Below are 107,889 nucleotides of genomic sequence, written 5' to 3'. Positions count from 1 at the left end.
ATCATGACAATTATAATTTACAACGTGATATTCGCCTATCCACAACATGAGTAGGTGAAAATTGTTTAAATATTACATCTATACACAAAATTCAGCATTCTAATAAAGAAAATCTACATATAAAAATTTTGATACATAATAGTCGATTGGATTTTTTTCCACACAGCAAGTATATATGGTTGATTGTATTATTGCATCTTTCCAAAACTAAATACAAATTTTTAATTCTAGTATAAGAAGCTTCATTGAGACAACTAATAATCTCACCATGACTCATCTACAAATTTACTCTAACACTTAACCTAAATCTATGACGTTTCATGTACCAGAGAATAGGCTCCTTCACCCGTAAATAGAATTGTTTGGCTTTTAAATTAAGGCAATCAAATAAGAACTTACGAGTTATGATGATTAACTTTATTTTATTAATTTAGTTTTTCACTAAACTCTTAAGTTGAGTCTAAACAAATTATTAATTTTATCGAGGTATTAATTTATAGAGATTTAACTGTATACTGTTGATGTGTGAAATCTAGTTATAAAATTTATAAACACGAATCACTAGAAAACTGACTACAACACACTTACGAGCAGAGTACCCGTTCGCATGCAGTATAGTAAACCGGTAAATCCGAGGTCGATCACAAGGACTTATTAAGCAATTGTAAAAGTAAAGTGATTCAAGAAAAATGGGTTTTTATGGCCGAGTTGCCACGTTGCAAAAGTTAGTAGAAAAAGTTAGTAATCCCGTAGGATTAATCACAAAGAGAATTTTGTTGTTGAATCTTAACACAGATTTAAAAGGGAACACCTACTTGGATCAGTTCACATGCCAATCATCGGGTCTAAATATTATTTACATTTGTTGAACGACTTAAAAGGTAGACAAGATGAACTCCCGTTATACTTGAAACTTTAACTGCTCAAAATATAATTATTGCTCCCGCACTTAATTTCTACTCTAAACAGTTAAGCATTAAGAACCTAAGTTGATTTTATGATTTAATCTTTTAAAAGCTTTCTCCCGAACTGCTTATTCGCCTAATCAGATCCCTCTATCATAAGCGTTTACACACTCAAAATGGATTTAATTGTTTAAAATCTTTATCGCTAGTTTCTCCTGAACTCTAACGACTTTAGGTTAATTAAAGACCGATCAACCGTTTCATAAATCAATTGACAATGACATAGATTTCTCCCGAACTTCTAATTACAATTATCAATCAATAAATATAAAAGATAAAAACAATATTTAAACCCAAGTAAATGTGGATCTACAATTAAACATAAAATCTTGTTCAACACTTGCAAGTAACATTAAAACAACCCTATGACATGCTTACTACCCAAGCGGGTGCTAAAATAATTAGCTACTCATAACAAGACAAATAACACAAATAATTATCAAATAAATATAATCCATAAGAATACTTATATTGTAATAAAGTCTTGATTAATAGTAATAATAAAAAGAGAAAAGAAGCGAACAAAAGAGTGTTACGGCTGTGATGATTGAAAGTTGCTGCTCGACGAATAAGGCAAAAAGCCTTTGTCTTTTGTAGCTCAATTCGCTCCGTCCAAATTCCCTTCTAACCGACCTCAAATTTAATTCCCTACAAACCGACTATATCAATTCGTAAAACTCCTATTAATAATATTGGTTCGAAAGCTATCTGTTCTCCTCGGCTGCGTTATTCTGTAAATATATATAGGATAGTTCGCCGTGCTTCCCACGTATGCAATTCTAGCCGACATTCAATTTTTAGCAACAATAATAATTAATTGTATTTGTAGTTGATGACTTGATTGTTGTCTTATTACTTTTCCTTGGGCTGACTTCATGAACTAACAAAAGGCTGAGGCCCATCTTGACTTTTTCTTCTTCCATTCGGCCATAAGCCAACGAGCCCACCACCACTTTTGTTATTAAATTGTGAAGCCTACATGTATGCTTGCTATATAATTTAGTCTTGTACCATTATTTTACTTCATGTCACATTTGGCCGAATTTATCTACAATAAGATTGAGCTGCTTTCTCTTCTTTATTGTCATCTGATCATCATCAAATTCGAGCTTGGTTTTCGTCTATCTTGCAAATTTGAATGAAACTTCAAACTTTTATTAACTTCCACCATACGGACCTATAATTCAAATAAACCATCTCTTAAGTATCCAAAGTCATTAAAAACAAGCATAATTTACCAATAAAGAAATGATATCGTGAAAAATAAATATGTATAAAATATGCGATATCAAAATCCCCCACACTTAAGCCTTGCTTCCCCTCAAGCAAATAAAAATTTCAAAACAAACATTCCTTTGGTTCAAGATCGCAAAAACATGACAATTATTAAAAAGAAGCTAAACCATGAAATATGGTTAAGCAGTTTTAATCTTAAATAAAAATTGAAATGTTTGACAATATTCGAATGATCTACAAGCCTCGAAAACACGACTAAGCACTTTAATCAAATGAGAGAATAATATCTCAACTAACCTACTCCAACTAACAAACTATTGGGGTTGAAATATTGTATCAATCACTCAAAGCCTAGTCGTGATGCATACTATTTTACCATAGGCTTATTCTAGAATCAAATCTCCACCGTCATGGCGTAAGCACCAAACATAACTATCAAAAGAGGTCTTTTATTCGGTTGTAATGTACAATTCTGAAGGCTTACACGGGTGTAACACCTCGAGCTAGGCTCGAAATGCACCGAAAAGCATGACACAAGATGGAATTACTGTAGAACGAAACTATATGAAATTAAAAGGATTATGTGAACCCAACAATTTAGTTATAATGTCGCAAAGGCATAAGGAGCATTCAACCATCAAAAGTTTTACAAAAACGATATCAAAAGATGGCTCATGAGCCTAAGCGAGTCCCATCAATGGGAAATGAATCACGGATCCATGGTCATAGACCAACTTCTAGCAATGCAATCAAGCTCTTGGGTTATCTTGGTTACCTGAAAAGTGTACTAAACAATGTCAACACTAGGTTGGTGAGTTCGTAAGGAAAGATGAACAAGAACACATACCAATGTAATCTAATACATAATTAACATCAACATGATCTAAGATTTTGCACACTTGTACCCAATGTTCCTCAACGTTCACATATCGTTAACAATTGTCATCAAGTACTAAAAGTACCCGTAAAATGTCATCAAGTACGTATTGTACCCGTATAATGTCATCAAGTACTAAGTGTACCCATTGTAATGTCATCATGCACCCCATTATGCTCATTGCACGTAACTTGATCATCAATGTCCACACAAAATCAAACACCTTGTATATATACTTTGTACGATACTACTTTTGAAAGGCCTTTGATGTTTATATATAGGGTCACCCGCAGCCTTCCCACCACATCTCCAACCTTTCAAAGGCATTAACGTCTTCCATATATACACAACTATCCTAAAAACGTCTCAACATACACATACAATAACCATACAATGAAACACATACTTGCACGTCTACAAAATCATCACACAACATGTAAATCACAAATGTCATCAATGCACGAGGTACACTTTTCAGCCGACTCTTAAAAGAGTATGAGAAACTACGAAAACTCACCTTTGCCTTGCAAATGTTAAGATTAAAATGAGCTACAACGTCAATTGTTCGCCAAATGTTCACGACCTATCAAGGTATAACATAATGTCGTCAATGTCATCTCTAAACCCTAGAACAAGTTGGTCTAATTATTTCAAGTCAGGTCACAACTCACTAACGCTTCAATGACCCTTTTCGAGTAAGAAGCAAGACACTTTGATCCGGAATTTTTAGAAGTGGAGTCAGATTCGACCCAAATGAATGTTATCACAAGAAACTAGACTCTCATACGATTCCAACGATAGGTCATATCACTCGATTGGACTTACGGATCAAAAGTTATGCATGTTTGAAAAAATCTGACACGAAACTACACAAACTCGCGACACGAGTTTTCTGGCTCAGGGCACGAGCTTCACAATTACTCGCGGCGCGAGGTACGACACGAGAAATGTTCTGATCAAGGGACACCAAAACTAGCGGCACGAGTTTTCTGGCTCGCGGCACGAGCTTCACAATTACTCGCGGCGCGAGGTACGACATGAGAAATGTTCTGATCAAGGGACACCAAAACTAGCGGCATGAGTTTGGCTCCTAGCGGCACGACTGGGCTATACTCTGCAACTAACATGAATCAAACACGACCCAAGCACACCCAATCACCATTTTTGACACCTAATTCGACCTTTAGTGCAAAATTAATCAGTTTCAACCTCATAAACATGGTTTTGACCCAAATGAACTCAACTCCATAACACAAACTTGAATCAAAACATCATTTTTATGCCTAAGTTCGGCCATGACACCTCAAGAACACCAAAAATCCAATTTTTCGACTTCTAGTTGGTTGAGGACACTTTCAAATCGATTTTGAACATAATTAGACAAAACTCACGTCACAAATATACTTATTAACACCCATTTTGCTCAAAATCAATCTTGACCTTCAAAAACCCTAATGAAATCCTAGTTTTGAACCCAAATCGATATTGACCCGAATTCGACCAAAAGCGCTTAGATTTGATTGAAAAACATGCTTAACAACTTGAAATAATGAATTTGAACTAGAAATCACTTACCAAAACCTCCACAAGAAGTCAAACCCGAATTTGACCTAATTTGAAGCTTTTTCATACACTTTGAAACTTGGATTTTTGATATGATGCTAGAATGATGATAGGGATGATGATTTTGTTATTAATCTTGTTGAACCCACAATAAATGAAGCAAGATTATAGAAAGAGATTGGGAGTGTGTATGCATTTAGTGAGGTAGAGAGAAAAGTGTAAGGGAAATGAATGAATGGGTGGGGAGATGGGATAAGGTTGGGTTGTCTTGGGTGGGTCATGGGTTGGGTTTAACCCATGGGTAGGATCCATATTCAATTCTACTAGTTAAATTAAATGTTATCAAAATGAACGTCGATTGCACTAACTAACGATCTCAATTAGCACATAAGTCTCTAGTTAAACTCATAAATTGACCCATATGAACACATTGCACTCAATTGAACCTCAAATTGCACTTGCATATTTAATAGCTAACTAAATTGTTAGTCAAATTGTACACATAGTTAAAAGGTCAAAATGCACGATTGTTACATCATTCCCCCGTTAAAGGAATTTCGTCCCGAAATTCGATAGAACCCTAGTCACTAAACAAATGCGGGTATTTAGACCTCATATGATCCTCCCGCTCCCAAGTGAACTCGGCTCCACGCCTAGCACGCCATCGAACCTTGACTATCGTATAACGTTTGTTCTTCAATTTCTTGACCTCTCGTTCCAAGATCTCTATCGGTTCTTCAACAAAATTGAGCTTCTTGTCCACTTGAATCTCCTCCATGGGCACATGATGCGTAGGATTCGCTAAACACTTTCTTAAGTTACAAATTGGAACACGTTATGCACACCACTAAGTTCTTGAGGTAGCTTTAATCGGTATGCCACCTTGCCCACTCGTTCGATGATTTCAAAAGGTCCTATGTATCTTGGTGCAAGCTTGCTTTATGAAACGAACAACACCCTTCCACGGGGAGACTTTCAAAAGTACATGATCACCAACATTGAATTCCAAGGGCCTACGCCTCACATAGGCGTATTTCTTTTGTCTTTCACAGGCCAATTGTAATCTCTCCTTAATTTGAGAAATCACCTTGGTTGTTTCAATTACTATTCCCGGCCCAATAAGTTGGCTTTCACCAATTTCCGCCCAAGCGAGTGGAGAACGACACTTTCTACCATAAAGTGCCTCAAATGGTGCCATTTTAATACTCGCGTGGTAACTATTATTGTACGAGAACTCAACCAACGGTAAATGATCCTCCCAATTTCCGCCAAATTCGATAGCACAAGCCCTCAACATGTCTTCAAGCGTTTGGATGGTCCTTTCGGTTTGCCCATCCGTTTGAGGATGAAACGCCGTACTCATGTCAATTTGAGTACCCATTGCTCGTTGAAAAGCTTCCCAAAAGTTTGATTTAAACCGGCTATCTCTATCGGAGATAATAGAAACCGAAACTCCATGTTTTGACACCACTTCTTTAATGTACAAACGAGCTAGGGTGTCACTCTTATCGGTCTCACGAATGGCTAAGAAGTGAGCCGACTTTGTCAACCGATCCACAATCACCCATATAGTATCACGACCACTTCTTGTCTTCGGTAACTTCGTGATGAAGTCCATTGCAATACGTTCCCATTTCCATTTCGGTATCACCGGTTGTACCAACAAACCGGGTGGCTTCTTATGATCGGCCTTCACTCGTAAGCAAGTAAGGCACTCACTCACATATTTAGCTACGTCACGCTTCATGCCCAACCACCAATAGAAATCTTTTAAGTCAAAGTACATCTTATCCGATCCCGGGTGAACCAAATAGGGTGACCTATGAGCCTCATTCATAAGAAATGTTCTCAATTTGCCAAAGATGGGAATCCAAAGTCTTTCACCTAAATATAGCCCGTTGTCTACCTTTCTATCAAATAGTTGCTCCATGCCATTTAACCCTTCGTTGCCAAAATTTTCCGGTAAGGTAGCTTGTATTTGGGCTTCTATAATGCGGTTACGAACACTTTGTCCCACCGTGAGACTCATGACTCTCGCTCTTCTCGGCTTGACCCTTTCCTTCTTACTCAATGCATCGGCCACGACATTAGCTTTACCCGGATGGTAACGAATGTCACAATCATAGTCACTAAAAAGTTCTATCCACCTTCTTTATCTCATATTCAACTCACTTTGATTAAAAATATGTTGGAGACTTTTGTGATCGGTGTAGATTACACATTTGGTGCCATAAAGATAATGTCTCCAACACTTCAAAGCGAAAACAACCGCTCCTAATTCCAAATCGTGAGTAGGGTAATTTTTCTCATGCACCTTAAGTTGTCGAGAGGCATAAGCAATGACCTTCCCCCGTTGCATAAGCACACACCCCAAACCTTGACCCGAAGCGTCACAATACACCACAAAGTCTTCAATTCCATCCGGAAGACTCAAAATAGGGGCATCACATAACATGTCTTTGAGAGTTTGAAAGGCCAACTCTTGTTTCTTGCCCCACTCAAACCTCCTCTCTTTTTGAGTCAAGAAAGTGAGTGGTTGTGCTATCTTGGAGAAACCTTCAATGAACCTTCGATAATAACCCGCCAATCCAAGAAATTGACGAATCTCGGATGGTGTCTCGGGTCGCCTCCAATTCTTGACCGCTTCAATCTTGCTAGGATCCACATGACTCCCATCCTTGCTAATCACGTGACCCAGGAAATGAACTTCTTCCAACCAAAACTCGCATTTTGAAAACTTTGCATACAACTTCTCATTTCTAAGCAACTCTAGCATCTCACGCAAATGCTCGGCATGATCTTCTTTTGTTTTTGAGTAGACAAGTATGTCATCAATAAAGACAATGACCGATTTGTCCAAGTAGGGTTGACACACCCGGTTCATCAAGTCCATGAACACCGCCGGTGCATTAGTCAACCCAAACGGCATAACCGTGAACTCAAAGTGGCCATACCTTGTACGAAACGCCGTCTTTGGTATGTCATCTTCATGAACTCTTAGTTGATGATAGCCCGAACGGAGATCTATTTTTGAGAAGTATTTGGCACCTTGTAAACGATCAAAAAGTTCATCAATTCTAGGAAGTGGATACCGGTTCTTCACCGTGAGCTTGTTCAGTTCCCGATAATCAATGCACATCCTAAAGGACCCATCTTTCTTCTTCACAAATAAGATTGGAGCTCCCCAAGGCGATTGACTAGGTCGAATGAACCCTTTATCTTGAAGTTCTTCAAGTTGAGATTTTAACTCTTGCATTTCCGTCAAGGCAAGTCTATATGGATCCTTAGCCACAGGTGCGGCTCCGGGGATCAAATTAATGCGAAAGTCAAGTTCACGAGATGGGGGTAAGCCCGGTAGATCATCCGGAAAGACATCGAGGAAGTCACGAACAATAGGGACGGTTTTCAATTCTACCTTTGTGACGGTAGCACTAAACACCTTGGGACTAGAAAAATCGGATGTTTCACCTTGGACTCTAAGAACCTCACCATTAGACAACGGAATTTTGACCACTCTTTCACCACATTCTATAACCGCATCTACCTCCGTCATCCAATCCATACCCACAATGATGTCAAAGCTCCCAATATCGAAAGGCATGAGATTAATGTAAAATTCGACGTCGTTTAAAGTCAAGACACAATCACGGAGTACTTGACTAAGTCTAGTTAGAGCACCATTGACCATCTCAATATCAAGCACATAATTTAAGGCTCAAGGATGAACATCTATCAAAGGAACAAAACTATGGGACACAAAGCTATAATCGGCTCCGGAATCAAATAACACCGTGGCATATTGACCGTTAAGGAGAAATGTACCTGCCACCACATTTGGATCATTGCGGGCTTCATTTGCATTCACCGCAAAGGCTCTCCCTCTAGGTTGCACTTGATGGCCTTGTTGGCCACGGTTTTGGTTAGGACCGGCGATTTGAAGTTGATTTGGATGAACCGCCACTTGAACATTTTGTCCTACCAATTGAGGACAAGTATTACGGTAGTGATCGGTGCTTCCACATTCATAGCAAGCTCCCCGTTGACCCCATTGGTTGTTAGATTGAGGAGGAAATGTTTGGAGAGGAACCGCATGAGTAGGAGCTACTTTCGGGGCCCTACAATTTCTAGCAAGATGGCCAATTTGATTGCAATTGAAAAAAGTCCCACAAGGAGTGGTTGGAGCATGATGTCGGGAGCACTTATTACAAAGTGGATGAGGACCCACATAAGCTTTCTTTGCCGGTTCAATTGCCGCAAACACCTTTCCTTTGTTAGAGCGTGTGGGGTCAAACCTACCCATTTTCTTCACCCCACTTGACTCGAGTGCATCCTTCCTTTTTGATGACGATGGTTTGCTCAATTCGCCACTTCTAAGTAGATCTTCGGTAACACTACCGGCTCAGTTTATGGCTTCTGTCAAGGAGGTAGGCATGATATTATTTACCAAGTGTCGGACTTTTGGAGTTAAGTCCATAACAAACTTTTGAATGGCTTGGGCCTCGGGAGACACCAAGTGTGGGATGAGTGTTGACAACTCTTGGAATCGCCGAATGTACCCTTTGTAGTCCGCTCCATTCATTTGAAGTTGCACGAACTCTAGTGTTAAAGTTTGAAGTTCATAAGGAGGACAAAACCTTTCCTTCACCAAGACCTTGAATTGATCCCAAGGTATAGCATTGCCCGCCCCTATTTCCTTGTTCCACCACTTCAATGCATCACTCTTAAACATGCCGGTCGCATAAGTAACTTGATCATCATAAGTACAATGGCTCCTAGCAATCACTGCTTCAATCTCTTCAAGCCACCTTATGCAAGCCGTGGGACCCCCATCCCCATGAAACTCCGGGGCTCCACAACTCTTGAAATCCTTGAAAGAACACCCTTGACGATACACTCCATGTTGATTGTACATGGGAATGTAGTTGTTTTGCATCACCGGTGCCTCTTCATCTTCCACCACTACCGGTTGGACATTTTCATTGTTCACATTTGCTTGAGCTTCAACATTTGGCACCGGATTGTTGGGTGCTTGGAGAGATACCGTGACTTGGGCAACTATATTAGGCATGATGTTTGTGACCGCTTGAGCAATCGCGGTTGCCAAGTCGGGTGTTGGTGCTTCACCCTCACCTTGACCTCTCCCTCGGCCCCTTCCTCGGCCTCTACCTTCACCCCTTCCTCGACCACCACCTCTTCCTTGAGCCGCCGGTTGAGGCTCTTGTGAATTTTCTCTGTAAGTAGTCACGACTCTTCTTGGCCTTTCCATTACTATAAAATAAGAAACACGTCAACTCGGAAAGTTAGCTTCAAATGCTCACATGTTAGTCACACAAGTAGTTAGTGCTCTCATGTCGACATACCATGCATCAATCATATCTAAAAGAAATAACACGGAAATGGAAAATCAACCTCAAACTTGCACATCATAGTTCAGAGCTCTAAAAGAGACCCTTACTTCCGGATAAATCCAAAAGGCTATGAGAGGGAAAAATTTACAAGGCTAATAATTCCAAAACCGTAACACCTAACATATCTATAAATGAATCAAGACCTCACAAATTTGGTGTTTTGGGATATAAGTGTGCTAGTCATATTATCAATCCAGAAGGGATTTGCCTAATTAATCATTCAAAACACATTTCACAAATTAAAAACTTTTGACCAAAGGAATTTATAGTTCAATTAGTAATATGATTAACTCTTACATGACAAAGTAATTAAACTATAAGGACAAACAAGCAAAAGTTTAAAAATTCCCCCAAAATTCACCCGGCTTTTTCCTATGAACCTCTCCCCCCACACTTGAGTTGTACAATGCCCTCAATGTACAATGAACTAAAACAAAACTATGGGAAATATGGAAAAGCAAATAAAAGAGATAAAGAAATTAGAAACTTCCCGGGTTTAATGGGTATGCTCCAAATGCTCAGTGGATTCCAAAAATCATGAAAGCTGGTTGCATCTCCACCGCATTTAACTCCATCCATTTAGCTCTAACACACACTTAACAAAAACATCAAACATACCAAAATAATAATAAAAAAACTAAAAATCTAAAAATAATACTAAAGTTTCAAACTAAACTAAAAATCAAAAATCTTTTTTTGAATTTTTTAGGTTTTTCAAATGTTTTTGGATTTTTAAACTTTTTCAATTTTTATGGATTTTTAAATAAAGAAAAATGAACTGCAAAAGTAAAACTAAACAAGATAAGAAAAAGAACAAAAATAATAAAGAGACTCGGGTTGCCTCCCGAGAAGCGCTTAATTTATTAACGAGTCCTTAGCTTGACTCGATCACCTTCACTTTCACTTGTTGATGGCATAAAAGCCAATCTCGAACACCTCCGCATTTTCTTCATCTTCTTCATGGTAATGTTTCAAACGGTGTCCATTCACAATAAAACTCCCATCATTGCCAATCAACTCCACATATCCAGACGAATAACTTCTCTTAACCACATACGGTCCTATCCATCTTGATTTGAGCTTAAGCGCTTTGATTTTGTACTTAGATTGAAACAAAAGTACCTTATCTCCGGCTTTGAACTCCTTTCTCTTGATCTTGCTATCATGCCAAGCTTTTGTGCGCTCCTTGTATAGCATGGAGTTGTCATAAGCTTGCAACCTCATTTCATCCAACTCGTGCAACTGCAAAAACCTTTTCTCACCAGCCAAGATTAAATCCATATTACAATTTTGCAAAGCCCAATAGGCTTTGTGCTCAATCTCAACCGGGAGATGACAAGTTTTACCATAAAGAAGCTTATAAGGGGTAGTACCAATTGGAGTCTTGTAGGCGGTTCGAAATGCCCACAAGGCATCATCAAGCTTCTTAGCCCAAATTTTGGGGTTATCATGCACGGTTTTCTCAATAATCCTTTTCAACGACCTATTTGTGTTTTCCACTTGGCCGCTTGTTTGAGGGTGATAAGAGGTAGAGAACCGGTGGGTCACCCCATAATTTTTAAAACCTTAGCAAGCTGGTGATTCGCGAAATGTGTCCCGCGATCACTAATTAAGGCCTTTGGTACACCAAATCGACTAAACAACTTTTTCAAAAAATCAATAACAACTTTAGCATCATTAGTCGGAAGGGCTTTAGCCTCGGCCCACTTGGACACATAATCAACGGCTACCAAAATATAAAGAAACTTATGTGACGGGGGAAAAGGACCCATAAAATCAATCCCCCAAACATCAAAAACCTCACATACCTGTATCATTTGTTGAGGCATTTCGTCTCTCCTAGTGATATTACCTTGATGTTGACAAGCATCACAAACTTCCACCAAAGTCTTTGCTTCCCTGAAAATGGTAGGCCAATAAAATCCTGCATCATATACCTTCTTACCAGTCACAGACGATCCATAATGACCACCGGTAGGGCCATGGTGGCATGCATCCAAAATCTCCCGAGTTTCAGCACCGGAAACACATCTCCTGATCATTCCATCTGCACACATTCTAAACAAATATGGATCTTCCCAAAAATAATGACGAATCTCAGAGAAGAATTTTCTCTTTTGTTGAGAAGTCATATCGTTGGGAAGAATGTTAGCACCAAGATAATTAGCAATGTCCGCATACCATGGTCCTTCTTGTATCTGCATCAAATCTTTGTCAGGAAATGCATCATCAATATCATTCTCATTCAACTCCTCACGATGAGGGTTTTCGAGCCTACTTAAATGGTCGGCCGCCATATTTTCCGCCCCCTTTTTATCCTTGATCTCAATGTCAAACTCTTGCAAAAGCAAGACCCAACGGATGAGACGGGGCTTGGCATCTTGTTTAGAAAACAAGTACCTCAATGTGGAATGGTCGGTGTAAACTATGGTCTTATTAAGCACCAAGTAGGGACGAAACTTATCAAAAGCATACACAACGGCCAACAATTCTTTTTCAGTCACAGTGTAATTTTAATGGGCCGGATTTAAAGTCTTGCTAGCATAGGAAATTGGGCGGAAATGTTTATCCTCCCTTTGGCCCAAAACGCCCCCTAAGGCAAAGTCGCTAGCATCACACATTAACTCAAACGGTAAAGACCAATCGGGTGAAGTCATGATCGGTGCATTAGTCAATTTCTCCTTAAGCAAGTTAAATGCGTCAAGACATTCTTTATCAAACACAAACTTGACATCTTTTTCTAACAACTTGGTCATTGGCCGGGTTATTTTGGAATAATCCTTTATGAAATAAAAACCGGCATGACCCAAAAAGCTTCTAATCGATTTAACATTGGTGGGTGGAGGTAATTTAGTTATCACATCAATCTTGGCCTTATCTACCTCTAATCCCGCCTTAGAAACCTTGTGTCCCAAAACAATCCCTTCTTTTACCATGAAATGACATTTTTCCCAATTCAAAACCAAGTGTGCCCGTTCACACCTTTCCAACATCTTATCAAGACTCTCTAAACAACTCTCAAATGAACTACCAAAAACCGAAAAGTCATCCATGAAAACTTCCATGGAGGTTTCAATCATATCTTGAAAAATGGCAATCATACAACGTTGAAAAGTACCGGGGGCATTACAAAGACCAAAAGGCATCCTCCTATAGGCATAAGTGCCATAGGGACAAGTAAATGTGATCTTTTCTTGATCTTTAGGGTCAATGGGTATTTGAAAGTACCCGGAAAACCCGTCTAGAAAGCAAAAATACTCGTTACCGGCAAGTCGTTCGAGCATTTGATCAATGAAGGGCAATGGGAAATGGTCCTTGCGGGTGACATCATTTAATTTCCGATAATCAATACATACCCTCCACCCCGTGACAGTTCTAGTAGGAATCAATTCATTTTTATCATTTAAAACAACAGTCATCCCACCCTTTTTCGGTACACAATGTACCGGACTCACCCAAGAACTATCCGAAATGGGAAATATGATTCCCGCATCTAACAACTTAATGATTTCCTTTTTAACAACATCTTTCATATTTGGATTTAATCTCCTTTGTCTTTGCACAACCGGTTTAGCATTATCAACAAAATTTATGGTATGCTTGCAAAATTCTGGACTTATACCCGGAATATCGGAAATCTTCCATGCAAAGGCCTTTTTATGGGCCTTCAGGACGGTCAAAAGTCTAGATTTTTCATCCTCCAATAAAGAAGATGAAATGACAACAGGTAAGAAAGATGTACCTTCAAGATAAGCATATTCGAGATGATCCGGCAAGGGTTTGAGTTCCAAATCGGTAGGAGGACACTCGATCGATGTAAGCACCCGTGTGCTTTCACTAGCCGTGATCTCTTCAAAGGTCTCATCCTCCGATTGAGTTTCATCAACACTCAATGCCATGATTTCTTGCACCATCTCTTCAACTAGCACTTTCTTTTTTTCACTACAAGCTAGCAATGCTTGTCCATCTTCCATGTCCAATATATCCATGAGCTCCTTCTCCAAAGCATCTTCTTCTTCAATAACAGCAATCCTGAAACAAGATTCATCACACGAGTAAGGATGCTTAAGAGCTCTATCAATATTAAAAACAACACGGTCGTCCCCGACACCTAAGGAAATCTCCTTAGCCTTAACCCGGATGATAGCATCCGCGGTCATAAGGAATGGTCGGCCAAGAATTAAAGGAACGTTAACATCCTCCTCCATCTCAAGTATAACAAAATCGACCGGAAAAATCATATGACCCACCTTGATTTGCAAGTTTTCCGCTATCCCCATGGGATATTGGAATGATCGGTCCGCGAGCCTAATGCTCATGCGGTTTGGGGTCAATTCACCTAAAGACAACTTTTTATAAACCGAATAAGGCATCAAATTAATACTAGCCCCTAGATCGGCTAATGCCTTACACAAATAAGCACCAAAAGCACAAGAGATAAGAAAACTCCCTGGGTCTTCCAACTTAGGGGGAATCTCATTCTTGATGATAGCTGAAACCTCGACACTCATGACTGCCATCTTCGCCTCTTCCAACTTCTTCTTATCCGTAATGAGTTCCTTGAGAAACTTTGCATAATTAGGCATACCTGCAAGAAGATCAACTAGAGGAATAGTAATGTTAACATTTTGAATCAACTCAACAAACTTCTTGAAATTCTCCTTGATCTTCGCTTTCCTCAATCGTTGAGGAAACGGTATCTTCGGTTGATATGGCTTAACCGGTGGTCTCTCAACAGTAGGACTCTCAACGGTCTTGGATGGAACGGCCGGTGTCTTCACGGCTGGGTTCGGCTCCATCTCAATCTCATCATCAACACTTTCATCAGATTCAACCTGCACAAGAGGAGTAATATCATTAGGTAAAGGATTTGCAGAATTATAAGTATTACCTGCTCTTGTTGTGGCCGCATTCTCTTGCTCGTTACGAGCATTCGGATGGCTGTACTTCGATCCCGATCCTTGGTTATTCTGTTGAGGCTTAGGATTTTGCTGAGTATTGCTCGGTAGTGTACCGGGCTGCCTATTTGAAGTTCCTAGCCTTTCGAGCTTAGCTTATATATCCTGAAATGTAGCTTGAGTGCTCTTTGTACTTTGCTCCAGCTTATGAGTCAAACCGTCCAGACGAGTAGTCATAGAATCCCATGCAGAATGCATCTTCTTGGATTGTTCTTCCACTTTCTTGTTGGTTGCCTTCTGAGCATTGATCAAATCCTTCATAATTTCTCTCAATTCAGCATTCGCGTTCTGCTGATTGCTGAACCTGCTGAACCTGTTGCCACCAAACCCAGAATTGTTAGTATTATTAAATGAAGATGAGGGATAAGAAGTACCTGATTGCCGGTTTTGATAACCGGTGTTCTGGTTGTAGGATCCCTGCTACTGATTCTGAACATAACTAACTTCCTGAGCCGGCTTGTCCGGGCAATCTTCTGAGTAATGATAATCTCCACAGTAGTCACAACCATCCGCTATGACCTTCACATCTCTCTCAATGCTCTTGAACCTTGCATCTTGGCTATCAAACCTCTCATTCATTTGCTTCGAGAGTGCCTTAACTTCAGCAACTAACCTTGACTCTTCACCACTTTCCACCTTAGCAACAGTCTTACTTCCCGATTTACTACTTTGGATTTCTTCCTGGACAGAGAACTCCTTAGCCATGTCATCCAAGATTTTATAACCTTCACTTGGAGTCACATTATTCAAACTACCCCCAAACGCAGCTGCAAGTTCCCTTCTAGTCTTCCTAAGCAAACCGTCATAGAAAATTTCAACCACTGCTTCAGTAGTCATATTATGACCTGGACAATTTCGAAGCATTTCCATATACCGTTTCCAATAATCAACTACATCTTCACCCGTATCTTGAGTAAATGCCCTGATCTTATTTTCCAATTGTCTTTAAGTTCTTACAGAATAGAACTCATCAATAAAACCTTCTCGAAGTTCAGCCCATGTGGAGTACAAATCATCCGGTTGTTCCTTGAGCCAAGCTTTTGCTTCTCCACAAAGAGTAAGTGGAAAGAGCTCAAGTTTCACGATGTCATTTTGTCCTTCTCCATAATTGTAAAACCTGCAAATCTTTTCAAACCTTTCCAAATGGCCTCACTGTTTGTCACTCCATCGAACTTCTTTTCCTCAACACTCTTCAAGTGATTTTCTTTAAGATTAAAATTCAACCCGGTGGCTGGAGAACGAATAGCATTGCCACGGTTGGCCGATATGTTTCTCCTTCGATCCCCGTAAAGACTGTTGTTGGGGTTGACTGGTTGTTCCTGATCACCCATTCTTCTTTCCTGAACTGGTTGATTTACCCGAAGAATTGCTGCTGAACCAGGTATAGAAGTTTTGTCCTTATTATCTTCCTCTTCTGAACTATCACCTGATTTTAAAACACCATCTGATTCTAAGAAATCGGTGCTGAACTAGATCCCTGTTGGTGAATCTTTCTTTGAATAATGTTGATCCAAATCAATGTCCTCTTGGACTTGCTCTGCAGTTTCTGGATCTATCCTGTCAGATGTAGAGGTCTCCGTGTTGTTGAGTGACAATAAGCGATGTCTGGCTCTTCCTGGATTAGACTGAGGACTAACCAAAGGTTTTCGAGAAGCTCTTGTGTTCATCAACTACTAAGAACCTGCACAATCACCATAAGACAAAACGTTAACCGCACCTGGGACAAAAAGAAATAAATTAAAAACAAAAATAAAATCTATCTAATAAAGCAATTAACTTTCTCACAAATGAATGCAAGAAAGGATCGAACCACTAAATTAAACAACTACTTAAACTTAAGTCCCCGGCAGCGGCGCCAAAAACTTGATATGTGAAATCTAGTTATAAAATTTATAAACACGAATCACTAGAAAACTGACTACAACACAATTACGAGCAGAGTACCCGTTCGCATGCAGTATAGTAAACTGGTAAATCCGAGGTCGATCACAAGGACTTATTAAGCAATTGTAAAAGTAAAGCGATTCAAGAAAAATGGGTTTTTATGGCCGAGTTGCCACGTTGCAAAAGTTAGTAGAAAAAGTTAGTAATCCCGTAGGATTAATCACAAAGAGAATTTTGTTGTTGAATCTTAACACAGATTTAAAAGGGAACACCTACTTGGATCAGTTCACATGCCAATCATCGGGTCTAAATATTACTTACATTTGTTGAACGACTTAAAAGGTAGACAAGATGAACTCCCGTTATACTTGAAACTTTAACTGCTCAAAATATAATTATTGCTCTCGCACTTAATTTCTACTCTAAACAGTTAAGCATTAAGAACCTAAGTTGATTTTATGATTTAATCTTTTAAAAGCTTTCTCCCGAACTGCTTATTCGCCTAATCAGATCCCTCTATCATAAGCGTTTACACACTCAAAATGGATTTAATTGTTTAAAATCTTTATCGCTAGTTTCTCCCGAACTCCAACGACTTTAGGTTAATTAAAGACCGATCAACCGTTTCATAAATCAATTGACAATGACATAGATTTCTCCCGAACTTCTAATTACAATTATCAATCAATAAATATAAAAGATAAAAACAATATTTAAACCCAAGTAAATGTGGATCTACGATTAAACATAAAATCTTGTTCAACACTTGCAAGTAACATTAAAACAACCCTATGACATGCTTACTACCCAAGCGGGTGCTAAAAATAATTAGCTACTCATAACAAGACAAATAACACAAATAATTATCAAATAAATATAATCCATAAGAATAATTATATTGTAATAAAGTCTTGATTAATAGTAATAATAAAAAGAGAAAAGAAGCGAACAAAAGAGTGTTACGGCTGTGATGATCGAAAGTTGCTGCTCGACGAATAAGGCAAAAAGCCTTTGTCTTTTGTAGCTCAATTCGCTCCGTCCAAATTCCCTTCTAACCGACCTCAAATTTAATTCCCTACAAACCGACTATATCAATTCGTAAAACTCCTATTAATAATATTGGTTCGAAAGCTATCTGTTCTCCTCGGCTGCGTTATTCTGTAAATATATATAGGATAGTTCGCCTTGCTTCCCACGTATGCAATTCTAGCCGACATTCAATTTTTAGCAACAATAATAATTAATTGTATTTGTAGTTGATGACTTGATTGTTGTCTTATTACTTTTCCTTGGGCTGACTCCATGAACTAACAAAAGGCTGAGGCCCATCTTGACTTTTTCTTCTTCCATTCGGCCATAAGCCAACGAGCCCACCACCACTTTTGTTATTAAATTGTGAAGCCTACATGTATGCTTGCTATATAATTTAGTCTTGTACCATTATTTTACTTCATGTCACATTTGGCCGAATTTATCTACAATAAGATTGAGCTGCTTTCTCTTCTTTATTGTCATCTGATCATCATCAAATTCGAGCTTGGTTTTCGTCTATCTTGCAAATTTGAATGAAACTTCAAACTTTTATTAACTTCCACCATACGAACCTATAATTCAAATAAACCATCTCTTAAGTATCCAAAGTCATTAAAAACAAGCATAATTTACCAATAAAGAAATGATATCGTGAAAAATAAATATGTATAAAATATGCGATATCAAATGTGCTAGCTTTACAGTCCTAAAGTCCTATCCTTCAATTCACTTTTATATTTTTGTGCTTACAAAACCGACGTCTTATTCTTGTATAGTAATAAAATATACTAGTATGACTTATTCACTTTGCTAAATTTAGTTGCCCCATTAAAGATAATATATAGGTCAAAAAATCAGCCTATTTACTAATAGATTGAAGTACTAAATCTATAAGAGAAGTAACATGAACTAGCTGCTTGTTGGAATGTCTTGACTCTTGTCCATTCTTTATAACTTAGACATGTATTAGCTAAATCAAAATTAGATCAGATATTTTTTTGATATACTAAAAGCCAATTGTTCTTTCTTTAACTTAGTCCATTCTTCCAGTGCAAATCATGTTTCCCAACTTTTTCCAATTCAACCTTCATTAAAGTCTGCCTTGCCATAATGCATGAAGATTCTTATTTGATGAAGCCCTCCAGTCTTACAAAAAATGTTACGAAGAAAGAAATCATGCAACTTAAAACTAGAAGAGAAAATAAATCTGAGAAGATGTCCGAGGCCGGAAAAGGTGGCGCCAATGGTGTTGGTGGTTGTAGAAGGTGGCACAATTGGTGTGTGAAACGTGTGTGATCGCGGTGATGGTGATTGACAACGGATTGTATAGAAAGGAAAAGTGGACATGGATAGAAAGGGAAGGCGTTGACAAAGACAAAAGGTGAGTTTTTGGCGTGTTTGTGTTTGTTGTGAGTGTGTGGCATTTTTGGTATTTTAAAGACCAAAAATTGAAAAAGATATGGAAGCAACATTTTGTTTCTAATAAAGAGTAATAATAAATATAGATAAAAAGATAGTACTTTTGTAAAACTGATACTGAAACTATGTTGTTTTGAAAGAGTAATTTCAAAACCTTTGAAAGACATATTGGGAAGTCTTTGCCAATGAGGTGGGACATGAGGGTTTTCTCTAGCATTAGCTAGTTTTCCCCAAAACGGTAGTGGGACTTCCACCGCCTGTCATGTCCTCGGATTGAGTGTGCTGGTGACGTAGTCGATCTCCATCGGACGATAAAGAGGCATGCCGCTGAGTCCAATCATCGTTGCTGTACAAAAAAAAATGCTCACTAGAGTATGACATGTAAATATGTTATATAAATTTTATAACTAAGTACATAACAAAGTCAATGAAAATGGTAGCCCGCTGATAAGATATATTTGACATTAAAAGGATCCATCAGGATTTCGACAATTGAATATACACATTTGTTTAGAGCATAAGTAATGTCCTACATAATACCTTAATATATTTATACAAGTACCCAATAACATAAAAATTAATAAATTAAAGTAACCATCTTGTCCCTTCTCACGTTGAGTTCAAGCACCCCGAACTGCTGCTAGCGTATTTGACACTCACGACACCGATGTTATACCCCGACTACAAATGTTGAGTTTTGTAGATATGAAAATTTACATATCTAATTAGACGTGACTTGATTGGCGATATGACATAATACAAATCATAACATGTTCGGGGCAGAACTATAGTCCTGGCTTTAAAAACATTGAAGTTTTATAATTTTAAGCAACTAAGGTAGACAATTAATTAACTACATTAATATGTAACTAGATCTTCCCTTACTACATGTATGTATTTGTTCATATATGTATGCATATGTCAAATCCGGCTCGATTAACCATCAATACAAAAAATTTAAAAGTGTAGCCAGATAACACTACACCAATTATTATTTTATTTTTTTTATAGTTTTTTTCGGTTTTGGATCAACCAGATTAATTTGATTTTAGCGTTTTTTTTTCCACAGGTGGTCCCTCAAGAATATATAAATTGATTATGAAGTAACTTATAAAAACTTTCACAACTTTTGTGTCCTAAATATAAAAACGAAAAACTATAGTGGCTAAACTCAAACACCCCAATAAACTCCTCCACAAGAAAACTTTTTTCTCTCTATATATCCCTTCCTCCACCAGATTCCCAAATTTTTCCCCACCGTCATAAACTACCACCACCGTGAGAAAAATGGCATCAACGATGATTCTCGACCCAAAACCCATCCCAACAACCCAAACCCAACAACCCGAACCCGAAGACGATCTCTACACCCGTCTCAAATCCCTCCAACGCCAAATCGAATTCATCGAAATCCAAGAAGAATACGTAAAAGACGAACAAAAAAACCTCAAACGCGAGCTTTTAAGATCCCAAGAAGAAGTCAAAAGAATCCAATCGGTCCCACTTGTTATCGGACAGTTTATGGAAATGATTGATACAAATAACGGAATCGTTGGATCGACAACTGGGTCTAATTATTATGTACGGATTTTGTCTACAATTAATCGAGAAATGTTGAAGCCTTCTGCTTCGGTGGCTCTCCACCGCCATAGTAATGCCCTTGTTGATGTCTTGCCGCCGGAGGCTGATTCGAGTATTTCGCTGTTGAGTCAATCCGAAAAACCCGATGTTACTTATAGTGTAAGTATATGTATATATATATATATATTTTTATATATATTTAGGGTTTAATCAGTTTAAGTTTTGAACTTCTTGTTGTTTGTATAGAGATTTTTAGGTGTTTCTGTTTTATGTATCTAGAGGTGGAGCTAGGGTTTGAAAATTGTATTTTTAAGTTTAGGTATTACTATAAGGCTGTTAGGTACCCAAGCTTAGATGCCGGACAGTCACATATTAATTTTTTAAACCATAAAAATCATGGTGCCCAAGCATTTATTTATTCATTAAACAATAAATAATAAAATATTTGTATGTGAGGGGTTCCACGCCTAAGCTTAGGTGTCGGACAGCCTTATATTCCCTTTTCCATATATATATTATATATATAGGCATATATATATATATACTCTATGTATCTATATGTAAGTAGTTGTTTTGGTAAAACTGCTAAAACTAGTGTCTTAGGTTATTTTGTATAGATAATATATATACATATACAAATTTTTTTATAGTTTTATACTTTTCCTTCACTGCACATAACAAAAGGTTCCATTTTAGATATTTGCTTTCGGTCCCATAAAAGCTTGAGACGACGCTGAATCTTATGACATGTAAATCGGTTACTTCATGAAAAATTTTGTTTAGCCTCTCAGATATGGAAGTCTGCGAAATGCTCTACCTGGCACGTTTTTTTTAGCTATATAGTCGTGTAGTTTTTTGTAGAATTTTTTATAAGGATTACAATCTAGAAAAGGATTTGATAGCTTGTAAAGTTGTTATGAGTGTAGGTAGTTTCGTCTGTGGTAGCTTCTGATTTTTGACATTTTGTAGACCATGAAAGCTTGCAAATCATCTGAGTAGTCTTTGTGAAACATCTTACTGTCTTACGCAAACGACCTGATATGTATAAGTGCCAGTTAGCTTATGATCTGTCATTTTTGATGATTTTAGGTTGGATAGATAATTGCACTAGTTTCCAGTTGGTGACATTAAGTTGGAGAAATAATTGCCATGGTTTCCAGTCACTTAGTATTCTGGTTCACCAGTTGTCTGGGCAACCTGTACGAAAACATACTTGCTGAGTTTATTTTTACCAAAGTGTGCTGTTTGTTACTGTCTGTCTGTATTGGTTTTTAATAAGTTGGTAAGTACGTTGGATTTGGTGGTTGCAAATTACATACAATAGTAAGAAAGGGTAATTATGTTAGATTGAATGGTAATAATATAGTTTTGTGGCATGGATTTAAAAAGTGTGCATAACTGCATATGTTATAAAAAGTGGTCATCTGAGCAGTCTTTGTGAAACGTCTTACTGTCTTACGCAAAGGACCTGATATGTATAAGTGCTAGTTAGCTTATGATCTGACATTTTTGATGATTTTAGGTTGGATAGATGATTGCACTAGTTTTCTGTCACTTAGTATTTCAGAATGTGGGCAACCTCTTTCGTACTTGCATTTTTTTAACCAAATCTGGGCGAATCAATGTTGTACCATATGAGGACTCCTGTCTATTCTGGTTCATTAGTTGTCTGCGCAACCTGCACGAAAACATACTTGCTGATTTTTTTTACCTAAGTGTACTGTTTGTAACTGTATTGAATTTTGATAAGTTGGTAAGTATGTTGGATTCTTTGGTTATAAATTACATACAGTAGTAAGAAAACTATGTTTGATTGAATGGTAATGAATATAGTTTTGTGGCATGGATTTATAAAAATGTGTGCATATGTTATGATAATATACAGAATATAGTTTTGTGCCATGGATTTATATAAAAGTGTGCATATGTTATGATAATATACAGTTTCTTCTGGTTATTTATATGGATGGTTGAGGTGGATTACAAAGTGAAACTATAGGATTGAGGTTTTTGGTTGCTATGTAGACTGGATGATAAGGTTTTCTCTTACTTTTTATGTCATTCAGTTGGTACTTTTACTATATTGAAATACCTATCTTCGTTCAAATAAATTGACATACTTTCTATTGCCCCTAACAGTTCTTTAGTCTTCTTTTTTTAATCTTCACATGGCTGTGCTACTTTGGCATTCTGCCTGGAATTTCATTGTGAAGAGCTTAAAGCACCTAATTTTAGGAGTGATATACCATATTTCTGTATGTATAACTGGTGTTTGAAGTTACAACCTCTAAAAGAATTTGGCACGCTTTTCATATGTTCACCTTTTAGTTTCTGTGGCGAGTCTTCGTTTTGTAGCTTGTCAATATCTGAAGTGAGCTAGTGCTATCCTGTAAGCTTATGTAGAACAATGAGTTTTTGCAAGTTTAAAAAAATCATAAATTGGATATTGTTGATTGTATCTGTGCACAGAAAAGAAGTAGCAAAGAAGTATGCCATATCATTTATCTTCCTTAATTGGTCATTACTCATCAAACCGTTGCTATGTTTTAGTACATGTTTTTTTCTCAAGGTATGTGATATTACTTTGGATGCTTCCTTAATTTGAAGAGCAAGCCTGCTTGTTTTGTCACATTAGTAGACATTAAAATTCATTTTATCTGCTTTATTTTTATGCTATAGACATCAAGAAGATTCATGTACTCTATAGCAGAGTTTAGTATTTCCACTTATCTGAATTTGTTTAGTGAAACGATGCACCTTTCATTTATGTATAAATATGAATTGAAGCTCGCTTTTATATATTGTTCTCTCTGCCTCTAAAAGTCTTTTGAATTTTATGTGTATGTATATTTAAAAATTTATTTTATTTGAGGTCTTTTTCTTGTGTCAATACTAAATCATAAGGATGCTTCTGGGTTTACAGATCCCAGTTATTTGTAAATGACGATTGTGCTTTTCACTGTGGACATCTAGGCATTACCCATTAAGTATAGAACATGTTGCCGTTGTTAGCTTATCATTATATGAGTGAATGTAACGTGGATATCTATTCACACAATGCCCAAAGTTATAGCTCTAACCCTCGCTGTAAATACAAAAATGGGTTCAATGAAAATTTTAAATTGGTGCTATTGTGTTAAAGCCAATAGAAATCTTATAGATCTAAAATCGAGAAATGGTAATGCATGATTCTAGGGTTGGGTTGCTTATAGATTTATTATGTGTTTCTAGTTACACGGGTTGGTCTGTAGCTTGATTTCAATTATTTGATATGTGTTGAGTATTGGTTCTTGCAAAACTAAAATTGTTTCTTCTGAATGTGATTTTATAGGATATTGGAGGATGTGACATTCAAAAGCAAGAAATACGAGAAGCTGTCGAGTTACCTTTGACTCATCATGAATTGTACAAACAGATAGGTATAGACCCTCCTCGTGGTGTTCTGCTCTATGGCCCTCCTGGCACTGGTAAAACCATGCTTGCCAAAGCTGTTGCAAATCATACAACTGCAGCTTTTATTAGGGTCGTTGGCTCAGAATTTGTTCAGAAATATTTGGGAGAGGTATGCCTCTAGTATCCATCTTTAAGGGCTTATGACGACAAAAGTTTATTTGTATTTTCTGCACGTCTTTTTATTCCTAGAGTTAAATCATGTTACCAATGAACCACAATTTAGCACTAGAGTAAATGTAGAAATTCTTCACTCATAACTTCGGCTTCAAAGAGAACTTGTATGCAAAACTTCAAATAGTTTAATGCACATTCGTAATCCATGATATCATCACAATATGCAAAGCTTCAAATAGTTCTATGCATATTATTTCAACAATTATCTCATTTGAATCATGCTTTATACAGGGACCCAGAATGGTTCGTGATGTTTTCCGTCTTGCCAAAGAAAATGCACCTGCTATTATATTCATTGACGAAGTAGATGCCATTGCTACTGCCAGGTTTGATGCTCAGACTGGAGCAGATAGAGAAGTGCAGCGTATTCTCATGGAACTGTTAAATCAGGTGAATTTAATCGCTCCTGAAACTGTAGTTTGATAAGTTATTGAATTTTTTGGCCCTGTTGTAGATGATTTTCTGTTACTGTGATTTAAAAAATAACCATAAATATGGGTTGATTTCAGATGGATGGGTTTGACCAGACAGTGAATGTTAAGGTCATAATGGCAACTAACCGAGCTGACACCTTGGACCCTGCTCTTCTACGTCCTGGTAGACTTGACCGCAAGATTGAGTTTCCTTTGCCTGATAGAAGACAAAAGAGGCTTGTTTTCCAGGTAAGATATATAGCTCCTCTATGTGATTATCTTATTACAGAGGTGGCAAATTCGACCCAGGTACTTATGGGTGGGTATGTGCTGGTTATATGTTATGCATAAAGCGCCAAACAGGGAAAATAAAGGTCTAGCATATCTTTATTGCAAACGTTTCTTAAGTTATTCTGTTCAATACAACAGGTTATTATTAGATCATGTGCTACATGGTTTTGGGATTTTGATATGATTTATGATGTTAGTTGTGATTTTATTCTAATGTAACTTCTATAATGCAGGTGTGCACTGCTAAAATGAATTTGAGTGACGAAGTTGACTTGGAAGATTATGTCTCTCGGCCCGACAAAATCAGTGCTGCTGAGGTAAAATTGATATCATGCAGTTCAAACTTCATTTGACCTTGTGTGATATGCCTTACTCCCGATTCTTTTTAAAGTCCAATAACACTATGCTAAGTCTATGACAAGTTTAGAGGTGACATTTTGACCTGTTTACTTTTGAATGGGTTGATTGTGGACATGTTTTTATCTAAAATGGGTCAAATGGTCAAAATAAAAACAGTAGCTTAAAAGGAAATGATCAAATAGATAGAGTGAGGTCCCCTAGTGTATTTAAATGCAAACAACTTACCAAAAAGCTTTCTAAAATTGTTTATTGGGCTTACCTAATTTAATAACCATATTTAACACATAATTATAAGAACTTAGTTAAATTACATTTCAGTTACCCAACCCCAATGTATATATATTTTGCCGTATCTGATGACAACCATTGCTCGACATTAATTGCTGTGGCATCCAGATTACCGCCATCTGTCAAGAAGCAGGGATGCATGCAGTGCGAAAGAATCGGTATGTGATCCTTCCCAAGGATTTTGAAAAGGGCTACAGAACCAACGTAAAGAAGCCCGACACTGATTTTGATTTCTACAAGTAAAATCCAGTGGTTGAAAGGAGAATAGACCTTGTATTGTTTATTTCCAGAGTTCTTGTTTGGATTGTTATGGATGTTCATGTAATCTTTGTTTGTGTTAGACAAATCGATTTCCAAATCATCTATGTATCAACAGGCAAAATTTATGATCCATTTCTTTAGATGAACACTTCTATGAAATGCCATTACCTATTTTATATTCTTATGCAGTGAAGATTTAGGTTTTAAGAATTCCAAAGGTGCAACTGGTTTGATAGAATAGTTGATTCAAGAATTGAATGGGTTGGAATTCTGTTTTATATTTTAATGAAAATATCTACTCTCTAACTGAACTTTAGAGTTTAGATGAAGTATAGGCTGCATTTCATTTTTATTGTCGACTCAAATACTAAAGCGGGTAATTTTCCTGTTCATGTCATGTGCCTAAGCAGGACGAATTTCTAACTCAAATATATGTGGTTTAACTGGGACTGGACTATATCTGAATTTTCTTTCGGGTTGTGAGAACGATTATTTCACTTGCTGTAGAATGAAAGCATGACATTATCCGAGATAACATGGAAAAAAGTTCAATGTTTATGATTAAAATAGATGTCACGTTATGAACTTAGCAAATATATTTTGCTAACTTTTACCTCAAAAATGTTCATGACTTATAAGCTATGTGCCTATGTACATCAAATAAACGTTTTGAAACTTTATTTTTTCAGATAAACTTCATTACACTTCTCAATTTCCATAAAACCAAAACTCGATATTGAATTCATGGGTAAATAATGTAACTACAACAAAAAGCAAGGTAGATTATTAACAAAACTTGAAAATGAAACCATATATTTATCGGCGTCGTGTATCCCTCACCTCCGTGCACATTACCAGTTTGTTACATTTCATATATATATATCAACAAACTCTTCTCTCTCTCTCTCTCCCACTCTCTCACACACATACACACATACTGCGTGCTTCATCTCTCTCAAAATTCACACTCAAATTTTCAACTAAAAATTTCCAATCCAATTTATCAATACATATACATACATTGCATATTCCAATATATACATACATATCTATATCTATAATTTCAAATGCTAGCAGATTATCACCTTCAATTCATCAATTTCAACTCAATTTCAGCTCTCAGAGCGCGTGCTTCGTTTTCTCCGAAATCAATATCCAGAACGTTCTAGAAGACGCTTGGAAGTTAGTGCGAATTCTCAGGAGAAGGTTCTAGAAGAAGTTGCCGGAGCTCATCATTCAAACTTCACAGCTTCAGAATCAGCTTAATTAATTAGTTTATTCACGAGGAATATTCGTCCATTTGTAAGTGTTTATTTCAGATTTTTTTTAATATGATCTATATAATTTATATACGTATAGTTTCTGTATCTATATGCATGAGTTTGATTTAGTGTTAATTTGTTGATTTTATGACTTGATGTTATCTCTCTCTGTTTATTTGCCAATTTATATGTCTATCTGAGATTGAATACGTCCGATTTTTCGTATTTTTTACGGTGAGAAGTTTTTTTTTTTTTACGTACATGCGATTTGCTGATTGTATACGTATAGATTCTGTATGTATAAGGTTAACTAACTGCGTGATTGTTCACACTTCGTTCTGATGATTCGGAACAATTAATAGTTAGTTCACCTGCATGTTAAAAGCTAAGTGGATATGTTAATTTTCGACTTTTCATGAGAAATTAAATTTGAGTGAGGTCAGTAGAACTAGAATTTTTCTGTATTTAGAGTTTGTAAGTCGTTTTTATTGTTCGAAATAGACAAATATTAGTTGATTGATGCAGAGAGTAGTAGGAACTAGGAAGACATATACAGTGTTGTTAGTAAGTAGTAACACATGGATTTTCTGAAAATAAATTATCGAAACAGATAGATTATAGATATATGTTGGTTGAAACTTCCTTTATTTAGAGTTTGTAAGTTATTCTGTATTACGAGTACTTTTTAACTGCTGTTCAGAAATAGATGGTTTTAGTTGTTGCAGAGTATAATGCAAAGGTTACAAGGAAAATTTACACTGTTAATTGCTTTAGAATAATAGAAACGTAGCTCGAATTTTGGATATTCAGATATATGTTATACAAACAAATAAATATATGTCTTTTCTATTAAAGTGTGGCTGTTGTTTAGAGCACCGACATGGAGTTGGTTTTAGTTACGTATCAGCATTTATAGTTCTGAAATTGTAAGCTCGTAATTTATCAGAGATATTCGGTAGAGTGTGTGTCGCTGTAGCACTCTATTATCGAAGATCCAGCTTGAGTTACCTGTAAGAAATGTTGTGAAGTTATGAAATGTGATTCACCACATTACAGAGTCCTGCAGCACTATTGAGAAGCTTTAACCGGTTAAGCCAGTGATTTTATGTATAAATGCAGCTTTAGGACTCCCCTGCCTTGGTGTGTATTGTTCATTGTTACCTCTTTATGGCTTGTGTAGATATTGCTTTGAACTTTTTGAACATAATTCTCATCATAGAGAAGGGTCACAGATCATTGTTGTTGCTAATTTACCATGGCCATGATTTGAAGCTCTTGTTGTCTATATGCTGTGATGAATAGACGATTTTGTTGCTTATTAGATAAACTAATGGCTGATGTGCATAGTTACCATTTTTACCCTTTTATTCTCTTCTATCAACCTTTTTCTGATTACTTGTGTATGCAATTCCTACATATAGAAAATGAAGTACTGTCACTATTGTTATCTAATCCTGTTCTTATATGTGCCAAACCAGGGAAATTGCCTGATAGGATTGACCAGAAGCTTCAATGTGTATGAAGTTAGTCATGAAACACTGCTCTTCCCAACTGCTTCTGCCGGTCCTTGTCATACTCTTCCTTTTGCCTTTGGTGTGTGCTGACTTGAATTCTGACAGAAAGGCCCTGCTTAAATTTGCTACTGCCGTAACTCATAGTCCAAAGCTCAAATGGGGCAATGCGACTGGAAATGCGACTAGCATCTGCACTTCCTGGCAAGGCATTACCTGTACCTCCGACGGCACTCGTGTGTTTATGGTTCGGCTTCCCGCGGTGGGACTTACAGGATCCATACCATCCAACACTCTTGGATTGCTTGATGCGATGAGAGTTCTAAGCCTCAGATCAAATCATTTAAATGGAAGTATACCATCTGATATCCTTTCTCTTCCTTCACTCCGCTCTCTTTTCCTTCAACATAACAACTTCAACAGAGACCTTCCTGCCGTCTTTCCTCCCCGGCTGCAGATACTAGACCTATCATTCAATTCGTTCAGTGGCAATATTGCACCAAGTATCAAGAATATGACACGTCTGGTTGGATTATACCTTCAAAACAACGCCCTATCTGGTCCAATTCCTGATGTAAATTTCACAACTTTAAAACATGTGAACTTGAGCTACAATTATCTCAAGGGTCCCATTCCATCTTACTTCCAGACTTTCCCAAACTCTTCGTTCACGGGGAACCCTTTCTTGTGTGGATTACCTCTCAAGTCTTGTGAACTCCATCCTACCAAAAAGAAACTTCCACTGTGGGCTATTATAGCCATTGCAATTCTAGGAACTGTTGTGGTGCTAGTACTAGTTGTAATCTTTGTATACAATTGTCTTAGGAAAGTGGATCCAAGTAGAGTCCAGAAAAGGAAGCCTTCGATTGCTAAGCAGGGTGAGGAAGCCAGGGAAGCAGTTGGTAGTGGGCCAATGGATAATGATAAGAAAAAGCTGGTTTTCTTTGAAAGTTCTTATAAGTTTGATCTTGACGACTTGTTGCGAGCTTCTGCTGAGGTGCTTGGCAAGGGTAGTTTTGGAATAGCATATAAGGCGGTTTTAGAGGATTCAACGACAGTGGTTGTGAAAAGGCTGAAAGATGTAGCAGCAAGTCAGAAAGAGTTTGAACAGCAAATGGAGCTTATAAAGAGGATTGGACACCACCAAAATGTCGCACCCCTTCATGCTTTCTATTACTCAACGGATGAGAAGCTTCTTGTGTATGATTATTATCCCGCTGGTAGCTTAATGAACCTCTTGCATGGTAAGCATTTTTCACACGATCCTTGTCTTATATGTCTATGTGCGCATCTTGTTGCTAGAAGTTCCTTTTTAAGTAGAGGTGTCAAAATGAGCTTGTTGTTTTAAGTGGTCCCAAACTCCCAATCACTTTTGAAGGAGGTTTCTGATTATTATGAATAATTAGCATTAAATTTATGATTACATATTCAATTATGTCAATGATAACATTGTTGAACAAAGATATTTTACACATTAATATTAAAATTTGGAAAACATTTGACAACTTTGGGTGGGTTGGGCAGTTTGGGTAACATATGATTATGGGTTTGGGTTGAGACATGTAGTTCCTTGTTCTGGGACAAATGGGTTGGCTTGACTCAAAACACGTCCACTTCTTTTTTTATTTGTTGATAGTAACTGCGTAAACTGCAGTTACAAACGTCCTATTATTTCAACAATAATCTAAAACTCTTGAATAAAATGACTTACGAGGTTGTCCATATTAGAAGTAGAAGTTGGATGACATTTGACTCATTTGACCCATTTCGTGTTTGTTATACTTTTGGATTTAATTCTTTGACTGATAAAGATAGAACATAATCCAAACTGACCATTTGATTAGTGATTAGTTAAGGTGTCTACTGTCTAGTTTGACCCTTCTACTTAATTAATTTTTTTACTAATAAAACACAATAAGACTCATTCATAAGTAGATTCGAAAGAAGTTGCCAAATCTCTATAATGTGAATTTCTAATTGCAGTTTCTGTCAGTGATTAATAATTTAATTTAAATCTCAGGAAACAGTGGTGCGGGTAGAATTCCATTTGATTGGGATACCAGAATCAAAATGGCCCAGGGAATTGCAAGAGGCATTGCCCATATTCATTTCAAGGGAGGCTCTAGGTTCACACACGGAAACATCAAATCGTCAAATGTACTTATCGACCAAGATATGGAGGCCTGTATCATCGATACCGGCTTGCTCCCTGTCATGCACACTCCCCCAACTCCATCTTTCTTATCTGCTGGATACCGAGCACCAGAAGTCCTTGAATCTGGAAAGCACACTCATAAAACCGATGTCTACAGCTTCGGTATCCTCCTACTCGAGATGTTGACTGGAAAACAACCAATTCAATCTCCATCAAGAGGTGACATGGTGGACCTTCCAAGGTGGGTCCAATCAGTGGTAAGAGAAGACTGGACAGCTGAGGTTTTTGACATGGAGCTCATGAGATTTCATAATGTTGAAGATGAGATGGTGCAAGTGTTGCAGATTGGTTTGGCTTGTACTGTGCCAGATCCAGATAGTAGACCAACCATGTATGAAGTTGTTACGAAGCTTAACCAGATCCAGGTATATGATTTGGAAACCGTATCGCCTACTTACTAGAACAGTCATAACAAAGGACTCAGATGTGCAAATCTCTCCATTTCATCATTACAGTTAGCTTAGTTGTAGAAAACTGAAAAAAGTATATTTCATTGCTCTAAACAATGCCTGAACTTTAATTGTAACAAATTACTTGCAAATACTACTCCTGCATATGATCAGGTGAGAATTTAGTTAATCTTTTAACCTGTAAAGCCTAAATATAAATTGCTCCTGATATTGTCAATTTTAATATTTTCTTTTTTCATTGATGTTATTATTATATTTTTTTGCCTTGATTTATGTTTATAAGGAAAGGTTTTAAGTAAATTTTGGATTCCAAAGAGGTATTTAGATAACAATTAAGCATCATAAATATTGTAGAAACATTTACAATCTTCATCCTACAAACAACTTAATGTGTAACTTCCTGCAAAAATATTAAAGAAAATAACCATGAATTCAAAAAAGGAGAAGGGGAAATTAACCCCTAGAAAACTGCAATGTTGAGCAAATGGACAATTACAATACAGGATCGGGTTGGCTTGGTGGATATGAGAAATGTATCAAGTTGTACAATTAGTTAACTAGAGAGTAATTACCTGTCACTTGCTCCATGATTTTTCCATAGCTTCATTTATGGTACAAGGTCCATCCAGTTGTATTATTACTGGCTCATGATAATCATCAGACTCAACAACCAAAGTTTTGAGGTTCGGTGTTTCATGGATTCCGGGTCCCCATGTCTTCATGCTCTCACAACGACGTATTATAACTTTAACCAAAGATGGATATTTGATGCTACAATTCTCACTCCCGCCTGAGTAGAAGCTTTTGAGTCTCTCTGAATTCCGAAGGGATATCTGACAGAGGGAAGGGAACACAATAACATGTCCGGATTCATCATCTCCACCATCACCACCCCAAATCACTTCCTTTAAACTCCAACAAGAGTGAATTTCCAATTCCTTGAGATTGACAAGGCTTTGTGCTACACTCACTGTGCATACTCTTGCTAATCCATAACAATATACCATTTCAAGCTTAACTAGGCTAGTAAGACGTATATATTCATCTCGGCATTTCCATAGCACCTCCAATCTTATATCTCGCAATTCCAGGTGTTTTAGTTCCTTGAAAAACTTTACCCCTGTTTTCCATTCATCGACCACTATTGGCACATCACCTTTAACAACCACTATTGGCACATCACCTTTAACAACAATCAAGAATGAAAGATAAACAAACTATAAATTGGGAATAGATATGATGGAAGAGAAAAATCAAAAACAATAATTGAGGAACATAATAAACATTTATAAAAGATGAATGGGGGGCCTAAGAAAAAAAAAGAAAAACTTTACACCAAGGAACAAAACACTTATCGTCTATCGCATTGGCATTGCATTTTTTAACTTATATAATGTAATCAATTGACATGTAGAGTGAAGAGACAGTTTCATATATACAGCTATTAAGGGTCATAACTTTGATTACGTAGTGTTTTGTCATAACCCAAATTTGGATCTAGTTTTGAAAATAGATTTTAAGCCTCTAATTTTATGGCTCCATCAAGATCATCAACTGAATGTGTCAAAAGGCTGAAATTGGTGCAACCAATCTATTACGTACAGAGAATGCCGATGATATGGAGTAGAATTTGGTAGCCCCGTGAGATTATATGAGTTATGTTTTATCACTAACAGATCAAATGGGTTAGGTTTCACTGTTAATATATTACCTTAACAAGAAACTGGTCAAATGGGTCAGGTATATAAACTAAGAGGTTGTAAATATATATAACGGGTAAAATCAAAATAATTACTTATAAAAAAGCAGCGGATTACGTGAGAACTGAAATGACAATAAAACCAACCCAACCTGGCCGTTGCCTGCTACCCGTATCTGTAACTATCCTGTAACCATACAATACCATCATCATTATCACTGCATTCATGACCTGCATTTGACCCTTTTCAGGTATAAAAAAGGTTTTGTTAACGGGTCAAACGGGTAAATTTTACCACGTATCGAACAAGGGTAGGGATGACTTCTTATGAATGCCATAAAACTAAAATATAAATATGATTGAAAAAACTATTTATCAAAATAATCGAACCGTTAGGTTCATTTCCCCACCAATTCAACAACTAGAAAGAGATTATTATTTATTATATATTAGAAACTTGTTTAAGGAGACAACAAATTAGTTACTCTGTAAATACTTATCATACTCCTCATATTCATGATACACATATTAAAATGTTCGCTAGTCTTGCACACCATTAAGAGATCATCTCCTTAACATATATAATTAAGAGATCATCTCCTTAACATTTAGCCATATCTATTTGCTGCTTAATCCTCCTCATATCTTTGAGCATATTAACTTCGTTCCTCAACTTTTTAACATTTTCATCTTAACGCCACATGTAACTAAACTTCTTTATAGCTCCATCAAAACCTGAATCAGAAAAATATCTTGATGTGAGATATATAATTCAATCCTTGACCCCGAGAAAGAGAATCTCAGAAATATCATATTTACATTGCGGAATATCATCAAACGACTTTGTCATGAGCATATGGTCATCTGTGATCTACCTGATGATTAAGAAATAATATAAACAAGTTAAGAGACGTAATAAATATTGGAGATGATCAGAAAAATAATTAATTTTATTACCATCTCCACTCTCTCAAATTATTTTCCACAGCATCATTTATGCCACAAGGTCCATCCAGTAATATTGGACTGTGGCTATACCCGTAATAACCAACCAACCTGTTGAGTTTGGGTGTTTCATGAATTCCGGGTCCCCATTTCTTCAAGCTTCTACATGTTTCGATTCTTACATCCATCAAAGATGGATATTTGATGCTACAATTCCCATTCCCAGTTGAGCTGAAGAAGCTTTTGAGCCTGACGCAGTTAAAAAGGGTGATCTTTACAAGGGAAGGGAAGAGAATAACAATATTTGCAGAAGAATGTTGTTGTTCAACTATTTCTTCGGTTTCACCTCCTCTACCTCTATCGATTTCCTCTCCATCTCCCCTAATCACTTCCTCTAAACGAAAACAGCCTACAATTTTAAGTTTCTTGAGATTGACAAGCCCTTGTGCTATACCCACTGTCAATACTCTTACTAACCTCTTACAATAACTAATACGAAGATTGACTAGGTTAGTTAGACTTATATATTCATCTGGGCATTTCCACAAGACCTTCAACCATTTTAGATGTGACAATCTCAGGTGTTGTAGTTGCATGAAATACTTTTCCGATGGTGTTTTCTTTTCATCCCAATCGCAGCTCGTACTATCCAATAAGTATATCACATCGGGGCAATCTGACAACCTAATATACTTTAATTTAATAAAACCTGACAGGGTGGGCATGATATCATACAACAGATGAACGTATCCAAAAAATATACGAGGATGACTTTCCTCAATCAATTCTTTCATCCACTTCAATAATGAAATCCTAAGAATGTAGTTTGAAAGAACTAGATAGCGATCTGACCTGGTGGTGGCCTCCAAAGGTAGATAGTCTTTTCCAATTTGAATTAGAAATCCTTTTAGCTTTGCATAACTGAAACCTTGATGAGGAATACCATTTTCAAACCTAAGCACTTTTAGCACCAAATATGTGAGCTTCGACAACTTCATTACTTCGACAACACAATCATAAACTCCTTCTCTCACCTGCCTGAAGTCAATGCACAACTCTTCCAGCCTCCACAACTTCGATATGACACCGGGTGTTATGTGAGATAGATCTTCGCAGTCAGTAACTTCAAGCTGCCTTAAGTTTACCAACTGACCAATCTCTTGAGGAATCTTTTTTATGTTAGTACCATTGAGAATTAGAATCTCAAGGTCTTTCATCTCCCCAAGCATAGAGATATCATCAAAATACTTCACTTTTTCAAGATTGAGCATGTGAAGTTTTGAGAGTAGCTTGAATGATTGTGGAAGTTTCATCCAAGGACAACGCATATCTAAAACCTTTACTTCTTTCATGCCCTCAATGAGTTCATTGGAAATCGAGTATAGATAGTCGTTGTCATTTATAGCGAAAATCTCAAGGCGCGGTAAGTCAATCTTATAATCAGGAAGCTTGGAGAGGCTATTCTTCATGAGGGAAATCCCCGTGTAGTCCTTTAAGCTGTTTTCTCTTGGTAGCCATTCTGTCAAACCCTTCCCGGCCTTTACCAAATATTTGTTCTCCCCTTGAGATGCAATTAACAATGCCACGTCGCGAACAACATCATGCATTTTGGTAAAGCCTTCCTGTTGTGTATGCAATAACAAGCCAGAAGAAGTGAGGATATTTATTGCATTTTGAACCCGGCCTCTTGCATCCTCTATGCTATCCAGGTCATCAAACTTTTCTAGACCCACCCCATAACGCACCAAGTTTTCCAACTCAATATCTTCATCTTCAGGGAACAAACTACAGATTAAGAAACATGATTTGGCTTCTTGACTTTTAAGATGCTCATAACTTAGTTGCAAATGAGTAAATGCTTTCCGTATCTCATCATCAATATCCAATGGTGCATGTTTTTGCAATTGTCTAAGAGCCCAGTTCCACGATTCCATGCTTTCATTTTTCAAAGCATTTCCTACCGCTTGAATAAGTAGTGGCAATCCACCGCATTCCTGAGCAACCTTCAATGCAACTGGTTTCAAATTGGAATCCGTCTCCAATCTTTCACCAACCACGCGTTTGAAAAGTATCCATGCTTCTTTTGCTGGCAAAGAGTCTAGATAAATTTTACTTTGAGCATTCATCTTCTCACACACTTTTTCACTTCTAGAGGTCAACAAAAGCTTGCAATTGGTGTGGTTAATAGGAATGCACAAATCTTCTAGATCGAGTTTTTCCCAGACGTCATCTAATATGATTAGAACCTTCTCCCCTTTCTCTATTCGCTTTTTTGCATTTTCAAGATCGTTTTTAATCTCCTGAGCTTTTACAGTTTGTGTCACAGTTGTAAAAGCAATATCAACAAACGTCATATTACTCTTTTTTACTCTTGCAGCAACTTCCTTGGCTAAAGTGGTTTTTCCAACACCACCCAAGCCATAGATTCCAATAATTTGTATGTTGTCATCTTCAAGAGCCTTAATGATATCCTCCAAAGCTGAATTTTGGGTTACGATATCATCAAGATCTTTGTTTTGATAAACATCTAATGGTCCGGGTGCACGGGTATAAACAGAGACACAAGTCACAAAATCCTTGCCACGTTCTTGGTGCTCCAAAAGACAAGGAGTCATTTTTGTTGCAACCATCTTACCGTAACGATGACGAGTGGCCCAATTACCACACATTCCTATCTTGAAACACGTCTTCTTGGCATTCGCTTCTTGTTGGAGAAACTCTTGAGCCTTGGATATTTCTTGTGCGGCCTCCTCCACCCACTTTTCAACACCAACTATGAGATTGTTTCCTTCGACTTTTGCGATATTGATTTGTTGTTCAACCCTCTCCTTCATATCTTGGAGCTTTTCGACTTCATTTTTGAACTTTCCCACATTATCTTCGCAATTCCACATGTAACCGGTCTCTTTTTTAATCACACAAAACAATGAGTCCACTACTTTCCCAATCACGGTACTACTGACTTGTTCTGCCATATTCTAATTGGTGTTTTTTTTTTTAATAATTGAAATAACAAGAAATAATGAAATTTGGGAAGAAACTAACAACAAATTTTTGGATGGATGATATGATCAAGTAGATTATTCTTTTTTTTTTTTTTTGCCAACAGGGAATCATATATATGATTGAATCGAGCAAAATAAGTGTAAGTTGATCATTGATGGGTAACAATAATAATTGTAGGAATGTCTTTTATAAAAAGATGTGGAGCCTCACAGAAAAAAATAATTCCCACAAAGCAACAAAAAGTTAAAGCTAGAAGTGGACATATACTACTTGCACTAATTGATGTCAAGTGTCAAATTATCACATTCTTAAAAAGAGACTCATTCGTTCACCAATATTTTGAGGGTGACTTTAGTACCTTAAATAAGAAACGATTTAGACTTCTTGGGGTTACCAATTAAACGAGGATCAACAAATAGGTGGAACAATTGGGTGCCGAAAAAGGTAAACATCATGATATGAAGATCTACTCGTAACATGCTTGGAGGCATTGGCAATAAGGGGTATAAACCGGTTTTGCTTCTTTGCGGGGGTTGCAATAGTAAAAATGAAGATGTGAAGCATAAGTTCACACCCTGTTCTTTTGCAATGTTGGTTCGGGATGCAATTATGTCTTGGTGTTGAATTCCACCACAATCTTAGTTCTATGTAAAAGATGTGAGAGAAACTAATAAATGTGATTGTTTTTATGGAGCTTTTTGAAGGGAACGATAGATTTCATAATCGCAGTGGTCCCAATCCTCGAGCAACTAGTTGAAGAAATAAAAGAAATGACCTTTTTTGTGGATTTCTAGCAGATCTTAAAGTTTGGGATGAAATGAAAAGAGTAGTGTGATTTCAATATGTTTGGAAATGCTTATATCTTACGTAATATGCAATTGTGTGTTAATTGTTTAACACTTCGCTAGAAACCATATTGTTATTCAAGAAAAAAAAGTAACCAACCAAACCATTATTTATTCAAGCGAATGGATACAGGTATAGTGTTTTTATTTATATATTAATTTACCATTAAATATAATTTTTGGAACATAATATTTATATAGTAAATGTATCAATTTTTATGGATCAATATTTAACGTCTATTTCCCGATCATATTATTAACTTGATGCTTTTGGCTTTGTTAAATATATTTCATCTCTTCTAAAATGAGTGTTCTATTTAAAAAATTATATATAAAAAGATTTAAATTGTGTGTTATTAACTAACCAGAACATTCCATTGTTAGTTAGGTAGAATTCACAAGATCGTCAGTCGAGTTTTTTGCAAAAATGGGTCTCTTTTACTAACTTTTAGTAAAAATGGGTTACTTCCAATTTGTGTTGCAAAAATGGGTTATTTTTTACAAGAGATAAATTTGGGGGGCCATTAAACTTTACAGATTATTCATTTCCGCCCCTTTCTTTCTTTCTTTTTTTCTACACTACACCCCATTCTTTTCTTTTACAAGTAAAACTTTTAACTTCCATCTATCTATTTATTCATATATAAAAAAAGTTTTATGTATCACTTTTAAACAATTCATACAAGAAGTTTCGTTTATGAAAATTTGCACCCAAGTTTATTTTTAAAAATTTGTACTCCCTAATAAAATAAATCTCTTCCTATTAATTATTTATGTCTTTAAAATACCTTATTTGTTCTTGAACATTTTTTATTTCCATAATATCCTCTACACCCTAAAGTCAGGAACGCTCCAACCGTTGTTCCTCTTTTGTAACCCGCAATTTTATTAACGTTGATATGGAAATTACTACCATCAACCGCTGTCACTTCCGCCCACCGCCGTAGTATACTGCCGCTGCATCGCACGGGTATCCATTTAGTATAAATTTAATTAAACAATAACACAAAAACAAAACATAATTAAAGCTAAAATTTTGCATGTTATCAAAATCTTGGATAATCCAAACCATTAGGAATCCTTAAGTAAAACTTATAATAGCTATATTGCTATAATAACTTTTGATATGTCAAATGATTGTATAATCTATTCATTTCTAACTTTGGAGTATTCTTTTTTTTGGTTGGGTCATTAAATTTTTAGTTATGAAAAACATATACTATTTTTATACAAAATTTTATGAATTATAATACAGTTCAAATACTTAAAACTTATAAAATAATAAAATGATTGATAGTAAAGTGATCCAAATGGATCAAGAAAATACATTATTATAATAAGATACTTTGAATAAATATATAACAGTTTAATAAATTTAACATACCCATTAATCAATCTGATATTGTTATTTTTATTTATATTGTTAATATATGTATCCATCTTTTCTTATTATCCAATAAAATTAAAATTCATTTTTTACTTTTCAACATGCTTTAAATGATTACCTTCTTATGTGTTATTGTTTAAGTTTAGAATGATATTCAAACGGCTTAAATAACCAAGTTAATGAAAGTATCATTTTTGCTTTTAAAAATAGAATTGAGTATAAATTTTATAGGGTTAAATGCAAATTTCGTCCCTGTGGTTTTTTGAAAAACGGGTTTTCATTCCTTTATTAGTTTTTGAGTTTTTTTCATCCCTATGGTCTTACTTCCGTTAAATATACTCGCCCCTGATGGGCACTTTTGTCATTTTACCCAACTATTTTCTTTGTTCTTCTTCAACCTTTAAACACACCATTGACTTCATCCATGTTCTTAGAAAATCAAGTAAAGCTAACTTCAGACACCATAAAGAAATGCATACTAACCCATATCTTAAAATACTTGTATACATATATATGTATATGTATTTCTTAATATATATATATATATATATATATATATATATATATAGTAAGTAAGTAAAGTAAGTAACTGCTTAGTGTCGCATTTCGTGGATTTTGAGCCCCAATACCTCGACGGTGTATGGGGGAGGTTAGGATGTAGGCAGACCTTACCTCTACCTAAGTAGAGAGGTTGCTTCCAGTTTCTACCTAAATGGTAGAAAAGACCCTCCAACCTTTGCATGACATATACATATATATATATATATATATATATTTCACTCCAATCATCATAATATACCTTAGACCATCCACAACAAGGGTATCCATAGGTGATTTGTGATGACATGAAGGATGTTTGTAGGAAGGGTATTGTTGTGAGTGATGATGTTGAGGGTATCCATCCTTTGGTGTTTGTAGAGAAGGATGGTGAAGGATGGAGGTATATGACAAAAATTGGATAGATGATGAATTGGTTTGGCAAAAATTAGTTGGTAAGTTATTTGGTTGTTTGTAAGAAGGATTGTTATATTATTATTGTGGGTAAAGGGTATTTGTGAAAAAAATGGATGAAAATCTGACAGTGATTAGGATGTTTATTAGATGGATATCTTAAACTGATGCGTACAGTCTTACCCCACTTCATGTGCCACATCATTTTGTAACAAATTGTTTGTAGCAATTCTTAGTGTGACAATAACACCTTCAATTGGTAATTGGCAACTTGATACAGTTATTGCACTTGATAAAATTGAATACTTCACATCATAAAATTGCCACATCTGATGTACTACAGTTATTGCACTTGATACAATTGAATACTTCACAGCATAAAATTGCCACATCTGATGTACTACAGTTATTGCATTTGATACAATTGAATACTTCACAAGCTCTTACAATTACCAAACGTAGCAGAGAAACAAGCAGGGGACTTCAAATCTTCCTTCGCCAACCGAAAATATATCTTGTTTCATGAGTTCGAACTTCAGGTAAGGATCTCTATCATCTCCCATATTTTGGGCTTTGTGATTTTTGTTTATAAGTTCACGCATTATATTGCACACAAGGTGCTCGATGAAATGCATATATGAAAATTTTATGATTATTTTTGTAGCTTCCAGTTTGAGTTGAAGTGCTAAAAAGAACTGATGATTGTTTTTGGCATGAATTTGTATGTGATATTGCTGTAGATATTAATTCAGATTGATATGGATGTATGAATATATTATTTGATTTTGATTAGGTATAAATATAGATCATATATGTATTGATCATATATATGGAAGCGGTTCAGATTTATACATCGATGTAAAGTATGAATATATTTATGGGTTTTGAAAGAAAATGATGAAATGGGACAAAAAGACAAAAATGCCCTTCACGTGACTTGCATGTGAGGGGATTTAACGACAGGGATTAGTTGTTTTTAACGGAAATCTAACCACATGATTGAATAAAACTCAAAAACTAACAGAGAGATGAAATAGTCGTTTTTTGAATAACCACAGGAACGAAATTTGCATTTAACCCAATTTTATATTAATAGTATCAAAATTCTTGTATGATCTGTAAAAGATGCTACATTAAACTTTTTTTATATTAATTATTAAATTATATATATATATATATATATTGCCGGTAGAGCTGAGAGAAAAAAAAGATTGAATTCTCTTGTATCTGATTGGCTGATGGTTTTATTTTCTTATGTTTTGATTGGTTGAGTCTATTTTTAGAAATGATTTAAAATTTATTTAAGAAGAATCTTTTCATTAGTGAAGTTAAATATAAATCAAATATATTTGTAATTATATTTGGAATTTAAAGAAGATGCTTAATACTAGATACAAACAAATTTTTTTATTAAAATACGGAGTATAATAGTTTTTATTTATTTTTAATTTAATTTGAACATAATAAAAACCAAGTTAATATATGGGTTGGTAAATTGACTGCAGTCTATATAACTAGAACACAATTGTGAAACATAATGAGAAATAGTAGCTTATGAAAATTATTACTATATATTTTTAAACATGTGCTTTTTTAAAGTTCGTTTAAAAGAAGTGGGATTATGTACTCCACCATTATTGTTTATGCAAGAATTATAACTATTTATAGTGTATAATTTTTCTCAAATTTATAATTAAATTTTTTTAACAATAAGAGTTTTTTTTAACCTACATAAAGATTCATAGAAAGTTTATATATGATATACATTTGTCAGTTAGAACCACCCCAATTGGGATGACAGGTTATAAACCTTTAACCTTAATCAGACCCACTAAAGTTTCATATCATAAATTACAACCAAGACCCAACTTGCATCAACCTGTAGGTTTGTGGGTTATTAGGTTAAATGGATTGTTATTGGATTAATTTAGTCAAATTAGTTGTTTTCTAGATAAATTGGTTGACGGGTTGAAATGTCAAATGTGTGGTTTTTTGTCAAACGGATCAGTATTAATTATAAACAAATTAATATAAAAATATTTCAGGTTGGGAGGTGGACCTAGAGGTGTACAAAAAACCGGGTTGAAACCCGAACCTGAACCCAAAACTGGTCAACAACCGGGTCTGACCCAACTCGGCGGTTACTAACCGGTTTGGGTTTTCGTTTTTATATCGGGTTAAGATCGGGTCTAGCACGAGTTTTGGTAAAAACAATTGGTAAAACCTGGTCAATGCCCAGTCAAAGTTTGACAAAAAACCGGTATCATTGGGTCAAATCCGGTTTTGGCCTCATTGACCAAAAAACTGGGTTGAATTGAGTAAAAACCTGTTTTTGTACACCACTAGGTGGACCTAACAACCAAAGGAGCTAACCCGAACTAACCTGGAAAAAATCAAGTTGATGGGTTGGTAGGTTGAGATACTTGACCTAAAACTGTTTTTCTTCAAATTGAGTATCGGGTTAGATTGACTATTAACAACCTTAACATGATATACCTAAAATTACACGTGTGTAAAATTTTATCTGAACTTTATATTCAATCTATCATATTAAACTTCATATATCAATAAACATGCCAAAAAAAGAAGAAAAAAAATACTAATATGATAAGATTCATAAAAATATCAATAGAACAATCTTTACAATTAAACTATATGCTTTTTTTTCTCTCTTTCACAATATATTTTTCTAATAATTTGACGTATATTTTTTGCAATGTATGATGCATATATCAATTTATCTTTTACCCGGTCGGTATTAATCTAGTTAAGTAGGTAGTAGATAGATTTTAAAAGTTTTAAGGGTCAATTGCTTAAAAAGTACTATAACTTTGACACTTTTGTTTTTCTGAGGCTCCAACAAAAAAAGTTCTATTTGAGGGAAGGAAACCGGCTAATACATCTTTTGTGGGCCTGCAACCACTTTTTGCTTACGTATATTGTAATCAACCAGTTTTATTATTATTTTAATACACTAGTTGCCAACTAATTTTCCATGCAGGTTATTAATTCTAATATATATAGAAATACAAATACATATATATATTTCTTCATTATTTTGATCAAACAAATATGAAGCTTTTATTATCTTATAGCTCGAGCTATTTATTTTGCTACCTTTGAATGCATCATTCGTTTGACTAGTGCTATTGCTGTTGAAAGAAAAGCCTACAACTCAAGCTATTCGTTTGGCTATTTTTTTAGGCTAACTTGTCAGACCAACACCGCCACTCTTTGCCGGAAAATGGTTTCCTTTTCTCCAGCCACGCCCAAAACACCAATGAAGATCTGCAACATCCACAAATCTAAGTAAATATCTTTGTTCTTGGATATGTTTTTTCTGATTCAAAGTTTTTCCAATGTACACAGCTTGTTTTTTGGTAGGATGGCCGAAAGTTTAGATTCAATCACAATTGGATGAGATCTTTATTTTCATATGTAAGAAGATACAATTGTAGATCCAATAGCTTGAGAATTTGATGTTCACATTTTCCGATGAGATCTTTATATTTCGATAAGTTGATGCCTTTTTTAAGCATCATGTGAACAATGAAATGTAATGCATCGTTATTGTTATTTACATATGAAATGATATTAGATATTATAATCCTTGTGTTGCTTCCAATTCAATATACGGTAATTTATTATTTCATTTTTTGTGTTTCAAATGGTCTCATCGGAATGTTTTGAAAGGTGGTATCGTCAGAACAAGTAATCTCATCAGAAAGTGTTATGTGAAGGAGAAGATGGTATACTAATTGGTAACTTACGTGGCATTAAATTTCAGATTTTCATTGAAATAAAAATTAAAAAGTAACTGACTACCTGTATAGAGCCTCACAAAAGATGTATTAGCCGATTTCTTTCCTTCAAATAGATTTTTTTTTTGTTAGAGCCCAAAAAAAACCCCAAAAAAAACAAAGTATCAAAGTTGAAGTATTTTTCAAACAATTAGTCCAAGTTTTAAATACCATTTGTTTTGCAAAAGTTATAAAATGGGTGTACAGTAAAAAAGGAAGAAAGAATAGGGTTAAAGTGTTAAATTTGTAAAGTCTAGTGGCCCTTAATTTATCACATGTCAGAAATAGCCTATATTTGCAACACAAATTGAAAGTAACCCATTCTTACTAAAAGTTGATAAAAGACACCATTTTTGCAAAAAACTCTCGTCCGTCCAAATTCTACTAAAAGACGGTTAAAGTTTGATATGAAAAAACTATACGATATACATAAAAAAAATTTCATAACAATAAGTTCAGAACTATATGATAATTTTTTTTTTACTTTTTTTTTTTAAAAAAAATAAATAAAGATACATAAACAAAGAATAAAAAATAAAATTAACAAAATCTGTCGAAATTGGGCCGATGGGGGTGGGCAAGTGGGCATAAAAACGAGTAGAGAAAAAGTCATACACTTTCTACAGTCCTTCTGCGTTTATATCACGCCAACTTTATGGGCCCCACATGATTAAAAAGAAAATTCTAGAAGGCCCAATTTTCCCTATATAATCCAATCCTTGTAAATTAAAATAAAAACCCTAATAATTCCCTTTTTTTTTTATTTTTCCCCCAATTCGATCTCTTCTGCAAAAAGAAAAATCTCAATTCGTAAATTCGACAATTTTCATTATCTCTCTTCAATCAGGTATTCCAATTATTCCCCGATCTATATATAATATACGTATATTATCTGTATCTATACTTAATTATATATGTATATATATATGTATCTGTTATTTCCGATTGATTGTTTGTAAAAAAGTTGAAATTAGTATAGATCTGTAAGTATTGACTTATTATTGTTGATTTGATTTTGCCGTTGACCTAATTTTATTAATTATTTTTTAAAATTAGGGTTTATTTAAGCCGGAAATTGAAGTATAGATCAGCTGAGAAATTGTAAGTAAGCTTTGATGGCATCGAAGAGAATTTTGAAGGAGCTTAAGGATTTGCAGAAGGATCCTCCTACCTCATGCAGCGCTGGTAATTTTTTATTTTATATATATATATATATATCTTTTTTGTATATATATGTTGAGCCTTAAGGGATTATGGATTTCATTGTAGTTGAAAATTAGGGTATCTTTATGAAATTTAAGCTGTGATATTAAATTGATTTTTTTTTTTTTTTGAATTATGAACATTGAAAGTTTAGGGGTTTTAAGTAAATATAAATAATACTTGTCAGTGTATTTGTATTGGTGCGCCTTTAGTATTAGGATTCTGTGAGAAAGTAAAAAAATTTAAAACTTTGGTTCGAAATCTGCGATAATACATAAGTTTGTGTTTATTCATGATGATTAAGTTCTTTAAGTGATAAAAAGGTTGAAACTTGACCACTTAAAAAGTTGGAATAGGTTGAATTTTATTTGATATACTTATGTGTGAATGGTCATGTCAAAACATTAAACATTGATTTTGGGATTTACCATTTGAACTGACATGTAAGACCTTTTAGATTATTTTTCTTGCAATGCTTGCTTGAACCATTGACTATATGGATTCATATATATATATGAATATTTGTGAAATTGAAGTGAAATTTGTTATTTGATGTATTCTCATAAATAGTTTGATTGTTTATTTAGATGAGATTATTTTTGGCTGCAAATATTTGTCTAGATAATTGTTGTGTAGACGAGTTTTGATGGATTCTGTGACTTTAATTGACTGTTTTGACTTTAGATTTGCTTGCTAGCTGTTACGACGATGTTTGTATTTGTTCTAATCTTGACAAGCTGCGTATTTTATCTTACAGGTCCTGTTGCCGAGGATATGTTCCATTGGCAAGCAACAATAATGGGACCTTCTGATAGCCCTTACTCTGGGGGCGTGTTTCTAGTATCGATTCATTTCCCCCCAGACTATCCATTCAAGCCCCCTAAGGTAATTTTGCTTGTTATCAATAAAAACTTGTGTTGAATATATCCTCTTGTTAATTTACACTTTTAATATATTACTAGATAAAATAGGTTTGGGGTTGGTTGAAATTAGACAGGTGCATATATATACATTGGATTATATTTTTCGAATTCTTGAAAGTGTATAATTTAAGTTTTGGTACACCATAAACACTAGTGACTTGTGATTCTGAATATGCAAGGAAGTCGATACATAATTACATATTTTGATGATGATGTGAATGTTCAGGTTGCATTTAGGACGAAGGTATTCCACCCTAACATCAACAGCAATGGTAGCATATGCTTAGATATTCTTAAGGAGCAGTGGAGTCCGGCACTAACAATCTCCAAGGTCAGATACAGCTTTCCAACTTTGCCTAATTTCCTTGATGTTGATCTATCTTGAGAACTTTATTGGTTTTTTTAGTTTTGATAATTTCAGTAAGTGAATCGTTTGTGCTTAAAGTTTATGGTTATTGTTTTGGCAGGTGTTGCTCTCCATCTGCTCTCTGCTAACGGACCCAAACCCTGATGATCCGTTGGTGCCAGAAATTGCTCACATGTACAAGACGGACAAGTCCAAATACGAAGCCACTGCTCGTAGCTGGACACAAAAGTATGCTATGGGCTGAGTGTTTTTGATTTATCAATGGTTGGAAGAATAAAAAATGTTGGTCTTTGACTTTTTATTCTGTACTTGTCAATGAAACTGTGTTTAAGATTGTCTCAGTTTGTGTAATATTGAATTGATTCCAATGAAAAAGACGTTCAGATAAGCAGCAGCAGCAGCGGAATGACTTGTGTATTCTAGGGCTCACATCTTATGTTTTTTACTCGATTTATTATGTGACTTTGCCTTGTTTGCTATTCATCCAACGTCATCTAATGAAAAATCATTTATTTTTCTTTAACAATGCGCACTTCATTGCAATGTAGCTACTTTTAGACAATATTGTCGATTAAATAAAAATATATACACAGCAATGTGGCAAACTTGTACTACTTTGATGTTTCTATAATCTCCAAAATCTTAATTGTCTTCTATATATTTTCTGCATGAAGACTTGTATGGTAGTTTTTGCTTACTGCAAGTTGTCATTTGCACATAGATCTGTTTGAAGTCATGACTAGAACTAGAAAAAGATTATGTGGCGAGTTAGTTATAGGATGCAACAAGGAGCAATTGCAAAATATCCAATCAAAGAAAACCAGCGGAAGAGATAGTCACAACAGTGTTTATGATAATCTGAATCAAAGACATAATTTGAACCAAACGGTTCTAAAACCGCACGTAGAACAAATCCTAGTTAAACTAGGAGACATATAACATAAAATAAAGTTTGAAAATAGATAACTTAAATTAGATAATTAATTCATCTTGCACACTAAGGAAAAAAACCACAACCCATAATTTGTCTTCTTGAGCTGCCCACATGACCCGCATCAGTTTAGACCATCTACAAGGGGGTTGTCCAAAGAAATTCAGTGGGTGATGTGGAGGCTATCCATAGAAGGGTCTTGGTGTGGAGGTTATCTATGAGGTTATCCAATTTTAGAAACGGATACTCACGGTCACGGATGGACGGATGGAATGATACTCCTTTCTTAAATTATTTCTTATTATTTTTTCCAAACAGCATTGGAATGAATAAAAGAAGGAAAAGAACATACTTTTGGTGCTACAACACTCGTTGCCACTACCAACACATCGATGTCATCGCGGCCGCCGCGTTGTGCGAGCACTACTTTAACTCAGACGTGATATTCTTTTGACATCTGAGGTGCCGACATCATGTGCTGAAGTGAAATAAAGATACAAATAGATGTATGGGTTTGTAAGCACAAGTTATGAGATTTTAGAGCCCATTTACTAGAGTTTGCTGGGATGACAAATTTGGGCCGAGAGTGAATCACATGGGTCCCAATGAGTAAAAAATGTTTTTTTTAGTATTAATAAATCAGTGTGTGCAAGTAATATTAACGAAAACTAAATGCATCGAGGGGTTTAAATTGGGGATCTATTCGGCCAGGGTGCTCTCTAGCGCGGACCCGGTTAAAACAATGCAAGCTAGACTTCCCGATCTTCACGAGTAATTCACACCCTTAAAAAAAATTATACAACTAAAGCTTGACACCTTGACGTGGGTTCCAAAACCATCGAATTCTCCCAAGTTCAAGTTTCAAAATTAGCTTTCACTGTGTGATATCGAAGATTGCTCCTCCTCCTGCTAAGAATGAGCTTAATGTGGCAACTGGCAAGCTTGCTTCAAAGAAACGCCAAATGGTCAACACTAGTAAAACTTAAAGCCCGTTTGGTGTATTTACAATAAAAGATGAATTGATTAGTCTATATCACATATAATAGTCATATGTTTCTAGACCCCTTAAGATCCCATATAACCAAGATTATAAAACAAAAATAATGGTTAATTACCAAGCAAAAACCATAAACAAACAAGGACCACATGGGTCTATAATAAACAATTCATGATTGTCCACTTTTATCAACAATGGTGCTCTCTTACCTTTCCTTTCATTTTACTTCAACTTCCCCTACTTTTGGGACTTAAATATTTGTCATCACTACATTATCATTTCCAATTGAGACTCTTTTTGACAATAAGGTTAATATATACATATTTCATCAACACATCAACATCAAGGTGCCATGTATGTGTTTCTTAGAAATTTCCAAAAGGCCTAAAACTTATCAGAATCTTTTGTTTAGTTTCCACATAAATGAACTCCCCACAAGGTATAGTCATTTGCTTTAACACATGTGAATCAACTTTGGTAGCTAACTCTTGTTCCTAACCATTGATGCGTTTATTTAAGCGAGAAGATCGACAAGGTTATCTATTTGTTTGGTATTGACATACAAAAAGAAAAAACATGTGTGACACATTTGTATTACTGTATATCTATATCCTCTATCTCGAACCATTCGCCTACTTCGAGTTACTCTTTACTCTTGAGATAATGGGTTTGTTTAGCCTAATGTGTTGCAGGTGTGCACATGATGCTTTCTTGGTCTCAAATGAACATAAACGCGTATATCATTATATTTAACTAAATAAATAAAACTAAACGAATAATTGCCCAAATGTTTGTGGTAAAAATCGAGCGTATAACTCAAGTTTAAACAAGTGACTTATGACCAACCAATCCATTTTTATTATTGCCCCCATACGACTATACCAAATTGGCGGTGGTATATTGGTATGCATATATAGTGATTATCTAGGTGATTAACAAAAATGGCTTTGGTTCAATTATCATTTGAGATAGGAATATGATAAATTCAGTTATCCTTAAAATCATCTTAACTATATGTTCATAACACTTATTATTGTTAATGTGTGTATTTATAGAAACTTATGTTAGACTATCTTCAATGGGGATGTTTTTGGGAGCCCTTGGGTGCCTTTAGGTGCCCTTGGATATCCTTTGTGGTTGAAGCTTGTCCAAAGCTAAAGATTTTTTGATGCATGCCCTTACCCAAGGGCATACCCTTAGGTGCCCTTACTTATATTATTTTTTGGTTTTTAGTAGAGTTAAAGGATATGTAAGGATATTTGTATGGTTGGAGATAAATTTATAGGATTTTAAGGATTTATAAGGATGTCTAAGGATTTGTAAGGATATAATGTGGCAGCTCAAGGACGCCTAAAGACGTCCTTAGCATTGGAGATAGCCTTATTCATAAGAAAATCTTTATATAGAATTTGTCTCTTTCATTTAATTTCTTAGTTTTGCGAGTTTATGAATATCAAAAATATTCTTATGATTTAAAATTTAATTAGTAGAAGTCAAGTATCACCAACATAGTAACTACGGTTGTTCAGGCCGCACCTTATAAGCCGTCTAACCGGCGTCGGATGCAGCAGAAGCACAAGACGTTAGTAGCACCAGCGGCGTCTAGCCGTGTCTGGTGCTACTACTTCTAGTTTCAGACGCACAAAGAAGAGAGAGTGGGGTCCGAGCTTTGAAAAAAAAACAATTTTTTACTCTTTTTTTTAAAACTAACGGCTAGTTTTGTTAATGTTTTTTTTTTTCAAAACCCTATTTATTCTCAACTTCACACTACCATTTCAAATCACAATTTATTCCTTTCTACTCCTTTTCATCTTCCATAAACCATTCATAAACCATTTTACATAACTCATTCCATTCACAATGTCTAGAAGTGTGTGGACTCAATCAGAAGATCTTTGTTTGTCGAGGTGTTGGGTGATGAGGAGACCGAACCCTGTTACGGGTAGGTGTGAAATGAGCAATCCTGACGTCTCCTTTTGGGATGACGTTACTGAAATGTTCAATGCAGAAACTAATGGAGGACCACGAAGCAAGGCTCAACTGCAAGGTCACTGGATGAAGATGCGGAAGGAATATAAACAGTTTGAGGCAATTTGGACACGGTTGATTGCACAAGGAGGCAACGGAGAGGATGAGCAAAATTATGCAACGGCGCATCAGATATATCGGGAGAAGCATGGGAGGGGATTCAGATACGAGCACACCTTCAGGCAGCTTATCTTTGTTCCTTTTTAGTTGTTCACCTGATCATGAAGTAGACTTTTTAGTTTGATTAAGTGTGCTTTAGTTTTTTTTAAGTGTGTTTCGTTTGTTTGAAGTGTGTGTTGTCTTTTACTATTGTAATGTTCTTAACTATTTTAATAAAACAAGTCTACTTTAATAAAAATAAGTTTATTCATAATTTTGATAACATTACAAACGGAAATAAAGAAAAACGTACAACATCACATTAAAACAGCCTACTTATTTCTTCTGGGCATAAACTGCTTTGGCAAAGTTAATGAACTCATCCAAGGTGATGACCGCACAAGCAATTTCTTCCACAGTTTCTTGAATCTTGTCATACTTTCCCTGCAAATAAGTAAAGTATTGTCACTCAAGTTCAGTGCAATGACCCGTTTGTATATACTTGATTTGTTTTTGACACCATTTCTTTTTCGCTTGAAGTTTTAGACCAATTTCAACAAGCTTGTCTTTGCACATTTGGTGGTCGAGGATATCAACCATGATACTGTCATTCACTTGATCGACAGTCATTTGTGGTTTTAGGTTAGGGGCACTTGATAAAGAAGCCATTGCAGATATATAAAAGGTTGATTTTTGAAATGAAATATCTGGTAAGGAGTCAATATTTATAGCTGAAGTCAAAGACGCTCCTCCAACGTTCAAAATTCAAAAAATTTACATTTACAGTCCCTCCAACGTTCAGTTCAAAATATTTACAATTAAAGTCCTTCAAAAATTCAAAAATTTACATTTACAGTCCCTTAACGGCTACCTACTTGTTTCATGTATAAATACCAACCCATAGCATTTAACCAGTTTCGTCACATTATCACTGCTAACTACATTATCAATCTTCAAACTTGTTTCATCTGCTAACTCACTTACCATTTCAAATGGCTTCATCATCATCATCATCATCAAATAAGAACGTTCACCGACCTCGTTTCACCGAAGATGAGATGAAAGCACAAATCTTAGAACATGTCAAAGAGGACACCCTCCTTTAAAATGAACTCTCTGGGGAATTGCTTTACCTAAGGAAGAAGAGACACATATGCGACTAACACGTTCAGGAAATAGAAGCACCAAGTCGCAGGGTCTCGAAACACGAAGAGACATATTCTTATTATCTGCAGGATGAGAGCAAGAGGGTGAAGAGGGCGATCAATCATGTTTTTAAGGCCGGTCACACATTGACCGACCAATGCACTTGGGCAGAATCGTTCCACGACAACTGCGGAGAAGGCAAATCAACGTGGGAAGTGAAATGCCCAGAACATGACATGTGGTGGGCCAATGAAACGGCTCACCGTGGAATAGGAAAAATGTCAATCAAAGACGACGAAGAGTAACCGTATCATTATTATGTATTTCTTGTTTTTTTCCAGTACTGTCTTTTTTATTATTGTAGTATCTTTTATTTTTAAGTAATGTAATGTGTTTTAATTATAATAAAATGTGTTTGTTTAATTTTGTGAAAAATAAAAAATAAAATAATATAATAATGGATGAATAGTGTTAGAAGTGGGTTAGAAGTAGGGGTTATAAGGAGGGGGTGTTTTTGGTGTGTCTGGAAGTGATGAATAGTGTTAGAAGTAGGTTAGAAGTGGTTCCTTATAAGGAGAGGCCTCAGAATGTAGTCCAAGTGTCCAACTCGAGAAATCCGAGGAATCGATCGACTTGAAAATGGACGGAAACCGAATCGAAACATGGACATTGGACAAAAAATCGAGGATTGCTCATGTTGTTTTTATTTATTTTAAGTTTCTCAACTGTTAAACTATATGTAACAATATCTTCATAAATTGTGAGGCATTGTCAACATAAAAAATATTAGGGAAAATTACTTAAATGGTCTAAATTTAAGGTGTATATCTAGATTTAGACACCTACAATATTTTTTACTTATTTGGTCAATAAATTCTTACTACCTAACTTACTTAATATAAAATAAAAACATCTAATTAAATCATGCCAACTGTTAAATAATAGACTATAATACTTGCACTTGTTGGGGATCTTTCATAAGTACATGGAGCTTTAGTTTGATTATACCATGTTTGCATATGCAAAGTTTAAGATATTATGTTTATTAGTTTAGATTTGTACGTAGTAGTGAAGATTTAATCGGGGATTTATATGTTGCAAGCATAATTTTCAACATGTTTCATAGTCTCTTTTTAAATATATATATTAGCCGATCAAATTTTATTTTTATTATTTTGCTTGGAAATAAATATACACTGTAATAGTGCTATTAAATTTAGATATTGTGTGCTAGAGTTTTGTACTACATATTTATAATCATGTTGCTTGTTATTACCTTCTATGTAGTAAATTGTGAATCAAGTAGATTGTTATTAATTAGCCTCTTAAAAATATGAGCTTTGGGGCATAATGTCATGGCGTGAGACGTAAACTTGTGTCGCCCAATTAAATATTTTTCATTTCACAATTGACTGTGAAATGCCATGGCGTGAGACGTAAACTAGTGTTCTAATCTCTTAAAAGAATTCCACTAACTACTATGATTGTGAAGTGAGCCCAATTAAACATTTTTCATTTCATATATTTGAGTCTCCAACAGATGAGTATAGTGTTGTTAGAATAAGAAGAAATAAAAGACGACTCATGATTTTTAAGTTCTAGACGGGTTTTCAAAGTTTGTCATGGAACAAAAAAAGTGATGTGGCAGGTTTCAATGTCTTTGTGTAAATATTTGGAAATTTTACAATTGTATGATATGCATTGAAGCTCTCAATTGATACTTGGCATGATTTGATTGGATGATTTTATTTCTTGCTTAAGAGGTTAGGTGGTAAGATTTTATTGATCAAATGGGTAAAAAAATAATGTAGGTGTCTAAATCTAGTTGTACAACTTAGGGGGAGAGGTGTAGTGTCAAACCTTTGGCAATTTGACAAGTTTTTAACCAATCACATGATGCCACGTGGTTTTGTCAAATCCTTGCAAAAAACTAGCCAAAAGTTATGGTGTAGTGCAACAAAACTAGGCAAACTTGCCAATTCTTGCCACAAGATAGACAGATAAGAAAAAAAGACAAAAAAAAAAGAATCTTTTACTCTTGCAAATGCTCTCCAACGTTCATTAAGATCGGCCAAAACTAGCCGATGTAATTTGCCAATGTTACTTGTCAATGCATGTGTTATAGTTTGCCAAATTGCCAAAAGTTGTCAAAACCACTTGCCGATGTTTTTTTTGCCGACTACACCTCTCCCCCTTATTAAACCATCTAGGTGATTTTCCCAAAATATTAATCTATTTTGTGTACATCATACTAGTATTTCTTTTTTTATACACGGGTTATAATTCATTATACATGTATTTGTAAATTGTAATAACCTATTGAATAAAAAGGTTCTAAAAAGTAAAACCACAATAGAAGAAATTTCCGTAGGTATAATTAAAAAAAGTAAATTCTATCATAATCAATCTTTGTAATTACTACAAAATCAGGTAGTTTGACACTAATCCTTCATAATTAGAGTCTCCAACATAGTTGATGACTTGATTCCCAAACAAGAATCAACCTAAGCGTTGACCCTTCCTAACATTCTCGTTTATCCGGTCCTAGCGCATGCAGTATCCAAATTGAGTGCTCTCTGTCTTAGCCTTTATGTCCAGGCCTTTATAGCATTTTTCTAATACTAACCATATCTTCGTTTTTATTTTCTAAAACAGACCACACAAAATTCGTATTATTTCATATATATCTAACATTTACCTAATGATGTGGCCGATGATCATCTCAAATTCAATATATTTTATAAACATTTTTCTTTATAAACGATAAAACGAATCTACCAAATTCACACAAACTCTATCCATATTTACAAATTACCTACTACAGGACTTGAATCCACTACATATCGATAAATCAAACAGGACTTGAATCCATTACATATCGATAAATCAAACACATTTACAATATGAATTCCTTTATAGCTAGAAACTTTAACTTCGATTATCAACTATATATAACAATTACTTTTAACATAAAAGACCCGTTATAGTCATTTTCATACCTCATATATTTTTTTCCCAAATAACAGCTAAACTACTTCACACAACTTAATTTCTCACATATCTACATATATTCATCATAAAACTAAAACCCACAACCTATAATTGTAAGTAATACCATGATCGATCACATGCCATGGAAATCACATTCTCCTTTTCCTTTTTCCACATCCATCGTCTTAGCAAAGCAAACGAAATTTTCTTGAAAAACCAAACCAAAGAAGATGCATTTACATAAGCAATATACAAAGTCAACCCACACTCACCTCCCTTTTCATAAAGTATCCAATACAATAAGGACCAAAACTGAAAAAAACTAAAAAAATAAAAATTATTAAAATAAAACAAAAATATCTATTTTCCTTAACTGCGTGTTTCCCACTATGTGTATTCATTCCATTCCACTCCACTTGACTTTTTTCACTACACTACACTCTCTCTTTATATAAACCCACTCTCCCTCCACTTTCTCTTCGTTTCTACTCCTTTCCCCCCTTTTTTCTTTCCCTCCATAACAAAAAAAAAGAGGGAAATCTTTTTCATTTCCCGCCAAAAGAAATTACTTATTTATTTATTCCTTTGTTTTCTTGATTTTTGTTTGTTATATATCAATTTCGGTTTTTTCATGGAGAAAAAAAGTGTGGTGAAAAAATATTCAAAACATTTAGTATCGACAAACATGGAGTGTTCTCCGACAACAAAAGCAACGTTGTCAAACCCGAAAATTGTTCGGATCACGCTGACCGATCCATACGCCACAGATTCTTCAGATGATGAAGATGATATTCAAGAAGAAGAAAAAGGGTCAACAAAAAAAGTCAAAAAATACGTGTTTGAAATCTCCGTCAGGTCTCCGTCAACCCCCGTTAAGTCTTCGTCAACCCCCATCAAGTCTCTGTCAACAAAAGCAGTACAAAATGACCTGTTTGAAGTTTCAGTTAACGGTCCGACAACACACGTTAAGTATCCTGTATCTGCCGTTACGTATCCGTCAACATCCGTTAAGTCTCCGTCAACCACCAGTAAGTTTTGGCCAACAAAAATAGTAAAAAATGAGTTGTTTGATGTCACAGTTAACGATCCGTCAACAGCCGTTAAGTATCCGCTATCTGCCGTTAAGTATCCGTCGACTTCCGTCAAATCTCCGTTACCCACCGTTAAGTCTCGGTTGTCTAGATTAAAACAAAACAGGACCCACGTGAGGAGCACGTGGCCGGCTGGAAAGAAATACAGGGGAGTACGGCGGCGGCCATGGGGACGATGGGCGGCGGAGATCCGTGACCCGTATCAAAGAAAACGGGTATGGTTAGGAACCTATGATACACCAGAAGAAGCAGCAAGTGTTTATGATAACGCTGCCGTTATCTTGAAAGGAGAAAACGCCGTTACTAATTTCCCTAAAGTAACGGAGACCGTTAAAAAGGTACCGAGAAACGACATCGTTCTGTCTCCAACTTCTGTTCTTCCTTTTGATGATCCGTTTGATGGGTTTGTTGGAACATATGGTGACGTGGATGCATTTGGTTTTGAGATTGGCGGGTCGGGTTCCGATTGTTTTACAGGTTTTGGAGGTCCGATTAGATATAATTGTGCTCCGGAGTTTGGGGATTTTGATATTGAAGACTTTCTTGTTGACATTAGTTGAAACTATTATTAATTAATTAAATTAATTATTAATTAAGGTAATTAAGGTTGTTAATTGTAGGTAGTATTTATTACAGTATAAAAGTAAAAACGATGTAGGTGATGAAAAATACGAGTATATGTTTCAGCAATTTTGTGTATTTGTGTTATATGAAGAAAATTATAATAATTATTATTATTCTTCTATGGGTAGATGATTGGTATTATTAGCTTGGATGGTATGTGTTCATGTTTATAATTGATATCTGGTCTAACATGGTACATGTAACATGTTATGTTCTAGAGATTTAGAAAGTTTGCCTTTTGCTTTATGCTTACAAAAATTATTATTGTTCATAACCCAGACTCTATAAAGTAGATGTTTTGTATGGATGTTGTCTATAAATTAGAGCAGTAGATACTAATGGCTAATTGGCTATTGATTATAAGTATCTTCTTATGGCAAATTTCATAGGATAAGAATGACAAATTAGAAGTTGAACTTTTACTTTTTATGAAGAAATTTTAGATAGGAAGCATTTATATGACGATGTATGTGTAACCAATTAACCATAACAATGCTAATATACGTATATTTTAGGAGAAATTTGACTAAGGATTTTTTTTTTTTTTTCCATATTAAGGGTTGAATGTATTAAGTGACTGAATGTATAAATAATGTTTATATGTATTAAATTAAAAAAAAACATGAAATTTGTTTGAATGTATTAAGTTTTAATTATCAAGAACAGGTGCTAAGTAGTATTATTATATCAATTTAATTAAAAATAAAACTTTTATTTTAGTTATAGTAAGTTTTTAATACATAAAAGTTTTAATATCAACTCTATCCTTATGAACTCAACTATTATTTGAGTAATCTTTCTTTTTCTCAATTTCAATCAACTTTATGTCAATTTCGGATCTCAACTTCTCACTAGATGGCAAATTGAATCATATACGATATTATGTATTCGAACATATTTGTTTCATATACGACATTCCAGCAATACTAATTTCTATTGGCTTCTATTAATTGGTGTTAATGAATAGTGAATTAGTGATTACAACATTTAGCGATATACAGTACTTTAATTGTACGAGTAATACATACGAGTATATTCGATTCCAATCGCAAAGGAAAGGTTTGCTCAATGCTCACTACCCAAAATTAACTGCATGAAAAGAGACATATTGCAATGTTTTAAAAACCGGTATTTTAATTATACCGGTGTGGAAAAGTTTTCTGGTATTATCGGTAATACCAGAAATACCGGTTGGTACGACTATTTTTAATTTATTATATTTTTTTGTGTAAAAATCTTACAAAACTTGTTACAATTTAACAAAAATAGTCAAAATGCAATTATAATTTACTCAAAAATAATACCAAATATGTATTTCTAACAAAATATAGGTTTTAAAGTTCACAAATAACAAAAAATAACATTAAAGTATCATAAAAATAATTTTTTAAAAAAATCAAAATTTATATTTTGAAAATACCGGAAATACCGGTATAGTAATACCGGAAAATACCGTAAATACCGGCCGATATTGAATAGTGAAAATACCGGAAAAATACCGGACTTAAAATACCGGCGTGGTCTCCGGTACCGGTAATACCGGCCGGTATTTACCGGTATTTAAAACATTGACATATTGTTGGCTATTAGAAATGGAGTCTCGTTCACTACAACCATAATCACGACTGAGGTGTCCGTCTTACATGAATGGACAAAAAACTTATGTTTGCATGCCAGCAGTAAGCAGTTACATAGGAACAAACATACATAATATACCAAGGCAATCATTCACACTAACACTTTATGTGGAGCAATAAAGTGATAGTGTTGGTAAATTCTAGTTTTGTAGTTGTAATTATAAATTTAGCTTCTAATGTCTTGCTAGTTGCTTTTTTAATATAATTCCACAGTTCGAAAAAAAAAATCATTATGTATTTATGTGAAGCAATAACTTGTTTTATACCATTCTTGAAACAAAGACTTGTTTACCACAATAGCTAAGGAATTGTTTGAGGATTTTGATATATGTCGCATAAGTTTGTAAATACAAAAAAAAAATGCGACATTGGGAAAAAGTTGGCTTCTGGATCGAAAAAAAGTACCAAAATAAAGAGGGAGAAGAGAGAGCCTCGATGGTTGTGGATTCAGGTGAAAAGAATCGTAATTGAAAAAATATCGTTAATTAACTGAAGGTAGTAGGCTTTGGTGTGATCTATATGGTCAAAAGGTTTTGAGTACTAGAAACTTGATTAGTTGAAATTAAACTTTAATCTTAAATTAATTCTAATAAATGATGGTGTTTATTTAAATCTGCCTTTTCAAGCTATTGATCTCCAACATACAAATCTATCTCCTTGATTTCATGATTCACTATGTTAAGGTGATCGAAAGTGATATTCTTATCATATAACTTAATTATTTTACCACTACGCATTTATTGTTTATACAATCCGTTGTAATACTTGTACTGTCTATCTGGGTTATAAATTGATCAAATTATGTGGTACAAATATTACTTCACTAAAATGATACATTGAAATGAAAATGTTTTCTAATATTCTTTTTCTACAAAAATAGGTTGACTTGGAGATGCTTAGTAGTAGACTTTTGGTGTTTGTGGAAGAATATAATATATGACAGAAAGGGGTCCATTGTAGATTATATATGATACATGTACCATGGATTTTCATTGCTTGGAAGTGAAGCCTAGAATCTTTGTAAAGCGAAAAGATATATTACTCCATTCAATTTGGTGGTTTTTGTAGGGCTTCATTTGGAATGGGTATCTTTGTGCCACGAATGTTTGGCTTACGGATCATCATGATTGAGATTAGTGTGGTTAGTAGTATTATCAATCAAATATGTATAATCACGGAAAAGCAATTTGTTAAGATACATGTCATTGCCACATCGGATAAGTTATGATAATGAAATTCAAGAATGTAAATAAAAGGTGGTCTTCTTTTATTTGTCTTCCATCAAGATATTTATTGTTTAGCGTAAATAAATTTTTTGATCATTTTCAAAATTATTTTATTTGTGAGTTATGTGATCAAAGTATTGTATATTCAAAGGAAGTTTATGGTTGGCTTGGCTTTTGTAGTATGTGTGATAACCCATCACTTTATAAGCTGTTTTTATTACTTGTTTTCTACAAAAAAAAATTTTTAAAAATAAAAAAAGTTTCAAAGAAAGTCTTCGAGATGAAGAATATCCATACCATACAACAAGTACAATTATGCCCGGATTTAATATCCAACGAAAATGATTGGCCAATTTTATCTTATACCTATTTGATTTAATATCCATATTAGCGAGACTTTTTGATGTGTTATTAATCACCCCATTATCTCAAATTTGATCATATCTGTTTTCTCCACAAAATTGTGATGAAAGTTAATAAAATAAAGTGTCTGTTAATCGTTTTTATTTTCATAATAACTCTTACGATCTTTAACTATCTATTAATCGTTTTTAGACTAGATATATATATGTAGTTGTTTTGTTTACAGCTTACAAGTGGAGCAAATAATGGAGGCGGCCTAGGGGAATCGAAAAATTGTAGGGTCTAAACAATAAGTTTTGACTAAAGTGAAGGGGTACAAATGAAACATTGTTGTTTTTAGTTTTATTTCTACTTTTGTAAAGTGTGGGTCCTATAGTTTGGTTACCAACCTGATATGAAAGTAACCAGGGCCTAACTGTGGTTGTGAAGACCATATTAGCCGCCAACCACTATTCCACACATGGTGGACTCCCTTCAATCACAAATAATTTTTAAAATTTTAACAAGTTTGTCTTTAGAAAAATCAGATGTTTTGGATTGTAATATGCGTCTTGTTTTTTAAGAGACATGTTTGAGATCACACTTCAATCCAAAGAGACCTTTAAACTTGACTGCTCTATTGGCAATATATACATTGTGTGACAATTTTTATATATGTCAATCTTATATAACTTAATGATTATACTAAACGCCAAACCATTTTCTTGTACATTATCTAAAACTAGTATTAACCCGTTTTATGCTTTATAACCCTTTGGCTACGTGTCGACTGATGGACTTACTGCATTCGTTAAATTAGGAAGCGTCTCCCGATAGGCTTTTTTTTTTTTTTTATTTTTATTTTGTATTGTTAGTGTAAATGGGAGAATTTTTTTTCCTATTCGGGTTATTCAAGTCAAGGTGTCCGATTTTTGACTTAAATATGTGTGGCATAACGGGTTCTAATTCTTGTGACCGCTTTTGAATCATTTCATAATCACCACCAAGGTTTTACCTATAAAGGTTTGAACATGAAAACTCTATTGTGAAGATACAAAGACACGTACTAAGTATAAATGTCGTTTTGTCCATGAAAACATCCTTTTGACCAACGATGTTAGTATATTTCGTTTACTGCCCCTCATAAACCAAACACTTGAGGGTATTTTAATTTCATCTTTTTACTACTTTTCATCAAAACGAACATTAGGTCCAAGCTTAATATTTATATACAGTAGTATTTATATGACTATTGTCACATCTAAAACTTACATCACATGGATGGTTTTTAAAAATGAACCAAATCATAAGGATGGTTTGTGTAATATAGACTATTGGGAGTTTCAAATCTAGAGGTTCAACTTAGCTCAATAAGTTGTTACCGACTTAATTAACAAAGGAGAAAGGAAAACATATACAACAACAAAGAAGTCAACAACAATATATACTTAATTTTATCAAAAGCAAGATATATATAAAGAAAGTCGGATAGAGATATTTATACTTCTACCCGATATTAAATTATAGTTCTTTAATTAAGGAGAAAGCTGTGCTTACTAAAAGTTGTTACACGTTTAAAGCACCATTAATTAAGATGTCTTCTTATGAACACTCAAAACAACGTTATTTGTCATGTGTACAAACCAAGTGCACGATCTACTGTCAGAATGCTAAAATTGTATACTTATCCGTTAATATTAAATTCTAGTTGATTTTTTTATAATTGCCCACAAAGTGATGTGTCATCATAACTTACTTAAATCAGAATTAGAGTAACGTCTAGCAGCAGGCTAAGACCATGATCACTAACAAAGTATAGAGTAATGTCTATATAGTCAATTAACCCAATAATAATGGCTAGTCACGAACATATATATATAATGGGCATATCATAACATGCAACTAATTTAATTGATGGCTAAACCATGACACGAATAAAGGGATATATGATAACCATTTAGGCAGGCATGTTAGTATGTGCCACAATGATAGATAGGGTGGGCAAAGAGGTTGTAAAAGGTATCCTATTCCCTAACATACACTTGCCATGTGCCGTGGATATGGAATTTGTGCATTTTATCAACCCCTTTCTATCTTGATCTATGATTACGTATTATGCATGTGTGTTTTATATATTATTGACGAAATTGTAGACGACATAACAATACTTTGATAAAACTTAGTCGTCATTCTTATAACATTTGAAGCCTCAATATACATATCCTGAATATTTCTGTTATATATATATGGAATGAGAATATAAGACTGTTAGGTACCTAAGTTTAGGTGTGAAACACTTACATATTTTTTTTAGTCCATAAAACTCATGGAGACTAGTCCATAAAACTCATGGAGACATGTGATTTATTTAAAATTCAACAAATATTAAAAAAAATAGTATGTGAGGGATTCCATACCTAAGCTTAGGTGTTGGACAACCTTATATTCACTTTTCCATATTACCTACCTACCTACGAGCATGGTACCCGCGTAATGCGGCAGTGGTGGGGAAGGCGGCTAATAGTGTCGGTGATGGTACTATTAGTGGTGGTGGCAGTGTTAAGTGGTATAAGTTGATGCAATTGCGATAATGAAAATTTTTATAAGATAAGGGGCTTAAAGTGTTAACTATTAAAATAAAGGTTTATAGTGTAAGTTATAATTTATTAAGAGCAAAACATAAAAAGTCAAGGGTAATTCTAGTAATTTAAAGGTAGAATTACCTAAAATAAAAAGAAGTCATTTATTTATAAGGGAGTTAAGATAAAGATAAAAATAAGGATAGAAGAAAGATAATTGTAGTGCACATGAATAAAAAAGTATAAAAGTACACTCCACAGCCGTTAGAACAAAGGTTTGGATGGATCAGATCAAGCCTTCCTCCTCCTTCTTTCTTCTTCGGCCAACAGCCTGCTTCTTCTCCCTATATATATATATATATATATATATATATACATACACACATATAGGGGGAAAGGAATATGAGACTGTTAGGCATCTAAGTTGGGTAAAAAACCCCTCACATACCTTTTTTAAACCATAAAAATCATGGGGGCCAAACATTTATTCAAAATATTAAAATATTGATACGTAAGAGGTTTTCACCCAAGTTGAATGCATAACAGTCTCATACTCATTTTTCTCATATATATATATATATATATATATATATATATATAAGCATACGAGAATAACAATAAAAAAAAAAAATAGCATCAAATGATCATTCGACCAAAGATTTGTTTGAACTGAATAAAAAGAAACTGGACCAATGTCTTCTTATAAATTTTTTAAAAATTTAGTAAACAAAAATGTGAAAAAGCTTATGGTATCTAATTCAAATTTCTCTTTCGTCTTAAAAACTAAAAAAATAAAATAAATGTTAGGTAAAACATGCAGTGCCTATCTTAGATAAATCAGGGGGAATTATGTAAAATTCAGGGGGGTTTATGTAAAATTCAGAGGAGGGGGTTATGTATGTTTATCAAATTCAAAGGTTTAATATGTAACCTTTTTTAATGTGGTTGTACCTTAGTTTAGGTAAAGTCTGCAGTACGGATCATCTAATCGGATCCGTTACGTCTAACAATGTTTAAGGGATCAAGGAAAAAGATAGTCTTTAAGTGAAAATTTTGTACGGATAAGATTATTTTCAATCTTTATGGTGTTTCTAGTAACTTGTTCAAGAAATTTTGTAAAACTAGGAAATCCGGTGTTGACAACACCGAACTTCACCAATTCACCAAATCACAAAAGTGTGTCATCCTCAACACGTCCTTGCTTAAAATGTTTGAAAGTCTGGTCATGGAGACACCAGCCTTCATTTTTATATGAAAAGTGAAACTGGAGACACAATTTTTTTTTTTGATACGTAAATCTGATCGGTTGATATTTTCAACGAGGGCATGAAATTTGTAAACGGGTTCTTTATATATTGGAAGTGATAAGTAATTTGCAGATTTTTAGTTTGTTTGGTACACGTATTCAATAGCTGTTACATTAGTCATTTTGTATATTCTATTTGTATACACGTGTTGAAGGCATATATTATGTGTGACCTTGTTTTGATTGTGTACACACATTTAGTTCATTTGATAGGCATACCACAAAGAAGAACATTTTAAGCAAGGACGGTGTTGAGGATGACAGACTTTTGTGATTTGGTGAAGTTCGGTGTTGTTAACACCGGACTTTCTAGTAGTTTTACAAAATTCGCTAAACAAGCTACTAAAAACACCACAAGGATTAAAAATAATCCTATCCGTACAAAATTTTCTCTTTAAGTTAACTACTTTTCAGTTATGTCTAGGTATTAATTTATTTATTTAGTAACATAATCTTTAGCGATTGGGTATAGTTAATGAAAAAGTCTGGATTATTATGAAAGTAAATGTGGGTTGAAATGGTGAATTCGCTAAAAATGTATTATTAATTATAAGTTTTAATTACGAGTAATTTATTTTATTAAACCTTTTTTTTTTTTTTTTGAATTGTTGACATTTTTGGTTTTTTAACTTATCATCATCATCAATAATTCAATAGCCCGAAAGCATTTGTTAGCAAAATTGTATTATCAAAGGTTATTTAGCAACACAATTACCAACAAATTGAAATGTTTATGCAGTTTATTGGATTTTTTTCCCCAACATCACAATATATAATTGGTATAAATATATATGGAACATGATTACATGAATTATGAAACGAAACCAGCTCAAATAACAGTCACAACATGAAAGCAATGATCACTTTTCATTGGTATGGTCCAACTTAGATCAGTATATCATATCTTGTTGGTACTTTTCACATGATCTCACACACATACTGGCATATATACGCGAAGGCATGCTCTAAGGTGTAAGTGAAAAATATGAAGAACATTTACGAGTTCGTAGAAATTAATTAGTTTAAGAATGCTTACAACGTGAAGTTCCAATTTGAATTTTATGAGCAAAAAATGAATCCGTTGTGGCCACCGAGGTAACCCCGGCTTACTAATACAATGGTTGGTTATCCTGTAAGATTAGTCAGCTAACAAATTGGCCAAGTGGGTAGGATACATAAGTTAACCAAAAAGTTATAAAATGTACAAAGTGACCGTTTTCAACATATTCAAAATTTTGATAAGGAAGAGAATATCATTATTCCAGAATCCAGATCATTATGTATTTATGTCGTATATCGTTTCTTTATTTATTGAGGTTATATGTCTTGTGAATGAATTACATTAGCATAATACGCATACAAAACGATGCATCCAATGTTGGGCCTGATAAGAGGTTCACTCTCTTGGCTAAGGTAGCATATGGGCCCAAATGACTAGCCCGTCCATGCGTACGTATGGCCGTATGCCCGTATAGGTATAACAAACATGCAATTATAAGATTGAACTAGGTGATTGCCCGACACTTCGGGACGGATATTCTCATATTATATTAAGAATGAATAAACAACCTTGAGTCTTAAACTGACAAACAACAACGATAGTTAAGCTTTGTTACAAAATAATCCGTTTAAGTTGTACATAGTCAGCTAGTCTATACACATATTAGCGTATTCTAATTAGTAACAAACTTCGATAGTAGTTGCTAGGAACTTGACAATTGTCCACGACGTGAGGGTTTAGGGTTTAGCTGCTACGGTAAAAGCTACAGTAGTTTTAGAGTGGCCACCAACTTTTAATCTTTGTTATAAAAGCTACAAAGTTTTAAATCTTAACCCATAATTTTTATCCAAGGATCAAGATCTTCCCAACTTGACTAGTCAAGCTGGAATAACTTTAGAGAATCCTCTCTCTATTGATATCATGATTTAAAAACACGAATTACCAATTACCTTTACCTATTGTAATATTGTCGAATATTAAATTATAACTTTCTTACATGTAATCAAAAACCTTCCTACCCTAACTAACATATAAGAGAAAATAGATCGAATCTGTTCATACTGTTGTGAAAAGTCGAACGTATGACTAAATTTTCATAACTCGTATATATACCAACATGTAAATATTTTTTATTGGAAAAACATGCTGAGGAAAATAAGTAAAACTAAAATATATTAATTTTAAACAGGATTTATAGTATAAGTATTAGCATAGGATTTATCTACGTGTATTTAATTTCTATAATTTTATTTAATTTATGTTTTTACTATAAAGGATGAGTAACCAGCACCAGCCGCAATAGAGTCAAAATTAGGTTTAACAAAAAAGCTACACAAACAAGGCTTATTTCAATTTCTCTATAGCAAAAGATTTCAATCCCTTCAAAGGTATTTCCGATCAATTCAACTTTCTTTATGTTCTTCAGCATTATTTCATATGTTTGGATATTATTGTCATTTTTTTTAAAAATAAATTTTGATTTTAAATTTGGGTTTATATGCACAGAACTAATTTATGGCTGAGGAAGAAAATCAAATTGAGTTGAAGGAAGAAGCTGCAGATGTAAGTTTCTTTTTGCTGATATATATATATACATTTTTTTTATTTATTTTAAATCTGTGTTTGATATATATTGTATATACTTGTAGTGTTATTTGTGAATATTATGAAGTGAATATTATGAACTCAACAACTTTAAACTTGTGTTTGATAAATTCATATTTGATTCCCTGCTACTGGCAGAGACTTTTTAGCCATTGGCAACTGCAAGACAAGGTCGAATTTGTACCGAATTAGTAGTCGAAGGCAGTCGGTGCCATTTTGTGTAACGGTCTGGTTTATTTATGAAAAAGATGCAAGCTTTACTGTTTTAAGTGAAAAGGGTTCATGGTTTACTAAAAAAAGATTTGAGTTTGGGTTAAAAGTAGTTAAGAGATTGGGTTTTTTAGTGAGAAAGTTGGTAATTTTATGTAAAATAATTGAGTTATAATGTGAAAAGGTCCGTGCCTGAGGTCGAAAACATCAATAGATTGGATATTCAGTAAGGAACTACTAAGCTTTTTCAGGTTTAGGCTTAGTATATGTAGCCGATATCTGCTGATAGAAACGAGATTTGTGGCAAAAGCTACAAACATAATATCCGAGGATGTTAGACCAAGTTTTATTATAGACATTGTTTATGTTCTCCTATCCGAATTCTCAAGTCTAGATTTGGAGAGGGATGTGGTGGTGATGTTAAGTGTTATATGATGAAAGGGAAGCTCCATATTAGGCTTTTGGGATACCACACACGAGGGGGTGTAATGTTTGAAAGAGCTTATGCGTTATGCAGAGCGGAGAGTTTCCTCCTCTGATGTCCTTCTTTTGCATTTTGTCCCTGTTTGCCAGCTAGATATTACCCTTGTTGCAGTCTCTTTGCAAATCCCCACAAGTTATTGTTTGATATCACAGATACATGTGTTGATGAAATTTAAGTGCATTGTTGTACTTGTACAGTTGTACATTATAAATACTAAGTCAATGAATATTACATGCACTTCTCACCATGTGATCTCAAGTTTGTGCTATTTCCGTTACATGCGTTAGTGGTTAATGAATCTGCTTATGCACCTACTGAAAGTTGAACTACATGAAATGCCTTCTATATAGGAGGGTGAAATTTGATCAAGCAATACTTGTCAATTCATGAATTAATCAGGAATCACTATTTCAATTTCATTAGCTGTGATCTGAACCTAACTTTAGATCGTTTTCAACTCTTATAGTAATTGATTTATATTTATGACAATACGAGTATATGACACAAGTGGTAAGATGATTTTGAAAAAACTATCTGTTTTCTATTAATGTCTTAAAAAGTTGTACTCGAAGATAATTTCTTTTCTGTCTGAACTGCGTGTTCAAGATTATAGCTATTGTCTCTTTAAATATGCATTTATTGATGTTTTAACATGATGCAGCTTGCACCATTTGACCCTACGAAGAAGAAGAAGAAGAAGAAGGTCGTCATTCAAGACCCTGCCGATGATTCCGTTGAACAGTTGGCAGAGAAAACTGAGAGCTTATCTGGTTAATGAATCAACTTTAGGATTTTATAAAACTTATTTTATATTATTCACTTCGTAAACTTTGTCATTTATTTAAACTTATAATCAAGGGTTAACTTATGATGCAGTCTCTGAAGGTCTTGAACCTACTTTTACTGGTTTGAAGAAGAAAAAGAAGAAACAGGTTAGTTTGTTATAGATTATAGACTACATTTTATTTTACTCCTTACAAGGCTGGGAGCTTGCATGAACACAAGATTATTATTATTTTATAGGTACAGACAGATCTTCTGGATGATGAGAAAGAAAATGCCGAGGAAGATTTAGATGGCAAGTGTTTTTGGAATTAAACTATCATTCACCATAATGCATATTCGTTTAGTTGAATGAGGATGGTTTTTATGCTGTGTAGATTCCATTGGAGAAGATGAGCAAGGAGAAGGAATTGACTTGCATGAGCAAAAGCTTCCATGGGAAGGAACGGACCGTGATTATGAGTATGAGGAGGTATGCAATTCTCTGGTTCAGATGTTAATTGACATGGCATGTCTTAGAATTCATATTTCAGTTTTGATGTTTCAATTAATAGTATTTTTAAATTTTATTATCAATGTTCAGCTTTTAGGCCGAGTCTTCCATATTCTGCGCGAGAACAATCCCGAGCTTGCTGGAGACAGAAGGAGAACAGTTATGAGGCCGCCACAAGTTCTTCGTGAAGGAACGAAGAAAACTGTCTTTGTGAATTTTATGGATCTCTGCAAATCGTATGTAATTGATAATTTATACTGCACTTGGAGTAAGAGTATTATCTTAATATTATCTTTAATATTATCTTTCTTTTTTGCCCATCAGGATGCATAGGCAGCCAGAGCATGTTATGACTTTCTTGCTTGCTGAACTTGGTACAAGTGGATCCCTTGATGGGCAACAAAGATTGGTAGTGAAGGGTAGATTTGCACCCAAAAATTTTGAAGGGATTCTGAGGCGATATGTCAGTAAGTTACTTTCCGAAACTCGTGCACGTTTGTTATCTGGACTCTAGAATACAAGAAACTAGCATTCTGTAATTCTGTTTACCCTTTCATGCATTAATGTTTGAGTCAATGGGGAGGTTCTCTTATCTATACGTGGTCATGTTATATATATGTTTTTGATTGCTATGTCGTCATCATTTGGAATTTTGGATACGAGAATTGGAGCATGTTGATATGGCATCATAAACATATTCCTAGTGAGTAATGTTCACAGCCGTTTTTGCTAATAAGTATTTGTTAACAGATGAGTATGTTATCTGCAATGGTTGCAAGAGTCCAGATACCATTCTTTCAAAGGAGAACCGTCTTTTCTTCCTAAGATGTGAGAAGGTACATCACAATGCTAACTCTTTCTCTCTGCAGATATCAATTTGTTGTTAAACTAGCATACATTTTTTGTATGCTATGTGAAAATGTAGTTAACGTGAGATTTATCCGCAAAATCTGAAAGTTTATTAGAACATTTGGTTATATGTTTTCATAGGAAGAAACTGCACAGATTGGTGTCTTTGGTTCTTAGGTCATTGTATATGTTTTTGTTTGTTATTTGCTTGGGTAGAATGTATGACCTGTCAAATGGATAGCACAGTATTTATAATGGCCAATCTATTTTACTAAGTCTTTGGTTTGTAGGAGTATTAAACCTAAAATGAGTTGACCTGCGATTAACTTCTGCTGATATACATGATTTCCAGGCTCTTTTTTTACCATGGGACGGCTACCATGTTTCTGTTTTTATGGTTACTAGTCATTCACATGTACATGACTCCCAGGCTATATTCAATTTTTCTGTCTTTGACATTGGTTCTTTTTTTGATTTGTAGTGTGGTTCTGGGCGATCTGTTGCTCAGATCAAGGCCGGTTTCGTGGCTCGTGTTGGCCGTAGAAAGGCTGGAACTTAGTTTTGCTCGTTAACATTGATGCATTCATTTTTGTGTGGATGCAACTGTTTTAAGTAAGGAATGGAAGATATCCAAATGAGCAGAGAAGGCAAGTGGAGTTAAATGCTAAACTGTGTTTTTAATAATCTTGTAGCAAAACAAAATATTGCAGAGGGTACGCCTCATAGTACATGTTCTTATTTGCGTCTATACATTCTGTGCGTTGGTAATATTATGTAACAACCGGTTTATTGATTATGGTAACTTTTCACGTTTGGTATTTTCCCTTCCATTCTGTGTTGCACGTGCTACATATAAAGTACAGCCAAAAAGGTCAACGCAGAAAGTGTTGTGATGATTGATGCGGTTGTGCCGCTACCTTTATTAATACTTGTCCCATTGAAACCTGCAGCGTTAGTAGTTAGGATGTGGTTAGATATTTCACACAACATATAATCCTGTAAAGGTTAGACTCTGAACATGCTACTATAGACCCGGGGTGGAAACATAGGCAGGCTGGGAAAATAGGATGAGTACTGCTGTACTGATTTGGATTGAAACAAGTTATATTTAGTATGGGTCAGTTTGGGCTCACCCTCAAACTTGTTTTGGTTATCATTTTAAACGGTTAAATTTTTTTTGTTTTTTTTTTGGAACGACATTCTGTTCTACTCCGGTTAATGTTTTGCATATGATTGCGAAAACTATAAATTAGGTTGGATGTTTATAATCTTCTAAATATGAAATGACTTTGGAGGTTGTAACAGTTTAGGTAACTTTCAAATGACATGTTTCTGTTTCACTCCAACTTTTAACCCAAGACTTTTAACTCGTCGTTAACTATTGGTTGAAGTTGTCACCTCCGGTAATAGCGTAATAGTAGTGTAAATGCTACTACCAGGTACTAACCTTGAGTGCATCCAATATTGATTGTGTCATTGAGGTTCTTGATGCTTGCTTTGTTCTCAAATCTGTAATCTCGGTCAACATACGAAATACACTTGAGAACCTGTTGTGTGTGTTCTTTGCAACCTTCACTACAAAATCCGTCAGTGTCACTATTGCTAATATTCAACCAACCACTTACTTTGAGCGTGAAGTTTCCTGGACAAGCCGACGATTCCTGCACATTATTGAATTTTCTTTAATCAATAGTAAAATTTGGAAGGAACAAAGATATGCTAAGTTGGAAATATTTATCATATAATCAGGTCGAAATGCTAAGTTTAGAGAATAACCAACGTTTGAATGATACTGCATGACCAAGGTTTAAAGGAAACAATATGATTGTAATTTCGTTTTTAAAAGAAGAGAATGATGTAAGGAAAATTTACATTCTTTAGACAGTAGTATGCGCTTAGACGTTGAATAAAAGGTGGAAGGTTAACGTTGTACATCGGGTATGTTTTATCTGAAAAATGAAAACTCGGTTAGTGGCATTGATGATTCATACTTTTCGTACCTCCAAAAAGTTTTTAAAAGATTAACTAAAAAATGAAATAAAGCATTACTGAATCCTTTGGAACAGGAATTCTGAAATAATCCCAAGAAAAACAACCCGAAAAACATAAGCATATATGAAGTCTTCATCTTGATTTGGTATGTATGAAGAAACGTTAGATAATGTTATTAATTTTATACTAGCAGAACACAGTATAAACATAAACGATCATAACTATAAATTTTACACTAAAAACAATGGGATAACCAAAGTATATCCTAGCAGAATTGATGTAAACAAGAGTTGAGTTGATGCTTTTATGTTTATGTGTCATTATCTAACTTTTCGTAATGTTGAAAAGAATAGAAGTTGTAAAGATAATATGCTCGGAACGTTTGTAACGGTGACGTTTGTTATTGTTAAATACAGAAAAAAGTTCATGTAAAAACCATTTGAATTGAAAGAACCATGAGAATCTTTAAATTATAACTTGATGTTAATATGTGAATAATATATGTGAACAAATTTGCGCACATATGAACAAATGAAATTATACTTTAAACATTTATGTTCATATGTGAATAATTATCACATAAACTGTTGAAAATAAAACCAACAAACCTTAAAGCTAATCGAGCTACAAAGAAAACCAAGAAGAAGAAGTTCCCCAAAAACTAACCTTGTTTATTAACCAAGTGATTTTCGGTTTACATTGAGATGATGGGTTATCACAAATCAGCCTCCCCCCTCCTCTATATATAAAGAAGGGGGACATCCTAGGTTTCCTAATTCTATACAATTAAGTTACCTAGTTTATGTTTGTCTAGGATATGGAAACTACCCGGTTTTAGCTTTAAACTTTGGACTCCAAGTATTACCTAAAAACCAGTTTACATAAAACCCATATCCTAATCTAAAACTAATCCTACATGTATTACAATTTAGCTAATAATATTTTACAATCTCCACCTTATTAGCAAAATTCCATGTAGCTTCAGACGATCCAATTCCTCACGTCTTCGACCAACGCGACCCCTTGGACCCTGGAATAAACCTTCCAGTCTTGTCCATCCCGTCTACACGTCCAGCTTCCCTTGATTGCTTCCCATAGATGCCCCTCTCCAATTGTCCCTTGTCTTTCCATCCACTTCCAATCAAGTCCCATGTAGTCTTTGTATCTCCGTGTTTACCAGAAGTCTTTATCGCGAGTTCACCTTCTGCTTTCTCCACGTCACAAGCCGCTACATCAATACTTGTTTTCCTCAACCGTGTAAACGTCACCACTTGCTTTCCTCGTCTATTCAAAGCAAGTTGATTCCGACGACCTTGAGATGCTTTTCGCTCGACCCTACCACCTTGATCATTTTTCAACTCATGACTAACCTTAGGTAGCTCCACCTTAAACTAAACACGTTTGTTACCGCGTACACCTCGAACTCTTGTACCGTTCACATGTCCACCAAACACTAGTGTCTTACCATCCAATGTATACACATTGTTTTTCTCCAGAGTTCCAGTTAGCATAACCAAGAAACTCTTGATCACATGTAACATGCCGTCTAGCATCCTCACAGTATCCTTGTAAATCGTATACCTTTAGAAAACCCTAAAAACGATTTTACAAGCACCCCAATCACCTTCTTGTACTTTGCGGATCAAGTTAACAACTCCCCATGAACACCTTCAAGACCAAGAACTCTACAATCGATTAAAACCTTGAATAAACCTTCAAGATCGATTATATACCAAATTCTCAAACCCGTTTCTTGAAGCTTTGAAGTTTCACCTATCAAATCTGTTTGAAGCTTGAACCTTGTCGTACTAAACCTTTGCAATTACAACCTTGATAAACCCAAGAATCTTGCAAAAAACCCCGACAAACATAAGCCTTCAAACCCTTAGACAAAAATCTGCTTTAAACTGAAATTCACAGATTCTGGACAGCAACTTCGATAGCTTGTATCTCTCTCTTAGAACTTCTGATCGAAAATACCTCCGGGCAGAATCTAGATCTATGGATCTTCAACCTCCAGTTAAAAATTTATAGCGATCCAACGGTTAACGAATATGCAACAGCGTTTTTCCCGCAGCTACGCAGAAACTAACGAACCAAAACAAGAGAATACAAATTGTAGGGATTGTCTACCTTTGAGTCGATCTAGCTTCAAGACACCAACGTAACCTGTCTCTGATACCAATTGTTGGAATTAAAAACCAACAAACCTTAAAGCTAATCGAGCTACAAAGAAAACCAAGAAGAAGAAGTTCCCCAAAAACTAACCTTGTTTATTAACCAAGTGATTTTCGGTTTACATTAAGATGATGGGTTATCACAAATCAGCCTCCCCCCTCCTCTATATATAGAGAAGGGGGACATCCTAGGTTTCCTAATTCTATATAATTAAGTTACCTAGTTTATGTTTGTCGAGGATATGGAAACTACCCGGTTTTAGCTTTAAACTTGGACTCCAAGTATTACCTAAAAACCAGTTTACATAAAACCCATATCCTAATCTAAAACTAATCCTACATGTATTACAATTTAGCTAATAATATTTTACATGAACTTTACCCGTTAAAAATACGTATATATATGTAATCATCATAATCTTGTGTTTTCTTTCCAATATATATACCTTAATTTAGTTTTAACACATCACTTGTGCTTGTGTTTTAACTATCATATTGGACAAAATGGATTTCTTTAACGGTGACAAACTAACTACACGAATGTCTATGATAGGTCTCGGGTTTTTCAGATACTTCCTCTTGAATACATTCTTTCACAAATGTGAATAGTGAGATTCGAACTTAACTTAATGGGAAACCTGAAATTGATCAACCCGATACTTTTTAACGAGTGATCTTTGTAAGAGAATTTGTTTGAACGTAAGTGCGAGGATTTATCAAGCTCATGTTTAGACAAAAATTTTGTATTAGATGACCATTATTCAAGCTTATGTGGCTAATTAGTTGGTTATGTGATGTCTTATATTGCTTATGTGGAATATACTTTTGTTGAAATCTAATGGTTCCATAGTTCTTGGAAAACAACAGATTCATGATGTGCAACATCTCTTGTCCACATAACTTTTGTTATTGAATTTCACCATTCAAAAAATCAATGGCTCTAATTGTAAGTCAAAATCAAGCATTTTTGTTTACCATTTTCGGTTCATAAAACATTTTGGCCATTTTGAAGATAATGATCAACCTATGATCGACCTTGTTGTATTGTACCCAAAAATCCCTTTAAGTTAAGAAAACCATAAAACATAATAATCAATCGATGTAACATTCCAAATGACCAAAATGTCGACTCGAGGACCATCTAAACGATTCTTGATTCGAGAAATGGATCAAAGCGTTAAACGAATGTTACAACTAATCGGGGAAGAAGGAGATTCATTCGCTAAAAAAGCCGAAATCTATATCCAAAAAAGACCCATACTCGTAGCACAAGTCGAAGATTTTTATCGTATGTTTAGATCGTTAGCCGAACATTATGAAAACGCTACGTCCGAGTTAAGGCGAGTTAACGCTTTGGAAATGCAATCACAACGCTCGAGCGTTACCGACTTTGCTTCCGAACCACCATCAGCGATGACGTCACCCGAGCATCGGTTATCCCGTAGGTTGTCGGGTATTCCGACAGCTTGTTTCGATATGATGGGAAACAACGCTACCGGATTTGATTCGGAATCAGATTCGGATGATTCGTTTTTTAATACTACGACTTATACTTATTCAAGCTCTTTGGGTTATGGAAATTATAAACGGTTACGAAAGAAAGCGGCCGAGTTGGAGGCCGCGCTAAAAAGGCTTCGGATCGAACAAGAAATAAAAAAATCCAGCTCGGAATTAGTCGCGGATTACGAGGAGCAACTTCGTGTCGCGAAAGAAAATATAAAATCTTCGGAAAAAGAAATTGGCGAGTTGAAAGCGAAGCTAGAAAAGTACGAGTCGATGGAGCCCATAGATGATTTTACCGAGGAATCGGTTAACAGGATTTGTGCACTCGAGGAAAAACTCGATGGGGCCGAAGAAGACGTTAAACGACTTCGGCAAGAACTCGACACAAACGGCGAGGTACGAGATGATCCGAATGAAATGCGAGATGTGATCGAGCAATTAAGATTGGAACGAGAGGACTTTATTGAGAAAGTGAACGAGTTAGAAGAAGAAATTAGGTTAAAAGATGATCAACTCGAAGGAATGAATGATCGATTGAATAAACTTTACACTGAATATGAGGAATGTAGGAAGTCGATAGAGGAATTGAAGTGTCAAGGTCGAGAACTAGAGGAAGTTGTAGAGAAGCAACGCAAGGTGATCGAAGAAGGCGATGAGGAAAAACAACAAGCAGTAAGTCAATTGGTATTTTCGTTAGAACATTATAGGAATGCATATAAAATGCTTCGAAAAAATCTTTTGGAACATAAAACGCCTGTAATGGCATCATAATGTAGACGTTTATAACTTATACGGTAATTTTTCAATTTTTTGCTCTCCTTTAAGATTTGTTTTGTTATTGAACTACTTAACATTTAAAATAACTCAACAAAGATAGAACCGGTGGTTAGAGACTTGCGCCTTGTTCCTTTTTTACTTTTTAAATTTAATAGGTAAAAACTTCATCAGTAAAATTTTATGTTTATTTATTGACTTAATAAATTAAAATAAGTAAATAACCATCAATATAATTACTTATATTTTATTTAATACATACAAGCATTTTTAATGCATTTATCAATTTAATATACTCAGCACTTAATAAGTTAATAAAAACAAACGCTTAGAAATTATTTTTTTTAAAGAGGTTCTCTTTCTATCACATGTTACAGTTTTGAGCCTCACTTATAGGATTTAGTGAGTTTTGCCCTGATTCAGCTACATAAGTTGCTTCTTTCCAAGTACTTATCTAAAAGATGACAAAAATGAAAGATAATATGAATATGAAGAAAAACTACTTAAAAGATGACAAAAATGAAAACGTTTATTAAAAATACTACGAAAACAATCGCGCCAGGTAGGGGTCGAACCTACGACCTTCTGCTTAGGAAACAGACGCTCTATCCACTGAGCTACAGGCGCTTTTATATTTTATATACACGATATGTTTTTATATATAGACGTCAGTCTCTTTTTCATCATTTACAAACAAGATAATTTGAAATCGATTATGTGAAACCCTCCTTTCGGATAATAGAGAAATATCTTATGATTGATGAACACGTCATTTCTTGATATGTTTACATCATTTCCTTTTTCTGTTAAAAAAACATAAAAAATTGTGATAATATATTACTTATTTAAACATCTAGTCTAGTTAACAAGTCGGTACATTTATAAGAATATTAACATCTTGCTCATACTACGCATCAGGATCGAAATCTTGATTTCAATTGGAGGAATTTTATACTATTATACTTGTATACGTGGAATATTTTCTTTATGCATTAATTGGTAATGGTTATAAACTAGACATTATGTCATGTCCTTACAACAAAAACGTTAATTTTTTACATTTATTTCCTCGCATTTTTAAAAAGTGTGAAAAATATGTTAATTTTTTAACGTTTAACATTGTATAAAAAAATTCACACTTAGAAGTGTGGAAAAAATTTAAAAAGTCATACTTTTTTCATAAGCATAAATATATAGACAAAATGTTCACACTTAAAAGTGTGAAAAAATGTCAAACATTTTCACACTTAAAAGTGTGAGAGCTAATTTGTCACACTCAAATTTCTCGCACCTACTCTTGTGTGAGGAAATTTGGTGTGTCACAAATTACTTCCACACTTTTAAGTGTTAACAATTATATAGTTTTACACTTGAAAATGTAAACTTTTTCTTTCTACATATATAATTGTGAAAAGATTTTGATTCTAAGAACTATATTCACACTTTTAAATGTGAGTTTTTTTCACATATTTATAAGTGTGAACAAATTAATAATTTTTTAAACATTTTTAAAAAATGTGAAGAAATGTGTGTTAATAAATAACATGTTTATTGTAGTGTGTGTATACAGTTGGGCTTTTGCTCATATATTCTAACGATGTTATTTTGATGAATGAACAAATTATATACTTTCAAATTGACATAATGTATAAAGTTTCTCTATAGATATGATACGTAAACAACTAAATATCATAGTACAAACTATAATTGGTTACTATATTTTGTAAAACAAGGATGGGAAGTGAATAAAAGAGATGAATGAATGTATGTTTTTGTGTTATTCATAAAATTTGGTATTGTTTTATTTATAAAGCAAATCAAAACAATAACAAAGCCATTTAAGATATGAATTGAGTAGGAATATAAGAAAATGCATTTTTAACATGTGGAACATTTTTCATTCAAGCATTTTGTCAAACTGACATTGTCACGTACATGGACAAATTTAACACGGTGTATCGTGGACAATTATTCTTACATCAATTTTAGTATAATGTAATTTTTTTTTCATTTTAAAGGTATATTTATAAGTTTGTCCTTATAAAAAAAAATTATAGAATATAAATACAAATTGTAAAACTAACATTCTAAATTTGCCCTTTCAAAATGACTTTTCTGCCTCAGACTTTGGTCAATGAATAAATACATGACTATATAATGTTTATATTCAAGTGTAACTCCAGATAAATACATAAATCACCTAACAAAGAATAATTGCTAGCAATATTAAAAGTTAAAACATTTTGCAATGCTACAATGAGAATTGAAGAAAATGATGGATGCAGATAGGTTCCTATTTCACTTACTAGAAAATGTAGTATTGTCTCATTTATAAATAAACCAAAACAAAAACAAATTGTTTCATTTATAAATAAACCAAAACAAAACCAAGTCCTTTCATTTCATTCTATGCGATAACAAAATTGAGTAGAACATACGAAGACCTTAATTAGCATTTAAAAAAAAAAAAAAAAACGGTAACAGATAAATGGTTAACACCCTCATGCGGATGTGCTCACGCTGGTTCGACTTATGGCAATTCCTTAAAGGGTTTGTCCCCCATGTGTTAGATGTGTATAGCATTACTAAGGCCTTCTCACCCCATTTGCATGTAGCATGATTCGAACATGAGATCTTCAGTAGGAAACCAAATTGTAGAAAACCCTCTGACCACTAACTTAACGTCCCAGTGGCTCTGACCACTAACTTAACGTCCCAGTGGCCTTAATTAGCATCTTAAGACTACAAACAAATGAGAAGTGATACACATATGGTCAAACCACATCTATACTATTATATAAAAATTATAACCTAGGTTGAAAAGTTTACAATTGTGGGACATGCAAAATTATCATTTTATCCTTAATTAATTAACTTATACGACCATTTCGTAATTTTTCTAAAAGATATTCACTATCCCTAAAAATCAAATATCTTTGTATCAATTACTAACACCACTTGACGCCGACGCCACCACATCGCAATTAATGTCATCGTCGTCGTATTGTGCGGGTACCAAGTTCTGTCGCTTCAACTTTACCTTTTTTGTTGAAATTATTTCTTGTCGTGCCCCACGTCTTTTGTAAAAGACATTTCCTTACTACAATAATTGACAGGATATTGTTACTGATCATTAACCTACAATCATTGTGCTCCATTATCATATCATTCCATGTTTGCGTAACAAAAAAAAAAAACGAATAATTTACTTTCATCATCATATCATATCTATATCCATCCTACAACTTTCATTCTTTCCTGTTATTTCAATCTATATTATTAAAAAAAAGAAGAAGAAGAACAGACAAACAATTAGAATGGCAGACCAGGTGAGTAGTTTCGTGATTGGGAAAGCAGTGGACTCATTGTTTGGAGTGATTAATAAGGAAACCGGTTACATGTGAAACTGCAAAGAAAATGTTGAAAAGTTCAAAAATGAAACCGGTTTATACCCCTTATTGCCAATGCCTCCAAGCATGTTACGAGTAGATCTTCATATCATGATGTTTACCTTTTTCGACACCCAATTGTTCCACCTATTTGTTGATCCTCGTTTAATTGGTAACCCCAAGAAGTCTAAATCGTTTCTTATTTAAGGTACTAAAGTCACCCTCAAAATATTGGTGAACGAATGAGTCTCTTTTTAAGCATGTGATAATTTGACACTTGACATCAATTAGTGCAAGTAGTATATGTCCACTTCTAGCTTTAACTTTTTGTTGCTTTGTGGGAATTATTTTTTTCTGTGAGGCTCCACATCTTTTTATAAAAGACATTCCTACAATTATTATTGTTACCCATCAATGATCAACTTACACTTATTTTGCTCGATTCAATCATATATATGATTCCCTGTTGGCAAAAAAAAAAAAAAAAGAATAATCTACTTGATCATATCATCCATCCAAAAATTTGTTGTTAGTTTCTTCCCAAATTTCATTATTTCTTGTTATTTCAATTATTAAAAAAAAAACACCAATTAGAATATGGCAGAACAAGTCAGTAGTACCGTGATTGGGAAAGTAGTGGACTCATTGTTTGGTGTGATTAAAAAAGAGACCGGTTACATGTGGAATTGCGAAGATAATGTGGGAAAGTTCAAAAATGAAGTCGAAAAGCTCCAAGATATGAAGGAGAGGGTTGAACAACAAATCAATATCGCAAAAGTCGAAGGAATCAATCTCATAGTTGGTGTTGAAAAGTGGGTGGAGGAGGCCGCACAAGAAATATCCAAGGCTCAAGAGTTTCTCCAACAAGAAGCGAATGCCAAGAAGACGTGTTTCAAGATAGGAATGTGTGGTAATTGGGCCACTCGTCATCGTTACGGTAAGATGGTTGCAACAAAAATGACTCCTTGTCTTTTGGAGCACCAAGAACGTGGCAAGGATTTTGTGACTTGTGTCTCTGTTTATACCCGTGCACCCGGACCATTAGATGTTTATCAAAACAAAGATCTTGATGATATCGTAACCCAAAATTCAGCTTTGGAGGATATCATTAAGGCTCTTGAAGATGACAACATACAAGTTATTGGAATCTATGGCTTGGGTGGTGTTGGAAAAACCACTTTAGCCAAGGAAGTTGCTGCAAGAGTAAAAAAGAGTAATATGACGTTTGTTGATATTGCTTTTACAACTGTGACACAAACTGTAAAAGCTCAGGAGATTAAAAACGATCTTGAAAATGCAAAAAAGCGAATAGAGAAAGGGGAGAAGGTTCTAATCATATTAGATGACGTCTGGGAAAAACTCGATCTAGAAGATTTGTGCATTCCTATTAACCACACCAATTGCAAGCTTTTGTTGACCTCTAGAAGTGAAAAAGTGTGTGAGAAGATGAATGCTCAAAGTAAAATTTATCTAGACTCTTTGCCATTAAGGGGAGGGTTGAACAACAGATGCGTATCGCCAAAGATAAAGGAGACAATCTCATCGTTGGTGTTGAAAAGTGGGTGGAGGAGGCCGGACAAGCAATATCCAAGGCTCAAGAGTTTCTCGAGCAAGAAGCGAATGCCAAGAAGACGTGTTTCAAAATGGGAATGTGTGGTAATTGGGCCACCCTTTATCATTACGGTAAGGCAGCAACCGAAATGATGACTCCTCTTAAGGAGCACCAAGAACATGGCACACATTTTGCGACTCGGGTTTCTGTTGATACTCCTGCACTCGGACCATTAGATGTTTATAAAAACAAAGAGCTTGATGATATTGTAACCCAAAATTCAGCTTTGAATGATATCATTAAGGCTCTTGAAGATGACAACACACAAATCATTGGAATCTATGGTTTGGGTGGTGTTGGAAAAACCACTTTAGCCAAGGAAGTTGCTGCCAGAGTAAAGCATCTATTTGCTCATGTTGCTTTTACAACTGTTTCCCAAACTGTAAAAGCTTAAGAGATTAAGAAAGATATTGAAAATGCAACAAAGCGGATAATGAACGGGGACAAAATTCTAATCATATTAGATGATGTCTGGGAAAAACTTGATCTAGAAGAATCATTATGCATTCCTATTAAGCATAAGAATTGCAAGATTTTATTAACGTCTAGAAACATAGATGTGTGCGAGAAAATGAACGCTAAAACTAACATTTGTGTCCACCCTTTGCCAGAAACAGAAGCATGGATTCTTTTCAAACGTGTCGTTGGTGAAAGATTGGAGACCGATGCAGATTTGGAACCAATTGCAAAGGAGGTTGCTGAACTGTGTGGTGGATTGCCACTCCTCATCCAAGTTGTGGGAAGTACTTTGAAAAACAAAAGCATCACTTCATGGAACTCGGCTCTTTCTCAACTAAGGAAGCCCTCACCATCGGAAATCGATCATGATATATGGAAAGCATTTACTCGTTTGCGGCTAAGCTACGACTACCTTGAAAGTGAAGAGGCCAAGTCGTGCTTCTTGCTCTGTAGCATGTTCCCTGAAGACTGCAATATTCCGTTGGAAGTCTTGGTATATTATATGGTGGGTCTTGATAAGTTTGATGACCTTGAGAGCATCGTGGATGCAAGAGATAGGGTACGGAATGCAGTGAATATGCTCACATCCTCTTGTTTGTTGTTGAATAGCGAACTGGGGGAGGGCCATACCTTAATGCATGATGTTGTTCGTGATGTAGCATTGTTAATTTCATCTCAAGATATCAATAGCAAATATTTGGTAAAGGCTGGGATAGAATTGACAGAATGGCAGCCAGGAGAAAGCAGCCTAAAAGACTACACGGGGATCTCACTTATAGACACTACGATCTCCAAGCTTCCAGATTATAAGGTTGAGTTACCACACCTTGAGATTTTCACTATACATGGCAATCCTGACTTGTTAATGATTTCTGATGAATTCATAAAGGGCATGAAAGAAGTCAAAGTATTAGATATGGGGGATTGTCAGATTGCATACCTTCCACAATCATTTAAGCTACTCACAAATCTTCGCATGCTTTATCTTACTGGTAATGAATCTCTCCATGAGGTTTCTATTATTGGGGAGTTAAAACAGCTTGAGATTCTAATTCTCAATGGAACTGGAATCAAAGAAATTCCTGATGAGATTGGCCATTTAGTGAACTTGAGGCAGCTTGAAGTTATTGATTGTAAAGATATGACACGTGTAACACCGGGTGTGATATCAAAGCTCTGGCGTTTGGAAGAGTTGTGCATTGACCTTAGCCTGATAAGTGAAGGAGTTTGTAATTGTACAGCTGAAATTTTGAAGTTGTCGAACCTCACATACTTGGATTTAACGGTGAAGAGTTTTGACCTTATTCCTGAAGGTTTTAATTCAGAAAATCTGAAAGGATTTGTGATTCAAATCGGTCAATCCTATCATGATAGAAGACGCAAGAGGTCTGATCGTTATCTAGTCCTTTCAATAGAACATCTTCGTATTCCATTTGAGAAGTGTTTAAATAAATTTATTAGGGGAAATCGTCCTATTACATTTCTAAATGAAATTGAAAACTTGAATAAAATTATGCCGACCCTGTTTGACGAAGGATTCAACATATTAGAGCATATTGAGTTGCGTACGTGTCCCAATGTGTCATGCTTAGCGGATGATGGTACAAGGTGTGACGGGGATGAATGGAATACGGATGACAAGTATTTTAAGCAGCTAAAAGTCCTCTATTTGCTTCAACTATATAACTTGCGGGTGTTATGGAGATGCCCGGATGAAAATATAAGTTTTACTAATCTGGTCACTCTTAATATCGATCGTTGTAGAAAGCTAGTAAGGGTATTCACTGTGAGTGTAGCACAAGGCCTTATCAATCTCAAGAAATTGCGAATAAGTACTTGTGATTGTTTGGAGGAAGTGATTTACGGTGGGGGCGGTGGAGGTGGAGATGATGAATTTCCAAATGTTATTGTCTTCCGTTCTCTTGTCACTATTGACCTTGATTTTTTACTCCGACTCAAAGGATTCTTCAGCTCAGATGGGAACTGTAGCGTCGAATATCCATCATTGGTGGAAGTTAAATTACGTGAATGTAGGAGCATGAAGATATGGGGACCTGGAATCCATAAAACACCCAAACTCAAAACATTGGTTGTGAACGGTGATGTGCCAACCATAGTCGATGGACCTTTTGCCATAAATGAAACTGTTAAAAACTTATGGGGAAAGCGCCAGGTAATTACTCTGTAAAAAATAAATTCTCTCAAATTAAGCAGATATTGATATATTTGTCATATCTCCTTTTTTTTTTTTTTTTTTTGAACAGCAGTCATATCTCCTATTGTTGTTAACTTGTTCATATTTGTTATTCAGATTTATGATCCTGAATCCTGATGATGAATGAATGAGCAGATTTTGAAGACAAAGGTGATTCGACCATATTAACACATGAATCTTGTATACGGTTATTGTTTTATATTATTGAATTTGGATATATTTATAGAAGAAATATTGTGTGTGTGTTTGTGTGCATGAGAATACAAGATGTTTGATGAAATGCCCAAAGGAAAAATTACTTTGTTGTTTCATGGTATATACACGAAAACATTCATCAGAATTCAAGTTTACTTCTACTTCAATAGTCAGCCATCAAAATTAATATGTTGGTTCATTATTTTAGATGGTTTATTTGTTGAAATGCAGAATTTTGATGATTTTATGAACTAGATATATTTGCTTCAAATTAATTTTGATGGTTCTTCATATATATTTTTATTATGATCCAATCAGTTTATATGGTAGTTCAATTGTCTTTGTAGTGTGCTTTAGTTGTTTAAGGCCGCATTCTGCATTCATATTCATATTCATAATACTATCATGAAATTCCCAAATCAATAATCCACTATAGTAGGGGAATGTGGGTTTAAAGGTAAGCTCAATCTTGTCCTTTATAATTTGAAGATATGTAAGTTTATTAGGATTGCATAATTGGTTCATGATGTTATATATTCCTTTGTTTTTACAGCTAAGCTGTGGTGAGAAACAACGAGTAGCATTAGTTCATGCATTTCCTGTAAACTCCACCTATTTTGTAAGCTATCTTGTTTCATTTGCCAGTTATATTTTGTCGATGTGCAAGCGAAAAAGTTGAAAATGCAATGATCATGTTTTCTATTCCGTTGTCTTTTTACATGTTTATCTATGATGATTTCCTCCATTCTATAATAGTTTATGTTTGTAATACTTTTTTTTTTTATCTTTGTTTCAGGTTATGTGATGAGGCAACAAATGCTATTCATAGCACAAGAGAGGCAGAGATTCTGATTGCATTGAGGTCACTTGCCAATAACCGAACCCCAGTCTTTGTTGCTCATAGGCTTACAACTGCAATTTGCAGTGTAGTGAGGCAAGCCCATTTTCCCAGAACCTTTTCTTGATATCTTTTTTTACACGGTATTAAGGGTTTTTGCTTTGCCAGAGACCGATTCAAAATCAAAACGATCTAAACCACTTCAGTACCAACCTCGACTCTCTTTTTAAGTATAAAAATATGATTTTTTTTTACATGCTTGGTACCAGTAGGTCTAACTAGTCTTATCCAAGTAACACCTGTGATTTGGTTAAATATTTTGAGAAACAGATTATAGTTGAGGAGAAATGGAAGATGGTTGAACAGGATCCTCGTGACGTTCTGTTATCAAAAGGTAGTAGATATGCACAACTCTGGTCACGGCAAAATAACACAGTTGATGATATTGATGTAGCCATCAAGTTAGAGGCGTAAAATCTCTTTAAAAAAAAAACCTCAATGCTTGGGTCTAAATTTTGGGTTATGGAAAAACAAAAGGTAGCCAAAATTATTATCAGGTTCTTTGTAAAGTTTTTTGCTGATAAATGTTTGATGCATCTCAGGTAGACTCCTGTTTTCATGTAATTAATATAAGTCGAACCAGGGTAATCCCTTTTACCCAATGTTTGATCATTTATACCGACAGCTATGTGTTCACTTAGACGCTGTGAGTATTATTCACACAAAGTTTTCTGGAAACATTTTAAAACTTTTGGTAATTCACTGCTAATTCAGTAAGGGATGTTTATTCAGGTGGATTTCAGGTGTCGCCATGTGGCTTGTTAAGGTTTTGGCCAATCACCGGTCCCCCTGAGACCCAAACTTAAATTTAGACCAAATCTCAACTTAAGCAATGAGGTGTCTTATTTTATTTATGAATTCAAGTCAGATAACCAACTCTCGATTGAAACAGTTTCGGTTATTCGAATTTTTTCATAATCAGATTTATATTTGGTGCTTTTGTATAACTAAATAAAAGATGAATAATTGCTGTTCAAAAAAAAAATGCCCTAACTATATGATGTAATTTTGGTGTCTTTTGGTTCTTCGCCGAAAGTCATTACTCTTAATGATATAATTGTTGTTCAAAAAAAAAGAAAAAGATGAAGATACAAGATATCTTTACATAGTGCAACATACCTATGAAAAGTTAAATGTATCGATCATCCAAGTATCAATTGTTCAGATTATGCAACATAAAATATATTCATGTTTATGTTCAGATTTTGGTCAAGTGCTTAAGTAATGTAGTAGGATAGTCAAGATGTGACTTTGACCATGAAGACCTCTTTGGAAGCTTGTTTTGTGAGAATTGCTCAAAAGCTATCTAGGCAAGTTCAATTGTTCAACGACGAATACTCATTTGAAATTAGAGATTAATTTATTTTCAAGTTAAAAAGCTGCGAGGCATGGCTTTGCAGAGTCACAATGATGTGTATATTATAAAGAATTTAAAAACTAGTCTAAAATGGTATATTGATGACATTTTTTGGGTACTCATGTAGATTTTCTCAGTTTTATAAAGTTTGTTGGCAATTATAGGGCCAAATGAACTAACAGATTGCAGAAAATGAAGTTGGACGAATTAAATTTTAATTTATAAAGTTTAACTGTTGTAATTCAAGCAGCAAAGAGTCTTTTATTGTTGTCCAAATTGCAACAGCAATTTAGAAGACACACACTCTATCTTTTATTGCTTTCTCACACGGGTTGAATTCTCACAACTTTGTAGCAAATGAACCAATGTTACACTTTTGGTCAAGACTCAGCCGGCCACGAGATGTAGAGAGGTCACAGCAAACCCCACCGATGTAGTATTCGGCTATTTGCCCATAGACACCTACATACATAAACATTTACATGAGTACTGGTCATGCGTAAACACTATGCAAAAAACTTATGATATTTTACAAAAATGAAATTATAAACTTATATTTAAAAAGATCATATCTGATTAACTATAAATATTAAAAGAAGGAAAATAAAACGCACACAAGATGGTGTGATCTGCTCCCCTGTTTCTCAATATAAAAAAAGTAACTCCCAATGCCGTCTTCCATGGGTTTTGGGTCCCAATACCATCTTCGACGATGTATGGGGGGGAGGTTGATATGTAGACAGCCTTACCCCTACCAAAGGTAGAGAGGCTGCTTCTACCATAGGTAGAACGGGACCTCCAGCCTTGCTAGGCATGAGGATCGAACCCATGACCTCTGTTTCCAGAGGCATGAGCTCCAACCACTGATCCAACCCAGTTGGTTTGTTTCTCAATATAATATTTAGTAATGATGTTCTGAACACTGAGCCAGCCAGCCAGGTAACGGTTTGCAAAAAGTCAACCCACAATTAATTATTGTGGTTGATTCATGTTTGCATCAAAACACAATAATTAACTTCATTATATGTATCTTACAATGTGTAGTTGATTTCTTGCCTTCCATTCTTTCTTGTTATATCAATTCAAACAAACAAACAATTAGAATGGCAGAACAGGTGGGTAGTTCAGTGATCGGGAAAGTAGTGGACTCATTGTTTGGTGTGATTAAAAAAGAGACCAGTTACATGTGGAACTGCAAAGATAATGTTGAAAAATTCAAGAATGAAGTCGAGAAGCTCCAAGATATGAAGGGGAGGGTTCAACAGCAAATAGATATCGCCAAAAGAGATGGAAATGATCTCATTGTTGGTGTTGAAAAGTGGGTTGAGGATGCGGATGAAGAAATATCCAAGGCTGAAGCGTTTCTGGAACAAGAAGAGAATGCCAAGAAGACGTGTTTCAAAATAAGAATGTGTGGTAACTGGGCCACCCTTCATCATTACGGTAAGATCACGACAACAAAGATGACTCCTCCTGTTTTGGAGCACCAAGAACGCGGCAAGGATTTTATGACTTGTGTCTCTGTTTATACCCGTCCACCCGGACCATTAGATGTTTATGAAATCAAAGAGCTTGATAATATTGTAACCCAAAATTCAGCTTTAAATGATATCATTACGGCTCTTGAAGATGACAATATACAAATAACTGGAATCTATGGCTTAGGTGGTGTTGGAAAAACCACATTAGCCAAGGAAGTCGTTGCCAAAGTAAACCATCTATTTGTTGATGTTGCTTTTACAACTGTCTCTCAAACTGTGAACGCTGAGAAGATTCAAAAGGACACAGAAAATGCAACAAAGAGAATAGTGAAAGGGGAGAAGGTACTAATCATATTAGATGACGTTTGGGAAAAACTCGACCTAGAAGAATTGTGCATTCCTATTAAGCACAAGAATTGCAAGATTTTGTTGACGTCTAGAAATGTAAAGGTGTGCCAGAAAATGAAGGCTCAAAGTAACATTTATGTTGACTCTTTGCCAACAATAGAAGCGTGGATTCTTTTCAAACGAGTGGTTGGCGAAAGAGTGGAGACCAATGCCAATTTAAAACCAATTGCAGAAGAGGTCGCTCTAGAGTGTGGCGGATTGCCACTCCTCATTCAAGCCGTAGGGAATGCTTTAAAAGATGAAAGCATCGATTCATGGAAAGCGGCTCTTTCTCGACTAACTAAACCTTTAGCTTCGGAAATGGATCCAGACGTAGAGAAAGCATTTACTCGTTTGCAGCTAAGTTATCAGTATCTTAAAAGTGAAGAAGCCAAGTCGTGCTTTTTGCTCTGCAGCATGTTCCCTGAAGACTATTATATTTCGTTGGAAACATTGGTATATTATATGGTGGGTCTGCATAAGTTTGATGACCTTGAGAGTATGGAAGATGCAAGAGATAGGGTTCGAAATGCAGTGAATATGCTCACATCGTCATGTTTGTTGTTGAATGTGGAGGATGATGAACGCTACACCAAAATGCATGATGTCGTTCGTGATGTAGCACTGTTAATTGCATCTAAAGGTAAGAACAAATACTTGGTAAAATCTGGGAAATATTTGAAGGAATGGCAGCCAAGAAACACAAGCTTAGAAAGCTACACAAGTATATCACTAATGTACAATAAGATCTCCAAGCTTCCAGACTATGAGGTTCATTTATCAAGCCTTGAAACTTTCCTCGTAAATAACAATCCGAGATTATCAATGATTTCCGAGAAATTCATTGAGAGCATGAAAGAAGTCAAAGTATTAGATTTGGGGTCTTGTTGGAAGACACAACTTCCACAATCACTGGAGCTACTCACAAAACTTCGCATGCTTAATCTCCATGGAAACAAATATTTCCATAACATTTCGATTATTGGGGAGATGAAAGAGCTTGAAATTCTAATCCTCAATGATACTGGAGTCTACGAAATTCCTGAAGAGTTTGGTCTGTTGGTGAACTTGAGACGCCTTGAGCTTTGTAGCGATGTGACTCATGTAACACTGGGTGTGATATCAAAGCTCCAGAGTTTGGAAGAATTGTGCATTGACCTTAGCAGGATGAGTGCATGTGCAGGAGTTAAGGGTTGTATTGTTGAGGTTATGAAGTTGTCGAGGCTCACATATTTGGATTTGCGCGTGAAAAGTTTTGACCTTATTCCTCGAGGTTTTAATTCAGCAAATCTGAAAGGATTTGTTATTCAAATTGGAGGCTTCTATCGAGGCAATATTGAGGCCAGGAGGTCAGATCGTTATCTACTTATTTCAAGTGAACATCTTGTGATTCCATTAGTGAAGTGGTTAAAGAAACTGATTAAGGTTAGTCGTCTTATTACAATTTTAGAAAGAATTCAAAACTTGAATAATATCATTCCTGATGTGTATCACGGAGGTTTCAATATATTAGAGCATATTCAGCTATATGATTGCCTTAATGTGTCATGTTTAGTGGATGATAGTACAAGGTGTGATGGGGATGAAGGAAAAACAGGGGAAAAGTTTTTCAAGGAACTAAAACACCTTAAAGTGAAAAATCTAAATAAATTAGAGGTGCTATGGAAATGCCCGGATGAATATATAAGTCTTACTAACCTAGTGTCTCTTTATATAGAAAGTTGTGAGAAGTTAGAAAGAGTATTCACAGTGAGAGTAGCTAAAGGCCTTGTCAATCTCAAGAAATTGGTAATTAAGTATTGTTCAAGTTTAAAGGAAGTGATTTGGGGAGGGGGTGTTGGAGATGATGAATCTGGAAATACTATTGTGTTTCGGTCCCTAGCCAAGATCATTTTTTATGGATTAACAAGTCTCATAAGCTTCTACTCGGGTGGGAGTGAGAATTGTAGCATCAAATATCCATCTTTGGTGAAAGTTCAAATCGATGATTGTGGGAGAATGGAGATATGGGGACCTGGAATTCATGAAACACCCAACCTCAAAACATTGCTTTCGAATTATGGTGAAAAGCCAATATTGGTCGATGGACCTTTTGCCATAAGTAAAGCTATGAAAAAAATTAAGGAGAATGTGGAACCAGGTACGTACTCTCTAACATTAGCCTGTCGAAAAATGAAAATAAAATACTTAGAAACAATTATCCTCAGAAAAAATTATTCTCTAATAACTTTACTGTAAAAGTTGATGCATATCTCATATCTCCGATATTTGCTAACTTGTTTATAATTTAATTTAACCAGGTTGCTGATGATGATAACTAGATGAACAAATGTTCAAGACAAAGGTGATTGAACCATATAACTTGTTTACATCTTATTATAATTTGTAGCCTGTAGGACTCTTGTTCTAAGTTTTTGTTTTTGGCTTTTTGGAAGAAAAAATAAATGTTATGTATTCAAGGAACTAAACTTAAAGACAGTGTGTTTGATGAAATGTTCAAATGAAAAATATGTGCTGCTTTGATCATCAAATTTAACAGATGGACCAGGTTTGTGCTTTAATTTGTAATTTAACTCCTGGTCCAGGTAGAGTTAATAACTTGAGGGTTTAAACATGACGACAACAAATATGTCATTTAGTGATATGAGCATGTTTGCTATAGCAAAACAAGATTCCATGAAGCCCAGGAAGCTAAATTCTTGACATCTCCCCATCAAAAAATGTTGATACTTTATGTGCTTCTGTCGTATAATAAAGAATTAAAAGATAACGATAAATATCTTTAGGTAGTACTGTAACAGACATATGAGATGTTACATGTATATTCTCCTGTACAAGGTCAATGTTTGGTTTGAGACTTTGAGGTCTTACCATACCTTATGTTACGATTTTTAAATGCAAGTTAAAAAAATGCTTCCGTTTATATAACAAGTGTCTTGTGAATATTGATGTGGATTAATGTTTAAGTCCCTGCCTTAGCTTCTGATCTCTTACTGCCAGCTTTGGGAACTTGGCTTTTTGGGGAAGCCTTCACGCCTTTTTAAAAGGTCAAGTATTCGAGTTTGGTGGAGAGCAAAAGAGAACACACTTACGCCTTAGTGGCTTACTCAGACAAAACCTATCGTGAAGTGCCGTCTTTTGGCATAAATATTGAAATGCCTTAGCTTGATTAAGAAGCTAATTAAACTGCCTAGCTATAATCATCATACTTCACATTATTTGGCTTGCATGTTGTGTGCAGCCACAGCAGATGGCCTATTTTGTAGTCCAGTGTTCTTTTTGACCACAAAATGTATCCTTGTTTATGTTCAGATTTTGGTCGAGTGCTGAAGTGATGTAGTAGAGCACATAGTAAAGATGTGACTTTGACCGTGAAGACCTCTTTAGAAGCTTGTTTGTGAGAATTGCTCTAAAGCCTTTAAAGCAATTTCAATTGTTCAACAAAAATTAATCGTTTGAAAATAGATTATAATTTGTTTTCAACTTAAAAATGACATAACTAATAGTGAACAAAATCTAAAAAGCAAAGCTTTCTTCTATAAAAAGGGCCCAATTGCTTTTCTATACTAGTTCCTCTGTCCCATTAAAAATGTCCAGCTTTGAATTTTCATTAATCGAAGTTTAGATGTGTTTTCGTTAGGTATAACTTTCGTCAAATATTATATAATCAAATAAAAAATATTGAACTAATTGCATTTTTGGTCCCTATGTTATCACACTTTTCGCATGTTTGATCCAAACTTTTCATTTGTTGCATTTTTGGTCCCAAAAGTATGCATTTTTCACAAGAATGGTCCAATCTAACGATTCCATCAAGTATCAACCGTTAATTTGATTATGTGCACCTCATGTGAGGGGCAAATCGTCTTTTTACATAAATAGGACCAATCTTGCAGTTTATATATATATACATACATACATACATACACACATATACATTACAGTATTGGCCACCACCAATCCAAATCAATCATCACACCCGCCCACCTCCAGTCACCTCCGGCCACCACCAACCCAAATCAATCATCACATTCGGCCACCACCAACATAATTTATAGACAAACAGAGATCCTCTACTGGGCCATGGTCAAGACCATAAGGCTCAGTTAGTCACACTCTAGCTACATGTATCTATTTCATCAACTAGACATGAGTTTTTCTCCTGATAGAAATCAGGGATACAGAGGTACGAGCCTATGGAACAGATCTTGTTCAAGTAAGGTCGTAACACACTGAGATCTGTAAACACACATACCCACGGATTCACTACCTTCGGCTCACATCAAATTTCCATATATACACGGATCCATAAACACACACACACCCACAGATCTATAAACACAGACACACACAAATTTCCATATTTTTTTTTCTTATTTTTTAAATCTACATCTATTATACATATTTTATAAAAGAAAAGATGGACCGGATGGAAATGAATGTTTCCAAGGTTGTTGTACAGATAAATTCAGAAAAGGTGGTGGTGGTGGGTGGTTTTTCCTCTTGCTATAAACCCAACAATTCGACTCTTATCTTCTTTCTCTTGCCAGAAATCCAATAGTCCGATATGGTGGCGGCTAGGGTTCCAAGTGGTGGTGGTTATGTGCTCTTGGTGGTGTAGGGGAGGATTATCGGTGGTAAGCATGGGGGGCTAAACATTTATAGATATATTAAAAAGTTAGTATGTGAGGGGTTCTATACTCAAGCTTGGATGTTTAACAGCCACATACTCCATTTTCTCATATATATATATATATATATATATATATACATTAAATAGAAACAAGAAAGATGATATTGCCCTTCACATGAGGTGCACATGATCAAATTAACGGTTGATAACTAACGGAATCGTTAAATTGGATCATTCTTGCGAAAAATGCATACTTTTGGGACCAAAAATGCAACAAATGAAAAGTTTGGACCAAACCTGCAAAAAGTGTGATAACACAGGGACCAAAAATGCAATTAGTTCAAAAATATTCATTTTCCAAAAATATTTATGTCAAACTTACAAAATATAGAATTTGAAAATTAAAAATTGGAAATTTTTAATGAGAGAGAGGGACTACTTGTTAAGGCTATAAATTATTAAAACAGATATAAAACAACTCATCAATTGTAATGGAAACTTTTAATGAAATTAAATGACATGTAGCCATGTAGGCTTTATTTTACAAGTTTCATAAACTCCCTTACCAATACGGCAATACCTTAAATATCATTTTTGTGTGTTGTCCTTAGCAACTTTCTTTCTAAAACGGGTGAATGGGAGATGTAAGAGATTTTTTTTTTTATTTATCAACAAAATCAATTATTATTACTAGGTGACCCAATAAAACGTTAAGACACAAGTAAGTTTACAATACATAAACTAACTGCATACACTAAGAGTAGATTAATACACCATTAACAAAACAAATCAAAATATTATCTAAACCAAACTCGAAAAGATTAAAATTACTCCAAATTTCTCACGTCAAAGTTTTATATCTTGACCGGCTATATTGGTAAGACTCTATATAGCCTATTTAAAGAACTCCATGATATGTGCCTGACTAGTATTACTGCAATTATTTTTTTTATATAGAATCTTGTCTTGGTATAATGGTATTGACATAATAAGGTTCGTACCTGGATTTCTGGTCACACCTTCAAGATTGCTATCGAACCTAGCTTGCAAATGGTGTGAAAAACTTTTTTCTGGTTAACAATATATAATTGGTATATGTTATTTATTCTTTCTAATTTTGTATGATCGTGTCAAGTATCATAATTTTGCGTAATCGCAAGCAATTTTGCTAGTTGTGCCTTACGATTTAATTTACAAATTTCAAGCCGTTTTATGTGATTTTGCAAAATTCTAAGGCATGACTTTTGAGAGATTCTTTGTATGCAAAATACTTAAAAGGTACGTACAAAAGCACTCTTTATATATCTTCAACAATATTATAATTTCAAAATCCTCAATTTTCCCTATTTTGTGAATTTCGAAATCGCAATTATGTCTTGTGATTCGATTTTGATGTGTATACTATGAAATTTTAAACAAACATGGCTGAAATGGTTAATTTATGATACTTTTTGGATCATGCAAAAATTTTTTTATTTAAGTTTTATTGGTTTACCCACTAGAATTAAAATATTACGTATGTACAGCTGCCACAAATGTAAGAAAAGTTTGAATCAACAAAATAAGTCTATAATGCCGTTCTCGTTTTACACAAAAACAATGATCACAAGTCACAACTCCAAAATGAATGAACACAACATTTTGAATAAAAAACTCTGCACATAAAAGATGTACCTAATGCATATAATTGTGTACTATGATTTAGGCCTTATTTAAAAATTTAAAAAAAAAAAAGAAAGAAAGAAAGTGGGCCAAGCAAATTTGTATGCAGCGTTGTAGAAAGTAAAAAAAAGGGACGTGTAGGCCGACCACCCCTTATGTAACCCGACCACTCCTTTTGGAGCGACAGTCGTTCCTAAAGGGGTAGTAGGATACGACAACGAGCGACAGCATACGACAACATTCCTGTACGATTCGAACCTACCACCCCTTTAGGAGCGACAGTCGCTCCAAAAGAGGTGGTAGGTTCGAATCGTACAGGAATGTTTCTGTTTCCCCGTGAAGATTCATTCTATAAATTCAACCATTTCATATTCATGTTTCCCCGTGAAGATTCATTCTATAAGTTCAACCATTTCATATTCATTCTTTATAACTTCAATCTCAGTATTCAATAGTTTTGATATTCGATCGTTTTCATATTCATTCATTTTGATTTATTAGTTTTCATTTATTACTGTTAAGTGTTTTTATTATTTTAGATGGATTGCTTGGAGGAAATTTTCTTAAATCCAAATGCGCCGGAAGGTGTAAATGACGAGTTTGTGTACGAAGAACCCGATGACGAATTTGAATCCCCAGATGTCCGTGATAAATTTGATTACGATCACGATGTTTTTTATACCAAGGAGGTATGTATATAATCCAACCTTTTCATTTTTTGTGTTGTTATTTTGTGAGTAATTGTATTTTGTTATTATTCATTAGATTTGTTGCTATAAAAGTATGTAAGAAAACTAATTATTAAAACTACGGATAAAAATTGTTTATAAAAACATATTAAAAAATGTACATAAAAATGTAGATTAACAAAAGCTATTAAAAATTGTTAAAAAAAAAGTGTATAAAAAGTGTATTATAAAAAGTGTATAAAAAGTGTATTATAAAAAGTATATAAGAAAGTGGATTATAAAAAAGTATATAAAATAGTGTATTAAAAAAAATGTATTATAAAAAAGTTCATAAAAAGTGTATTAAAAAAAGTGTATAAAATATTTCAGGTGTTTGACACACACATAGATTTGGTAGACTGGGCTCAAAGAACGGCAAAGGAGCTTGGTTATGTGTTAGTAACACGAAGATCAAATGTCACAAAAGGCGGAGAAGTTAAAAAGGTGGTCCTTATTTGCAACCGTGGTGGAAAAAAAGATAAGCGGTCAACCGGGGCACACCAAATGGAGTACCAAAATTGACTGTCCATTCAAATTGGTAGGCCGTCTGACAAAGGACCATAGTTGGTGGGTTGAAGTTATAGATCACCGACATAACCATCCATCAGCTCGTAATTTGGAAGGTATTGCGTACGCAAGACGACTAACCGATGTTCAAAAAGAATTTGTGGACGAAAAGGCGTTGCTAGGTTTTGGGCCAAATAGCATAAGGGACCAATTGAAGGATGCATTTCCCGGCATCTTGACCCGTTCACAAGACATTTCTAACTACCTGCGGCAACACCGGCTAAAGCACGCCCAACAACGAGGGGAAACTCGAATGCAGGTGAAATAAGAAACATACCTGCATGTGGATCGTATAACTATATGTTTATTTTTAAAAAAAACACGACTTCCTTATACTTTGGTTGTTTACCCGTTGCAGATCGTGCTCCAATTACTATCTGACCATCAGTACACGTATCAGTACACGACGGATAGCAAAACCGGATGTTTGACCAATCTCTTTTTCGTACATCCTACATCACTTGACATATGGCGTGCATTTCCTTGGATCATTGAAATAGACGCCACGTATAAAACCAACGTTTACAACATGCCGCTTGTTGAGATTGTGGGTGTCACTCCAACTGGCAAGACATTCAGCATTGCGCACGCACTTATTGAAAGCCAGTTTTGCTGCCTTCCGGGTGGGGTCGTCCTCATCAAGCTCTAAGTACTAGTCCATCGCAAAATAGCGCTACGTTGTTTACAAATACAAGTTAGCATTTTCGGGGTTATCATTGAAAAACATATTACGTAAAAAAATATAAAAAGAAACATATTCTAACCTGTACTTCCTCCAAGATATGGTCTCTCATAGACTCAGGCACATCGTCCCATGACTCGTAGTACTGGGGGACATCTCCGATCAACGAGCCTAACAAAGATTTGTACATAGCCCCGTAGTCCCCGATCGACTGAAAGGTCTTTGATTTGTAGTCAAAGTACATGGGTAACGGGCCTCCATTTTTCTTCAAGGCAGCCTCAAGTTTTAGATTTTTGGCTGCCCCTCTTGGTGGTGGTGGTGTTTTCTTCGAGCCTACAAAACCAATAAGTAACAATAACATAAATAAGTTACTTTAAACGATAAGAATACAATTATTTCAATGCATAACTAAATTTAATGTAAAGTCAATTTTCTTACCGCTGTTTTTGCAGCCTGATATTTTCTTCCACCACGATCGGTGCGGATCCCTCCCATCGCCGTCGCCGCCGTGAGCTCCTAGCATTTTTCTTATATCTACATAAATAATACACGTATTATAATACTTTTTATATCAACTTTTTTAACAACTTTTTTTTTAACTTAATTTTTTATATGACTTTTGTACTACTACTTTTTCAATATATGTTTTAATATCTTTTTATACTTATGTTTTAATACCTTTTTTACTTATACATTTTCCTAGCATTTTTCTTATATCTACATAAATAATACACGTATTATAATACTTTTTATATCAACTTTTTTAACAACTTTTTTTTAACTTAATTTTTTATATGACTTTTGTACTACTACTTTTTCAATATATGTTTTAATATCTTTTTATACTTATGTTTTAATACCTTTTTTACTTATACATTTTCCTAGCATTTTTCTTATATCTACATAAATAATACACGTATTATAATACTTTTTATATCAACTTTTTTAACAACTTTTTTTTAACTTAATTTTTTATATGACTTTTGTACTACTACTTTTTCAATATATGTTTTAATATCTTTTTATACTTATGTTTTAATACATATTTTACTTATACATTTTCCTAGCATTTTTCTTATATCTACATAAATAATACACGTATTATAATACTTTTTATATCAACTTTTTAACAACTTTTTTTTTAACTTAATTTTTTATATGACTTTTGTACTACTACTTTTTCAATATATGTTTTAATATCTTTTTATACTTATGTTTTAATACCTTTTTTATTTATACATTTTTATATTTTCTAATACAAACATTTTCTAGTACAAACTTTTATAAACTTTTTTTTAAATATATTTTTTATATACCATGTAATACACTTTTTTTACATTTTATATTTTTTACAAACATTTTTACATAACAAAAACAAGAACAACAACAAGAACACAAGAACAACAATACATTAAATCTATGGGCGTATACAATACGTTAAATGTATGGGCATATAAGATCGATCCTAATACATCTATGCATAACAAGAATAACATCAAACTAATACATATACTATATAGCAAATTAATAGATACGAAATAAAAAAAAAAAAAAAACTTACTTCGACGTTCGGTTTACGAAAGGGGTAACGACGGGTTGCTCCTAAAGCCTCACTGAAAAAGTGGGTCGCTCCTAAAGCCTCACCGGAATATCTTGGCCGGAAAATATGGGGGAGAGGGGGGTTGGATCGGTTGGGGTTTACGAAAGGGGTAACGACGGGTCGCTCCTAAAGCCTTACTGGAAAACTGTGTCGCTCCTAAAGCCTCACCGGAATATCTTGGCCGGAAAATATGGGGGAGAGAGGGGTTGGATCGGTTGGAATGGAGAAGAGAAAAGGAGATTGGAGTATGAAGAAGACTGATGAAGAAGCAGGGGGATCGATCGGTTTTTATTTATTCGAGGCACCCCTTTAGGAGCGACCGTCGCTCCTAAAGAGGGGGTTTGACAGGTCAACGGGTCAACGGGTATATGCATAGGTATCCGCGAGCAATTAATGGGTCTACCCTTTAGGAGCGACTGTCGCTCCTAAAGGGGGGTGGTCGGGTTACAGAATATTCCGTGGTCGGGGTATGTGGCCTGAAAAAAAAAAGAACTTTGATATACTGTGGACCCCACAAGATTATTTAAAAAAAGAAGTTTGTGAGACGGCTCAGAAAAAGATGCACAGGTTTTAATTATATATATAGAATGATATTAAAATATTTAAGTAAAATAATATATAGAGGTTGACAACCAAAACCATTAGTATTATTATTTGGGGTTGTGGAAGAAAAAAACGTTTGGGTTTGTGGTTTAGGACTTTTTAAGAACTGAGTTGACTATCAAAGACCACGTGCCCCCATGTGCGTATTTTATTACTCACAAAGTCACAATTTTACCATATGTACATGTCTGTACATTGACCTCAACAATATATTAGCTAAGTTTGATACACAATGTTAAAACGAGTGCATATTTTGAAAGGGAAGTGATATTGGTACCACAAAGATTGATTGTTTTACCACACAATATAATTTTTATAATACAATGTACAAATCAGTAAAGCACATATATGGTAAATAAACCAACTATTGTGATACTAATATCACTTCCCATTTTAAAAGAGACGTGGTATGTACCGATAGCCTTTTCTTAATGACAAATCTCTTTTTATTTCAAGACTAAAAAGAACTCTTAAATTTGATATTAGATAGCATGTTTTGAAGTAAATGTATAAAACGTATGGCAATAACGCTATCTCCAATGGGCCTTGTATATCCTTTGCCGTTAAATCTTGTTCAAAACTAAAGATTTTTTTAAGGATTCCCTTACCTAAGGGCATGCTCTTACTTGTCTTTACCTAATATATATTTTTGTTTTTAGTGGGAGGTAAAAGGTATGTAAGGATATTTGTATGGTTGGAGATAAAGTTATAGAATATCCTTTGTGGTTGAATCTTGTCCAAACTAAGGATCTTTTTAAGGATGCCCTTACCTAAGGGCATGCTCTTACTTGTCCTTACCTAATACATTTTTTGTTTTTAGTGAGAGGTAAAAGGGTATGTAAGGATGTTTGTATGGTTCGAGATAAAGTTATAGGATTTAAAGGATTTATAAAGATGTATAAGGATTTATAAGGATATAATGTGGCAGCTCAAGGACGCCCTTTAGCATTGGAGATAGCCTAAAAAGTACAAAAACAATCATAAACTTTTTTGTGTTTAATTCTTCTTACCTATCTTTGGCTATGGAAGATGAAATGGATGTTGACTTGCGAGTAAGTTATCTTGTGGTCAAACTTAAAAGATCATATAAAAGAAAGTACTCCGTAGAAGATATGTAAGGGCATAACAGTACATATATTATAGTAATATAAAGATATATATTAAAAAAATATATTTTGAAAAACGTGTAAAGAATATTATTTTTTATTTTTTTATTTTTACCACATAAGTTTTAACTTTTACATTTTTAACACTAAACTATAATACTTTTTAGTAAACTTTTTGTTCTATTTATTTTCACCACAAAACTTTCCATCTTTATACTTTTAGCACTAAACTATAATATTTTTTAGTAATAGTATATTTTTTTCTTTTTACTTTCATCACAGAAGTTTCAATCTTTACACTTTTAGCACTAAACTATAATACTTTTTAGTAAACTTTTAATTCTTTTTATTTTCAACACAAAACTTTCAATCTTTATACTTTTAACAATAAACTATAATATTTTTTTAGTAAACTTTGTATTCTTTTTATTTTCACCACAATATTTTAATTTTTTACATTTTTAGCACTAAACTTTCATAGTTTTTAATTTTTTTTTATTTTAAGGTACGGGAAAACGTGCATAGAATATTATATTTTTTATTTTATTTTTATTTTCACCACAATAGTTGCACTCTTTAGACTTTTAGAACAAAACTTTTATAATTCTTAGTAAACTTTTTAATCTTTTTATTTTCACCACAATATCTTAACTCCTTACAATTTTAACATTAAATTTTTCTATTTTTTGATAATCTTTTATTTTAACTACAATATTTTAACCTTTTACACTTTAGCAACAAACTTTTTAACACATTAAAAAGAAATATACGTGAAAACTTGTAAAGAATAATAAACTTTTTATTCATTTTATTTTCACCACAACATTTTAACCCTTTATACTTTTAGCACTAAATTTTTATACTTTTTGATTTTCTTTTATTTTCACCACAACATTTAAGTCTCTTACACTTTTAGCACTAAACTTTTACGCGAACGACTTTCACACAAAACTTTTACAGTTCATATTTTTTATTAAAAATTTATGACATATTATCTCTTGAATAATATTTTTTATTAAATGATAACATCTAGGGTAACATCTGGGTTACATATCTTGTATATACTAAACTTTCAGTGGATGCATAAATTGTTTCCGTGAAAGAATCAGCTATACACTGAACTATATCTGATATACAAAATTGAAGACTTTCTTCGACTTTCTCCGCGAAAGACAATCACAATCAAGTAGGTAGGGCCTTAGTTGGTGGGGTAGGTAAGCCAAGAATTCCCTCACGTTATATTCATTCAATTTTATATTCTGACAGTAGATCAAATATATATAAACAAGTACGAGTAATTCCAAGTAATATCAAATTCAGATCTTATTATTAACGCTACAAGGTTGTCCGCCCGTTGCAGCGGCCGTCACAACGATTTATAATGCGTGAAATGTTATAACGATAATAAAAGTTGTTTAGGTTACTTTCATAAGATGCGTCGATTAGACATTTATCCGTGGTAAGACAATCACTTGATAACCTTATGGTCTGACGCAGGGAGAAAAAGGGATAGATAATTGATCCTGTTGATTCTAAGAATACCCAGAAACAGTTCTTCTAAAATTCGTTGATTCAAATAGAATACCGACAACTTAGGAAATTTCACACACTAAACACACAATGTGTATAGGGAGGAAAAGAAAACTTTTCATATCATTATCAAAAAAACTGATTAGTAACACATATTACATCCCAATTTATAGTAGAAAAAGAAACCGGAACATTTAATATATTAAATTAAATAGTGGAAAATAAAGAGTCTTAGACATAACCACGTCAATCTAGATGTTTCCGATCATGGTCTCAGGTTCGATCCCTGCTTGGCACAAAAAATAATTGCTTTAAGTAAACCGTTACCAATAAAGCCTAGAGCCACATGTGAAGTTTAAATATGTGGGTTCGATCCTTCGGGGTGCCCAGATCATGTGGGGATTAGGATGAAGGTATTCTACCGGTATCATATGACTCATACATGGTGAGTCAATGGGTATCCAATTGTGGTATCGGGGCTAAGGTTCCCTCCATTACCCTTTAACCGTGTTTATCATTCTAATATAATTAGATGCGAAAAATAATAAGGTGCAAAAATTAACTATGAATATTAAAAAAAAGTATTGAATTTCTTAAAATAGATAAACCATTTTGTTATACATAAAAGATTATAAATTATTTAATTTAATAATTATTCATAATAAACCTATCAGTTATGAAGTTTATCATACCACCAAAATACAACAATAATGTTAGTGTAAAATTTATTCCTGGACGCACAAATTTTTATTGTATACAATGAACATCAAAGAAATGTAGATTTTATCTCCGAATAACTAAACACACTAACAAATAGAATTCAATTTCAATTCAGTCAAAATTTGCATCAAATTATGTGAATCAAACGCGACTTAAATTTTTAGTAACTTTGTTATAGTACTCATTATGATACCAAGTTTTATGAGTTACATTTTGTACATTTTATCCAAGTTTTAAAAATATATATTTAAATGTGTTTGGTATCTAGGAATGAAAAATAGAATGAAATAGATTATTAGAAATACAAATAATGTGTTTATTTACAATTTAGATATGACCTTAATGATATAACACTGGAGTGGAATAAAAATTATAATGAAATAAACACGATAATAATAATAGAATATCTTAAGTTTTGTAAATTGGAATGTTAAACAACAAAAGTTAACACCGTGTCATATTATGGTCCAGTTTTAAACATTGCATTTTGTCACTACTAAATGCTGAAGGGGAAGGGTTGACACGATTGGATTGCATGCGTTTTTGTGCCCGCTTGCCAATACCCGCCGGACGACTAATCGATAAACTCGCATTACTATTTGTTTCTTTTGTTTACTTTACAGGAAACAATAAAAAAATCTCTTGTTAATGGAGTGTTAATAGAGTAGATTATATGTTTTAAAAAAGAAAAAAAATAGAGTAGATTGTAGGTTATATGTTAGAATGAACGAGAGAAAGTACCCGCGTGTTACAGCGGTGAGATGGTGGGGTGATAGGTCATAGGAGGTTATAAGTCATAGAATGTGATAATCAAATGTCTTAGCCGTATGGGCTCCACCCTTAGATTTAAAAATTCGTTGAAAGTATATCGAATGACATCTCTAATGAAAGAGCATTGAATTTTAAGAGCACCCACACAATTTTTATAATTTATCGATATACGGTTTTTAGATAAAACTATAAAAGATTTTGAATAATTATAGGAATAAAATGATTTATAGAGCAGAGAGGAAAAAAATAAGTGGTTGAGATTTGAGGAGTGAGAGAAAAATGAGTGGTTGAGATTTAAGGGTATTATAGGTATATTAGGTAGAGATTTTTAAATTAGTTAATAAAAAAGGAAAGTAATTTAGATAGTTCAAATCATCTTTTGGGATTTTAAAAAGGGACTTAATGTAGTATAGATAAATTATCTTTTCCTTGTAGAGATAAATTAATCACGTATATTATAAGTTCACGCATACTTATCAAAGTCTACAAAGAGACTTAAACCTATAATTTAAATTTTTTCCAAAACATTAGTCGGGATACGAAATCAGGAAAATGTTATCGTATAATGATAAAGTCTTGTATATACTGTAGATAATGAGATATTGAATTATTGATCATAGACTGTTATAAATATTTGAAGGGAAAACCCCAATATTAGTCATTCACAAGGATCGAACGCGAAACTTTAAGTTAAATTGAAAGTGCCTTTAATGAGATGGGCTGACAACAAATCCATAATTCTTAAGTTAGGCAAATCATCACAAATACCATTATCTCCGTGTAATAAATAGATACATCAATGTTAATTCATTACAACATACTATTACTTTACTGGCTTAATTCTCATTTTACCTTCAACTAAACGCGCCCGTTTAATGTTGTACAAGATAATTAGCCGCCACTTAGTCACACTGGTTGACTATTTTTTCTTTTCGTAGTCATAATTCATTTTTCTTTTTCTAATGTAGGATCATACGAAATAGTGAGTAGTAATATTCTTATTCTTAATTGTATAATAAAAAAGGAATAGATGGATAGGAATTGCTTGAGCACCTTTAACGGAGGTTGATGATAAGTTCTTTTTTAAGAAAAAATATTTTAAAAGCTTGATATCATTGAGTAAAAAAGTTTTTTTTATTAAAAGGTTAACAATGTTCAACCTTTTGAAGAAAAGCTTTTTCTCAACTTTAAAATATCTTTACATTGGGGTGAATTGTTCTTACATACGGAGTATATCTTAGTTAGTTGATTGATTAATTGGCAAAATAAAAAGCCATTACAAGCTTTTTCCAAGTACCGTATTGTTACCCACAAATAGTTCAGCTTTTGTAGTTTTGTGTATCATGTAATTTATTATGTGAAAAATATCCATAATTGAGCCGGTTGAAGGTTTTTACAAACCTCAAATCCGAATAATATGTTTTGTTACTTTTAATCGTATAATAAGAAATCTTTCTTTTAAGTAGGGCTGTAAACGGTTTGGTTAGCTATAAAATTTGAACCGTTTTACAGGTTTTTGTTCGGTTTAGTTAGTTAGAAATTTTGAACCTTAAATTTCGGTTACCCGAAAATCGGTTACCCAAAAAAGTCGGTTTATTTCGGTTTTATTTTCGGTTAACCATTTATTAAAGTTATGCTAATATAAAGTTTAAGTTTTCAATTATAATAGTCGATTTACATTGGATTAATTAAATTTTCTATTTATAATAGTTATTAAACTAAATTAATATTTTGTTTTATAAATAAATATACATTACATCTAATTTTGAATTCTTTTTTTCAAACATTATATTTACGCAATGCAAGTTTTTATTTAAGAGTATCATGATTTACAACTTAAAATGTCTTTTATATGATATTACTAATATTTTTGATAAGTTATATCAAACAAAGTTAACAACTTTTCTTAAAAAAGTATATATGTAAGAAAGTTACTTAGAATATCCAAAATTAATCATAGATTGTGAAAGAAAGTTACTAAAATTGGGCAACAAATACAATAAATTTAGCTAAATAGATATGTAAATAATGTATTAATGTAATATATATAGGGATGACAACGGGGCAGGTATTGTCGGAGATCTTAATCCCCATCCCCATCCCCAATTTTCAGTTGTAATCCCTATCCTTACCCCCATCCCTGTCGGGGATAGAAATTTCATCCCCATACCCGTCCCCATCGGGTATCGGGGATCCCCATCGAATATCGGGGATACCTTTTTTGAATAAACATAAATTTAATGTAGTATAAGATAAGTAGTAAAACGTGTGACTCAACCTTTTCATTCTATATATAAACTAATATCCATGTTAAATAAATGATAAATAATGTATAACACATAAAAGTATTAAACAAAAAAACTCTAAACAAAAAACAATTCTAACATATAGAAAAAAACTTAAAGAAAATCTAATAAATATATACAGTGTTTTCGGGTTCGGGTACGGGGATCAGGGATTTACGGTGTCCCATCCCTGTCCCCATCCCCATCGGGGAATAAATTCACATCCCCATACCCGTCCCCATCCCCGGTCAACTCGGGGATTCCCTGGTCAAATTGGGTTCGAGTATCGAATTCCCCATCGGGTACGGGTATTTTTGCCATCTCTAAATATATATATGATCATATGTAGGTATATATCAAAATTCGGTTCGATTCGGTTAACCACGGGTAATGAATATAAAAAATCGTAACCGAACCGTTACACATCGGTTTTTTCGTTTTCGGTTTTTTCCGGTTTCGAATCATGCGGTTCGGACCGGTTTTCGGTTTTTCGGTTCATTTCTTACACCCTACTTTTAAGGCCTTTTAATGTGTTCGTATGATACATATTAAAAAAACTCAATAGTTTAAATAGCTAGATTACACTTTTTAAACTTACATAGAATATATGATCCCACTTAATATTAAATTAAATTTTAACATAAATATGAATATCATATTTTCTATGCTTTCGCATAATAAATAATATTACTAGATAAGTAGATATTTAGTTATAATAACGATATTATAATTCTTAACATTTTATTAAAAGAATTACATCAAATAAAATGTACAGTAAGATACGTTCAACACTTACCCTTTTAATCTATAGTTATACACTAACAAAAAATTCGCGCGATCCATATATGTTGGTTGCGAAGGCTATCCGATGGAGGCGATGACTATTGACGGCAATAGAAGCGTTGAGTAATTTCCGTTGATGTTAATGTTATTAATGTAAATGTGATAGTGTAAATTTTAAAAGATAAGAGTTTAAAGTGTAAATTAGTCATCCGTTTTTCTTAAAAGATAAGTTTATTAAGGACAATTAAGTCATTAAACATTTCATTTTCTTAAAGTATTTCAAAAGGTTAAAATTTTAATAAGGTAGTACAGAGAATTTTACAGTAAATTTACCTAATAAAGTATTACATTTTTTAGTTTTCAACTTAAAATGTTTTTAATTATATACTTTAACTGTTTGTCTAAAAAACTTCAACATATTATTAATAATTCATATTCTTTTTACTAATACCGAAACTGATTTAGTTTCTATAATATATATATACACACACACATATACACAAATATGGTACTCGTGCAATTGACAGTGATGTGGTGGCATCGACGGATGGTGACGGCGGCAGCGACCGTTGGTGACGACAGATGTGTCAAGTGGTGTAGGTATATTTGATATAAAGATATTTGTTTTAAAAGATTTGTAGATATTTTTTGATAGATAAGAGAATGATTGTGTAAGTTAATTCATTAAAAGTAAAATGGTAATTTCGTATGTCCTAAAAAGCTTAACTCTTCAACATCAAGGTATAACTTTTATATAGTAGTATATTATATATATGTAGGTTTTAGGTAAAATAAATCAAATATTATATTAAATAAATAAAATAATTGGTTTCTCTTCAATGAAATGACCGTACATCATAAAAATATCAGATATCAATTGCTTCGTGAATCTTCGTGCATCAATTTAACCATGATCTAATAGTCAAGATCTTGTCATATTTATTTTACTTTAATATTTGTTTTATAAATACCCAACCCCTATATATATATATATATATATATATATGAGAAAAGTGAATATAAGGTTGTCCGACAGCTAAGCTTAGGTGTGGAACTTCTCACACAAACTTTTTAATATTTTTTGATTAGTGAATAAATGTCTAGGCCCCCATGAATTTTATGGATTAGAAAAACAATATGTGAGTGTTTCACACATAAAGGTAGGTATCTAACAGCCGTATATTATCATCCCTTTATATATATATATATATACACACACTTTAACTTTAAATTATGTATTCCTTAAATTATATTTAACCAATCATGCACATTGATGACTCACTACACTAACGGGGTATTTAGTATTGCGATTACAAAACAAATTTTGTGTTTTCAAATTAAATTATGTGTTTTGAAAAAGCATGCATGCACATGTTTCTCTAAAACTGCGTTTTCATAACAGATAATCACTTTTTCATATAAACATTTTTTTTAATTAGTTGCATTTCATAAACGTAATAGTAAGATAGTCACTTCATGTCGTAATTCCAAACACCATTTAAAACACTTACTAAGTATTAAAATTCATGTTTATAGCATGGTACCCGCGTATTGCAGTGGGATACCATGGTAAAGACTTCAACAAAGTAATAGTAACAGATTGTTGGTTGCAACGGCATTAGGGCCGCAGAAGGCGAGATTGAAGCGCATCTATTGGAAGCATTGATGGAATTACCAGGAGTTTAAGGCTGTGTGTGCGAGCGTCGACGATGTTTCATTTTGCGCGATGAAGAAGCATCAGGTCTGTTTTTGCCATTTGAGGACACAATGTAAAGATCGAAAAGTTTGTTAATATTGTAGTATTAAAGTTTTGTGTGGAATGAAAGCTATTTCTATACAACTCAATAAATCATGGCATTTTATAATTATGAAAATTATTATGAATTAATTAAAAGATTGTTCCAAAAGTTTTGAAAAGTTATAAATTATATATTAATGGTGTCGTGGGTCGTTTAAAATTATATATATATCGATAACAATGATTTAAAACTTACCATAAGTAGGTATTTTGTGCAGACATTTGTTACTCGTTTCTTAAATTTGAAAATTATGTATTGAAAGAATGAATTAAATACTTATCACACGTATTATGTATTGATAAGAATGAATTAAATATTTACCATACGTAACTGGTAATGATACGTTTTTTGCTTGGGATGATTTCAAGTGATTTGATTTGATATGAGGGCATAATAGACATTTTTTCCCCTTTAACTTTCAACAGGGGGCTATATTCTTTAATAAGGAACTAGCATGGTACCCGCGCAAATGCAACGGTGGCGGCGGCAATACGGCGATGACTGGTGACGGCAACAAATGATATGAATGTAAATGTAATTAATATAATGGTTAGTGTAGTTATTTTAATAGTTGAGGGACTGGTGGTATAATTTATTTCATTAAGGGTAGTTTAGGTTTATTAGTAGATTTAATTAAATTAGTGGAAAAACAAAAGATGATTTAAATAAAGAGTAAGAGGTATATTAATCATATCGCATAAAGTAACATTTTCATAAATAAAAAAAGCTTATTTCATTTATATATAAGTATAGATATAGATTAGTGTCATATTATAATATCAAATACTCTCTTTTTTAAGCTAGAAAAGGGAAAAAATATATTAAATATTCAATACGCTAGAAAAGTCAAGTTATGAACATCGTCGCAAACAG

The 107,889-nt window shown here is 34.3% G+C and overlaps 8 protein-coding genes, 1 long non-coding RNA gene and 2 other non-coding genes across 11 annotated transcripts; 8 read left to right on the top strand and 3 right to left on the bottom strand.

Moving 5' to 3' along the window:
- Nucleotides 1–20,567: 20,567 nt before the first annotated feature.
- Nucleotides 20,568–26,341, top strand: LOC122607678 (26S proteasome regulatory subunit 6B homolog). Its single transcript, XM_043780698.1, has 6 exons — nucleotides 20,568–21,082; nucleotides 24,255–24,485; nucleotides 24,782–24,940; nucleotides 25,060–25,212; nucleotides 25,488–25,571; nucleotides 26,011–26,341. The coding sequence occupies exons 1-6, from the start codon at nucleotides 20,630–20,632 to the stop codon at nucleotides 26,143–26,145; spliced, it is 1,215 nt and encodes a 404-aa protein (XP_043636633.1). The 5' UTR covers nucleotides 20,568–20,629; the 3' UTR covers nucleotides 26,146–26,341.
- A 1,052-nt stretch (nucleotides 26,342–27,393) lies between these two features.
- LOC122608368 (probable inactive receptor kinase At5g58300) lies at nucleotides 27,394–31,769 on the top strand. Its single transcript, XM_043781463.1, has 3 exons — nucleotides 27,394–27,465; nucleotides 28,904–30,180; nucleotides 30,957–31,769. The coding sequence occupies exons 2-3, from the start codon at nucleotides 28,938–28,940 to the stop codon at nucleotides 31,550–31,552; spliced, it is 1,839 nt and encodes a 612-aa protein (XP_043637398.1). The 5' UTR covers nucleotides 27,394–27,465; nucleotides 28,904–28,937; the 3' UTR covers nucleotides 31,553–31,769.
- A 1,913-nt stretch (nucleotides 31,770–33,682) lies between these two features.
- On the bottom strand, nucleotides 33,683–37,180 carry LOC122609302 (probable disease resistance protein At4g27220). Its single transcript, XM_043782354.1, has 3 exons — nucleotides 34,218–37,180; nucleotides 34,080–34,135; nucleotides 33,683–33,995 (listed from the first exon to the last, which is right to left on the bottom strand). The coding sequence occupies exons 1-2, from the start codon at nucleotides 37,178–37,180 to the stop codon at nucleotides 34,132–34,134; spliced, it is 2,967 nt and encodes a 988-aa protein (XP_043638289.1). The 3' UTR covers nucleotides 33,683–33,995; nucleotides 34,080–34,131.
- A 7,748-nt stretch (nucleotides 37,181–44,928) lies between these two features.
- Nucleotides 44,929–47,075, top strand: LOC122606818 (SUMO-conjugating enzyme UBC9). The gene is made up of 5 exons (XM_043779684.1): nucleotides 44,929–45,041; nucleotides 45,251–45,379; nucleotides 46,155–46,282; nucleotides 46,547–46,651; nucleotides 46,788–47,075. The coding sequence occupies exons 2-5, from the start codon at nucleotides 45,310–45,312 to the stop codon at nucleotides 46,929–46,931; spliced, it is 447 nt and encodes a 148-aa protein (XP_043635619.1). The 5' UTR covers nucleotides 44,929–45,041; nucleotides 45,251–45,309; the 3' UTR covers nucleotides 46,932–47,075.
- A 3,400-nt stretch (nucleotides 47,076–50,475) lies between these two features.
- LOC122609300 lies at nucleotides 50,476–50,850 on the top strand. The gene has a single exon (XM_043782352.1). It carries the CDS (start codon nucleotides 50,476–50,478, stop codon nucleotides 50,848–50,850), a length of 375 nt encoding a protein of 124 aa, XP_043638287.1.
- A 4,513-nt stretch (nucleotides 50,851–55,363) lies between these two features.
- LOC122607853 (ethylene-responsive transcription factor CRF1-like) lies at nucleotides 55,364–56,721 on the top strand. Its single transcript, XM_043780919.1, has one exon. It carries the CDS (start codon nucleotides 55,511–55,513, stop codon nucleotides 56,528–56,530), a length of 1,020 nt encoding a protein of 339 aa, XP_043636854.1. The 5' UTR covers nucleotides 55,364–55,510; the 3' UTR covers nucleotides 56,531–56,721.
- A 9,242-nt stretch (nucleotides 56,722–65,963) lies between these two features.
- LOC122606974 (eukaryotic translation initiation factor 2 subunit beta) lies at nucleotides 65,964–69,926 on the top strand. Its single transcript, XM_043779884.1, has 10 exons — nucleotides 65,964–66,072; nucleotides 66,191–66,247; nucleotides 67,645–67,753; nucleotides 67,860–67,915; nucleotides 68,007–68,061; nucleotides 68,144–68,238; nucleotides 68,350–68,495; nucleotides 68,584–68,726; nucleotides 69,010–69,095; nucleotides 69,590–69,926. The coding sequence occupies exons 2-10, from the start codon at nucleotides 66,200–66,202 to the stop codon at nucleotides 69,665–69,667; spliced, it is 816 nt and encodes a 271-aa protein (XP_043635819.1). The 5' UTR covers nucleotides 65,964–66,072; nucleotides 66,191–66,199; the 3' UTR covers nucleotides 69,668–69,926.
- Nucleotides 69,927–74,399: 4,473 nt separating this feature from the next.
- LOC122609299 (protein NETWORKED 4A-like) lies at nucleotides 74,400–75,551 on the top strand. The gene has a single exon (XM_043782351.1). It carries the CDS (start codon nucleotides 74,400–74,402, stop codon nucleotides 75,549–75,551), a length of 1,152 nt encoding a protein of 383 aa, XP_043638286.1.
- Nucleotides 75,552–76,108: 557 nt separating this feature from the next.
- Nucleotides 76,109–76,181, bottom strand: TRNAR-CCU. The gene has a single exon. It is a non-coding gene; the product is annotated as a tRNA-Arg (tRNA).
- Nucleotides 76,182–83,350: 7,169 nt separating this feature from the next.
- LOC122608564 lies at nucleotides 83,351–84,352 on the top strand. The gene is made up of 3 exons (XR_006325256.1): nucleotides 83,351–83,379; nucleotides 83,978–84,043; nucleotides 84,221–84,352. It is a non-coding gene; the product is annotated as an uncharacterized LOC122608564 (long non-coding RNA).
- Nucleotides 84,353–91,564: 7,212 nt separating this feature from the next.
- Nucleotides 91,565–91,773, bottom strand: LOC122609609. Its single transcript, XR_006325359.1, has one exon. It is a non-coding gene; the product is annotated as a small nucleolar RNA U3 (small nucleolar RNA).
- Between the last annotated feature and the right edge of the window lie 16,116 nt (nucleotides 91,774–107,889).

The sequence above is a fragment of the Erigeron canadensis genome, chromosome 7, assembly GCF_010389155.1.
Source record: "Erigeron canadensis isolate Cc75 chromosome 7, C_canadensis_v1, whole genome shotgun sequence".
Classification (NCBI taxonomy): domain Eukaryota; kingdom Viridiplantae; phylum Streptophyta; class Magnoliopsida; order Asterales; family Asteraceae; genus Erigeron; species Erigeron canadensis.
Note: the sequence above shows the minus strand (reverse complement) of the source record. Positions and strands in the feature narration are given on the sequence as shown.

Excerpts from the sequence above, each read along its gene's own strand:
- LOC122607678 (XM_043780698.1), top strand. The coding sequence starts at position 20,630 with ATGGCATCAACGATGATTCTCGACCCAAAACCCATCCCAACAACCCAA. Across the intron at positions 21,083-24,254 it reads AACCCGATGTTACTTATAGT|GATATTGGAGGATGTGACAT; the intron begins GTAAGTATATGT and ends GTGATTTTATAG. Across the intron at positions 24,486-24,781 it reads TTCAGAAATATTTGGGAGAG|GGACCCAGAATGGTTCGTGA; the intron begins GTATGCCTCTAG and ends TGCTTTATACAG.
- LOC122608368 (XM_043781463.1), top strand. The coding sequence starts at position 28,938 with ATGTGTATGAAGTTAGTCATGAAACACTGCTCTTCCCAACTGCTTCTG. Across the intron at positions 30,181-30,956 it reads CTTAATGAACCTCTTGCATG|GAAACAGTGGTGCGGGTAGA; the intron begins GTAAGCATTTTT and ends TTTAAATCTCAG.
- LOC122609302 (XM_043782354.1), bottom strand. The coding sequence starts at position 37,180 with ATGGCAGAACAAGTCAGTAGTACCGTGATTGGGAAAGTAGTGGACTCA.
- LOC122606818 (XM_043779684.1), top strand. The coding sequence starts at position 45,310 with ATGGCATCGAAGAGAATTTTGAAGGAGCTTAAGGATTTGCAGAAGGAT. Across the intron at positions 45,380-46,154 it reads TCCTACCTCATGCAGCGCTG|GTCCTGTTGCCGAGGATATG; the intron begins GTAATTTTTTAT and ends TTTATCTTACAG. Across the intron at positions 46,283-46,546 it reads ATCCATTCAAGCCCCCTAAG|GTTGCATTTAGGACGAAGGT; the intron begins GTAATTTTGCTT and ends GTGAATGTTCAG.
- LOC122609300 (XM_043782352.1), top strand. The coding sequence starts at position 50,476 with ATGTCTAGAAGTGTGTGGACTCAATCAGAAGATCTTTGTTTGTCGAGG.
- LOC122607853 (XM_043780919.1), top strand. The coding sequence starts at position 55,511 with ATGGAGAAAAAAAGTGTGGTGAAAAAATATTCAAAACATTTAGTATCG.
- LOC122606974 (XM_043779884.1), top strand. The coding sequence starts at position 66,200 with ATGGCTGAGGAAGAAAATCAAATTGAGTTGAAGGAAGAAGCTGCAGAT. Across the intron at positions 67,916-68,006 it reads AGAAGAAAAAGAAGAAACAG|GTACAGACAGATCTTCTGGA; the intron begins GTTAGTTTGTTA and ends ATTATTTTATAG. Across the intron at positions 68,496-68,583 it reads TTTATGGATCTCTGCAAATC|GATGCATAGGCAGCCAGAGC; the intron begins GTATGTAATTGA and ends TTTGCCCATCAG.
- LOC122609299 (XM_043782351.1), top strand. The coding sequence starts at position 74,400 with ATGTCGACTCGAGGACCATCTAAACGATTCTTGATTCGAGAAATGGAT.